Here is a 144,179-nt window from a genome sequence, read left to right on the forward strand (position 1 = left end):
TATGTCAGAGTTGTATTGGCTGGCAATCTGTGAGCTTCAGTCTTTCAGGAACCACCACTAGATTTGGATATCGTGTGGGTCAGGCCAACATTCATACACCATTTGTAGTTCAGAGCAGTAAAAGCAACATGTGCAGTTCCGGTGCAGCTCTCGCGGCCTGCCGACCTCGTCCGCTCAGTGGAGCCTCCTGTTTCTCCTCATCTAAGTCATGTAGATTGATGACTGGTCAGTAGCCGGTACAGTTTTGTACTTGACATCGACAATCTTTGGCATGGAGTAGTTTAGTGTCAATAGCTTCTGAAGAAGGCCAAATTATTTTGGCTGATACTTGGGTAAAGTCTGGTTTCTATTTACAACTGAGGCTGACGTGTTACATGTTCTTCCATTATCTTGTTGAAAACTAGCATCACCGGGACCTCGATTGGGCTTTACCATCCATCGGCTTTAATAAGTTAGAAACGGAAAGGCTGCTGTCCGAATCAACCAAAGGGGATAGTGTTCTGTGCTCACTGGCACAGCATACCTCCAAATCAGGTGTTGTGGCGGTAAGACGACGAAAAGTGCAGTCTGGTAACGTCTGTTCGCCTCGCAGTCTCTAGACACGGGTACGTCCACCGTGATGCTTTCCCCTGAACCGAGTCTGAAAGGACGACGCTATACGATTCTTGTATCCTTTGTTGTTGGGCGCACTCTCTCTGCTTCAGCGTTTCCAGATTGAGTTTCCTAATTCCCCCAGACAAAAATTGAAACCATTTCTGCATTTTCCCCCAGATGTCTTAAACCTGTTCCTCTAACCTGTTATTTGTCATCAGTGTTGACAGCTTGAAGAGTGCGATTATGTACTCATGGGCGTAAAATTATCGTACATACCAAAGGTTTTACTGCATTAACTAATTTTTTTTTTAATTTGTAAATGGAAACAGTGCCATAGTCTGAGGATAAATTTAAAGGAAAGCTGCTCTAGAGGCTTCACATTTGTTTTCGTCACGTTCTTTTCATTCTTCTGTTGATTTACCATAAACACATCACCTATATCTAACTTCGTTGTTCGACACCTTTGCTCACCACGTCACTGTGAACACGAGAATTCAGTGCCTCTGTTTCTTACGCACATTTCCTGAAGGCTATTAACCACCGATCCGTCGTTACTTTACATTCAGTAATGACAAATCACACCAACGCCGAAGAGTTCTGGACGGATCTTCATATATTCACTGGACGTACTTTATAATATAAAACCTGTCAAATACAAGTTTCAACTAATGCAACGAAAACTAGTATGGTGTTTCCTTAGAATTCGATAGACATCCAAAACCGTCGAAACTGACATAGTGGCGTCACGCACAGCTATCACTGTGGTAATTCTAAAGTCACCTTCGAAAGGAAAGGTGTATCGAGTGAGTGACGTCTAGTGAATATCTAGAAAACTAAGCACGTATCGTTTGAACTAAATTTCACAGATGATGTTAGTAGTAAGACTAAACAGGTAAAATACTTCCAAAATTTCGCCGGTTTCGAAATTTTCTTCCCCAGAAGCTTCCCTAAGGCTGAATCGTAAGGTTCCTCCGAAAAAAAAGAAAAAAAAAAGATTTCCACAAAATGGTGAAAAAAGTCCCTACTCTGGAGTCGCTGCTGTGTTGTCGCGTAAGGTAGAGCTGTAACAATGGTCGAATTTACAGACATCAGGCTGTCTATGTGGATACTTATCTAGCTGTAAAGAAGACTATTTTCTCACTCATGGAATCTGGTGTGTCTTTAAGATCCTTTCGGCTGCTAATCGCCTAGGCCTTTGAGATTCTGCGTGGCGTTGAGTATGCCCCTCCTAAGACGTTCGAGTAAAAATTTCCATGACGGTTTTGGAATTCCAGCCAATGCAAGCAGCAGTATCACGTTAATCCACTGTATCCATAGGCTACGATCCTGTCGAGTTATGGTAAAGGCTGGTATGCGTTTCTCGCAAACCACCAACGTTCAAACGTGATTTCTGAATGGTAAATCTGCAGTTTTTTTTTTACTTACAGGCTAAATATGGCGTTATCCCCATCTATTTAATACGGTTCCGCCGAAATGGTAACCGTATCTATACCCAAGCATGTTCACCTCATTTTACTTTCATGTTTGTTGCAGCGCGCCTTCATGGTGTCACAGCTATAATTGTCCTGAGAGGGGATAAGTGTCTTGTGGTCTTCTGCCTTGTAAAAACCTTTTTATTTGGCGGCCAATATGTCAAACGAAGAAAGAAGTAAGAAAACCACAAGTATACCGTACAATAATTATTAGCAGTAAATATGTTCAGACGATTATTGAACGACGTATTCGTGCTCTCATTACTTTTCATTTGACAGATATTTCAACGATGAGCTAAGCCTGAAACGCATCAAATATAATTTTTTCAAGAAGAAGTGATCTGTTTATTTCAGTTGACCCTTTCGGCACTAATACGAGAAGTACTGGCGATTTATATTATGATCGCAGTCCTCATACGTGGCTTTGTGTCGCAACATCAGTTGGCTTGACAGTTACATGCGTTACGTACTTAATGGTGTTGTTACCATTTGATGTCACGAATCTGCGTTTCTTCCACCCCAAACATGCCCAACCCACGGCTATCCGAAGTGAACAGTGGTTATAGAATCTGTTATAAAGTTACTCCTGTGAAAGGAGTGATCGCGCGTATTGGAAAGGTATGGGAGTACTTTTGTTTCACTAAAGCTTTGTATTGAAAACAGTCAGTAGCAGAACAAGCGGAAATCGAACCGAAGTTCTATTAGCAATTAAGTAAACTGTAATTACGTTAACGAAAACGGTGGTCAGAATAAATACGCAAAATTTTACCAAGTATCAGCCATGTTCATAATGAAAGTTAAATATTGGGATGGACTTAACGTAAGATACTAAATAAGATACCAAGCAGCGGTGCAATTTATCAAGTAATGTGACATTAGGTTTGACATGAACTACATAGGAGGAGTATAAGTACTTTTACGCAACAATTTTAGTATAAGTACTTTTACGCAACAACTGGCTCTCAGTATCACTTACTAGCTGCACAATATGGTAGGAAGCTAATGATTATTATAGATAAATAATTACTAATGGTAGAGCAATAAGCAGATTCAGAAGTATGTAGGTTGCAGTAAGTACAGGGAGATGAAGAAGCTTGCGCAGGATAGAGTAGCATGGAGAGCTGAATCAAACCAATCTCAGAACTGAAGACAACAACAACAGAGGTTAACAGCTTAATTATTGGAAATTATTACCATGGAAATAGTTTTCAAGTAATTGTTTCATTTGTACTGATTATTATTTTTATTTCAAGGCGCATTCAATTCCTTTACTACACTCCTGGAAATGGAAAAAAGAACACATTGACACCGGTGTGTCAGACCCACCATACTTGCTCCGGACACTGCGAGAGGGCTGTACAAGCAATGATCACACGCACGGCACAGCGGACACACCAGGAACCGCGGTGTTGGCCGTCGAATGGCGCTAGCTGCACAGCATTTGTGCACCGCCGCCGTCAGTGTCAGCCAGTTTGCCGTGGCGTACGGAGCTCCATCGCAGTCTTTAACACTGGTAGCATGCCGCGACAGCGTGGACGTGAACTGTATGTGCAGTTGACGGACTTTGAGCAAGGGCGTATAGTGGGCATGCGGGAGGCCGGGTGGACGTACTGCCGAATTGCTCAACACGTGGGGCGTGAGGTCGCCACAGTACATCGATGTTGTCGCCAGTGGTCGGCGGAAGGTGCACGTGGCCGTCGACCTGGGACCGGACCGCAGCGACGCACGGATGCACGCAAAGACCGTAGGATCCTACGCAGTGCCGTAGGGGACCGCACCGCCACTTCCCAGCAAATTAGGGACACTGTTGCTCCTGGGGTATCGGCGAGGACCATTCGCAACCGTCTCCATGAAGCTGGGCTACGGTCCCGCACACCGTTAGGCCGTCTTCCGCTCACGCCCCAACATCGTGCAGCCCGCCTCCAGTGGTGTCGCGACAGGCGTGAATGGAGGGACGAATGGAGACGTGTCGTCTTCAGCGATGAGAGTCGCTTCTGCCTTGGTGCAAATGATGGTCGTATGCGTGTTTGGCACCGTGCAGGTGAGCGCCACAATCAGGACTGCATACGACCGAGGCACACAGGGCCAACACCCGGCATCATGGTGTGGGGAGCGATCTCCTACACTGGCCGTACACCACTGGTGATCGTCGAGGGGACACTGAATAGTGCACGGTACAGCCAAACCGTCATCGAACCCATCGTTCTACCATTCCTAGACCGGCAAGGGAACTTGTTGTTCCAACAGGACAATGCACGTCCGCATGTATCCCGTGCCACCCAACGTGCTCTAGAAGGTGTAAGTCAACTACCCTGGCCAGCAAGATCTCCGGATCCGTCCCCCATTGAGCATGTTTGGGACTGGATGAAGTGTCGTCTCACGCGGTCTGCACGTCCAGCACGAACGCTGGTACAACTGAGGCGCCAGGTGGAAATGGCATGGCAAGCCGTTCCACAGGACTACATCCAGCATCTCTACGATCGTCTCCATGGGAGAATAGCAGCCTGCATTGCTGCGAAAGGTGGATATACACTGTACTAGTGCCGACATTGTGCATGCTCTGTTGCCTGTGTCTATGTGCCTGTGGTTCTGTCAGTGTGATCATGTGATGTATCTGACCCCAGGAATGTGTCAATAAAGTTTCCCCTTCCTGGGACAATGAATTCACGGTGTTCTTATTTCAATTTCCAGGAGTGTATTTAGTCCACATAGAACGCCGCACGGGGTAGCCGCGAGGTCTAGCGCGTCTTATCACAGTTCCCGCGCCTCCCCTGTCGGAGGTTCGAGTAATCCCACGAGCATGGATGTGTGTGTTGTCCTTAGCGGAAGTTAGTTAAAGTTAGATTAAGTAATGTGTAAGTGTAATGACCGACGACCTCAGCAGTTTGGGCCCATAAGACCTTATCAAAAATTTCCGTTTTTTTCCAGATAGAACATTTTTTTCCTGAATTTAGTAGTAGTAATAGTAGTAGAGGGGTTTTGGGCGCACGACAGCAAGGTCTTCAGCGTCCGCTCAGTAACATAGTGAGACGGGTGTCAAGAAAAAAACTCAGAACAGTAATATAAAACGGAACATAAAACACGGGTAACAATCGTTGAAAAATATGTGCTCACCCACACCGAAGCGTGGAATGAAGCAGGGTGTCAGCAGTAAAACATGGACAACACAGGAAGAAAATGGTAGAGGGAGCTAAAACAATGTAGCAGATGGAAGTGGCTGGCTGACCGCAAGGAAAAAAGGGAGGAGTCAGCCACTCTGCAATACACTAAAACCTCCAGCCTAAAAGTTTAGGCCAGAGTCCAGACACATCACAAAACTTAAAAACCCTAGACACACACGTCTCATCGTTAGCTAAAACACAAGGCAGATCCCCATCAACTTGTGCTTCCGCTCTTGCATCACGGTATAAAATGCAGTCTGTTATAATGTGCCGGACAGAGATGTGCACACCACAAGCATCACAAAACGGAGGATCCCCCCGCCGTAATAAAAAGCTATGTGTGAGAGGACAGTGCCCGATCCGAAGACGTGTGAGGTTGCCTGAGCAACCGGCAGGAGGAACGCCACGGCCGAGTGGTTGACTTTACCAGCCGCAGTTTATTGGCCGTCACCGCCAGCCATTCGTCCTCCCACAACTCCATGCACTTCCTGTGGAGTGCAGCGATGACTGACTGCAAGGGGATAAGACACTGGACCACATCCTGCTCTCTCCAGGCCTCTTTGGCAGCCCGATCGGCCTGTTCATTGCCCCATATTCCGCCATGACCAGTCGCCCAGTAGAAGAACCGTGCCAGACGAGGCTGAGCAACGGTATGGTATGCAGGTGCGTATGGTGTGGACAAAGTTTTATACGCCTGGCGTACTGTAAGTAGCCGTCGCCGCATATGAAGTGGCGGTTCACAAGCCTCTGCACAGAGGCTTGGTATGGGGCTAGTTCGGAATGCCCCAGTGGCCAACCGAAGCCCTTCATGGTGCACAACATCCAACATCTTTACGTAAGAAGGCCTCACAGACCCATACGCCGTGCACCCATAATCGAGCCGATATCGCACAAACGCCCTGTAAAACTGGAGCAGACAAGTCCTGTCAGCTCCCCATGTACTGTGGCTAAGACATTTTAAAATACTTAAAGCCTGAAGCGACCGCCGTTTCAGGTCTTTAAGATGAGGTAACCACGTAAGCTTCGAGTCAAAAATGAGCCCCAGAAATCTCACAGTGTCTTTAAAAGTAAGAATAGTGTCCCTCATCCTCAACTCAGGAAAGGTTAAAATCGAACGAGAACGGTTAAAAAGAACACATACAGACTTCTCGGTGGAAAACTTAAAACCACTCTTCTGCGCCCAGTCATCCAAACGTCTAATAGTAAGTCGCAACTGACGCGTAGTCGTTGCAAGGCTTGAAGAAGAGCAAATCAAAGAGAAATCATCCACAAACAAGGAACACTGGACAGGACTTTTTACTATGGACGTAATGCTATTAATACCGATGGCAAAGAGAGTCACACTTAAAACGGTTCCCTGAGGGATACCGTTCTCCTGCTCAAAGCGATCAGACAGGACGTCACCAATTCGGTATGTAAAATATCGTGGCGAGAGGAAAGACTGAATAAAAAGAGGAAGACAACCACGAAAGCCCCATTCGTGAAGCTGCTCCAGGATGAGACGCCTCCAAGTGGTATCGTAGGCCTTCTCGATGTCAAAAAATACACCTAGAAGTTGATGACGGCGTAGGAAAGCTTGTTGTATAGCCGCCTCCAGGAGTGCAAGGTTATCGAAGGTGGAATGAAACCTCCTGAACCCACACTGAAATCGACTAAGGAGTTGCCGGGATTCTTGCATCCAGACAAGGCAGCGGTTGACCATCCGTTCCAAGGTCTTCCCCATGCAACTAGTGAGGGCGACACTACGGTAGCTACTCGGGCTCGTGCGGTCTTTCCCAGGTTTTAAAAAAGGAATTAAATCTGCCTCACGCCATGCGTCAGGAAAGTCACCCGACGCCCAAATGGCACTAAAAAGTGCGAGGAAGATTTCTTTGTTGCGCATTGTGAGGTGCCATAGCATACTGTAACGGATCCTGTCGTGACCAGGGGATGTGTCACGAGCTGCAGACAATGCAAATCCAGCTCCCACATAGAAAATGGGGAGTTGTAAACTTCATGAGAGGTGGACTGGAGGTCCAGACTACATCTCTCAGCAACCGCTCTATGGCGCTGGAAACCTGGATCCTGACAGGTTGTGGCAGTAACTGTGGCAAAATACGCTGCCATAGTCTGGGCAATGTCTCACAGATCCGTGTGGAGAGTGCAGCCATGGGGCAGCCTCCTCTGCCAGAAATTCTCCTGATGGTCTCCCACACAATAGAACTTCCGGTGGAACGATTAATGGTGTTCAGGAACTTTTGCCACGACCTCTTCATGCTCTCACGAATAATGCGGCGACATCTTGCCCTCGCCACCCGAAAGGCTGCAAGATTCTCAGCAGTCGGCCAACACTCTAACCGACGCAGAGCCGCACGCCCGGTCCTGATTGCAGAGCGGCATTCGGCACTCCACCAAGGGACAGGAGGCCTCTTCCGGTGGCCTGTGGACTGTGGAATGGACGCTGCAGCGGCGTGGTGGACCGTTTTGGTAATATGATCCACCCACGCCTCAACATTCGCACACTGTTCGAACTGGGCCAACTGGCTATTAAGTGTCCAGTCGGCTGCACTGAGCACCCATCGTGGTGGTCTCCGTTCGGGACCCACGCGATCTGGCAGGTGAATCCACATTGGGCAATGATCACTGCCGTGAAATTCAGCGACCACTTCCCAATGAGCACTCACGGCAAGAGCTGGAGAGCAAAGCGAGAGATCAGTGGCAGAGAACGACCCAGTCGCCGTGCAGAAATGAGTGCTCTGTCCTCCATTGAGCAAGTAGGCACAGGATGACAGGAGAAGCCTCTCAATTGCTCTACCCCTGGGACATGTAATAGCAGAGCCCCAAAGCACCTTGTGGGCATTAAAATCACCACAAATAATGAATGGCTGGGGGAGCTGTGTAAGAAGGTCGGTGAGTGCTGCTTCATCAAGTGCATCATGTGGGGGCAAGTAAAGCGAACATACAGTCAGTGAGAGAGGCGAGGAGTGGTAGTCCGTCCTGACGAAAATACCTACGCCTCTTCTAGCTCTCTCTCCACGCAGGTCGTCCTTTTTGTGGAGTGTATAGCCTCGTAGCTCAGGGGAGTAAGAGGGATGGAAATAAGTCTCCTGGAGACATAGACACAGTGGTCTACCCTGAGATAGTAGACGAAGTTCCTCCACATGCGTCCTGAACCCTTACAAGTTCCACTGAAGTACGGGAGCCATCTATGATGGGGGTAGCACCTTCATCCTGTCTCTCCGACGGGGCGGGGAAACCGCAGCAGGTGGAGGGGCAGGGGTGGGGCGAGATGATTGCCCCACACATACATCGTATTCCATCAACTCTGGGGAAGAGTCAGATGTAGCCTCACGTAAAACATCTGCATGGTCAGACGGTTTACCACGGGATTTGACCTGCTGTTGCTGCTGTACGGAAGATTTCTGTGGTTTGGTGGGCTTTGGGGGATCCGATGTGGGAGTGGTAATGGCTGTACTGGGCTTCGGAACATCCTCAGCTGTTGGAGGCGCCAGGGGCTGGCCCAAGTTCGCCACTGTACCTTTATCCACCGTTACAGTAGGGGCTACTGGCTCTGAAACACTGGCTGCGTTGCAAGTGCACTGACAGCTGCAGGTATTAGTGCCAACACTCACCACCTCTGTCTGCATTGAGGCATCGACTTTTGGAGTAGGCTTCTGAACCAGGGGTGCAAAAGATGTAGCAAATGTGGGACGTTGCATCGACTTATAGATCTTCTTGGGATCACCATAGGGGATAGGCTTGGTTGTTTTTATTTCCTGGACTTTGCGTTCCTCTAAAAATATTCGGCAGTCCCTACTCCAAACAGGGTGGTTCCCAGAGCAATTGATACATTTGGCTGGAGAGGAGCAACCAACTCCTTCATGAGCAGCCTTACCACAGTTGCCACAAGTCGCTTCGCCTTTACATCCGAAGGTGGTTTGCCCAAAACGCTGGCATTTAAAACAGCGCATTGGGGTCGGGAAATAAGGCCTCACACTAAGGCGAAGGAAGCCATCTTTAACATGTTCAGGAACTTTCGTGCTACTGAAGGTCAGAATAAAGGAGTCGGATTTGACAAGATTGCCATCAATCCTCTTCATGATATGTTGGACATCAAAGATACCTTCCGGAGCCCACTCACGTTGCAGTTCTTCCTTGGGAATGTCAACTAGATCGCGGCACGTCACAACACCTTTACTGTAGTTCAAGGTGCTGTGCAGTTCAGTGTCTATGGCATGCTCTCTAAGGCATTTAGCAGTCTGGAGGTTAGTTGCTTGCTGGGAAGTGGAAGTTTCCACTACCAAGGTCCTATTACGTAAGCGCTTCACCGATTTTAAGGAGCCACAGATTCCTTCCAAACCCTTTTGTATATAGAAGGGCGTAACCTTCTCGAAACTACCCTCCTTCCGTTCCACAATGAGAAACACATTCGGATTACCAGAATGCATTCTGTTACCTAAGACTGGACTTGTCAAAGATGCACGAGCCCTCTTAAGGGAGCTGGAGGTGCCTATGCTGCACATGTTAAAATCGCTAAGTTTGAGGAACATTTAAGAATAAACTACCAAATAGAAAAACTTGAATTTTTTTTACATATAGAGTGGTTTAGTATTGCAGTTATGACAGAGGGATTTTGACGTTTCTTTTCTAGTTTCCTTCCAATTATTTTTTTTTATTAATGACCCAAATTTTTTTACAAATAATTGCTTTATAATTGAACTGAAATGAAACTACTGAACATATTGCCAAATGGCTGTGTAACAATGTAAGTTTGACCACTAGGAGTGCTGTATAAAAATTTCATCTCTCTAACTTGAGTGGATTTTGAGAAAAATTCTAATTTACGGGAAATGGCCATCAAAGTTTCTCAATACATTCCTGCACTATAGGATGGATTATCAGGGTCTTATTCTTCATCCTCCAAAGGCTTCCTCTTCTGTCTTCTTTTCTGGCCTGTTGTTACATCATACTTCATATGCCTTTCTCTTCTTTCTGCTCCTCTTATCCTTTCTCTGTCAATATTTCTTAGTGCTCGTACAGTGTTCACCCCAGCTGTAAATCCTAATGCCTTCAGAACTTCACACTTCACACTGTTCCCTCGGTTGTAGGTTGCTATTGCATCATAAATGCCAAAGTGCAGTGTTTTTATGCTTACAAACACCCTTTTAGGAATAATTTTCCAAATCAAATTGTTTACGCTCTCGTTAGGATTCTGCGTCTTTCCGTGTAGACATTTGTGTAACAATCCTGGCTGTGCTAAGTCATGAAAAATTGGTTTTATTGCATTTATCACAGCTGCTGGCAGCTAGGGAACTAGAAGTCCACCTAGACAGAGCCCCGCGTGCCTAGGTAAGTCTTATACAACTGAGGTGCGGCAGGTTCCCCAGATGCTGCCCGCTAACGACTGTTCCACCTCAACAGCCATGCATCTCATCAGCGCGCGGCACACCTTGAGATTGATGGGTTGTTTATAGAGGTTTATCCCATCCTCACGATCGAGGTGGTCAAGCCAAGATCCCCATTCCCTGAGACACACAACGTTCCACCGCCGCGCCGCACGGTGGTCGCTGAAGCATGCCCAGAGCTTACGGTGACAGGGGACTGGCGGCGCCTACCAGTCCCCAACTCAGGAACCCCGGGGTCGCCAAGCCCGTACCCAGCAAATGAATGCTGAGCCCCTGGGGGCTCCTGAATTTAGTGTAGCTGTTTGCTTACTATAGTAAACACAAGTTAAAAGAATGAAAGTGCACTGCTTGAGTACTGTTTTTGTAATATGAAATGTAAATCTGGCTCAACTATTAGCATGGGTACCCAGAGGCTAGTCTTTCAGTACACTCGGATCAAGGCTGATCATTTTAGTCACAAGGCAATATTAGAAAAATTGGTAACTATGTAACATGTGTAATTATAAACACTTGAGTTCGTAATAATTTATCTTTATGCCGGCTTTCAGTTGTACTAGCTAGTAACTATCATGAATCTATAAGCTTTTGCTAACTGTAATATTGTACTGAGATTTCAATAAGAAGAATCTCTAAACTGAATACTCTAAATCTTCTCTTAGTGACTGTACTTTGACGAAACTCTAACTATCCTTTTATGAAAATTACGTCAAGTGCTTACGTCCACTGAATATTGATAAAATTAACTGTAGTGAATGTTTATTGAAATGACTTTTCAGCTTAGTGTAACAGGATGCTCGGAATTACCACTTGAGATAGGACCGTGTCTAGGTAAACGCCTAAGGATAAAACACGAAGGCTCAGCAGAAACTTTACAGAATACAAAGTTACTACTGAAAAAGAAAACACGGAGCTGGTATGTCTCCTGTGCTATTTTAAAAATAAAAAAGGCGGTGAAAGCATCCATGGCTCTCGCTGTATAACGCCCTCTGAAAATTCTCTTCTTAGCGTCGGATTTTCATTGCACAGAGTTGACCTAAGTATGCCATGAATAATAAGCCAAATTAAGTTAACATATGAGGCTTAATTATATAACCCTGCAGTCCTTCTTCCCGCGTTCAGTACACAAGTAGCTAATATTATGCTTGCAAGCCACCGGATTGCTCATGCCATAAATCTTTGCAGTTCGACAATCGGATCCACCTCTCGTATTCCCACCAAGCAAGTTTCACTGCAGTAGGGCTTCTCTCCATGTTTTACGGGATCGCAAACCTACACGCCCTACGCAAGAACTGGTATTACGAGTAAAAGGTAAACACAGGCATTCTTTCACATTATATTATTTTTGAAATAACTTCCATAGATTAATTACAGTGACATAAATTGACATAAATAATGAATAAAACATTTACATAGAAGTTACATCAAAGAGCATGGTTATTCAAAAGCCATATTAAGAAAAACAAAGAGTTGGATAAGACAAACATAGGTACTATCGGTAATAGTTTAGTATGTCGACCCGTTGCAATCACTGGAAGCAGTTAATTCTATAAAATACTCGTATATAGGAGTACGCGCAATGTACGATGTGAGGAGGAAAGACCACGTGAACTATGCGAGGTGGAGTGACCACATAAAAGTAATCGCAGGAAACGCAGATACCAACCGAGATTCATTGGAGGAATCCTAAGGAACTGCAGTTCACCAAGAAAGGAAGTGTCTTGCAAACTGCCCGTTCAACCAAAACTTTAATAATCCGAAGAGCATACCATTTCGTTACAGGTTCATTTAGAATACGCGAAAGCGTCACAGAGATGATCAACGACATCTAGCGGCAGACGCTGTAACAGAGGAGTTCTGTAACACGGCGTAGTTTGCTGTTAAAGTTCTGAGGGCGTACATTCCTAAAAGAATCAACAGATACATTGCTTCCTCCTAAGTATACGTCGCGAAAAGACTGCGAAGAAAAAATGAGAGAGATTCGAGTCCCCACGGAGGCTTACGAGCAGTCGTTCTTCCCGCTAACCGGAACGGGGAAAATGGGAAGTGAGAGTGGTACACGAAGTACCCTCCGCTACATACCGCAAGGTGGGTTGCAGAGTAAAGATGTAGACGTAGATACCTCTTCCAAGAGCGCCACTAATAATTCCTATGGGTTGAATGAACTAAAAATTCGTTATGTAATGTCTCCGTGTCCACTAGTGAATTACTGTGTCTGTAAAGACAGGCACGAACGAAATGGGAGTGGTTGTTGTTTCAAGGACGCCGTGTTGCCAATGAAGGCACGCGCGGAGCCGCTAGACGCCAGTCAGGCGGTGCAGCGGTCACTGGCGCCAGCGCTCTTCCTGCGGCAGTCATGAAGGTGAGGAACTGACGCGGCACTTCCACTACCAGCTTGCTCCTGCAGCGTTACGTAACGATCCTTTGTATTCGCGGTCCATTTCCTTTTCGCAGCCCAGATGCAGTAGTGCGTAGAACTCTATTTTACTTCTGTTACTAAGCGATGAATGAATAATACAGGGCTTTTCAAAAGTGTTTCAGAAGTTTGTATCTTGTAAATGTAGATACGTGGGAAACAGATCAACTTGTGCATCGAAACTAAAAGTACTTGTCCGTGCAGGGGTCACCTCGGTACAGTTAGACCCTGAAGCTCTATGCAGGAAAGCTTTTAACTTTTCTTGTTCTATCGTCCTCAACTGCTAGCAATATTATGTTGATGTTGATACCAATTTGGATCCGTCTAAATATAACGAAGTGAAAAAATTTTTTTGCTCCGTTAGGTTTTCGCCTTGATTATTTGCAAGGTATCATCTGTGACCTGGAATATGTATATACTGAGGGGCTATAATTAAACTGTTTATTGGATGAGTACCCAGAGTTATGGGAATTTGTTCAGACTGTGTTAGTTCCCGTTGATAGAAGTGTCGTGACTGGCCGTTAGGCGCCGATAATGGTACGTCGACATAGGGTTGAAACACAAGCATCAGCGTGCATCACATTTGGAGACAGTCATCGGGTCTCTGGACAAAATGAGCAAGGGTTTACTCGTGTGTTTTATCAAAACAACAGCAATATGGCTGCTGCTCTTCGCGAATATCGACGAGTTAAACAAATACGGAGATATTCTCTTTCCGTACCGCGGTTAAAGAACATGACTGGGAAGTTCGATTTAAATGACGATTTCCGAATTACTTCTGAGAGAGGCCAACTGTTCCACAATCTGTATAAGTACACTACTGGCCATTAAAATTGCTACACCCCGATGATGACGTGCTACAGACGTGGAATTTCACCGACAGGTGGAAGATGCTGTGATATGCAAATGATTAGCTTTTAAGAGCATTCACACAAGGTTGGCGTCGGTGGCGACACCTACAACGTGCTGACATGCGGAATGTTTCCAACCCATTTCTCATACACAAACAGCAGTTGACCGGCGTTGCCTGGTGAAACGTTGTTGTGATGCCTCGTGTAAGGAGAAGAAATGCGTACCATCACGTTTCCGACTTTGATAAAGGTCGAATTGTAGCTTATCGCGATTGCGGTTTATCGTATCGCGACATTGCTGCTCGCGTTGGTCGAGATCCTATGACTTTTAGCAGGATATGGAATCGGTGGGTTCAGAAGGGTAATACGGAACGCCGTGTTGGATCCCAACGGCCTCGTATCACTAGCAGTCGAGATGAGAGGCATCTTATCCGCATGGCTATAACGGATTGTGCAGCCACGTCTCAATCCCTGGGGACGTTTGCAAGACAACAACCATCTGCACAAACAGTTCGACGACGTTTGCAGTAGCATGGACCATTTGCTCGGAGACCATGGCTGCGGTTACCCTTGACGCTGCATCACAGACAGGAGCGCCTGCGATGGTGTATTCAACGACGAACCTGGGAGCACGAATGGCAAAATGTCACTTTTTCGGACGAATCCAGGTTCTGTTTACAGCATCATGATGGTCTCATCCCGGGTTGGCGACATCGTGGTGAACGCACATTGGAAGCGTGTATTCTCCATCGCCATACGGCGTATCACTCGGCGTGATGGCATGGGGTGCCATTGGTTACACATCTCGGTCACCTCTTGTTCGCATTGACGGCACTTTGAACATTGGACGTTACATTTCAGATGTGTTACGACCCGTGGCTGTACCCTTCATTCGATCCCAGCGAAACCCTACATTTCAGCAGGATAATGCACGACCGCATGTTGCAGGTCCTGTACGGGCCTTTCTGGATACAGAAAATGTTCGACTGTTGCCCTGACCAGCACATTTTCCAGATCTCTTACCATCTGAAAACGTCTGGTCAATGGTGGCCGAGCAACTGGCTCGTCACAATACGCCAGTCACTTCCCTTGATGAACTGTAGTATCGCGTTGAAGTTGCATGGGCAGCTGTACCTGTACTCGCCATCCAAGCTCTGTTTGACTCAATGTCCAGGCGTATCAAGGTCGTTATTACGGCCAGAGGTGGTTGTTCTGGGTACTGATTTCTCAGGATCTATGCACTCAAATTGCGTGAAAATGTAATCAAATGTCAGTTCTAGTATAATATATTTGTCCAATGAATACCCGCTTATCGTCTGCAGTTCTTCTTGGTGTAGCATTTTTAATCGCCAGTAGTGTAGTTACTGTTGGTATGGCTGAGATTGCTGGACGCAGCATGTGATCTTCAAACAGTGCGCTACCTGTACTATAGCAGCTGAACATTCAAAGGCCCACCCTAGTTTCGGGCACTATTAGAGCAGTTTCCAGTGCAGTTCCAGTCTGTCGTGGCTAGAGGTGGTCATCACGTTGAACAACGTTTGAAACCTGTACGCAGTTAATAAGCGTTGCCTTCTCATGTGGAAATTAAATCGTGTTTCTTTGAATGGTTATTCTTTATATCTCTTCCGCTTCTCCGTACAAATGCTTCCACGAAGAATCATTGTCCTACGATCTCTCGTTGTAGATGGAGGTTCTCTCAAGCAGCGAAAGTTAGAACCAAGCTGGAAATTTGTATAGTATTTTCTTTTACGTTCTGGACATTTTATATTGAGATTATAAACAGTTTTAGCACTTCCTCCCTTTCTGACACTTAACAATATAAATTTAATAGATGCTGCACGTTTTATAGTTGTTCTTCCTCTGCGTACTATGAGACGAAATCTCGTTTTCACAGCACTAGCAAATCAACATTCTCATTTACTTGAGGTTATTAATTAACTTTTTATATCTGGGATACACAGTCATGTAGAACTTGATAAAAGACATCATATTTACGCCAGTGACTGTAACACTTTCTTTATTTCACGATTGCAATTTCGGCCTTAGGCCATTATCAAGTGAAGATGTCAGCTCATTTTAAGTTGACGTAGCCTAATAACCATAACATCTTCACCTGAAAATGGCCTAAGACCGAAATTGCAATCATGAAATAGAGAATGTGTTACAGTCACTGGCGTAAATGTGATATCTTTTGTAAAGTTACTTGAAGTTATGATTCCGGTATTGTTGCTGAAAAACTATCGACGAATGAAAAAAAATGCAAGAGTAAAGTAAAAAAACATCTATATTCAAACGAACACCAAAGAATTACTTTTGAGACAAATAAGACTCTTGTATCTGACCTGCAATGTTTCGGATACGCGATGTATGTGGACGTTAGTTGGAGTCACTAAAGGACTAGTAAGTACAAAAGGCTCACTAATGTAGTGAGGACAGTGTGCGGCACAGTTCCTGAATTAGGAATTGTTAGTGTGATTGACGTGAGAAAAGTATCACCTTCAAAATGAAAGTGCGTGGCTGTTGCATACTTAAAGAGAACCGTTCAACACTTCGTTTCCAGGCTGTCATCGGCAGTGTTAGAGAATCCGTGGCAGATTTCCAGGCATGGTCCACGTGAATAACAATCAGTCGCTGATCAGCGTGATGAGTAGGCGTTATCGAGGAAACGTAGAGAACAGCGAACGTCATATACACTCCTGGAAATTGAAATAAGAACACCGTGAATTCATTGTCCCAGGAAGGGGAAACTTTATTGACACATTCCTGGGGTCAGATACATCACATGATCACACTGACAGAACCACAGGCACATAGACACAGGCAACAGAGCATGCACAATGTCGGCACTAGTACAGTGTATATCCACCTTTCGCAGCAATGCAGGCTGCTATTCTCCCATGGAGACGATCGTAGAGATGCTGGATGTAGTCCTGCGGAACGGCTTGCCATGCCATTTCCACCTGGCGCCTCAGTTGTACCAGCGTTCGTGCTGGACGTGCAGACCGCGTGAGACGACGCTTCATCCAGTCCCAAACATGCTCAATGGGGGACAGATCCGGAGATCTTGCTGGCCAGGGTAGTTGACTTACACCTTCTAGAGCACGTTGGGTGGCACGGGATACATGCGGACGTGCATTGTCCTGTTGGAACAGCAAGTTCCCTTGCCGGTCTAGGAATGGTAGAACGATGGGTTCGATGACGGTTTGGCTGTACCGTGCACTATTCAGTGTCCCCTCGACGATCACCAGTGGTGTACGGCCAGTGTAGGAGATCGCTCCCCAAACCATGATGCCGGGTGTTGGCCCTGTGTGCCTCGGTCGTATGCAGTCCTGATTGTGGCGCTCACCTGCCCGGCGCCAAACACGCATACGACCATCATTGGCACCAAGGCAGAAGCGACTCTCATCGCTGAAGACGACACGTCTCCATTCGTCCCTCCATTCACGCCTGTCGCGACACCACTGGAGGCGGGCTGCACGATGTTGGGGCGTGAGCGGAAGACGGCCTAACGGTGTGCGGGACCGTAGCCCAGCTTCATGGAGACGGTTGCGAATGGTCCTCGCCGATACCCCAGGAGCAACAGTGTCCCTAATTTGCTGGGAAGTGGCGGTGCGGTCCCCTACGGCACTGCGTAGGATCCTACGGTCTTGGCGTGCATCCGTGCGTCGCTGCGGTCCGGTCCCAGGTCGACGGGCACGTGCACCTTCCGCCGACCACTGGCGACAACATCGATGTACTGTGGAGACCTCATGCCCCACGTGTTGAGCAATTCGGCGGTACGTCCACCCGGCCTCCCGCATGCCCACTATACGCCCCCGCTCAAAGTCCGTCAACTGCACATACGGTTCACGTCCACGCTGTCGCGGCATGCTACCAGTGTTAAAGACTGCGATGGAGCTCCGTATGCCACGGCAAACTGGCTGACACTGACGGCGGCGGTGCACAAATGCTGCGCAGCTAGCGCCATTCGACGGCCAACACCGCGGTTCCTGGTGCGTCCGCTGTGCCGTGCGTGTGATCATTGCTTGTAAAGCCCTCTCGCAGTGTCCGGAGCAAGTATGGTGGGTCTGACACACCGGTGTCAATGTGTTCTTTTTTCCATTTCCAGGAGTGTATTATTGTGGTCTTGAGTCCAGAGACTGGTTTGACGCAGCTCTCCATGCTACTCTACCCTGTGCAAATTTCTTCATCTCCCAGAACCTACTGCAACATACATCCTTCTGAATCTGCTTAGTGTATTCATCTCTTGGTCTCCCTCTACGATTTTTATCATCCACTAAATTGGTGGTCCTTTGATGCCTCAGAACATCTCCAACCAACTGATCTCTTCTCCTAGCCAAGTTGTGCCCCAACTTTCTCTTCTTCCCAATTCTATTAATACCTCCTCATTAGTTATGTGATCTACCCATATAATCTTCAGCATTCTTCTGTAGCACCACATTTCGAAAGCTTCTATTCTCTTTTTGTCTAAACTATTTATCGTCCATGTTTAACTTCCATACATGGCTACACTTCATAAAAAAAACTTTCAGAAACGGCTTCCTGACACTTAAACCTATACCCGGTGTTACCAAATTTCTCTTCTTCAGAAACGCTTTCCTTGCCATTGCCAGTCTACATATTATATCCTCTATACTTCGACCTTCATCAGTTATTTTGCTCCCCATTTACTAGTTTAAGTGTCTCATTTCCTAATTGCAGGCCGCCGTTGCCGAGCGATTCTAGGCGTTTCAGTCCGGAACCGCGCTGCTGCTACGGTCGATGGTTCGAATCCTGCCTCGGGCATGGATGTGTGTGATGTTCTTAGGTTAGTTCCGTTTAAGTAGTTCTAAGTCTAGGGGACTGATGACCTCAGATGTTAAGCCCCATACTGCGTAGAGCCATTTGAACCATCACTTCCTATTTAATTCCCTCAGCATCACCCGACATAATTCGACTACATTCCATTACCCTCATTTTGCTTTTGTTGATGTTCATCTTATATCCTCCTTTCAAGACACTGTCCACTCCATTCAACTGCTCTTCCAGGTCCTTTGCTGTCGCTGACAGAATTACAACTGCAATGGCGAACTTCACAGTTTTCATTTCTTCTCCATAGATTTTAAATCCTACTCCGAATTTTTCTTTCGTTTCCTTAACTGCTTGTTTCATATACAGACTGAATAACATCGGGGATAGGCTACAACCCTGTCTCACTCCCTTCTCAACCATTGCTTCCTTTTCATACCCCTCGACTCTTATAACTGCCATCTGGTTTCTGTACAAATTGTGAATAGCCTTTCGCTCCCTGTATTTTACCCCTCCCACCTTCAGAATTTGAAAGAGGGTATTCCAGTCAACATTGTCTAAAACTTTCTCTAAGTCTACAAATGCTAGAAACGTAGGTTTGCCTGTCCTTAATCTATCTTCTAAGGTAAGTCGTAGGGTCAGTATTGCCTCATGTGTTCCAGTATTTCTACGGAATCCAAACTGTTCTTCCCCGAGGTCGGCTTCTACCAGTTTTTCCCTTTTATATATATGATGACACAAAAAATTATATATATATATATATATATATATATATATATATATATATAATTTTTTGTGCCATCAGTAGTGTATGTCAAAACTGCCTGCGAAATGAGTCACGAGTACAGTTAGTAGTAATGAAATAAGAAATTAAAACGTCACACATGAACAGCGAAAATTTAGTAGGCGACAATAGTTTTCCCTGCCCCCCACATGCACTATGTGATCAAAAGTACCCAGACACCGTCAAAAACTTACTTTTTCATAGCAGGTGCATTGTGCTGCCACCTACCACCAGGTATGCCATATCAGCGACCTCAGTACTCATTAGTCATCGTGAGAGAGCAGAATGGGGCGCTCCGCGGAACTCAGAACTTCGAACGTTGTCATACGCCTGCACGCGAGATTTTCCACACTCCTTAACATCTCTAGGTCCACTATTACCGATATGATAGTGAAGTGGAAACGTGAAGAGACACGTAAAGCACAAAAGCATACAGGTCGACCTCGTCTGTTGACTGAGAGAGACCGCCGACAGTTGAAGAGGGTCGTAATATGTAATCACAAAGGAATTCCAAACCGCATCAGGATCCATTACAAGTACTATGACAGTTAGCCGGGAGGTGAGAAAACTTGGATTTCATGTCGAGCTGCTGCTCATAAGCCACACATGCCAAATACGCCTCACTTGGTGTAACGAGCGTCAACATTGGACGATTGAACAGTGAAAAAAATTTTTGTGGAGTGACGATTCACGGTACACAATGTGGCGATCCGATGGCATGGGGTGGGTATGGCGAATGTCCGGTGAACGTCATCTGCCAGTGTTTGTAGTACCGACAGTAAAATTCCGAGGCGATGGTGTTATGGTGTTGTCATGTTTTTCGTGGAGGGTGGGGGTGGGGGTGGGGGCTTGCCCCCGTTGTTCTTTTGCGTGGCAGTATCATAGCACAGGCCTAGATGGATGTTTAAGCACCTTCCTGCTTTCCACTATTGAAGAACAATTCGGGGATGGTGATTGTGTCTTGCAATACGATCGAGCTCCTGTTAATGATACACGGCCTGTGGCGGAATGGTTACACGGCAATAACATCCCTGTAATGGACTGACCTGCACAGAGTCCTGACCTCAATCCTATAGAACACCTTTGGGATGTTTTGGTATGCCGACTTCGTGTCAGGCCTCACCGACCGACACTGATATCTCTCCTCAGTGCAGCACTCCGTGAAGAATGGACTGCCATTCGTCAAGAAACCTTCCAGCACCTAATTGAACGTATGCCTGCGAGAGTGGAAGCTGTCATCAAGGCAAAGGGTGGGTCAAGACCATATTGAATTCCAGCATTATCGATTGAGGGCGCCACTATCTTGTAAGTCATTTTCAGCCAGGTGTCCGGATACTTTTGATCACATCATATGGGCAGTATTTTGTTTTATGTTATGGACATTTGGCACTGAGCCCTCTATATATATCAAAGATGTATGTGTTTATATATGTATGTTCCGCATCTCCTAAACCACTGGACCGATTTCAGTCAAACACATTTCATTTACTGCCTGGAAGGAATCACTGTGGGGATAAGAACCACCCTCTTATCAAAGGGGTGGGCGTGGAAAACCAATATATTCCACGACGTGAGAATACCCATATATTGGGCATCCAGTATTTGATAATCGAAGCACTTAGAGACTTGCAATAAACTTTTTCACACAATTTCAAATCTTTAAGAAAATTCTTCTCGCTGACGACCACCACAAAATGACGGAAGGGAAAGTGATTGTCGCTTATTACATTTTCGCTGTTCTTACTGTGAAAGTGCCACATTTAGCAAGACATTTTAATTGTTTACTTCTTTGTTACTAATTGGATTCGTGACTCATTTAGCAGACAGTATTCACATATATCACTCAAGTTACTAAAAAAATTACTTCATTGTACGACACTTTGTTCAGGATACACGACGTCATAAACATTGAATGTGTGAAAACTATCGTATCATGCAAGACGTTTAAACTTATTACTTTGTTGCTACTACCTCTATTCACAACACATTTCCCAGACCGTGTTCTCATATGCTGTTCCATGCACCTACAAAAATATATCATTTTACGACACTTAGTTCAGGAGATATGCTGTTAAATACTCAGATCCGAGAAAATACTGCCGCATAGTACATGACGTTCCAGTTTACTATTTCTTTGCTACTAATCCTGTTCGGAACACATTTGATAGACAACATCCACATATGTCGCTGATCGTACGTAGAATATTTATCACTTTACGATACACAGGAGATATGACGTCACAGACACTGAGATGTGCGAGAAACTACCGCATCATGGATGAAGTTTTAATTTGTTACTTCTTTACTACTACCTATTCAACACATTTCGCAGAGAGTAGGCAAATGTACTACTCGATACCCCCGCAAAATTATATCAATGTCCAGCACACAGTTGAGGAGACCCGACGACCAAAAGATCACGAAGCGTTAAAACGAAACTGCAGGGCGTAGTTCGCTAGAAGACATGTTAAATATGTGTACAAACACGTATGAGATATGTTGGACATGTGTGAAATATGTTACATATTAATTACAATCTGTAAGTAAATACTGTAAGGGTAGTAGCCACCAGCCTCGAATTGGAGTGAGGAGATGGAGAAACACCGAAGGGGAAGGAGGATATAGGCACAGATAGGAGAAGGTGGAGAAGAAGAGAGGTAGAGAAATAGGGAAGGGAGAAATTGAGGGGGAGGGTACGGGGAAGTGGAAAAAGAAAGGGAAGAGGACGAGATGAATAGCGGAAGGGAGAGAGAGAGAGAGAGAGAGAGGAGGAGGAGGAGAGGCACACAGAAAGGAGAGGGAAGGAGGGGAACATGGAGGGTACGAGGAGGACATGGACAGAGGCGGGGGGAAGAGGAGATGGAGGGAGAGAGAGGGAGACGAGGTGACACAAACAAAGGGGGGGCAGCAGATGGATTTATGAGGTAGGAGGACATGAGTAGATGGAGAGCGACATGATGGACAGAGGGATGATGAACAGATTTACAGAGAGAAGCGAGAGGACGAGATGGACAGAGAGGGCCAGGGCAGGAGGTGGACAGAATGTGGGGGTTGGAGAAGATGGGCAGAGAGGGGGAAGAAGATGGACTAATGGTAGACTGGAAGAAACACATACATGGGAAACGCTGGGCACTTATTTAGCACACACAGACTGTGCCTCCTAAGAACATTGTCTCTGGTCAAGTTTGATTCCTTGATTCCACGGGGAAACAGTTGTGATCAGCTAATGTATTCATGTCAAGTAGTAAAGGATAGAGCAGTCAGTCGCAAGTGATGCTTAATGCATCTCGAGATTTCGGTCACTGTGTGGCCATCTTCGGTTCTAGAAAACACGTGAAGAACCAGTTACAATAAAGTAACATGTATGTCTTATTAAATGTACTACTGCATAAGCTTTAAATGTAAGTCAGTCATAAAACCACACTATTAAATGTAAGGTAAAACAGCAGAAGCACTTGTATTCGCACATTGTCCCAACTGCAATATTCATGTGAGCGGCTGAGTTCACACTGAGGCCACTGTTTACCATTATAACACAGCTGGCTTCAGTTTACGTCATACTAATCTACAGCGCCCTCCTTACAGCCGTGATGAATTATGATTACATTTCTCCCAGATTGCATATGAGTACAAAGTTTCTGTTTTCCTCAAATTACTACATGATGTAGTTATTAGTTTTGACACGAAACTGTGTAAATTATAATGGATTTGTATATGAAACTTATAACGGGAGACATTTGAAACATAAAAATTCCTGGTCTTTCGACATAGTGCCGATTGTACAATTACTTGTAGTACACTATTTTCTGTTCGAATTCCTTTAACCGTACTTAGTTAATAGCACGGTTTCACTGAAACATTTATTGACTTATATGTTTGGAAACGATGTTTCGCATCTTTTAAACTGTGTTCAATTGAAAAAAGTGCAGCAATAACCGACGCCACCGCTTATTTCACACAACACGATGCATAAATGTAAAACATTAGTCACTGGCTTTATTTACAACCACCTTATTTGTTATATGCACAAAGTATAAAATAATTAAAATGATAAAACATACGAACTGTACGTAAAGTTAATACATATTTGAGGCAAAAACAAGCACTGTATCATTGTAAGAGGAATAGAGGCGAGCGAGTGTGTCTGAGCTGACCGAAGTTCACTAATACCAAGACCACGTCACCATAACGCGTCTGGGCTTAAAATACAAAGCGTTGCACCATAATATAATAGTGGAATTAAAATACCATTTCAAACATTATCAGTGCATGCTTAAATGCATTAATGTTAATACTGTAAAGTCTCACAGTGATCAAATGAATAGATCAGGCAAAATATATGATCTGAAGAAAAAAAAATGCTGCTGAATAATAAAACTACAAAGAACTCCACCACTGCCGGTCCAAAGTCCGGGGCCTCATTTCGCAAGTGATGAGGAAGGAGGAGGGGGAGGAGTAACACCTCGTTAAAAAAAAACCTGGGTCCATCTGGCTCCGGATGGTAGCACCCTGTAAGGGCCCCTGCCTAGGGTTACTAGGTAAAACCTGCTCAACGGTCTCAAAGGCGGAAGAGGAAGTTCAGATTCCCAACGGCGGAGAGAGCGGAAGAACTACCTCCAGGACTCACAATGTTGGTTGTACATTTTGTGGCCTTTGGGCCACACCCAAAATAACTTTCGTCAATCATGGAAGTGTGTGATGTAAACTATTTTACCCCAGGTGGACGATCCACCGTACGCCAGTACGTCAGGAGACATTCGGATTCTGGGGAGTCTGCAACATTGCACAAAGACAAGTCGGAGTGTCTTGGAATCTCATCCAAATTTCAATACAGGCAATCAACGTACCCAGCAACTTTCAATGCAAACTCATTGTTGAAAACCGGAATACTAAAACATCTAACAGATACGCTAAAGAACCACAACATACTCATAACAGCCATTCAAGAGACACGATACATGGATGCAGATACCTTCGATTCCGAAGGTTTTAGGATATACAAAGGGAAAGTGGGACCGAGAGTAATGAAAAATGTACCACATCTTGGTGCAGCCTTTATAATCAACAAACAAATCTTGAACTCAATAGTTGGCTTTGATTCCCAATCAGAAAGAATCTCAAGGCTTACATTCACAAGCACAAACAAAATCTACACAATTATCAATGCACATGCCCCTATAAACGAGGATAACAGGAAAAACAAAGAAAAAGTGGAGGCCTTTTGGAATCATCTAGATGACATTATTCAGAAAATTCCAGATAAAAACATCATCATTCTTCTTGGAGATTTTAATGCACAGATTGGTAAAGAAAATAGATATAAGAAAATAGTTGGAAACTATCCTGCACACAAGAGAACAAACAGAAATGGTGTGAGACTAATAGAACTTTGCCAAGCACACAATTTAATTCTTAAATCCACAGCTTTCAAAAAACTACCACGAAGACAAAAAACATGGGTATCCCAAAATCCTAGCCTTGGGGAATTTCAACTTGATCATGTGGCAATTAAGATGATTTCTAGCAAAGAAATCATGAACGTTAGGGTACTCAGGGGTGCAAACTTGGATTCAGACCATTACCTTTCTAAAATTAAGTTCAAAGTCATCCCAAACAGGAAACGCAGCATGAAACAAATTAAGGGTCGGAAGTATAGCACAGAAAAGATATTAAAATCAGATGAATTCACAAAAGCAACAGAAACCATTCAGACACAAAGGTGGGGGGATATCAAGGAAAACCTCATTACTACAGCTGAACGGATAGCACCTAACAAAAAAAGTAAAAAACATGCCTGGTGGTCGCTGGAATGTGATGCCCTCATTGAAACGAGAAAACAGGCATGGCAAAATTGGCAATCACAGAAAACAGAAGAAAGTAGACTGAATTTCATTACAGTTAGAAAACTGGTAGATAAAAACATAAAAAGGTTTAAGAAGACACATGAAAACAAAACTCTCCTCCAAATTGATGAAGAATTTGCTAAAAACAACACAAGGAGCTTTTACAGAACTTTCAAACAAAGGTTATCAAGATACAAAGCACCCACCCTCCAATTTCGAGATGTAAATGGGACCATCGCTCACAACAACACGGAAAACTGCAAAATACTAGCAGGCTACTTTGAGAAACTCTTGAATTGTGAACCCATCCTTGAAAAATTTGAATCCATTCCAAACAACCGTGAGAAGCCGGATTCAGAACCACCGACGACTGAAGAACTACAGAAGGTCATCTCAGAACTTAAAAACAACAAGGCGTCCGGAGAAAATCAAATAGTGGCCGAACTATGGAAAAAGGCTGACAAAAATGCTGTTACATCCCTAAAGTGTGTTTTCGATCAAATCTGGAAAGAAGAAGAGATCCCTGCAGAATGGAGAACAGCTCTCATCCACCCTATCCACAAGAAAGGTTTGATGACAGACCCCAACAATTACAGAGGAATATCACTGCTGGATATAACGTACAAGATTCTTTCTAAAGTCCTTTTGAACAGGGCAGAGCCGCAATTGGATCCGCAAATCGGGGAATACCAGGGAGGTTTTAGAAAGGGTAGATCATGTTCGGAACAAATACTAAACCTCAAAAACATCATGGCTTACCAAAAAACAAGGGCAAAGACATACGTAATCTCCTTCATTGATTTCAAAAAAGGATATGATTGATTGATAGAGAATCTCTGTTATCAGTCCTGGGAGAAATGGGTTTGGATAAGAAAACAACTAATATTATAAAAGCGACCCTTACGAATACATTTTCGAAAGTTAAATTTATGGGCGAACTATCGGAACCCTTTGAAATAAAAACGGGAGTGAGACAGGGTGATGGGCTCTCACCGTTGCTGTTCAATTGTGCTCTTGAGAAAGTAGTCAGAGAATGGAACACAAATATTAAGAGTGGTATCAGACTGGGTTGCAAAAAGAAGAACCTTAAAGTAAATTGCATTGCTTTTGCAGATAATATGGCCCTGTTTGCTGAAACAATGGAAGAAGCACGAGAGCAAATCCTTGAACTAAAGAAACAAGCAGCTAAAATTGGTCTTCACATCTCCTCTGAAAAAACTAAGATATTGACAAACATCAAGCACTCATGTAAATACCTCAAAGTTCAAGAACAGAAGATTGAAATAGTAAAATAATTCAAATATCTCGGAGAATGGATTACTTGGAATGGTGGGGAAAGCAAAGCAATGGAATCCAGGAAAAATAAACTTGAATTGGCCTTCCAACTAACAAAAAATAAATACAACAAAAAATCCCTTTCATGGGGGTCCAAAATTACACATTACAAGACAGTGATTAAGCCAGAAGCACTGTATGCAGCAGAAACACTTAACATGAATTTCAAAGGCCAAATGGAGAAACTTGAGATAAAGGAAAGAAAAATTTTTAAAAAATCATTGGGCCAAAATTTCAAGACAATAAGATTATATACATTAAAAATGAAGCTCTCTATAAGAAAACTGAAAAACTTTCAGATTCTATGCGAAAAGGAGAATAAATTTTTATGGTCATCTTCTCAGAATGAATTCCAACAGATTAACTAAACAAATCTTTGACTTCTTCCGTAACCGAAAAACGAAGCCCAACTGGTTTAAAGAAACTGAGAAAGACCTAGTGGAATTAAATATTTCAGAAAATTCACTTATTGATCGAACTGCTAAATTAATTACTAAAGATGAAAACATAAGGTTCCAAGACAAATCCACACAAAAGTCCAAATCCTTGATTTCGGAAGAAGAGAGGAGAAGAAGATCAGAAAGAATGAAGAAATACTGGGCCCTAAGAAAAGAACAACGCACAAAGAAATGATTGATCCAGCGCACCCCAAAGAGGGTGAAACGAAAGAAGAAGAGAAAACTACAAAGCAAGGAATTGTTCAGTATATGCAAATATACGTTGCCATTACAAGTTTGCTCTCAACTTGATAAAAACAATATTTTGGTAAAAACAGGCGTTTTTACGAAAAATTTAAACTGCTCAGCATAAGATTTAGAAAGCTGAAAATTCTTATGTAGCCTCAGTTTCATGTAAAAACATTAGATATGTGACGGCAATAAGCTACCTCTGCTAGTTTTCGAGTTATTTACTAAAAAAATTAGGAACGAAAATATAGATTACAATTTTTGTTGGTAATAGGAAATTCCAATTACAGTACTCGATTATATTCATGCAGTAAAATACCTGTACCAGGTTTCGAGATTGTATTGTAAATAATGATGATTACAAGGAATCTTAAAAAGGCAGTTCAGAGACCAGCTTCTATTGTCGGTTCTACTCTCAGAATTCTAGCCGACAAAGTTTGAATGCAGTGGAGCTAAGACGTTTTCAGCAACTAAAAGAAACTATATATATATATATATATATATATATATATATATATATATATTAATAAGATTGTAAATTGCAGTTAGTTTTGGAGCAATCATTTTCGTTATTTCTTATACTAACATACGCTAACGTATACCATGCTGCGGGCCCACCAGAGCGTAAAAGATTGTAAATTGTTGAACCACAAAACTATTAATTAATACAGTTTCGAGAAAGAGATCATTCAGATACTGCTACCTGTGCCTAGGGCGGTTGATAGAACGTGTTCCGTTTGGCGGTCCACTACGCCCTTATATAGATGCAGCCGGATAGGTAGTGCAGACACATCTCACCGAGACATTAATCTGTAGGCGTCAGCCAAAGCCGGCGACCATTTTGCCTCGGATGACGTCAGAGGTAGGCAGACGTGCGTTTTCGGCAGAAGCAGCAGCTGAACTCGCGAGGACTTTACACCGTTCTGGGTCGCTTAGTTTTCAGTGAAGTATCTGTGTGTCGCCCGAAAAGTTGACAAAAGAGCGTGGCAAGTGGTGAGATTACTTTCCACGATCGCCTCTGAACTGTTAATAGTGCTATTTCCGATAGAGGTGTTATTACAAGGTGCATTCAACAAGAAACTTGCCATAGGCTGTAAAATGAAAACCGCTGGAAATATCGTAAAGTCAATTGCCTGCGGAAGAAGGTGCGAGCCCCGTAAGGGATCTGAGGCCTCAAAGTCGCCGCTAGAGGGACATGGCCGTACAGTATGCTCGCCCATGTGAGGACAGGCAGAGCACGCGCACGTATCGACCGTCCATAGCACTCAGTCGGGTTGAAACCAAATGGAGGCTACCAAAAAACAGCAAAGGGGTGCAATGCATTTCGTGACAGTGGAAGGAATGCGGGGAACAGGAATTCGTAGAAAATGTCACAAGTTTGAGGAAAGCAGTGCATTTTCGATGCGAAAATGGCTGCTACCGTAACTCCGTGGTCTCGAATAATGAATACGTCCGCATGATGGACAGTGGCATCGGTAATGCGGTGTGGTGTTTCGGATCGTACGTCATCAGAGAACAACGTCTGTGCCTCCCTGAATCGTCTGTGCCATGCTTCTCAATTTTGCAATGGGCGTGCAGGCATCCACGTACACTTGCGCCATTCTTCGATTAATCAAATGATAATTAAATCGAGAGCCTAAGCTGTGGACAGGCGTTGATATACATCAACGGGGGCAGTTGAAAATGTGTGCCCCGACCTTGACTTGAACGACGGAAATCCTGAGCCACCGAGAGCACAGAGGATAGTGCGACTGCAGGGATTTATCCCTTGAACGCTCCCGGTGAGACCCACATCCCCAACATAATATCCACACACTACATTCGTAGTGTCCCTGCCCACTACACTCATTACTCGCAGCAGACAGTCTTACCGAGTACCGTAAGAGTTCCTGCAATGCGTGTGCATCCAGCACAGAAGAAGAAGAAGGTCAATGGCCGGTTAGCCTTAACTATATGTAGATGGTATTTGTTCTTTTTGACATGTCCGAAAGAACAAAAACGGTACAAATGGCTCTGAGCGCTATGGGACTTAACTTCTAAGGTCATCAGTACCCTATAACTTAGAACTACTTAAACGTAACTAACCTAAGGACATCACATACCTCCATGCCCAAGGCAGGATTCGAACCTGCAACCGTAGCGGTAGCGCATTTCCGGACTGTAGCGCCTAGAACCGCTCGGCCACCCCGGCCGCCCCGAAAGAACAGATACCATCTTCATATAGTTAAGGCTAACTGACCATTGACCTTCGTCTTCTTCTTCTTCTGTGCTAGATGCACGCGCATTGCCCGTACTCTTACGGGACTCGGTAAGATTATCTGCTGTAATTAGTGTAATGGGCAGGGACACTACCAATGTAGTGTGTGGACGTTAAGTTGGGAATGTGGGTCTCACGGGAAGTGTGCAAGGGATAAATCCCTGCAGTCGCACTGTCCTCTGTGCTCTCCGTGGCTCTGATGGATACAGTGTCTGCCATGTAAGGAGGAGATCCCGGGATCAATTCCCGGTCGGGGCACACATTTTCTACTCTCCCCGTTGATGTTCAAATGGTTCAAATGGCTTTGAACACTAGGAGACTTAAATTCTGAGGTCATCAGTCCCCTAGAACGTAGAACTACTTAAACCTAACTAACCTAAGGACATCACACACATCCATGCCCAAGGCAGGATTCGAACCTGCGACCGTAGCGGTTGCGCGGTTCCAGACTGTACCTCCTAGAACCGCTCGGCCACTCCGGCAGGCTCCCCGTTGATGTATACCAACACCTATCGATGGCTTAGTATCTCGATTTAATTTTCATTTCATTCTAAGAGAGCTGCATGATCACCGATGGTATCTTTTCTTACGGAACTTAGTGCAGTGGACGGTAGACGGGTGCACATGCTCTGTCCATCGTCATGTGGATGTGTGCTGGCCTCCCTCTAGCGGCGAGTTTGGGATCTGATCGCTCTTATAGAGGCCACATCTTCTTTCACATGAAATGACATTTCAATCTTTTTAATGATTATAATTTTCCAGCCACCATCTCATTTCTTTTTGAATAGTCCTTATACGTATAATGATTATTATTATTATTATTATTATTGTCGAGCGAATATTCACAGAATATATAAATCACTTAAAAGTCAAAACTCTTATATATATAGCCATAGTTCCTGATCCCGTTGACTAAATAGCAAGTAAGATTATTTTCGTTAAGTGAGCACGAAGAGTAATGTGGACTAGCAGGCTGGAGATTATGGTCAGTATCTTTGACATCGCTCTCTGGCTGACCGAAATAAAAGTTTTAAAGCTCTTGAAAGCGGCGATGGTAGGTGTAAGGTGAGGTTAGGTTAGGTTAGTGTTGTTTTAACGTCCCGTCGACAACGAGGTCATTAGAGACGGAGCGCAAGCTGGGGTTAGGGAAGGATGGGGAAGAAAATCGGCCGTGCCCTTTCAAAGGAACCATCCCGGCATTTGCCTGAAACGATTTAGGGAAATCACGGAAAACCTAAATCAGGATGGCTGGAGACGGGATTGAACCGTCGTCCTCCCGAATGCAAGTCCAGTGTGCTAACCACTGCGCCACCTCGCTCGGTGGTAGGTGTAAGGCATGCACAAACGATTTAAGTGTGTCTTCATAACGATATAACGAAGTATCGACCATTTGATTATTTCCCGCCGCCCCACAAGTTGTCAACGCATCATACACGTAAGGACGGTCCTGTAGGCTGGCGTAACTTACACTGAAGCCCCAGCTATGTTGTAAACAGCGGCGTCAGTGAAAACTCAGACTCTAATACGCTACTGGCCATTAAAATTGCTACACTAAGAAGAAATGCACATGATAAACGGGTATTCATTGGACAAATATATTATACTAGAACTGACGTGTAATCACATTTTCACGCATAGATCCTGAGAAATCAGTACCCAGAACAACCACCTCTGGCCGTAATAACGGCCTTGATATGCCTGGGCATTGAGTTAAACAGAGTTTCGATGGCGTGTACAGGTACAGCTGCACATGCAGCTTTAACACGATACCACAGTTCATCAAGAGTAGTGACTGGCGCATTGTGACGAGCCAGTTGCTCGGCCACCACTGACCAGACATTATCAATTGGTGAGAGATCTTGAGAATGTGCTGGCCAGGGCAACAGTCGAACATTTCCTGTATCCAGAAAGGCCCGTACAGGACCTGCAACATGCGGTCGTGCATTATCCTGCTGAAATGTAGGGTTTCGCAGGGATCGAACGAAGGGTAGAGCCACGGGTCGTAACACATCTGAAATGTAACGTTCAATGTTCAAAGTGTCGTCAATGCGAACAAGAGGTGACCGAGACGTGTAACCAATGGCACCCCATAACATCACGCCGCGTGATACGGCAGTATGGCGATGACGAATACACTCTTCCAATGTGCGTTCACCGCGGTATCACCAAACACGGTAGCGACCATCCTGATGCTGTATACAGAACCTGGATTCATCCGAAAAAACGACGTTTTGCCATTCGTGCACCCAGGTTCGTCGTTGAATACACCATCGCAGGCGCTCCTGTGGGTGATGGAGCGTCAAGGGTAACCGCAGCCATGGTCTCCGAGCTGATAGTCCATGCTGCTGCAAACGTCGTCGAATTTGAGACCTGAGTTTCTCCTGGCGTATACAACTTTCAAATAACTTCCGGGAATTCAGCCAGGTAACACTTTCAGCGACCGCCGATACTTCGGCGGGAGAACACCCCGCCATTTTCAAGGCAAACTGCAACGGACAGGCGACGTACATGCAAATTTAATACCTCGGTTCTCGGACCCAAGCAGGAAAGATAACACACACACACTGAACACTAGTGCCACCAAAGATGGCCAAAGTCAGAGCTATCGATAGTGAGACTATGAATTCGCAGGTGAGGTAGCATTGAGTCTGTCCCTCTGTTTCTTGACAAGGGAGAGAGCCGGATTCCAAACAGAGTTTAAACAGAAACCTCCATCCCTGTTAACAAGGTTGCTCGCTAATTTAATCTCAACTGCCTCCCGAATCACACTGTCCCAATAGCTGGACGTGCATGCCAATATCTCGGTGTTATTATATAACATGGAGTGACCAGTATCCAAGCAATGTTCGGCAATAGCAGATCTATTTGGCTGCTGTAATCGTGTGTGCCGTTTATGCTCAGTACATCTGTCCTCCACGGTCCTGATAGTTTGACCAATATATGCCATGCCGCAGCTACAAGGGACACGATATACACCCGCCTTACGCAGTCCAAGATCATCCTTAACGGAATTCAAAAGTGCTCTAATTTTAGATGGAGGTCGGAAAACACATTTCACATCGTATTTCCGTAAAATACGACCGATCTTATTGGACGTGTTTCCTACGTAAGGCAAGAAGGCAGTAGACTTAGGTGTTGACTCAGAATTATCATCAATCACCTGATGTACAGTTGGTCGATAGCGCAACGCACGTTCAATCTGTCTATCACTGTAATCATTTTGACGAAATGTAACTTCAAGATGGGACAGCTCAGCTGGCAAAGTCTCAGCGTCAGAAACGATATGTGCCCTGTGTACCAAGGTACGAAGTACCCCTTCACGCTGAGCCGAATGGTGACAACTATTAGCTTGTAAGTACAAGTCGGTGTGAGTACGTTTCCTGTAGACTGCATGTCCCAATGATCCATCATCCTTCCTCCTAACCAACACGTCGAGAAAGGGAAGGCAACCATCCTTTTCCACCTCCATCGTAAAACGAATGTTCGGGTGGATCGAGTTCAGATGTTCTAGAAAGACATTCAAATTCTCCGTACCGTGAGGCCAAACAACGAAGGTATCGTCAACGTATCTATAGAAACGGGCGGGTTTTAAAGGCGCCGACTCCAATGCACGTTCCTCGAAGTCTTCCATAAACAAATTTGCGATCACAGGAGACAACGGACTACCCATCGCAACTCCATCTGTCTGCTCGTAATACTGGTCATTAAATAAAAAGTAAGTGGATGTCAACACATGCCTAAAGAGATTAGTTAAATCAGCGCCAAACCTGGCTTCAATTAACCGCAACGAATCAGACAGAGGAACACGAGTGAAGAGAGAGACCACATCGAAACTCACTAAAATATCAGAGTCATTCAGCCTCAGTCCCTCCAAACGACGTAAAAAATCAGCTGAGTTCCTGATATGATGTTCACACCGTCCTACTTGTGGACTCAACAGAGATGCAAGATGCTTGGAAACACGATATGTCGGGGCGCCGATGTTACTCACTATAGGACGGAAAGGAACCCCTTCCTTATGAACCTTTGGAAGGCCATATAACCTAGGGGGAACCGCACTATAGGTGTTAAGCCTCTTGATTGTGTCCTGCGACAAACCACTTTTCTTCAGGAGGCTGTTGGTCTTTCTCTCAACACTTTTCGTGGGGTCAGCATCGATTCTGCGATACGTTGAATCAGATAGTAAACGTTGCATCTTTTGTACATAATCATGTTTATTTAAAACAACGGTGGCATTGCCCTTGTCAGCAGGTAAAATAACAATACTGGGATCAACCTTGAGAGAGCGTAAAGCAGCCCTCTCTGCTGCTGTTACATTACTCTTGGGTGGACGAGCCCTAGTCAAAACACGGCATGCCTCCCTCCTAACTTCCTCTGCAGCGTCAGGAGGTAGTTTGCAAACTGCCTGTTCAATTGAACTAATAAAATCAACTACCGGCGAATTGTTCGTGCAGATGCGTATTGTCTTACAAACGTCCCCATCTGTTGACTCAGGGATCGAGACGTGGCTGCACAATCCGTTATAGCCATGCAGATAAGATGCCTGTCATCTCGACTGCTAGTGATACGAGGCCGTTGGGATCCAGCATGGCGTTCCGTATTACCCACCTGAACCCACCGATTCCATATTCTGCTAACAGTCATTGGATCTCGACCAACGCGAGGAGCAATGTCGCGATACGATAAACAGCAATCGCGATAGGCTACAATCCGACCCTTATCAAAGTCGGAAACGCGATGGTACGCATTTCTTCTCCTTACACGACGCATCATAACAACGTTTCAACAGGCAACGGCGGTCAACTGCTGTTTGTGTACGAGAAATCGGTTGGAAACTTTCCTCATGTCAGAACGTTGTAGGTGTCGCCACCAGCGCCAACCTTGTGTGAATGCTCTGAAAGGCTAATCATTTGCATATCACATCATCTTCTTCCTGTCGGTTAAATTTCGCGTCTGTAGCACGTCACCTTCGTGGTGTAGCAATTTTAATGGCTAGTAGTGTATGAATCGCTTAGTTTGGACTATCTGCATGTACTATGAGTTTTTAATGTTTTAACTTACATTTACTGGTCTGTATTTTCTGACTGACTTACATTTAAGGCTTAGGCAACTGTACAATTAACAGCATGCATGTTACAGTATTGTAACAGATTTTTCACATGTTTTAACACTAAAGATGGCCACACCGTGACTGAAATCTAGATATGGAATAAAAATCATTTGCTACTGATTGCTGTACCCTTTACTACTTGACTTTCTATGGTGTTTCAAAAGATATTTACAATTTCGTTTTTCTTTCCAGTTTGTAGTTGGAGTGAAAACAGTCTAATATTGCTCTTCACGTGCCGGCCGAAGTGGCCGTGCGGTTATAGGCGCTGCAGTCTGGAACCGCAAGACCGCTACGGTCGCAGGTTCGAATCCTGCCTCGGGCATGGATGTTTGTGATGTCCTTAGGTTAGTTAGGTTTAACTAGTTCTAAGTTCTAGGGGACTAATGACCTCAGCAGTTGAGTCCCATAGTGCTCAGAGCCATTTGAACCATTTTTTTTGCTCTTCACGTCTTTCATGTGGCGCCCAGTGCCAACGAAAAGCATCGGAAACAAAATGATTTTTAACGCAGAAATTTAATGTGAGCATGCTGTGTGGTTCTTGTTGAGGGTACGGCTCTGCGGTCTCCTACAGAGGTTTGTGCCAACAGGTGTACAGATCTCACGTAGCTCCAGTGGCCTCCAAGGCCGCCTGGTGTGTTTTTACTACCATAGAGGTTCGCTACAAGCTCCGTGTGGGTACCTCCGCAGTCACATTTAGTCAACCACGACACCGTATTCCAAGAGCACTGAATGCTCTAACTCCAGACATAGTAGCAAAAATAAGATACATGTTTGGCAATCGGCTGGATATATGTCGCACGTACGTTGGAAGATAGAATGAACACTTGTGAATTGTAAATAAGTCCCAAAAGTAAATAATGCTGCCATGTTGTACCTTCATATATGTGGAAGATGTATACTTGTAAAATACGAGTAGTTCTTTTGAGACTAAGATCATTATAGTTATGTGAGTAAATTAAAATTCGCTTCAAGTTTCTCTCTTTGTAAAACGTGTTCAAATGCGTGTGAATTCCTAAGGGATCAAACTGCTGAGGTCATCGGTCCTTAGACTTCCACACTACTTAAACTAACTTATGCTAATAACAACACACACCCATGCCCAAGGGTGGACTCGAACCTCCATTTCTCTTTGTACATGCAGAGGATACAGCGTTGTGAAAATCTGGAAAGCCACCTATTGTACGTGAAAGTACAGGGTGTTTCAAAAATAACCGGTATATTTGAAACAGCAATAAAAACTAAACGAGCAGCGATAGAAATACACCGTTTGGTGCAATATGCTTGGGACAACAGTACATTTTCAGGCGGACAAACTTTCGAAATTACAGTAGTTACAATTTTCGACAACAGATGGCGCTGCAAGTGATGTGAAAGATATAGAAGACAATGCAGTCTGTGGGTGCGCCATTCTGTACGTCGTCTTTCTGCTGTAAGGGTGTGCTGTTCACAACGTGCAAGTGTGCTGTAGACAACATGGTTTATTCCTTAGAACAGAGGATTTTTCTGGTGTTGGGATTCCACCGCCTAGAACACAGTGTTGTTGCAACAAGACGAAGTTTTCAACGGAGGTTTAATGTAACCAAAGGACCGAAAAGCGATACAATAAAGGATCGGTTTGAAAAATTTCAACGGACTGGGAATGTGACGGATGAACGTGCTGGAAAGGTAGGGCGACCGCGTACGGCAACCACAGAGGGCAACGCGCAGCTAGTGCAGCAGGTGATCCAACAGCGGCCTCGGGTTTCCGTTCGCCGTGTTGCAGCTGCGGTCCAAATGACGCCAACGTCCACGTATCGTCTCATGCGCCAGAGTTTGCATCTCTATCCATACAAAATTCAAACGCGGCAACCCCTCAGCGCCGCTACCATTGCTGCACGAGAGACATTCGCTAACGATATAGTGCACAGGATTGATGACGGCGATATGCATGTGGGCAGCATTTGGTTTACTGACGAAGCTTATTTTTACCTGGACGGCTTCGTCAATAAACAGAACTGGCGCATATGGGGAACCGAAAAGCCCCATGTTGCAGTCCCATCGTCCCTGCATCCTCAAAAAGTACTGGTCTGGGCCGCCATTGCTTCCAAAGGAATCATTGGCCCATTTTTCAGATCCGAAACGATTACTGCATCACGCTATCTGGACATTCTTCGTGAATTTGTGGCGGTACAAACTGCCTTAGACGAGACTGCGAACACCTCGTGGTTTATACAAGATGGTGCCCGGCCACATCGCTCGGCCGACGTCTTTAATTTCCTGAATGAATATTTCGATGATCGTGTGATTGCTTTGTGCTATCCGAAACATACAGGAGGCGGCGTGGATTGGCCTCCCTATTCGCCAGACATGAACCCCTGTGACTTCTTTCTGTGGGGACACTTGAAAGACCAGGTGTACCGCCAGAATCCAGAAACAATTGAACAGCTGAAGCAGTACATCTCATCTGCATGTGAAGCCATTCCGCCAGACACGTTGTCAAACGTTTCGCGTAATTTCATTCAGAGACTACGCCATATTATTGCTACGCATGGTGGATATGTGGAAAATATCGTACTATAGAGTTTCCCAGGCCGCAGCGCCATCTGTTGTTGAAAATTGTAACTACTGTAATTTCGAAAGTTTGTCTGCCTGAAAATGTACTGTTGTCCCAAGCATATTGCAACAAACGGTGTATTTCTATCGATGCTCGTTTAGTTTTTATTGCCGTTTCAAATATACCGGTCATTTTTGAAACACCCTGTAGAACCTCCTGTGTTAAGCTGCGCTGTTTACTGCTCAGTCCCAGTATTGAGATGGTCGTTTAGGATTTGCTGGAACACCGTATAAATCCAGTGACACCTCCTAATATGCACAGTGAATCAGAACACCACCACCAAACTTTGAGAGGTGGCAACTGGGACCAAAGCAAGCAACGAACATAGGCTCTAAAATGCACATTTTAAAAGCTATGCTCAATTGTTCATCTTCGATGAAAGGGTGCAAAAAAGGGCAGCTCGTTTTGTATTATCACGTAATAGGGGAGAGAGTGTGGCAGATATGATACGCGAGTTGGGATGGAAGTCATCAAAGCAAAGACGTTTTTCGTCGCGGTGAGATCTATTTACTAAATTTCAGTCATCAACTTTCTCTTCCAAATGCGAAAATATTTTGTTGAGCCCAAACTACATAGGTACGAATGATCATCAAAATAAAATAAGAGAAATCAGATCTCGAACAGAAAGGTGTAGGCGTTCGTTTTTCCCGCGCGCTGTTCGGGAGTGGAATGGTAGAGAGATAGTATGATTGTGGTTCGATGTGAATTGCAGAGTAGTCATGTAGATGTAGATGTAGATACTATAAAACACATCTCTATTTCAGGCTCTTTGCTTTCCACATTTTTGGAGGAGATCGTATGGACCAAAACAACAAAAAAAGTCAGGTAAACATCGTCTCTAAAATACGTACCTCAAGGGCTATGAGGACTTGTTTAGTTGAAGAGATGTGTTTCACATTCCCGAAGATGAGCATAAACTCATCGCTCTTATGGTAAGCCCTTTTGAGCCCCTGTCCGCTTGACATGTTTTTCCTGTCTTGGCTCATACTACCTCTTCTCAAAACGTAGAGTTTGCAGCAGAATATAGTTATGTGTCTCACAGTAACGAAGATAACTGGTTTTCATATCTTAATTTTCGCTGTACAACAACATATGAAAATTTGGTGGTAGAGTTCTGATTTAACATGCAGATAATGCTTCTCTCACGCTCTGATGATATTCTACACGTCGATAGACTTTCGCTGTAAGTTATTTCTTGCATTAGGTAGCGGCACAACCAGAATATTTTCAAACAACCAGGAATATAATATTGGCGCTGTCCGTTGTTAGGTAGTTCCCCAATGGCTGGCACAAATTCCGCAATATGGAACCACCCTCTCTTCTGTCACTGAATCCGTTATTAAACGTTTCTAGTCTTTCAAAATCGATCCATTCTACAAACGAAGTGACAACAAAAGAAAACAAGTGTCCTATTTCCGCGAATTAAATAACTTACATCTTGTGAGAGATTCACAGAGTGAGCGGAAGGGAGTACTGTTACCGGAACGAACCGAAGGCCTCACGCCTAATTTCAGTACGAAGTTTTCACGGCACATCAGTGAATATACGTTTTAAAACGACGGAACCGAGCAGGGAATTAACGTCCGTTCATGTTTTGTAATTGCGATTAAACAAATGTCGTGACTCCAAGTTAAGATTCTTCATCCTTCTCTGTCTAGGACCCGCAACTGGTGCTGCAGCTGACACAAATCTCCTCCGTGTGTTCTTACATACAACCTCCACGGATCCATGTTTCCTCTACTGCCTTCTTGGTAGGGCTGACAACTCGAGACAAGTCCTGTGGGGGAACGTTCGTCATAGCTTCTTCGATCAGTATTTCCATTTCACTGAGGTTACGCTTTTTATTGTTTCTTGCCACGTAACATTTCAGTAGGTTTGAAATAAGCTTGGTGTGTGTGTGACTTCCTAAGGGACCAAACTGCTGAGGTCATCGGTCATGAGCTTGGAATGGATGGAGCATGAATTTACAATGTCCTTTCGCCGCAGTCGCTTGGTCGACCTGGTAACGTGACATTTTTGGCTTTTACAGCTTTACAGATGCCATTATTTCCGCCTTATTCATGAGAGGTACAACTTCCTCTGGTGGAATATTGCTTTCTACCCAGGTAAAATTGTCACTACTTGTCCTTTACTAACGTGGCAATTGGGGACATTTTTTTCAGCTGCGAGCTGTAAAACTAACCTGTGAAATGTGTGGCGTTCACTTTCAAGTTATAAGGACCTACCTTTCCGAAACGAAACAGCAATAAACAATATGGAACGAACCCACGAGCCTAGCCTAGCGATTGTATTGCCAAACTGTGCTTTCCTCTGGGTGCTTTTGTTGTTCCGTTGCTGTGCGGTTCGTCCAGGTTTTTGTCATCTTGTGGCATTCATTAATGTACGATTCAGTGTTCCGTATGGGACGCAAATACGCTTGTTTACAGGCCACTATGTTACTTCTCTCTATCGTAAAATTCAGAGAATAACTTGTCTTGCCGGAAACTAATCTCGCAAAAATAATTTCGAAGAGAGTTATTTTAGACAGATAACTCAGCTACTGTGAGGCTGAAAAGAAGCTTGTTTAACATAGGCTACTCGTTGTGCTGGAACAACTGGCTGGAATATTGTAGCAGCACCGTGTGGGGAACTATTACCTTGCGGAATTTCTTTCTTTTTTTTGATAAAAAATGTGAGCCTTGCTACCTAACATCAAACCACGACATCTGTGTGCGAGAAAACTACAAAGGAATCAGCAATATGTGTATGCACTCTTGTCTCTGGGACTCTGTGGAAGACTGTCTTAAACGTGTCCAAAAAAGCACCAGCAAGCTTTGCGGGAGGGTTCCTTACACGACAACTAGAGAAAAAGTCTAGTAAACATGGCCTCTAAAATGGATATCTTTAGAGCTATGAACACTTGTTCATCTTCGCTACTATCAAACACGTCTTTTCTACTGTAAGGATTTTGCTACCCATATTTTGGAAGGAGACAATATGGACCAAACCAAGAAAGATCCTCGGACATGGATGTGTGTGTTGACCTTAGGTTAGTTATGTTTACATAGTTCTAAGTTATAGGGGACTGATGACCTCAGATGTTAAGTCCCACAGTGCTCAGAGCCATTTTTTTGAACCAAGAAACAAATGTCCAGGACACATGGTGTCTATAATGCTTACTTAAAGAGCTATGACCACTTGTACATTTTCGACAGTATGATAAACATCTGTTCTATTGACTAAGTGCTCGTAGCACTTATGATATGCATTTTAGAGTCTATGTTTCACAGACATTTTTTTCTTGTTTTGGTGTAACGAAATGTCCCTAAAGCTTGTCCGAGGTTTTTGGGACACACTGTATGTGTCTGCGTATTGCATCCTACTGCAATGCGACCATCTTAGTTACACGTCAGTCGTAAATTCTTTTCTTGCTTTGTGTTTCCAGCAGAGAATCGTTTGGTACTGCTTCTTAATTCTCATCATCCTTATTTTCTTCCTCCTTTCCAATTCATAGCACCTTAGACCTTTGGATGTCAAGCGCAACGTTTTCTGTCCGCCTCTCTTGAAATGTTTGAAACCGGAGCCCCACTACTACACTCCGAAGTACTCACTATCAAACCACAGAGATTCGCGGCCCCGCCACAGGTTTCTTTAACCATAGTGCAAAATGTGTCAGTGGAAAGAAGGAAGGAAAATTAGAGGTAAACGTCCTGTCTACAGTGCAGTCATTAAATATGGGAAACAAGATAGGGTTGGGAAAGGACAGATCCCAGCATTCGCCTGGATCGATTTAGGGAAATCACAGAAAATATAAAACAGGATGGTCGGACGGTATTTGAACCGTCATCTTGTCCAAATCGAGTCCAGCATGCTAACGACTGTGCCATCTCGCTCGGAATATAGGCCGGAAGTCTGATGGCACTGGCCTGAGACGATAACTTTCTTACTGAAAATTTTTTGAAGAGGCACTTGATTGTACAACAAGTGACGAGTAACACAAAGTAATAATGGTTTAGTGATCTGAAGATGATTGCTAGCACAGTCGAAATTGCCGTATCGTTCTATAAATGTGCGTCTAGACAAATAAATCATTTTATATTAGAAATACGATGGCTTTCCTACATACTTCATGACCTCAAGTCTTGTAAAAGTATATAGGAAAAGTGGATTTAAAACAAGGCAAAGCTTTGGATAGGTATACATCTAGTGGAACAGATCATTATTGGAACGACCATCGATGACTTAAAGTCTCTGCAAAGAAATTTCTGAAGAAATGGCACACATTGCACAGTTGGCATGAAGCAAGTCGTATGGTTGCAGATAGAGAGATGTCAAATGAAATGTGTGTGGCTGTCACAAGTGCAATGCGTGAAGCGTGAAGCCTTCGTTTATTACCATAACAGAATATTACCGATAAACCTCTTCCATAACTGCAAAGAGGTTCTCAAAATGGCTCTGAGCACTATGGGACTAAACATCTATGGTCATCAGTCCCCCAGAACTTAGAACTACTTAAACCTAACTAACCTAAGGACAGCACACAACACCCAGCCATCACGAGGTAGAGAAAATGCCTGACCCCGCCGGGAATCGAACCCGGGAACCCGGGCGTGGGAAGCGAGAACGCTACCGCACGACCACGAGATGCGGGCGCAAAGAGGTTCTCATCGTATGTAGAATCTGCCACTGGCAGTCATTACTTCCAGGCAGTCGTGGATCACATAGAAATTAAAATTAATGGCAGGAAACCAAAAACACGGGTATTGAAAACTGTTTTCAAATTTTTCTGTACAAATGAGGATGCAAGAGTACTGCTTCCGTTTAATTCCCGCTGCTATATAAGGATGAATGATGTAGATACTGGAAAGAAGACATGAAGAACCATCCCGGACCTTGCCTCAAACGATTTACGGAAATTATGGAAAACCTATATTTCTGTGACCGAATGTGACTCGACTGTGCTTGCCATTGCATTACCCCGCTCGGCTAGAAAGCTAGTCGGTGACGTCAGTGCCATTCGGTAACAGCTCAGATCGGTAAAACTGAATAGTGTTCTACGGTCAGAGGATGGCTGATCTCTTGAATAATGTAATGTGTCCAGTAATTGGAAAAATTCACCGGTCACGCGCGCCTACTCGACTTTCTTATGGGCTTTCTTTCAGAACCACAAAAAATGGTTCAAATGGCTCTGAGCACTATGCGACTTAACTTCTGAGGCCATCAGTCGCCTAGAACTTGGAACTAATTAAACCTAACTAACCTAAGGACATCACACACATCCATGCCCGAGGCAGGATTCGAACCTGGGACCGTAGCGGTCGATCGGCTCCAGACTGTAGCGCCCAGAACCGCACGGCCGGCTCAGAACCACACTCACGCTTGCTGATGAAATTGCGATTATTCGTAATACTAAGCATAGTTTTTTTAATTCAATGAAAATGTTTGATAAAGAAGGCACAGCACGGTTTTCAGATGCAGAATCATGGACAGGTGTGGTAAATTCAGGAGTGTGCTGTGGAAGTTCGTTGAGGTCTTTGTTGTTCATGTTTTGCGTTAATTACCTGTCAGTCAATATCAATAGTAAACTCGAAACATTTCAGATGAATCAGTTACCTGTTATTAAAGTCTATCTGAAGAAATCTGCATAAATATTCAGTTAAGATATCATAGCGGTGCAAAGAGTAGCAGCATACTGTTAATGTTCAGAAATGCAAAACTCTGCGCCTGAAAACAGGCAAATCCGTAAACTGCTACAACTAAAATATCAATGAGTCGCAACTGGAATCAGCCGGCTCATATAATTACCTAAGGGGAAAAACTGATGAGGATACGAAATACAAATGCGTTTTTACGTGATAACTCTAAAAGCTTTGTACATAAAACAAACTTTATTAACATTCTACATCTTTAAACTACAAGACTACTTATTCATTTCTCAATTAATTAAAAAATGCATTTCTGCTGTCGAGAGACCAGTTGGCTGCTACCGTCATTGTAGGATGCTTGTCTACGATGAACGAGTCGCTACCTCAACCCTGCTTGCATCTCTTCATCGAGGTTGTAGCCAGGATTTTGATAAGAAAGGAGGGAGGGTCCGATTTCTTAAAGAGGACCTTAAAAAGGCTCATGGTTTTATTTATTCCGAAAATAAATATATTTAATTTTTTATTTTAGATGCATAACTTACTTTCACGAGACCTTCATACAAATTTGGGAAGAAAATTTTTTCTTAAAATAGGTATAACATATATTATCAACAGTGTGTGTGTGTGTGTGTGTGTGTGTGTGTGTGTGTGTGTGTGTGTGTGCACGCGCGTTTGATTAGTATTAGTAATCCCCAACAACGCTCATCAGTAATTGAGGCCTAAGACTTCCGGCGTAAGATGTCATCCTCATTCAACCAACGGCCTTGTCAAAGAGGGCGACCCTTGAGGTGGTAAACTGCCCCTAAATGTGGAAGAATCAGCAATGATCAATGGCATGAGGATGCAGAAGGCAATTAAAACTACTGCATCTTTGACACGCAACGTGCATCGACAGGAAATGTGACCTGTGACTGAAAAATTGTCTTGATGTTCTTGCTATTGACTGAAGATTCTGGTCAAGGGGACTGTAACCTTGGGAAAAAGACTGGATAACCAACGAAAATTACCTTTCTAGGAGTCAGGGCGTGGAATTCCAGAAGTCTGAACATAGCAGGAAACTATAAAATCTCGGAAAGGAAATGATAAGGCTCAGTCTTGATATAGTGGAGGTCATTGAAATGAAATGGAAAGAAGATAAGGTTTTCTGGTCAGATAAGTACAGGGTAACATCAACAGGGTTAGAAAAGGTATAACGAGAGTAGGATTCGTTATGACTGGGAAGGTAGGGCAGAGAGTCAATTATTGTGAACAGTTCAGTGACTGAGTTATTTTCATCAGAATCAACAGCAAACCTACACAGACAACGATAGTTCAGATGTAAATACCGATATCGCAAGACGAAGATGGAGAGATAGAGAAATTATACGAGGATACTGAACGGGTAACTCAGTGAGTAAAGGGAGATGAAAATCTTGTAGTCATTGGAGGATTGGAATGCGGTTGTAGGGGAAGGAGTAGAAAAAATAGTTACGGTAGAATATGAGCTTGGTACTAGGAATGAGAAAGGAGAAAGTTAACTGAGTTCTGCAACAAATTTCAGCTAGTAATAGCGAATACTCTGTTTAAGAATCACAAGAGGAGGACGTATAGATGGTAAAGATCTGGAGGCACGGGATCATTTCAATTAGATTACATTATGATGAGGTAGAGATTACGAAATTAGATACTGGATTGTAAGTTGTACCCAGGAGCAGATGTCGACTCAGATCACAATTTAGAACTAGTCAGGAAGAACCAATGCGTAAAGACATGGGATAAGAAAGTTCTGAGGAATGAAGACATACGCTAGAAGTTCTCTGGCTAAGTAGCCAGTGCAGTCGAAGAGCAACGAACTTCTGTAAAAAGGGCAAGCACAGAAGTTGCAAAGAAAGACGCAGATACAATTAAGGTAACAGCGAAGGAAGTATGGACAACAGAAGAATACTTCAGTCCATCGACGAAAGAAGGAAGTACAAAAATATTGAGGGAAATTTATGGATATTAAAATACAAGTCACTTAGGAATGAAACAAATAGGAAGTGCTGGGAGGCTAAGGTGAAGTGGCTGCATGAAAACTGTGAAGAAGTCGGAAAAGAAATGACTGTCGGAAGGACTCCCTCAGCATACAGAAAAATGAAATTAAAAGCATGGTTGGTAGTATAGAGAGTTCAATGGAATTCGACTGGTAAATGCAGAGAGAGCAGATAGGTGAAAAGAGTACATAGAAGGCTTCTGTGAGGGGAAGACTTGTCTAACGACGGAGAAGAAAGAGAAGTCGATACAAAAGATGTGTGGGATCCAATAAAAGAATCAGAATTTAGAAGAGCTTTGGGGGAATTAGGATCGAATAAGGCAGACGGGAGAGATAACATTCCAGCAGAATTTCTTAAGTCATTGGTGAAATGGAAACAAAACAATAATCACGTTAGTGTGTGGAATCTTTCAGGCTTTCAGGAAAACATCATCCACACAATTCTGATGACTCCAAGAGATGACAAGTGTGGGAATTATAGCACAATCAGTTGAACAGCTCATGCATCGAAGCTGCTGACAAGGATAAGAAAAGAAAATAGAGGATGTATTAGATGGAGGTCAATTTGGCTTTAGCAAAGGTAAATGCACCAGAGAGGCAGTTCTGATAATGGAAGCAAGATTAAAGAAATATCAAGACACTTTCACAGGATCTGTGGACAGGAAAAAGCGTTCGACTATGTCAAATGGTGTAACATGTTAGAAATTCTGAGGTAAATAGGAGTAAGCTATTGGGAGAGACGGATAATACATAACATGTACAACAACCAAAACGGAATAAAAGCAGTCAAAGATCAAAAGCGAAGTGCTCGGATCAAAAGAGACAGGGATGTAGCTTTTTGCCCCTGTTCAATCTATATATCGAAGAGGCAGTGAGTGAAAGGAAAGAAAGGTTCAAGAGTGGAATTAACATTCAAAGTGAAAGGATATCAATGTTACGATTTGCTGATGACATTGCTATCCTAAGTGAAAGTAAGGAAGAATTACATGATCTGCCTAATGGAAGCAACCGTCTAATGAGTACAGAATATGGATTGCGAATCAATAGAAGAAAGACAGTAATGAGAAGTAACAGAATTGAGAGCCGCGACAAAATTTAACGTCAGGGCTGATGGCCACGAAATAGACGACGTTAAGAAATTCCACTACCTACCGGTAAAATGACCCACGACGGAAGGAGAAAGGAGGACATCAAAAGCAGACTATCATTGGCAAAGAGGGGATTCCTAGCCAAGAGACGTCTAATAATATCAAACATACATCTTGACCTGAGAAATGAATTTCTGAAAATGTATGTTTGTGGCACATTATTTTATGGTAGTGAAGCATGGACAGCGGGAAAATAGGAAAAGAAGAGAATCGAAGCATTTGAGGTGTGGTGCTCCAGAAGAACGTTCGAAACTAGGTAGAAGACAAGGTAAGGAATGAGGAAGTTGTCCGGAGAATTGGCGAGGAAAGGAGTGTTTGGAAAATACTGACAAAAACAAGGAACAGGATGATTGGACGTCTGTTAATTCATCACGAAATAACTTCCATTGTGCTAGAGAGAGCCGTAGAGAGTAAAAACTATAGAAGAAGACAGAGATTGAAATACATTCAGCAAACAATTGAGAACGAAAAAAAAGAAAAAAAAAGAGTGCTGTTTATCCCAGCTCCCCCAAATGAAGGTAAATACTGTTACAAAAGTAACGAAAAAAATATTTCCATAGCTTAAATCATTACAGTTTGAAGGTAGTCATAGGACACACTTCAATCATTATAGCGTTACAAGAACGTAAATATAGTATGGTCGAATGGTGAGGGTGGCGAGGTGCGGGGGTTGTTCAGTGCAGTCGGCTTGGATGAATTCAAGCAGTCCGCTGAAAAAATCTCATAGAAACGAACGACTTCATCATCATATACCCTTCTGCTTTCCGTATCTGAACTACTTTTTGCAACTGAATATCACCCGTGTGACCAATTTGGCGATATTTTGCCATTTCGGCTATTAATGAGATAATTTTGAGCAAATTTTTAAAGAAATTGTTGATCATCGCGATTTTTGGGCGACAGGCAAATCAAAGTGTATTTTTTATGCACTGGCTTTAATATCATATTTTTAAAATTATTTTACCGCTCCCCTGCGCTGTGGAATACTGAAATATTCCACCCTCGAAGTCCTACCAGTCTCCAAATAACGACTCCTGTGCTGACATTAAACTGCTATTTTTAGGTAATTAGGCTATTATAGTAGCACGCACATGTTTTAAGTTACCATAACGGTAATGAACGAATCAAAATTGGTTTGCCTCTTCTTTCTTGATACAAAGTTACCTGCTATTAAAAACTACAACAGCACACAGAGCAAAACCAATGAACTGCAGCACTTATATTAAGATCCACTGCAAGTAAGACCTTAATTGATAAACAAATAACAATCGAGTTCAGCGAAGGCCATGTGCTGTAGTTGGTTTTGGCTGAAGTATGGGTGGGTTATAGCTGATAGTGCTGTCTATAGACCGGTAATTTAATTCTAGCGATGGCACTATTAACTGTCGATACGGGGTAGCCCTTTTCCGCCGTATGAATTAAAAACAAAATCTCTTTCAATTTCACTACACGACAACTAGGCCGTGTGTAATTTCCTTTAGGTGAGGGGGGGGGGGGGGAGGGTTTCGAACCGCCTACACTTCCTCTTTGGCTACGTCCTTGGCTTCATCACTATTACAGTCAGTCCTCGAAGTTTTGGAAACAGACGAAAATCTAATGGAACCAAGGCGGCACTGTATTCAGTTTCGCACCACCATTTCCTTCAATACGACCACCAACAACCTAACGTCACACATTACTGATGTTAATCGTCACCGTACACGGCTTTCGTTCTTCTATGTTTCTCAATTGCAGACACATTCTCTGCGATTAGAGCGTCGATTATAGTACGTTGTTTCTTACGCACCGACACAGTTACGTTACAGACATTCATGCTACACGCTACAGCTCGGAGCTCTCTAGCGGTAAGGGGATTGCATATTGCCTCAGTGAAGCCGGAGGGTCGACCGAATAATATGCATGACATGTCATACCTCAACCGATATTGAGAAAAAATTTTAAAAAATTGGAGGAATTATTTTTCAGCATGTCCTCGTATAACGATCACATATACTCGTCGTAGGAAAAATAGGCAGCTGCCGTAGATTCGTTGGTGAGGTACTGGAAGAGTCTACAAAGAAGTCTTACAAAACACTTATACGACCCACGATATACATCGTAAATGGATGAGGAACATACCGGTGAGACTAACAAGCGATTTTGAAGGAAGGGAAAGAAGAACAGCTTGAAACATGTCTGTTTGACCCCGGGAGAACGTTACAGCTATGCCGTAAAATAACTAGCGGACGCCTAAAAATGGGCGTCAACTGTCTGGCGAGAGCCTACTTAAAAACTCTTAAGAAACAGTATGAAGATAGGGAACTAAGAATGTACTACATCCTCATACATATAACTCACATAGGGTCCACAAAGAGTATATTAGATATTACAGAGACATATAAGGAGTCATACATTTACATCTACATCTCCATACGTACTCCGCAGGCAGCCGTCCACGGCGCAGCGGAAGGTACTCTGTACCACTGCTATTCATTTCCTTTGGTGTTCTATTTGCAAAATATATGAAGGGAAAACGGCTATCTATATACCTCCGTACGAGCCATGATTTCTGTTCTCTTATCATAGTGGCCCTTACGCGAAGTGTAAGTTGGCTGCAGTAAAATCATTCAGCAGTCAGATTCGAATGTCGGTTCCGTAAATTTTCTCAGTCGTGTTCCTCGAAAAAAACGTCGGCCGTCTCCAGCGATTCCCATCTGAGTTTTCGAAGCGTCGCCGCAATATCTGCGCTTAATTCGAACCCACCAGTAACTAATGCAGCAGCCCGCCTCTGAACTGCTTCGACGTATTTCTATAATCCGAACTGGTGTGAATCCCAAATACTCAAGCTGTAGCGTGCTCAATAATGGGTCGTACTAGTGTCCCATTTGAGGTCTGCGTCGCAGATGAGCCAACGTTTGTTTCTATCTCACACCTTGGCAACGTTACGCCTAGACATTCCAGTGACGTTGCTTTGTCGAGCAGCACATTAATTATGCTCTATTCAAATATTCTGAGATTCTTTTTCCCGCTTTTACACTTTAACTTACACATTTCTACAATTCTAGCTGCCATTTATCAAACGAACTAGAAATTTCGTCCAAGTAATCATGAATCATGTATCCTCCTACAATCACTCAATGACGACACCCCCCGTACACCACAACATTATCAGTAAGCAGCCGCAGACTCTCGGGTCAACCTGTACGCCAGATCATTTATGTATATAGAAAATAACAGTGAACACTCGAAGTCTACATCTATATCTACATCTACATTTATACTCCGCAAGCCACCCAACGGTGTGTGGCGGAGGGCACTTTACGTGCCACTGTCATTACCTCCCTTTCCTGTTCCAGTCGCGTATGGTTCGCGGGAAGAACGACTGTCTGAAAGCCTCCGTGCGCGCTCTAATCTCTCTAATTTTACATTCGTGATCTCCTCAGGAGGTATAAATAGGGGGAAGCAATATATTCGATACCTTATCCAGAAACGCACCCTCTCGAAACCTGGCGAGCAAGCTACACCGCGATGCAGAGCGCCTCTTTTGCAGAGTCTGCCACTTGAGTTTGTTAAACATCTTCGTAACGCTATCACGGTTACCAAATAACCCTGTGACGAAACGCGCCGCTCTTCTTTGGATCTTCTCTATCTCCTCCGTCAACCCGATCTGGTACGGTTCCCACACTGATGAGCAATACTCAAGTATAGGTCGAACGAGTGTTTTGTAAGCCACCTCCTTTGTTGATGGACTACATTTTCTAAGGACCCTCCCAATGAATCTCAACCTGGTATCCGCCTTACCAACAATTAATTTTATATGATCATTCCACTTCAAATCGTTCCGCACGCATACTCCCAGATATTTTACAGAAGTAACTGCTACCAGTGTTTGTTCCGCTATCATATAATCATACAATAAAGGATCCTTCTTTCTATGTATTCGCAATACATTACATTTGCCTATGTTAAGGGTCAGTTGCCACTCCCTGCACCAAGTGCCTATCCGCTGCAGATCTTCCTGCATTTCCCTACAATTTTCTAATGCTGCAACTTCTCTGTATACTATAGCATCATCCGCGAAAAGCCCCATGGAACTTCCGACACTATCTACAAGGTCATTTACATATATTGTGAAAAGCAATGGTCCCATAACACTCCCCTGTGGCACGCCAGAGGTTACTTTAACGTCTGTAGACGTCTCTCCATTGATAACAACATGCTGTGTTCTGTTTGCTAAAAACTCTTCAATCCAGCCACACAGTTGGTCTGATATTCCGTAGGCTCTTACTTTGTTTATCAGGCGACAGTGCGGAACTGTATCGAACGCCTTCCGGAAGTCAAGAAAAATAGCATCTACCTGGGAGCCTGTATCTAATATTTTCTGGGTCTCATGAACAAATAAGGCGAGTTGGGTCTCACAAGATCGCTGTTTCCGGAATCCATGTTGATTCCTACATAGTAGGAGCAAAAAACATGTTCAAAAATTCTACAACAGATCGACGTCAGAGATATAGGTCTATAGTTTTGCGCATCTGCTCGACGACCCTTCTTGAAGACTGGGACTACCTGTGCTCTTTTCCAGTCATTTGGAACCTTCCGTTCCTCTAGAGACTTGCGGTACACGGCTGTTAGAAGGGGGGCAAGTTCTTTCGTGTACTCTGTGTAGAATCGAATTGGTATCCCGTCAGGTCCAGTGGACTTTCCTCTATTGAGTGATTCCAGTTGCTTTTCTATTCCTTGGACACTTATTTCGATGTCAGCCATTTTTCGTTTGTGCGAGGATTTAGAGAAGGAACTGCAGTGCGGTCTTCCTCTGTGAAACAGCTTTGGAAAAAGGTGTTTAGTATTTCAGCTTTACGCGTGTCATCCTCTGTTTCAATGCCATCATCAATCCGGAGTGTCTGGATATGCTGTTTCGAGGCACTTACTGATTTAACGTATGACCAGAACTTCCTAGGATTTTCTGTCAAGTCGGTAAATAGAATTTTACTTTCGAATTCACTGAACGCTTCACGCATAGCCCTCCTTACGCTAACACTTTCCCGCTTTTACACCTTAACACGTTGTGTTTTCTGTTACTAAAGAGGTCTGCGAGCCGCTCACATATCTGGGAGCCTACTCTATGTGTTTATATCTTCCTTACCAGTCTGCAGTGGGTCACGGTAACGGAAATCTAGAACTATGGAATCCGTCTGTTTCCCTTCATCCACAATTCACGAGGTACCACGTGAGACAAGGACAACCTGCGTTTCGCACGAGCGGTGCTTTCTGAAACCGTGCTGATTCCTGGACAGAAGATTTTCCGTCTCAAGGAAATGTACGGGACGTAAAATGGTAAATAACTTGTGGCTTGTCCTTCAAAATGAGCTGCTGCCTGTGGTTGTGTATGAAGATGTAGACATAGGCGTCTACTATTGCTTGTAATGTGCCGCTTGACTCACCTTTGTTAAGTAAAATACACTGTCCATCAAAAATGTCACGACATCCCTATCTAATGCGCACCACCAGAACCGAATTCGCCGGTATAAACAGAGGCGGTCAGTATTGTTTTATCAGTAGAGAAATGGTAACAGGAGAATGGATAGGTCAAGGAAGAGCAGTGACGTCGAATATGGACTAATAACTGGATGTCAACTGATAAGGATACAACAAGGCAAACGGATTTTTAAAATTTTTTTTAACACGTGAAGTTCCAGGCCCACATGTCGATTAACAAAACCGTTAAATGCAACTCACAAAAATTCTCAAGAAAATTCACTTCGGAATTTTTGAGTGTCTGTAATATCATAAAGTTAGATCGATTCTTCTAAATGCTAGCGTGCGTCTTTGGTAGAATGGCTTACTTGTTAGGTGCGCGGTGAGGATCGGTTTTACGGCCAATGCAAATTTTTAAACGAAGGTGCATATTCTACGACCATTTCCGTAAATACAATAACATCGGAAAATTTTGATTTGAAACGGGTTTTTTGATTTAAACATTCGTTACTAACAATCTTTAAAAAGATCGGTAATTAGGAATTTATATTTGTAATTAAAACATAATTTGTCTGCGTGATATGTAATTATAAAAATGACAATTAGATATGTGTTAACTAATGGATATCTAACGAATTTTACTTTGAGATGATGTAAGTATTCTAAATGAATTTAAATAAACGAGAGAAATTATGACCTAGACGAGACTCGATCCCACAATTACTCTCGAGCGGTACAGACTTTTTTCCTAACTGTAAATTTTATACACTTCACAGAAATTCTCGTAAAACGCGCTTGTTCAAAAATTGCACAGAATTTATAGTTGTACAAAAAAAGTGAAGGTTCGACCGGGAGTCGAAACTTGGCCCATACACATTCGTTTTACGAAGCTCGAACGTAAACACGATGAACTCCAACGTCAAGCACCTAAGCACAGATATATCAGTTACATAACAGATACATAACAGTTCTCTAGCGATTAATAACACGAATGGAGCTCGACAGACTGGGATTTTCATGGTGAGCTGGAATTCCAAAACCTGTCAGTGATTCAAATGCCCAGAACAGTAAAACGTCATTCTGAAGTCATAAAACCTGGACTGTGGAGCAAAGGACGCGTGTCACTCGGACAAGTTTTGTTGCACACAGTTTCCAATGTCTTGGCAAGTATAAGTCCCAACAGTGAAAAATTATGATGGTTTCTCATTGATTTGGGCAGTCATGTCGCGGATTTCCATGGATCCCACTGTCGTTTTCCAAGCTCCACATGATTGCCCTATGACATCGCCGTAAATGCCAAGGATTGTGTGGCCTGATCAGGTCCATCTCATGGTACAATGTTTGCTCTCAAATTGTGATACTGTATCCCAAGATGACAGAGCCCTACTCACACAGCTCATATCACCCAGGACTGGATGAATTGCCGCAGCTACCATGGCCACCAAAGTCACCAGATCTCAATCTTATTGAGCCCTTGTGGTCTACTTTGGAGAGAAGGCTGCGTGATCGCTTTTCATCTCCACCACCTGAACTTGTCACTGTTTCGCAAAATAATGGAACAACATTCCCTTGGAAACCATACAGGACACGTATTTATTCATTCCGAGACAACTGGAACCACTTTTGAATGTCAACGTTTTTCCAACACTGTATTAGGTAAGGTAATGTGTTGTTTTTGGGGTGTTTTGGTGTTCGTGTGTAGTGTAGTGTAATTGTAGCATGTTGTATGAAATTGTCTTTTAAATACAAAATAGTTAATTATTTTTATCACAGACCTTCTTACAATCTTTTAAACTGTAACAATGTTAACGCAGACTTATTACACCCAATACTTCGGCGTGCTAAATAATTGATCATAATTATTTCCTTTTACTGAAGTTACGTTGTAGCGCAGTTACTTTATTGAACACCAAAGTAAAAGCAACACATGAACCTGATCTGTTTTTGTCTCAGGAGCTGAAACATTAGATCAGCGGTATTATTCAGAAATGTACAATGTCTTCTGTCACACAAATGAAAATCAACAGTCATTGTCTACACAGATAATAATCATGCTTATTGCCTTTGTCCTCCTCACTCGATGGACTTCACATGAAAAGAGCCAGTGGTTTTCACATATTACCGAAAAATATTCTTTTTTCAGGTAAGTTCACAGAGAACAATTACGCTGGGAGACGGCACAGTTTCCATATTTTTGTCCATTCCGTGTAGAGATTAGTTTCGGTGGCACTAAGCAACATGTGGAAACGCATAAATTGAACAAAGTTATAGGATCCGATATAATCTATTATCAGATTCTAAACAAAATTTCCAGTTCAATTACTCCTTTTTGTTAACGAAAATATGGCGTAGACCTATCGGACAGAGAACTGTGCACAGTAGTTGCAAAGAAGCACAGGTCACACCAGCCTTAAAGAAAGGTAGCAGAAGCTATCCACGAAAGTGCCGGCAAAACTCTCTCGACGTACAGCTGTCTGTAGAGTCTCAGAACATGTTCTGAGGTCGAGCGTAATGAAGCAGTTCGAATAGAATGAACTATTTCATGTCAACCAACATGGATTCTGAAAAGTCTTCATGAAAAATCTGACTCGCGCTTTTTTTAAAAAAAAAAAACAGTTTAAAAGTGTCTCAATAGTGCAGTATCGACTGATTTCCGAAAATCGCTTAATTCATTAACATGAAGCGTGTATTATCATAACTACAGTCGTATCGGGTATGAAGCGAAATTATTGACTGGATTAAGGATTTCTTAGCAGCGAGAATACAGTGTGTTGTCTTGGACAGTCATCGACAGATATAGGTGTGTACTAGGCGTGTTGGAACCCTTGCTGTTTATGTTATGTACTAATTATCTTACAGTGCATATTAACAGTAACCTCGGACTTTTCGCAGATGTTGCCGTTATATGTGATAAATCACAGTCTGAAAAGATATGCACATTGTTCACTCAGAAACTGATAAGATTTGTAAGTGGTGTAAATATCTGAAGCTAGCTTTAAATGACCAGAATTATACAATTCTGTAATTCAAAGAACCAATACCCATAACTTCGTTTGAGTACAATATCAACGAGTGTCAACAGCAAACGGTTGACTCATAACATACCTAGGTGTAACGATCATATAGTCTCAGTTACAGGTAAAGCAGGTGGGAGACTCATTTCCAGTGTTCTAGGAAAATAGGGTCTGCCACGGACAGTGCTTACAAAACACTCGTGCAACGCATCCTATACTATTTACCAAGTATATGGGACTCGTACGAAATTGAACTAACAGAGTATATTAAAGGTATACAAAGAAGGGAGGTTTGCTTCACCTATAGGAGGGCGTCAGGTATATGCTAAAAGAACTGAACTGCCAGGATCTTGAAGGTAGGAGCCAAATGTCCCGTAAAAGAACCAGTCTGCACATACGCGTTAAAGCAACCCTTCTTCCAGAGCTCGATATTCAAAAGGAACGAACCGAAGTCAAAACAGGTAGTAAAATGATAAATAACCTCTGCCATACACTTCACAGTTCATTGCAGAGTACATATGGTATTTTCGTAAGATCGTCCAAAATTTTACAGGACATAGAGAATGCTCCAATGAACAATTTGAGGCAGGGAACGTAGGGTCTGAGAAGCCAGCTTAAGGAGATATGGAAATAAATTTGTCTACAACTTTGTCTAACATTATTGCTTTCCTGCCTATTTAGAGCTAACATGCGAACAGGTTTACACGTATTGTACCGTTTATTTACATGTACATTCATTATTTCCTGCAAGGAAACAAGTAGGACGAGCCTGATTACTAGGAAGTTGTGATGCAGGTTTTGTTTACTTGTCCATAATGTGGCTCTATTGTATCGTATTTACATTGTCCCATGATAGAAAGAGCTATGAATCAACTACAGACCCACTCATTACTCACTGCTATTCAGAGATGTACAGTACTATGCGATGGTGTTGTACCGGCACAGTTTCGCAGAATTCATTGACTTGTACCTTGTGTATGAATAAGTACGTTGCAATGCTCTTACTATTGAGAGGCTGTACAGGGAACGATTTCCTAACAGACATCATCATCCGTCATGACGAGTGTTTATTTCTCTCGATCAGCGAATTAAGGAGACTGGTTCACTGCAAAGAAGAAACGAGGGACATTGCAACAAGAGGACCACGCGCACACCCGATTCTGAATAGAAGGTGCTGCAACGTGCTCCAGCGGACCCCACTACAAGTACTCGTCGTATTGACGTGAAATAGGCGCTGCACATACTAGCCTGTAACGAATACTCTCTGAACAAAAATTATATCCATATCACCCATAACGAATCTATTTAAAGCTTGTGACCGACTCTGCACCACGCGTCACATTGTGTCAGTGGTTGTTACAATGACAGATTGATAGACTTCATTTTCTCCAAATCGTGCTGTTTACTGACGAGGCCTCATTTGATCGAATAGTAGGAGCAGCCATGTTTGGGATGAATAAAACCGACACCCTATAGTAAAGTCACACCATCAAGCACATTTTACCGTGAATATCTGGTCCGGCATTGTAGGCGACAATTTCATTGGGCCATATCTTCTATCTGTCCGTGTGAATGGCAACCGTCTGAATGGCAACCTGTACTTGAGGTTCGTGCAAACAGTTCTACCTGCGTTGTTGGAGAACGATCCTTCGGCTGTTCGCGAGAGGATGTAGGTAAAACTTCACAATGCACTGCCTCGCTTTAGCGTGGATGTCCATAACGATCTCAATGGTGTATTTTCTGGTCGCTGGATTGGAAGAATAGGTCCTAGTCCTTTGTCTGCGAGATCACTTTGTAATGGTACTTGAATTACATAACCATTATGGTACCTCACCTGAACCTCTCGATACCAGTAATATTCTACTGTATTTCTGTTAACTACTTAACATATTTCTGAGACAACATTCAGATTTGATTTCACTTTTGATACATCGATATGTTTATATATACTCCTGGAAATTGAAATAAGAACACCGTGAATTCATTGTCCCAGGAAGGGGAAACTTTATTGACACATTCCTGGTGTCAGATACATCACATGATCACACTGACAGAACCACAGGCAGATAGATACAGGCAACAGAGCATGCACAATGTCAGCACTAGTACAGTGTATATCCAACTTTCGCAGCAATGCAGGCTGCTATTCTCCCATGGAGACGATCGTAGAGATGCTGGATGTAGTCCTGTGGAACGGCTTGCCATGCCATTTCCACCTGGCGCCTCAGTTGGACCAGCGTTCGTGCTGGACGTGCAGACCGCGTGAGACGACGCTTCATCCAGTCCCAAACATGCTCAATGGGGGACAGATCCGGAGATCTTGCTGGCCAGGGTAGTTGACTTACACCTTCTAGAGCACGTTGGGTGGCACGGGATACATGCGGACGTGCATTGTCCTGTTGGAACAGCAAGTTCCCTTGCCGGTCTAGGAATGGTAGAACGATGGGTTCGATGACGGTTTGGATGTACCGTGCACTATTCAGTGTCCCCTCGACGATCACCAGTGGTGTACGGCCAGTGTAGGAGATCGCTCCCCACACCATGATGCCGGGTGTTGGCCCTGTGTGTCTTGGTCGTATGCAGTCCTGATTGTGGCGCTCACCTGCACGGCGCCAAACACGCATACGACCATCATTAGCACCAAGGCAGAAGCGACTCTCATCGCTGAAGACGACACGTCTCCATTCGTCCCTCCATTCACGCCTGTCGCGACACCACTGGAGGCGGGCTGCACGATGTTGGGGCGTGAGCGGAAGACGGCCTAACGGTGTGCGGGACCGTAGCCCAGCTTCATGGAGACGATTGCGAATGGTCCTCGCCGATACCCCAGGAGCAACAGTGTCCCTAATTTGCTGGGAAGTGGCGGTGCGGTCCCCTACGGCACTGCATAGGATCCTACGGTCTTGGCGTGCATCCGTGCGTTGCTGCGGTCCGGTCCCAGGTCGACGGGCACGTGCACCTTCCGCCGACCACTGGCGACAACATCGATGTACTGTGGAGACCTCACGCCCCACGTGTTGAGCAATTCGGTGGTACGTCCACCCGGCCTCCCGCATGCCCACTATACGCCCTCGCTCAAAGTCCGTCAACTGCACATACGGTTCACGTCCACGCTGTCGCGGCATGCTACCAGTGTTAAAGACTGCGATGGAGCTCCGTATGCCACGGCAAACTGGCTGACACTGACGGCGGCGGTGCACAAATGCTGCGCAGCTAGCGCCATTCGACGGCCAACACCGCGGTTCCTGGTGTGTCCGCTGTACCGTGCGTGTGATCATTGCTTGTACAGCCCTCTCACAGTGTCCGGAGCAAGTATGGTGGGTCTGACACACCGGTGTCAATGTGTTCTTTTTTCCATTTCCAGGAGTGTAGCAATGATATTATTCTTATGTGTATTCTTTCTTTTGTCACTATGATATTTGACGTACTTGTAACTCTGATTTTTGGGCGCGTAAGCGATAGGTTAGTTAGTTGTTGAGTTGTTAGAGAGTCGGACCTTGAGAAAGTCAAGTGTTGGACGTCGTGTTGGAAAGACGCATAACGTTGTCAGCTTATAAAATGTGAACTTTAACAGTGACTGTGTGGAAGATGTTTTCAAGTATATTTTGTATTGTGAAGTGATGTTTGTGTGTCACGTGATATTGCAATAAAAGCAATTAAAAGGAAGTGTAACTAAAATTCGGAGTGCTGATAATTTTTTTACATCACCATTTTCCAGCAAAAGTGTAATCTTTAAGAATGGTTTGTGAAGCGCATCTACGTAACTTTTGAATATAGCAGAATAAAACCTAAGCCTCTTTGCATCCGAGCTTGGAATCATAATCACCTAGATTTTTAACGATTGAGCCATGATTTTACGACGAGACCAGCGTGGGAAACACAAAAAGATGAGTGCCTAGTTTTTTCATTATTACATGAGATGACTATTAACTGTGCTCTAATAACACCTGCCACATAATAACTTAGTTGTTGCCCGAAAATGCAGTATTTAGCAGCGTGAGCAACACCACAACCGCTATTAAATGCTGACCTTTGTTGTGGTAGGGTTGTTAGAACTTGATCTGAATCCCCTTGATTATTTCCTATTGGGATACCCAAAGTCACTTGTGTATGAGACCACACTGAATACGAAGATGGAATTAGTTGCCAGAATTGTACCTGCCTATGAGGTGATTCGAAACACACCAGGGATGTACAAACGGTACGTTCACTGTGTCAGTGATGGTATTTGCAGTCAACTGTAACTAATATAAATAAGAAAGGACACAGTAACGTGATTTTATTCGTATTGTCTCCTTAAGCTGACTTCTCCGACCCCAGGTTCCCTACCTCAAATTGTTCAGTGGAGCAGCCTCTACGTCCTGTCAAAATTTTTAACGCTCTTACGGAAACAACCTGTAGTTCTAGACGTAGCCTCACTAACCAGTGTGACATCTTCCTCAGCCGCAGCTAGGCTCTGGTTGCCCGATAACGCTGCGCACTGACAAACTGCTGTGGCGTTCCAGATCGGACAGCGCAGCCTCTTCCGCCGCCGCTGTTGTTGTTGTTTACAATGTCCTGTGTGGTGTTGCAGCGGCTGCTCGTTTTCACCGCGGCTATCGCGACCGCCATCGCAGTGACGCAACGGCCTCGCCACGCAGCAGACGCAACCGGCGACCCGTGAGTAACGCGCAAGCAGCTGCGTAACCCCGGCCGCACTGCAGCGAACGATAGAAATCTCACGTCTATGAGGGGCCGCCAGTGTCGCTTGAACAACGCAAGCGTTAAGCCGTATGCTTCATCTGGCAGATATCTACCAGAAGCTATGCGTAACTCTAAGCATCTTTCGTCTAACTTAAAACGGACATGCATATAGAAAATAAGTATCTTTCCCAGATCCTCAGCAGTTGGTGGGAGGACAGCTTCATTACCTTCAAACAAAGCAGTATTAAAAGTCGTTCACTGTACTAAGTGCCAGGGTAACAGGACTGGGGGCGGAGCACTGGAGTGCTTGGGCTGAAGCACTTCTTTATTTTTCAGTTTCGTTTTTCTTAAGTTTTTCGAGTTCGACTCAAACTTCATCGACCAGTATCTCAATCCGATGCCAAACTGGACCACCTGACGTAGTTGTTGTGAGCCAGCGCCAGGTGAGGAGACCCGCTCATCTCGACCAATGGGACGTCAGTAGCAATGACAGCGCGCCACTTATGTGCTGAGAGACCCTACAAGTGTAAAGCGGACGCATTGCCACATACTCCTGTACATCTAAAGTGGTCTGAGTCCAACTAACACCACTGAGAACATTCTAAAGATCGAATAAAAGTATCTCTTCTAACAATATGCAACTTCAACAACTGCAATGAAAAATAGTTTGATATAAACTTCAAAATCACAGACCTCATAAAATGTTAAATGGGAAAGCATCCTCGATTACGAAAGGACATTGACCGTAACATGGTCATACACATAGCACACACCTGATGTACCCAGTTAGTACTACAGTTGGGTACACATTAATAAACTGCAGCGGCCACCTTATGCCAAAACAAAGCTACTTAACTGGAGCGCTCACTAGTAACTTCGGTGGACGAAAAATTGAAAAATTAGACGATATAAGAGAAATTGAAATGCTTAAGACAATTCGTTAGTAGAGGAAGTAGCAGAAGCGATAGGAGAACACCTCAGACAAGCCACCAATCTCAGGACAAAAGAAGTGTGAAAAATGATTACAGGCTAAGAAAACATGTAATAAAAAGCCAACGCTAACTAAAATGGTGCGGGGATAACCATACACTCCTCACAATTTACGCTGAGAAACGATTGAACAGTGAATTTACTTTCAAAATCTTTTCTTAAAGAATTTACTTTATTTACTAGCGATTCATCAAGAACATTAACACATTTAATCACACTATGTGAGCGTAGAAGTAGTTGCCAGTGGGTAACTGATGAAAACAAATTAAATTTCAACAAATGGAAATTTTATTACTAAAAACCCTTTCCTTTAAAAAAAATTAAAATTATAATCAGAAAGCACCCTCTAAATATCAAGTTACAATTTATTCAGAGGCAGAAATAACAATTTTTTTTGACAGCATGAGCTTTCGGGCTGAGGTCCTTGCCGCTCCCTTTTAACACGGCCGTAGTCACGATCGCTCACAACAACCTCTGAAAGAGTACACTGGTGCAAATCTGCAACACACCAGATTACTTTAAACTAAAAATTTTTAACAACTCACACAAACACATAAACTATGCACCCCGTGGGAGGGACTGGAACGGTACAAAACACTCGGATTAAAATAATTACTTGCTACCGAAAGTGCAACTTGTTTTTAAAAGAAAACTCTTACGGTGGAAGTGTGGCAACTTTATATACTAAAATGACCATTTAAATAAAAACCCATGAAATGCAGTCTTAAATAAAATGTACAAACATGCTCTACATTACACATATACTGGCTCTCGAGATGATAGGCCAGATAAAAACATCTTTCTGGAATTCAGCCTTTATACCTCAAGCAATAAATTCGTTAGCACCGAATCCGACAAACATGACAGAGGCAGCTATTAACGTACGGCAGACAGACAGACACAAACTGCCTAACAAATGCGGACGAGAGACAGACGAGCAAGCCGGGGACGAGTGACTGACCAAGAAAACAAGTAGAATTTAGCAAGTAAATGAAACAACATATCACGAATCACTTAACTTCTAATACACTGCGATGTCTGGGGAAGACCTGCCGCACCACCCCCAAATCGCTCTCGCGAACCGTCTGCTGCCAGCCGCTTCAACAGACGCAGGAAGGCGCACCGACCTCCCGTCTCACGGCGTAGCAGCTCGCACCGGCCAGTCGGATGTCGTGGGTTGGCTCCCGTTGCTCTCGTGTCGGCCGCGAAGCCACTACCCCTCGCTATACGGCGCGGCCCACTCGACTGATGTGGCGACCTTACATGCGCCGACGCTCAAGACCGACAAGTCATCTTGTGTCCCAGTGCGCGACCGACCAACCGATCGATCCAACCGACAATGACCATTGCCTGAACAAACTCGAGCAGACTGGCGGTCTAACACATACTAGCACTCCGGACGACAGACAGACAAGGCCTAACCATGTTCTATAAGATCACTGTAAAAGAAAAGAAGAGAACATTCAGGGAAAAATACATTACATCGATACAAAAGAATGTCAGGCGCATTTCCACGACATATTAAACAATGAAGGACTGCAAGGTAGACCAAAGGGCAGACAGGAGACAATGCTACCAACTGTTACGGACTGGGTCCCTTTAGCCACAGAAGATGTCAAAGATGCCATTAACAGCACCAAGAACAAAACAGCTGCAGACCCTGACAGACTTTATAGCGAATGCTTAAAAGATATGGCCCAAATAGCATCTCCACTGTGGGCAATACTCTACAAGTGCAGCCTCCATTCCAGAACAGTCAATAATGAAAGTGCTATATGGAGGGAAAGGAGACCCGAAGGAACCTAGCAAATACAAAGACATAGCACTAGAAAACTTACCTTTCAAAGTATTCAAAAACATAATAACGGGAAGAATAAGCCAAACAATCGACGAACACCTACTCGAAAACCACACGAGATTAAGAAAAGGAAGATTAAGACTGACCGCAATACAACTCCTACTAAAGAGCGTATGGTAAGTCCTGAAGAGAGAGAAAAGACTTCATAAAAGCCTTTGACTTTATAAACAGAAACTAGTGATAAAGAAACTAGAGGGAACTATAAGTGGAGGACACGAATCACAAGCGCAATACTCTCCCACCAGAGCCGATATTCCAATCAAACCTAGTACTTCAGGGAGACTCACTGAGCCCACTATTATGCATCCTTACAGAGGAAGAAATTGTAAGAATACCGCACAGGAAGGGTGTAATCTCATACCCATATGCAGGCGACATTGTAACAGGCCAGAATGACTTTGCAAAGCTACAAGAAGCAATAAATGACACGGAAGACTGGTGCGTCGAATACAGCTTCGAAATAAGTGTCGCGAAAACAGAAACGATGGTGCTCAGAAATAGAGGAAGAGATCAAATGGTTCAAATGGCTCTGAACACTATGGGACTTAACATCAGAGGTCATCAGTCTCCTAGAACTTAGAACTACTCGAACCCAACTAACCTAAGGACATCACACACATCCATACCCGAGGCAGGATTCGAACCGGTGACCGTAGCGGTCGCGTGTTTCCATACAGAGGAAGAGCTTCGGTATCAGCTGAGGCATTCATATGGGAGAGAAAACTGAAGATCGAGCCAGACTACAAGTACCTATGGGGCACGATACAAACAAGTGCCAAATGTTTAACAAAACATGTAACAGAGAAAGCAATGCAAGCAATAATGAGTATCCTTGAAACATAACACGTTTCATCCCTCAGCCTAGAGACCACAATGGAACTATTCAGAGCGACAAGCGACGTACGACATAGAAATCATCGGAGTATATCTCACAGTGAAAAACGCAACGGCCCTTGAAAGAGTAAGTCAACCTGTATAAAGAAAGCAATTGGAGTGTCCAAGACAAATGGATCCAGACGTATACCTGCTGGCGAGGAAATTCTTCCTCATTGAAGACCTAAGGACAATCCTAATGTCATCCAGCACCAGCCCTTCGGAAAGTCTACTACAAACATTGAACAGGAAAGACGTACCTCCAGAATTTTACAACATATGCCGTTGATAACCGATCATGGACAAAGGAAAACTTCGAGATGAGACACTTGATCACCTGAATGTCAGTCCATGGTTTCCACCACCTTATTTGCCTCAACACGTTGTATCATTAATCAAATGAAATGGATGAAGGTAAACTGTCAGTGAAAATGCAAACGTTACCATATAGAACGCTGCACAAAACGGGCACGGTCAGTACATTAATATTTAAACCACAATATGTAAAATTTCTAACGTTGTGTATTATTATAACTGTACTTTTAACTTATGTGGCTATTTTACCGCAGTAATTTTGCTATGATTTACTAATAGGCACTAGGTGTAGCTTAATCTAAATTTCCAGATCGTAGCGGGCTACTGAGGCACTGTGACCAAATGTTGAGCGATTGACTGAGCTGGAATTCCATATTTTGCACAACTGCATTTATTGAAATCTTTAATAAAACTTAAAATGACCATAATTCAACAGAATAAAATTCAGTTGGCAATGTACTCCAGCTCATGATGACTAGGTATTAACGTAATAATCAGCTAATGTTCCAATGACAATAGTTATTATTTCAGTAGCATTAGCCCTGCAGTTATTTCAATAAGTGGAACCGCACGACTGCTACGGTCGCAGGTTCGAATCCTGCCTCGGGCATGGATGTGTGTGATGTCCTTAGGTTAGTTAGGTTTAAGTAGTTCTAAGTTCTAGGGGACTGATGACCACAGATGTTAAGTCCCATAGTGCTCAGAGCCATATTTCAATAAGTTGATGACTGTCAGTTAAGAAAATAGTAATCTCCAGCTATTCAACAGTTTAGCAAGTACCATTCCATTAAGACAGCATTAACCAATATGCCTTTCAGCTTTTGAAAGAGGTTTGCCAGCAGCATTTAAATCAGAAAAAAACTTATGCTTTAAGTTACTTAAAATAGGCCCACACGTAACACTTAATTAAAAACAACAGCCGAACTATCCTGCAGTTATTCCACTTTCTTGAGGAACTGTTATTCTTTAGTTCTTTGAAACAGACCAGCACGTAACACGTAACTGAAACGTATCAACCACTATATCCTTTAGTTATTATGACAGGCTCGCCAGCACTTAATTCAGGAAACAGTGTACGCCAGGTAAGTAACACGTAACGGGAAAACTTTAACTTCAAAAATCGGCCAATATTCAAAGTGAAATCATGATCACTAGAAAAAAGTTTTGTCTGTAATTCCCTTCAGTACGACAGTTAAGACAACATAGCAATTGAAGTTGCTTGATGACTATTAAGGTAATCATAACAAAATCTTACCAACACGTCCAACTAATGTGAGCAAAATACCATTCTAAGTGATACAGTACTTTTAGCTTAATGTAATGATAAAAAAATTGTTAGCTTGCTCTGATCACTGTACGCCGCACGAGCGTAGCCGTCCTTCTAAATGTGAAAGGGATTTAGCACATCAGTTCACTCAAGTAATATGTGTACAAGAGAATCAAACCTATGCCGAAATATAATTAATATCCGGCAATCACTTTTCTTATTAACAAGACCCGTATTTATCCTCTTCCCTAAAAAAGTGGCCTCGTGAATATATCAGTACACAAGTAAGTAACAGTGTCAGCAACGTGGGCCAAACTTCGATTCAGAAAATACCAGGCAGAAATGTCAAAGTCCACAGAAACACTCCATGTGCTTCAAAAACAGTTAAACAGTCTGCCGGTGGACTCCACGAAGGAGCTCACCAAATATATCAGTACCTATTAACACTGTGAGCTTAACCATACCTGGCTGGCTACACACATCACATACGCACACTCTTTCGTATCATAGACCTACTAGGGTACCGTCACCAGGATGCACTGAGGTGACAAAAAACGTTGGCTAGCGCTATGGACGTACACAGATGGCGAAAGTATCGCGTACAAACGTTATAACAGGACAGCGCATTGGTGGAGCTGTCATCTCTACTCAGGATATTCATATGAAGAGGTTTCCCACGTAATTATGGCCCCATGACAGAAAATAACATGCTTTGAATTCGGAAGAGTTATTGGAGCTAAATGCGTGGGACATTTTATCTACCAAATCGTAAAAAATGTTCCGACAATACCAAATTTTAGGCATTACCTCTCACCACGGACAATGTAGTGTGCGACGGCCTTCACTTATCAACAGAGAGCTGCGGCTGTTGTATACAGTTGTCAGGGCTAACAAAAGCAACGCTGCGTGAAATAACCGTAGAAATCAATGTGGGGCGTACGACGAAGGTATCGTTGGCACAGTGCGGTGAAATTTGGCTTTAATGCTTTAGCAGCAGACGATCGATGCGAGAGCCTTTGCTAACAGCACGTCATCGCCTGCAGCGACTCTCAAGGAGTCGTGACCTTACCTGTTGGATCCTAGACGGCTGGTAACCCGTGAACCGGTCAGACAAGTTCAGACTTGGGTTGGTGGTAGGGGTCGAGTGTGGTACAGAAAGCACGAGGCCATGGACCCAAGTTGTCAACAAGGTAGTGTGCAAGCTGCTGGTGACTCCATAGTGGTGTGGGCTTTGTTTATACAGAATGGATTGGTTCAAATGGCTCTTAGCACTATGGGACTTAACATCTATGGTCATCAGTCCCCTAGAACGTAGAACTACTTAAACCTAACTAACCTACGGACATCGCACAACACCCAGTCATCACGAGGCAGAGAAAATCCCTGACCCCGCCGGGAATCGAACCCGGGAACCCGGGTACAGAATGGACTGAATGCTCTAGTCCAACTGAACCGATCGCTGACTGAAAATGGTTATTTTCAGCTAGTTGGAGATCATTCGCAGCCATTCATGTAATTCGTGTTCGCAAACGAACGCCATGTCACTGGGCCACAATTGCTAGCAACTGGTTGTAAGAACATTCTGGACAATTCGAGCGAATGAATTTGCCACACAAATAGTATAGAGATCAGTACGTGCACAAATTTTTTCACAGGCAACTCTTTCGCAGTTATGGACGGCTGTGAAGGCAACATGTCTAAATATTTCTGCAAGGGACTTCCAGCGACTTGTGCAGTCCTCGCCACGTCGAATTGTTGCACAACACAAGGCAGGAGGAGGTCCGAAACGATGCTAGGAGGTTCCCCACGAGTTTTGTCACCTCACACTTGATGCAGCTCGCCAGACCAGCTGCCGCCAGTGCATTCACGAAGCTAGATGCACAACAGCCCCCTGTATAGTAGCGACCTATTCGTCCGCACTCTGTACTCTCTGCGTTTCCTACTCGCTACCCCGCAGGTAAACCGCCTGCGCGCTAACGATTAGGTTCAAGGCCATACGGCAGAAATACTGAAAACTTAGGTTACTAGTTGGGACAATGCCAGTCATGGCACAGTCATTAGCTTGATGGAAGTAAGAGCCAAGTTTTAAGGGAATATTTTGGCTCCACTATACTTATAACCTGAATAACTATCTTCTGAGTGTTAGGCCGCGTCGTCAGAAGATACTAAGCGAACTTAGCGACGTTTTGTCTCTCTTTGCGGCGGGTCCTCTTCAAACTGAATAAAGTGCAGTGTTGTCGGCTTTATAATTTCACTGTCACGAAATTTGTTGCTGAGCTTAAAATGCATGAAAAACACAGTTCAGTGGAAACTTGGAAAACGTAGCAATTTTGGATAGAGCTTTTACTGATGAATCTTTTGTAAAGCAGGTGAATTAATGAAGAGGTGGTTCGGAAATCCCCAGCGCAAACTTCTAGGTCTTGTAGACGGTAGTGATTTCATAATATTTTGAATAGGAACCTATGCTGGGAAATTTACATGCTACAGCCGTTTGAAAACATCTTCGCTAGACATGGTGGGGGATGGTTACGAAGGATCGGCTGATGTCATTTGACGTCTACCCTATCTTTCTGAACTGGTTCTAGCCTCATTCACGTGAATGTTAGAGCGACAAGGTTGAACACACAGCTGCAGAATACACCGACATGATCTTTCTGAATGGCTAATATCAGGGTCACGGAAGAGATGCTCGTCGCCTTTATCGAGACGCCACGACAACGCAACGGCTTCGAGAAAAGGTACCCCTTCACCAACAGGTGTGACTGCGGTTCTCCAAGAAGACGCCACACACCAGAATAGGAAGAGGACATACTCCATCGCGTTGAAGAGAATCCTTCAACGACTACACCAGCAGTTCCTTTGATTATTAATGAGTGGAACTGTAAAGCAAGTCATGTACTGGGTCACAGCTGATCAACTACTTGGAAAGTGGTCGCGTTACCAGATCGTTTTCGCAATAGTTGTTGCGCGGGTACCGTACGTTTGCGGATACGGGTTCTATTCAAAATATTATGTACTCCCTCCAATGTACAAGTCCGAGAAATTTGTAACGGGAATTTCCTGACACCCTGTACGGAACTTCAGTGGAGTGATGGATTATGACGTACTGTAGCGAACAGACCCTATGAGTCCACTTCTGAAATGTGCCATATCTGAGAGACACGCTTCGTTTGGAGCCCATCAGACGAAATTTACAATCCAAGCCTTGGGATACAGTGGAAGTTTCGTAACGGTTAAATCAATGACATTATCGGCTGTAATGGGCAGTTATGTCCCACTGAAACATATCTGGAAATGAATATGAATAGCTGTTGACTTTCGTAGAAAAACACTTACTGTATTTCCAAAACGAGAGTTTATTTTAGAGATTATACCATTTTTGTTCATACCACAGAAAATTTCCAGGCTTTGAATGATAAACATGAGGTCTAAACATTTAGTGTTCATTGGTTTTGGCAGTTGCTCGACAATACTATTGAGAATCAAGCTGAATGTTCCTTAACTTTTATCTATCAGGGAAATAATTTTCATAGTGTGTTCCAGTTGCCTTCGATTTCATTTCTTTCTCCAAACAGTCACAACAAATTCATTTGATCTTTCTGTGATTCATAGACGTAATCTCCCCGCAGTCTTTACACTTTTGAAGCCTGTAATAAGACTCATTTGTGATGTAAATTCAAGAACATCACGTAAAAACCTGTTCAAAGAACTTCGTATTCCAACCAATGCTTCTCAGTAAATTTATTCCTTAATGAAATTTGTTGCTAGTAATACATTGTGGCAATACTAGGAATAAGAACAATCTACATGAAGACCTAAAATCACTTACCTTGGTCCAAAAGGGGTCCAATATTCGGGGTGACACATTTTCAGTAAATTGCCAGCAGCCATTAGAAACTTGGTTTCAAATAACACACAGTTTAAACCGAGTTTGATAGGAAACTCCTTCTACGCTATACATGAATATCTTAAATGGGACAGTTACACCATCTTTAGTAAACATGGGCGGCCTCGGTGGCCGAGCGGTTCTAGGCGCTTCAGTCCGGAACCGCGTGACTGCTACGGTCACAGGTTCGAATCCTGCCTCGGGCATGGATGTATGTGATGTCCTTAGGTTAGTTAGGTTTAAGTAGTTCTAAGTTCTATAGGACTGATGACCTCAGATGTTAAGTCCCATAGTGCTCAGAGCCATTTTAATCATTTTTTAGTAAACATGTCTGTTAGATTTCAGTTTTGATAGCATTTGGTCCCAATAGTCAAGATTAGAACTTGTGTATGATAAGTGTATTAAAAGTGAATAACCGTATTTCATTCCGGGAATGTATTAATTCTGTAAACATCAGCAGTTCCATTTTACTGTAATGTATTCACCTACTTTGACAATCTCCTAAGAATTGAAGAGGGTAGTGACTATTATATTCAAATGTTTTATTTTGTTTATCTTGTACTCTCTGACTTGTTCCAGAATCATCTGATGTTTTTGGGTCTATGGAACGAAACCTTAATCTAGTCTAATCTTCTCATAACGTCGACATCATGACTGAGTGGCTATTACGAACGAAGTTTTATGGGTCTGTTTTGACTACTGGAAAATTGCTCATGCAGTTGTAACATGACTAGAAGATAGGAAGCATGACTAGAAGATATGCCATCACCGCATGGTTCTATTGTCGAAAAAAAAAAGAAAAAAAAGGCTAGTAGCCGAGGTGGTTAAGAATGTGCGTCGCGTCCTCCTGATTCGTCGGGACAGTCTCCTGATGACAGAGCACACGTCCAGTCATTCTCCGCCGTTTTTCTGGATTGCTCGAAGGAGATTGTTTATGATACATCGTTTTGTCACTACTGTAATCATAGTGCCCTTCGGAAGGCAATGAGTAAGGATTACATCTTCGCTGTCCCAAAACCCACTATCATTTTTCAACACTGGCACTCAAAAATAATTCCCTTTGGTGATGGCCAGTCTGCGTGCTTTCACTGAACTGCCACGTGCTTTGTTTCTGGAATCATAAACGAGAAACGGAAACTATGTCTCAGCTAGCGTCACAGTTCTTGTACCGTTCGTCTCGACACCACATGCGATACGCACAAGTACAGCCCTCAAATCCTCCGCTAGTCTTCACGACAGCTACGTGGACACTTCCAGCATTTTCAGGTCACCACGCAGGATTCGACGGAGAATCCAATTACGGAACATACATCTTCCAAATTTAATCGGCGACCCTCATAAACAACTGCCTCCAGTCGCATTACCACGTTGTCAGACGGGGTGGTAAGCGACTCCGTTTCTGGGCACTGTCACACGACGTTAAGCTTTATGGGGTGATTACGCATTCTCCTCATTCATGACGCAAACGCCACACGTCTCACTCCACCGGCGGTGTTTTCCACCTGTGTGACATCAAGGCAGTAGAGAAAAAAAGAGCGATTACTCGGTATTATTTCAACGAAAAGGACGCCATTTCTAGCATCAAAATAAGTCCTCAGTCTCAGCAGGATCGCTAGAGTTCTGTCGTCTGTGTCATCCCTGTCATGCATACACAAAGAGTCTGTGTCATCCCTGTCATGCATGCACAAAGAGTTCCCGCGTATTTTAAGGCAAACTGCATGTTGAAACTTCCTGGCAGATTAAAACTGTGTGCCGGACCGAGACTCGAACTCGGGACCTTTGCCTTTCGTGGGCAAGTGCTCTACCAACTGAGCTACCCAAGCACGACTAACGCCCCCCCCCCCCCCCCCCTCACAGCTTTACTTCTGCCAGTATCTCGTCTCCTACCTTCCAAACTTTACAGAAGCTCTCCCACGAACCTTGCAGAACTAGCACTCCTGAAAGAAAGGATATTGCGGAGATATGGCTTAGCCACAGCCTTGGGGATGTTAGGGTAGGTGGGAGACGAGGTACTGGAACAAGTAAAGCTGTGAGGACGGGGCCTGAGTCTTGCTCGGGTAGCTCAGTTGGTACAGCACTTGCCCGTGAAGGGCAAACGTCCCGAGTTCGAGTCTCGGCCCGGCACACAGTTTTAACCTGCCAGGAAGTTTCATATCAGGGCACACTCCTCTGCAGAGTGAAAATCTCATGCTGAAGCTGCATGTTTCTCTCTGCTCTTAGTCGTGAGAAAGGAAATCGGACAGCTTAGAGCTTGAAGAGCCGATGGGCTTCATTTCAGTATGTAAATACATTAACCTCAGCGATATTTCAGGCTGTATTGGGTTCCAAAGGTGAGCTCAGAGGACGGGCTCCCGCAGCGCCCCGTCCGTTCAGAAGCCACGTGGCCCGGACCGAGGCGTCCGCCGCCCCCACCACGGCAGCCGTGTCAAGGTCGGCAGACGGCGGAACGCAGCAGCCGGCCTTGGCCGCAGTGACCCTCTCGCGGGCGCTAAAATGAGTTCCGGCCAAGGCCGTTGCGGCAAGCTGAGTTGTTCGAGCTGGTCTCACTTGGATAACGGCGTAGGCATGGCGCATAATGTGCCGCTAGAGAAGTCACAATACCCACGACACTAATGACATCCCATGTACTACTACATACAAGCTTCTGGGTGAGCCTACTTTGCGCTGCATTTGATTGTATAGTAAACCAATAGCGATGGACGAATGTGTGATGGCATGCAAATTAGGTAACCATGATACCGCCTAAATTTACAACAAAATACACGGTACAAATGGATCAAATGGCTCTGAGCACACGGGACTTAACATCTCATGTCGTCAGTCCCCTAGAACTTAGAACTACTTAAACCTAACAAATCTAAGGACATCACACACATCCATGCCCGAGGCAGGATTCGAACCTGCGACCGTAACGGTCGCGCGGTTCCAGACTGAAGCGCCTAGAACCGCTCGGCCACCAGTACACGGTACAGTCACAATAATGTGATCACCGCCTATGTTTGACAACAACGTAAATTAACCAGTAACAAGTGGCAGCACTAGCAATGGAGGGTGCATAAAGCGTGCTGTGGGAGGGCTTGGGTAGGGGGGGGGGGGTGAAGGGGGCGGGGGGGAGTGGGGCGGGGGTGGGGGGAGGTTAGATTGGCGTGACAGTGTGGTCTTTGTTGTATTGTGGGAACGGGGGGTTATATCAGACGCCTAAAACAACCTCATGATCGTTGGCTTTCGGGCAATCATATCCGAAATGGAAGTCTGTAAACTGTTAACGTGACGCCGTGGTTAAAGTATACCATGCATGGTAAAATGGCACTATTCAAAGCCGGCGCCGACGCGACTATAGTGTAGGACGGGCCATAGATGACAGGGGTGAACGACGTCTGTGGAAAGGTATAGGGCTAATAAAGGTGTAACTGTTGAGCAACTGACCGCCCGTATGAATCAAGGGCCTACCAGTAACGTAACCTCAACGACCATTCAGCGTACGTTGCTGCGTATGGGACTCTGCAGCAGATGTCTGGTTAAAGCGGTCAAGCTGATTGCTGTTCATCTCCAACGGAAACGCCAGTACCGGAAGTCGACGTCCAGTAAGGGGGGACAGAAGGCCTTTCCAGATAAGTAACTTTCGTGCTCGATCGGACTAAAAACAAACATCCTACACCAATCTTGGAAAAGGGCACAGGTCATCCTCGTTTTCAAGAAGGGACGTTGAGCAGATGTGCAGAACTATAGACCTATATCTCTAGCGCCGATCAGTTGTAGAATTTTGCAACACCTATTATGTTCGAATATAATGACTTTTCTGGAGACTAGAAATCTGATCTGTAGGAATCAGCACGGGTTTCGAGAAAGACGATCGTGAAACACAGCTCGCGCTATTCCTCCACGAGTCTCAAGAGGGCCATAGACACGGGTTCCCAGGTAGATGCCGTGTTTCTTGACTTCCGCAAGGCGTTTGATACAGTTCCCCACAGTCGTTTAATGAACAAAGTAAGAGCATATGGACTATCAGACCAATTGTGTGATTGGATTGAAGAGTTCCTAGATAACAGAATGCAGCATGTCATGGAGATAAGTCTTCCAAAGTAAGAGTGATATCAGGTGTGCCGCAGGGGAGTGTCGTAGGACCATTGCTATTCGCAATATACATAAATGACCTTGTAGATAACATCGGAAGTTCACTGAGGCTTTTGCGGGTGATGCTGTAGTATATAGAGAGGTTGTTACAATGGAAAATTGTACTGAAATGCAAGAGGGCCTGCAACGAATTGACGCATGGTGCACGGAATGGCAATTTAATCTCAATGTAGACAAGTGTAATGTGCTGCGAATACATAGAGAGAAAGATCCATTATCATATAGCTACAATATAGCAGGTCAGCAACTGGAAGTAGTTAATTCCATAAATTATCTGGGAATAGGCATTAAGAGTGATTTAAAATGGAATGACCATATAAAATTAATCGTGTTAAAGCAGATGCTGGTCTGAGATTCATTGGAAGAATCCTAAGGAAATGCAATCCGAAAACAAAGGAAGTAGGTTACAATACACTTTTTCGCCCACTGCTTGAATACTGCTCACCAGTATGGGATCCGTACCAGATAGGGTTGATAGAAGAGATAGAGAAGATCCAACGGAGAGCAGCGCGCTTCGTTACAGGATCATTTAGTAATCGCGAAAGCGTTACGGGGATGATAGATAAATTCCAGTGAAAGACTCTGCAAGAGAGACGCTCAGTAGTTCGGTACGGGCTTTTGTTGAAGTTTCGAGAACATACCTTCACCGAGGAGTCAAGTAGTATATAGCTCCCTCCTACTTATATCTCGCGAAGAGACCATGATGATAAAATCAGAGAGGTTAGAGCCCACACAGAGGCCTACCGACAATCTTTGTTTCCACGAACAATACGAGACTGGAATAGAAGGGAGAACCGATAGAGGTACTCAAGGTACCCTCCGCCACACGACGTCACGGGGCTTGCGGAGCGTGGGTGTATATGTAGATGTAGTCAAAGCGAGAGATCGGAGTGCTATATGGCCTGGGGAATGTTTACGTGCAGTTCTCTGGACGATCTCGTCATTCAGGAAGGCACAGTAGATCACCCTGAGGGTCATGTCTGCCCCTGCATGTAGTTTGTCGTTCCTCGGAACGATGGCACCAGCCAGCAGCGAAATGCAATGTGTCACACATCTCGCAATGTACATGCGTGGTTCGAAGAGCATCAACATGAGTTTACTCTACTCCAATGGCCGTTAAATGCCCCGTATATAAAGGCTGTGTGGTACCCTCTGAAGTCGGCAGTTAGCACCCTGGATTCTCAACCGAGAAAACTGTCGCTTTATGGTCCCGTATCCCTGTCGGTACTTTCCAGAACCTCACAGATTCTCTTCGTGCTCGTCTCGTAGGACTGTGTAATATACAGTCTGTAAAACAATGGCGGGAGTAAAAGATATTATAAAATCTACCTTATGAAGGTGACGCGCATAACACAAACCATCATTTGTACCATACTAACAGCAACGTTCTATCTTGTTAAAATTTTTTCAAAAACATTGTCTTTGTTACTCTGTGATCAATGGTTAATGGAACTGGGGTGGTTCTGGACACATGACTAGACGTGAATCAATGAAATGATGGTTTTTCTGTGCGGTTTTCCTTTTATCTTCCTGCACGTAACACAAAAAAACCTCTCAGTATGCTATTTGTTCTACAAAGCAATATCGCTATAAAACTGTTGCAGCTGTAAGCGAATGTGACACCATTAAAAAAATGTAAGACATTTATACAGGAGCGTTACAGAAACTGGTTTAGGCATGCGTATTCAAATACACAAATATTTAGCCATGCAGAATACCGCGCTGCGGTCGGCAACGCCTATATAACACAACAAGCGTCTGCCGCAGTCATTATATCGGTTGAATGTGAATGTCGTGTGACTAGGGCCTCCCGTCTGGCAGACCATTCACTGGGTGCTAGTCTTTCGAGTTGATGCCACTTCGGAGACTTGAGCGTCGATGAGGATGAAATGACGACAATTAGGACTACACAACACCCAGCCCCTGAGCGGAGAAAATCTCCGACCCAGCATGGAATCGAAGCCTTAGGATTGACGTTCTGTCGGGCTGACCACTCAGCTACCGGGGGCGAACATTAGATCGGTTAATGCTACTATAATGGCAGGTTACCAAGACGTAAGTGAGTGTGAACGTGGTGTTATAGTCGGCGCACGAGCGATGGGACACAGCATCTAGGAGATAACGATGAAGTGGGGATTTTCCCGTACGACCATTTCACGAGTGTAGCGTGAATTCCAGGAATCCGGTAAAACGTCAAATCTCCGAGAGCGCTGCGGCCGAAGAAAGCTCCTGCAAGATCGGGATCAACGATGACTGAAGAGATTGGTTCATCGTGATAGAAATGCAACCCTTCCGAAAATTGTTGCAGAATTCAATGCTGGCCCATCAACAAGTGTCAGCGTGAGTACCATTCCAAGAAACATCCTCAACGTGGGCTTTCGGAGCCGAAAGCCCACTCGTGTACCCTTGATGACTGCTAGACACAAGGCTTTACGCCTCGCCTGGGCCCGTCAACGGTGCCACAGGACGGTTTATGATTGGAGACATGTTGCCTGGTTGGACGAGTCTCGTTTCAAATTGTATCGAGTGGATGGACGTGTACGGGTATGGAGACACCTCATGAATCCATGGACCCTGCATGTCAGCAGTCGGTTGTTTAACCTGGTGGAGGCTCTGTAATGGTAGGAGTGTGCAGTTGGAGATATGGGACCCGTGATACGTCTGTATTCGACTCTCACAGGTAACACGTACGTAAGCATCCTGTCTGATCACCTGCATCCATTCATGTCCATTGTGCATTCCAATAGACTTGGGCAATCCAGCAGGGCAGTGCGACACGCCACACGTCCAGAATTGCTACAGAGTGTCTCCAGGAACACTCTTCTGAGTTTAAATACTTCCGCTGTCAATCAAACTCCCCAGACATCATCATTATTGAGCATTTCTGGGATGCCTTGCAATGTGCTGTTCAGGAGAGATCTGCACCTCCTCGTACTCATACGGATTTTTGGGGAGCCCTGCAGGATTGATGGTATCAATTCCTTGCAACACTACTTCCAACATGATTCGAGTCCTTGCCACGTTCTGTTGCGGCACTTCAGCGTGCTCGCGGAGGTCCTACAGGATATTAGGCAGGTATACGAGTTTCTTTGGCTTTTCTGTGTATGATTGTATTGAGTTTTAGTTGGTATTACTAAGGGGACAGCTCCGCATACTGTCTATGTGCCGCTGGTGTGCAGTCAGTGAACCCACACAGGAGCTGCACATCGACCAGCTTTTCTTCTACTCCTGAAACCTATCCAAACGGCTGCGAACCAGTGTTGAACTACAAGTAGTGCTGTGGGTAAAACAAACCAGAGACAGAACTGAGTTGCACTGAATCCAAGCTTGAAGACGAAGAGTAAACTGAACGTTGCTGTTGTCAAGAGGGAGTACCGTGAGTGAAAGGCAAAAGTTTTCTTCCGAGCAAGAAATACGACACATAACGTTGATATTCGGGTTGTTGTGAAGATATTTTAAATGCAGTATACACTCTCGGGTAAAAAAGGTAGTAAGACGACGTCGATTTGGATCCGATGATGGCATATGCCACCTGTGGGACAGTAGACGTACTGATAACTGTTTCAGTGTCGTCCGCCAACAGATAGCGTAGTGACATAGCTAACTATTGCCACCTAGAATAACTCCGAAAGTTTATGCTTATCCATTACGGATCTTTTGTATAGTCCGAAAGTATGATAGTACCTGGAAAACTTGTGGGACATAATATGACGTTGGTTTTTTGTTGCTACGTAGGGTCGCGTCAGAGATATGAGGGTCAACTTTGGTTTTTTAAATGGGATGCTAACGGAAGATGTTCGGAGTGATGACAATAGGTATCAATGCAATAATGTAATCTTCTTATCATGCATTGAATGGTATTCCTTATCACATCGGAACTTATCGAAGCACATGCTCTGACAATTCTCTCTTGTATATCTTCAGGTGTAGTTGAAACATTATAAAACGAATCCCCACGAGAAAAAAACCCAGAGGTGTCAAGTCAGGTTGGTTGGTTGGTTGTTTGGGGAAGGAGACCAGACAGCGTGGTCAACGGTCTCATCGGATTAGGGAAGGAAGTCGGCTGTGCCCTTTCAGAGGAACCATCCCGGCATTTGCCTGAAACGATTTAGGGAAATCACGGAAAAACCTAAATCAGGTTGGCCGGAGACGGGATTGAACCGTCGTCCTCCCGAATGCGAGTCCAGTGTGCTAACCACTGCGCCGCCTCGCTCGGTCTGACCTTCATATGTTTGATGCTACCACACCTATCAACCAAAAACCAACGTCATACTGTGGCCCCCGTTGTCCCATGCAACATTTCTCCTACAAACTTTTCAGCTCCTATCATACTTTCGGAGTTATTCTTGGTGGCAGTAGTTAGTAACTCTCACTGTATAGGGCATTCGTTTAAGGTACACTAACGTCGCCCCAGGCTTTATGGTCTGGAGTGCGGTGAGCTACTACTCTCGTTCACCTTTAGCGTTTCCGGAAGAGACACTAATCAGTATTTGGTAAGTGCAGAATGTTATTAGCCTTCTTGCAAGGGAAATGCTCGCCCACACCCTGCCCATGGAACTCAACAGCAACTGTTCTGGCCAAGACAGCAGCTTTTATGGCGATGACCATCTCCGAACTCATCTCCAATAGGAAATCTGTGGGATACGACGGAACGACAAGTACTCGTGCAACTCGTAATCCAACAAATCTTACAGAACTACGTGATCTGTATGGTCGAGTCAATGCAAGAGGCAGGACCTCCATTGTCGTCTGTGGAGGCTGCACCACGTACCGTTATGGGTGTTTCAGCTTGGGTCAATACCCAGTACCTCAGAACCGCTTCTGCTATTGATCTGAAAATTTAATCATTTCATGTTCTCCATGTACAGTGTTGCAACAATCTGGAGTCAATTGGAAACTTCTGAAAGTGTGTACTATCTTTTCTGGTATGTTATTGTAAATAAAATGATAGTTGGTGGGGAAAGGGGGGGGGGGGGGGGAAGGGGAGAGGTAAGAGATCAAATGAAATGACACTGCTCTGTAACGACTACGATGGATACTACAGATCCCTCAAACAAATATTCTCCTAAAATGTCCCTGAACAACTTCTGAAATTTTTAGAGGGGTTTCTGGTTCACTCTATCGAACCTACATTACCTAGTTTTTGCCATCACGTAACAGTAAGTGATTTTTCCGTGCTCAACGAGTATCGAACCTACGATTCGAAAAAGATGGAGCGCGTCACCTTGAATGCTGACGGTTCAGCAGTGAATTTTTTTTTTTAGGTGCTTCCATTGCATTGCGACCCTAGATATCCCACTACGTTATCGCAGAGCGACATATCCAGATGTCAACCAACTTGGTTGTTACGACGCTTCGTACCTTTTTATTTGAACACTCCTTATGGAAGTAAAACAATTCGCCACGCAGCTTCCGAATGCAATTATAGGGTTTACTGCCTCCGGAGCATTGTAGCACAACTTCCAATGCAACTAAGAATGAAATAAAGGAAACAGTACAGTTTATTACTTCCGAACATGAGACAGTTATAGAAAAAGGACAGTCTTCTGACTGGTTTGATGTGTTCCGCCACAAATACAAATAAGTTTCAGATTTCATTTGGAGCTGTACCAGTCGTGTATAAACAAGACGTCAGACCATCAGGAAGTGTTAATTCATACTACTTAAAAGAATAAATCAGATCGGTCCTGCGAAACTCAGCTTGCACTTTTCTCACATGATATACTGAGAACTATGGATGAAGAGCAACAGGCGGATTCCATGTTTCTAGATTTCCGAAAAGCATTTGTCACCATGTCCCATTGCACGCTGCTAACAAACATACGAGGTTATGGAAGAAGTTCGCAGATATGTGAGTGGCTCGAAGACTTCTTAAATAATATAAAGCAACGCAGTACGCTGTCCTCGATGGCGAGTTTTCATAAGATACAACGGTATCGTCATTAGTGGCTCACGGAAGTTTGATAGGACCGCTGTTGACAAAAATGATTTGACGGACAGAGTGCCCAGCAATCTGCGAGACGACTTAGACAAAATTTGCAGTTGGTGTGATGAATGGGAGCTAGCCCCAAATGTGTAAAAATGTAAGTTATGCGGCTGACAAGGGAACCTCCCCATCACACCCACCTCAGATTTAGTTATAACTTGGCACAGTGGATACGCCTTGAAAAACTGAACACAGATCAATCGAGAAAACAGGAAGAAGTTGTGTGGAACTATGAAAAAAATAAACAAAATATACGAACTGAGTAGTCCATGCGTATGATATGCAACATAAAGGACCCTCTGAGCTTAGTAGCGCTGTGGTCCCGTGGTTAGCGTGACCGGCTGCAGGACGACAGGTCCTTGGTTCAAGTCTTCCCTCGAGTGAAAATTTTTACTTTCTTTATTTTCGCAAAGTTATGATCTGTCCGTTCGTTCATTGACGTCTCCGTTCATTGTAATAAGTTTAGTGTCTGTGTTTTGCGACTGCACCGCAAAACCGTGCGATTAGTAGACGAAAGGACGTGCCTCCCCAATGGGAACCGAAAACACTTGATCGCAAGGTCATAGGTCAACCGATTCCTCCACAGGAAAACGGTTCTGATATATTCTATACGACACTGGTGACGGCATGTGCGTCACATGACAGGAATATGTTGTCGACGCACCTAACTTGTACACTTGGCGAATGGGTAAAAAGATTCTTCTGCCTTGCCCGATTTAGGTATTCTTGTGGATGTGATAGTCACTCCGAAACAAGTGACGACAACATAAGAGTTTGTCACATAAACTGCAGCAAATGAATGCAACAGCTTCACAGTCGCACAGTTTTCCCTGTGCTCTGTCAAAACATTTGTTTTTATCGTTTTCATATTTTTCCGTGTATAGACCGTCAAATCCTGCATATGTCCAAGCAAATCTGAACATGTCCTGGAATTTTGGAGAGCGAAGTTTATTATGAGTGAGTGCCTGAACTTTGATAATTGTCTGAAAATAAAAAATTAAACTTTTCACTCGAGGGACGACTTGAACCAATGACCTCTCGTTCCGCAGCTGCTCACGCTAACTACGAGACCACGGCGCTCCTATGCTCATACTTTCATGTTGTCTATCTTCCACATGGACTACTCAGTTTGTTATTTTGCTTATTTTTTTTATAGTTCCACACAACTTCTTCCTGTTTTCTCGATTGATCTGTGTTCAGTTTTTCAAGGCCTATCCACTGTGCCAACGTATAACTAAACCTGAGGGGGGTGCGATGGGGAGGTTCCCTTGTGAGTAGGAAGCTCAGACCTGCTATGTTCGTATACAGTATTACTAGTGTCCTGCTTGACGCAGTCAAGTCATTTAAATATCTGGGCGTAGTGTTGCAAAGCGGTATGGTGTGGAACGAGCATGTGACAACTGTGGTACGGAAGGCGAATGGTCTACTTCGATTTACCGGTACAATATTAAGAAGGAGCCGTTCCCATGTAAAGAAGGCGGCATATAGGACTCTGATGTGTTTGTATTGCTCAAATGTTGAGTACTGCTCGAGTGTTTGGGATCCGTACCAGGTCGGAAGACATGGAAGCAGGCTGCTAGATTTGTTACTGGTAGAATCTAACAACATGTAAATGTTATGGAGATGCTACGGGAACTTAAATAGAAATCCCTAGAGGCAAGGCGGCGTTCTTTTCGGGAAACACTATTGAGAAAATTTAGAGAACCAGCATTTGTAGCTAGCCTACGAACGATTCTACTACCGCCAACATACATTGCGCGTAAGGACCACGAAAATTATACGAGAAATTAGGATTCATACAGAGGCATATAGTCGGTCGTTTCTCCGTCGCTCTATTTGCGAGTTGAAATGGAAAGTCACATGTATTGGTATAGGGTACCCTCTGCCACGCACCGTACGGTGGCTTGCGGAGTATCTATGTAGATGTAGATGTGTGCTGCCAATCACTGAAGTTTACGTTTTACACAAAGAAGCCGTTAAAAGTGACAAGTAACATACAAGACAAACAGTTTTAACGGTATTTTATTATTTCATCTGAAGTAAGAGCACTGATAATGTCAACCTGCTAAATAATCGAAGGAATTTCTTTTAGTCTTTTTCATAGGGGGCACATGGCAGATAATACAGTGGTGTGACATTGTGTATGTACACCATCTGCGCAACCCCAAAATAACTGCAAAGGTCAATGGAGAAAAGTAAGTTGACTATTTCAAAATTAACTCCCATAACTGTTAATACTTTTATTCCAGTGTTAGAGAAGACGGCCAATACCGTCATGGAAAAACGTTTGCAGTTGCCTACGAAACCATGATTGTAGCCAGTCGTGCACCTTTTCGTCCGGAGCAAATCGACGGCCACGAATGTTTTCCTTGAGGGCTGCAAAATATGGAGAGGTAGGGGAGAGATAGGGACAGTATGGAGGATTTGTAAGGGCATTCTAGCGAAACTTCTGCAGTGTACTCGGAAGAACAAGCGCGTCAACTTCGGGAAAATCATCATAACCTTTTTATTTGACTGCGAGGGTCTGCTGCTCATTGACTTTCTGGAACAGGGTGCCAAAATTAACACACAGGGGTTGATGAACACTTCGCAAAAATTGAACCTCGTCAAGAAGTCCAAATGCTCAGCAATATTGACGAACGGCATCATTCCGGGACAGGATAATGTCAGCCCAAGATTGTTTCGGGTACGCTGCAGAAGTTTTGATTGGAAGCCCTTAAACATCTCACCTATAGTCACGATTTCTACCCATACGATTTCCATATTTTTGGAACCCTAAAGAAAGACATTCGTAGCCGTTGATTTATGTTGGGCGCAGAGGCGCACGCCTGGGTGCAGTCATCGTTCTTTAGCCAACTGCAAACATTTCTCCAGGAAGAATTGACCATTCTGTCTCACAGTGGGATAAATTTATTAACACTTACGACGATTACGTTCGTAACAGTAAACAGTATACTTACTTTTTTCTATCTGTCTCGTTTCCAGTTGTCTTTCCGTTACATAATTTTATGTATTTACCAGTCTTAATATTTACTATATACTTTTGAAATTTAATGTTTGGATGTAATAACTGACGTTACTTTATTTCTTTTGCAGCAGCCTTAAAACTGGAGCTATAAAGCTCCTATCTGGTATGTAAACGCTACGGTCGCAGGTTCGAATCCTGCCTCGGGCATGGATGTGTGTGATGTACTTAGGTTAGTTAGGTTTGAGTAGTTCTACGTTCTAGGGCCTGATGACCTCAGCAGTTAAGTCCCATAGTGCTCAGAGCCATTTGAACCATTTGGTATGTAAAACAATCGTAATTGATAGCTGCATGGCGAATTATTTTCCTCTTAGTCACGGAAGATTGCAGTTTTGGAACCAACACATTCCAGTTATATGACGAAAGGCTTCTACATTCACTTGGAAATCACTCCCCCGAATGTCGTCTCCCATCTACTGTCTATCAACGTACACCAGCTCATTTTGTTGGCACTAACCTTCCTGCTTCCTTACCTTGTTTCATGTCATACATCATGTTACGCTCCATTCACATAACTATCTGTTCATCCCACTTTGCAGTAATGTCAGAAGGCGCTCGTAAATTAGGTATTGTCTCTATTGCAAATTTATACTTAACAGAAAAAGTCCAACGTTGTAGTCATTGAAGTGGCAACCCTCTTAACCTGGGATCCGCCGGTGTTCGGCGCAAGAAAAAATTCTCGAACAAAAAATAATATCTGTTGACGGGCAACTACAGATATGGTGATGGCAAACAAGAGTGAGTGATAGAAACGGATGAGAAAGAAATTAGCGTCGACAGTCTGAAATATTAGAAACCTGATGCACTTGCCCACGTGAGCGGTAAACTAAGAAGAAGATGGAACGAGTAATCATGAACCTTTTTCTTTCATATATTAACGGCTGTTTTTAAAATGATTGGAATGTAGTAATGCTAATGGTTTTTGGAATAAAATAAACATCTAATTGAAAATAAAAACGTTTAAAATATACATATGATTACTAACCAGCTATCACTGGTATACTGTATTTTCATCATATGTGAAGGATGTACCAATGATCACTGTTTCGAGCCAACAACCACAAGAGTAGTTCTTCACAACTATTTCACTAGAATAAGACGGAATTGAAGTAATATCTGCTCTGGATTCACATGTGGCTAAATCGCACGTCTCCACACGATAATAAATGCTGGACCTACGTTTTCACATGTATTCAATCACAGATATAGAATCAGACACAAATATACCATTACAGTGTCGTTCATTTCGAAGTATGTAAGGTAGGTTACTTTATGTCTTGATTTGGGAGAGTTACTGTGTATTAATGTTGCTAGTGCAAATTTCCCTACATGAAGCTATAAATGTCTCATCTGTTGTGAACTTGCTAAACTCTGCAAAACAATCAGTGCGTAGTTAGTTGTAAGTGTAATGAGAAGTAGTTTTGTCTAGGTTCCTATCACTCTTTACGTACAAATACATGCTTAGTGTGGTCTTTCATTAATATACCGACATAATGGCGTAAGTGAACTAACCTCCAAAGAAAATATATTATCAAGCAGACTATTTGAGTCTTATACAGTAAAGCGAATTATCCGACGGAAAGTGGTAATTTTTCCGCAGATTAGGAAGAGTTTTTGATTTTATTATTAACGTGAGGCATACCTGACATTATCGGAAAGTATGTTGCTCAAAAAATGTGTGTGAAACCTTATGGGACCTAACTGCTAAGGTCACCAGTCCCTAAGCTTACACACTACTTAACCTAAATTATCCCAAGGACAAACACACACACCCATGCCCGAGGGAGGACTCGAACCTCCGCAGGGACCAGCCGCACAGTCCATGACTGCTTCGCCGTAGACCGCACGGCTAATCTCGCGCGGCGTATGTTGCTCTTACAGATATTTAAATACCGCCCATACAATATTATTCAGTTCAGAGAAACAATTCACCTGTTTGTTGTGATAATGGCTGCCCAGAGTCGTACAACTTTTCCTTCTCACCTGAGGATGTAGCAGTGGCCACACCCAAAGAAGATCTCCGACTATCAACTTGGTAGATGTTTACGCTGAGTTTAGAGGTTAAAAACACGGCACCCCGTCTCCGGCTCACTCAGTGAAAAATTAAATTAAAAGTATTCACCTTCAGATAGACGCTTCGAAACAAGTTTTTGACATGACAGTATGAAATCACTAGTATAGTGGTGGAGATTCTTGGGGTTATTTTATAAGCACTCACAGTTTTCTGTGATTTCGTGGATACTCACTCAATAGTTCGTTTAATTGGCGTGGCATCTATTTATTCAAAATTTCACTTTGCGTCTAAACCAGATCTTGGTCCTCAGAATAAGTGATTCTAAACAATAACCACCATTCGAACTCCGTTTTGCGTAAAACGATGATCGCTCAACACTCACTTTCTTTTATATTGTTCACTGACGCTATGGTTCACTGACTTCCTCCTCTCGGTCAAAACACACCGCTGTTATGTTCCATATATACAGTTACTGCTCAAACGTTTTGCACGAATTGTTTCAGTGTTTGAATAGCTTGCGCACGTAAAACTAAGACCGTAATTGCAATTACCCGTCCGACATTGGCACCATGATGAGTCTCTGGAAGATTCTTCGTTACTTTTGGGAAGATCGGTCGAATTCCTTTTGAAGATCGCCCCTTTTACGTCTGCAATACATTCGTTACTGTCTGTGTCTTCACTTGAGATTAGCTTTTCATTCCGTGACTCTCATCTACATCTACATCTACATCTACATCTACATGGATACTCTGCAAATCACATTTAAATGCCTCTCAGAGGGTTCATCGAACCACCTTCACGATTATCTATTATTCCAATCTCGTATAGCGCGCGGACGGAATGAACACCTATATCTTTCCGTACGAGCTCTGATTTCCCTTATTTTATCGCGATGATCGTTCCTCCCTATGTAGGTCGGTGTCAACAAAATATTTTCGCATTCAGAGGAGAAAGTTGGTGATTGGAATTTCGTGAGAAGATTCCGCCTCAACGAATAACGCCTTTCTTTTAGCGATTTCCGGCCCAAATCCGGTATCATTTGTGTGACACTCTCTCCCATATTTCTGGATAATACAAAATGTGCTGCCCTTCTTTGAACTTTTTTCACGTACTCCGTCAGTCCTTTCTGGTGAGGATCCCACACCACGCAGTACTATTTAATGGAGGACGGACAAGTGTAGTGTAGGCTATCTCCTTAGTAGGTCTGTTACATTTTCTAAGTGTCCTGCCAATAAAACGCAGTCTTTGGTTAGCCTTCCCCACAACATTTTCTGTGTGTTCCTTCTAATTTAAATTGTTCGTAATTGTAATACCTAGGTATTTAGTTGAATTTACGGCTTTTGAATTAGACTGATTTATCGTGTAACCGAAGTTTAACGAGTTGCTTTTAGCACTCATGTGGGTGACCTCACACTTTTCGTTATTTAGGGTCAACTGCCACTTTTCGCACCATTCCGATATTTCTTCTAAAACGTTTTGCAATTTGTTTTGATCTTCTGATGGCTTTATTAGTCGATAACCGAAGACGGCTGCTCAGATTGTTTCCCAAATCGTTTATGTAGATAAGGAACACCAAAGGGCCTATAACACTATCTTGGAGAACGCCATCAATCACTTCTGTTTTACAAGATGACTTTACGCCAGTTACTACGAACTGTGACCTCTCTGATACGAAATCACAAATCCAGTCACATAACTGAGACGATATTCCATAAGCACACAATTTCACTACGAGCCGCTTGTGTGGTACAGTGTCAAATGGCTTCCAGAAATCCAGAAGTACGGTATCGATCTGAAATCCCTTGTCAATAGCTATCAGCACTTCATGTGAACAAAGAGCTAGTTGTGTTTTCTAAACCCCATGTTGACTGTGTGTCAGTAGACCGTTTTCTTCGAGCTAATTCATAATGTTCGAACACAATATACTGGGTGGTCCATTGATCGTGACAGGGCCAAATATTTCACGAAATAATCGTCAAGCGAAAAAACTACAAAGAACGAAACCTGTCTAGCTTGAAGGGGAAAACCAGATGGCGCTATGATGGGCCCGCTAGATGGCGCTGCCGTAGGTCAAACTGATCTCAACTGCGTTTTTTTAAATAGGAATCCCCATTTTTATTACATATTCGTGTAGTACGTAAATAAATATGAATGTTTTAGTTGGACCAATTTTTTCCCTTTGTGATAGATGGCGCTGTAATAGTCACAAACATATGGCTAGCAATTTTGGACGAACAGTTTGTAACATGTAGGTTTTTTAAATTAAAATACAGAACGTAGGTACGTTTGAACATTTTATTTCAGTTTTTCCAATGTGATACGTGTACCTTTGTGAACTTATCATTTCTGAGAACGCATGCTGTTACAGCGTGATTAACTGTAAATACCACATTAATGCAATAAATGCTCAAAATGGTGCCTTTCAACCTCAGTGCATTTGGCAATACGTGTAACAGCATTCCTCTCAACAGCGAGTAGTTCGCCTTCCGTAATGTTCGCACATGCGTTGACAATGCGCTGACACATGTTGTCAGGCGTTGCCGGTGGATCACGATAGCAAATATCCTTTAACTTTCCCCACAGAAAGACATCCGGGGACGTCAGATCCGGTGAACGTTCGGGCCGTGGTATGGTGCTTCGACGACCAATCCATCTGTCGTGAAATATGCTATACAATACCGCTTCAACCGCACGCGAGCTATGTGCCGTACTTTCATCATGTTGGGAGTACATCGCCATTCTGTCATGCAGTGAAACATCTTGTAGTAACATCGGTAGAACATTATGTAGGAAATCAGCATACATTGCACCATTTAGATTGCCATCGATAAAATGGGGGCCAGTTATCCTTTCTCCCATAATCCCGCACCATTCAGTAACCCGCCAAGGTCGCAGCCATCGTGGATTTTCTGTTGCCCAATTGTGCATATTATGCCGGTTTACGTTACCGCTGTTGGTGAATAACGCTTCGTCACTAAACAGAACGAGTGCAAAAAATCTGTCACCATCCCGTAATTTCTCTTGTGGCCAGTGGCAGAAATGTACACGACGTTCAGAGTCGTCGCCATGCAATTCCCGGTGCACAGAAATATGGTACGGGTGCAATCGGTGTTGATGTAGCATTCTCAACAACGACGTTTTTGAGTTTCCCGAATCTCGCGCAATTCGTCTGCTACTGATGTGCGGATTAGCCGCGACAGCAGCTAAAACACCTACTTGGAAGTCAACTTTTGTTGCAGGTCGTGGTTGACGTTTCACATGTGGCTGAAAACTTCCCGTTTCCTTGAATGACGTAACTATCCGGCGAACGGTCCGGACACTTGGATGATGTCGTCCAGGATACCGAGCAGCATACATAGCACACACCCGTTGGGCATTTTGATCACAATAGCCATACATCAACACGATATCTACCTTTTCCGCACTTGGTAAACGGTCCATTTTAACACGAGTAATGTATCACGAAGCAAGTACCGTCCGCACTGCGGAATGTTACGTGATACCACGTACTTATACGTTTATGACTATTACAGCGCCATCTATCACAAAGCGAAAAAAGTGGTCCAACTAAAACATTCGTATTTCTTTACGTACTACACGAATATGTAATAAAAATGGGGGATCCTATTTTTTTTAAAAACGCAGTTGATATCCGTTTGCCTAGCGGGCCTACCATAGCGCTATCTGGTTTCACCCTTCAAGCAAGATGAGTTTCTTTCTTTGTAGTGTTTTCGTTTGATGCTTATTTCGTGAGATATTTGGCGCGGTCACTATCAATGGACCATCCTGTATCTTCTAAAATCCTACTGCATATCGACGTTAACGATATGGGCCTGTAATTTAGTGGATTACTCCTATTACCTTTCTTGAATATTGGTGTGAACTGTGCAACTTTCCAGTCTTTGGGTACGGATCTTCCGTCGAGCGAACGGTTGTGTATGATTGTTAAGTATGGAGCTAATGCGTCAGCATAGTCCGAAAGGAACCTAACTGGTATAGTTTGGACCAGAAGACTTGCTCTCGAACCCGTAAACGCCTACGAATTCGATTTCAACAAATCTCACTTTCTGTGAGTCCCCGCTATTAACCCTCCGCCTCCTCGCTTTTCTCATTTCAAAGATGGTACTTTACCCTACTAGACCATAGCACTTCCTATTAAATGAACACTAAGTAGGATTTTCTTTTAAATGTATGTGTAATAAATGTATATCTACATACTGAAACGGCTGGGTGGTAGGATGGTTGGCAAGGTACTCGAACAAATCAATTCATACTGTTTGAGATGCTTAACAGTAAGAGCCAACATCGAAAGCAACATAATGTATTAGCACGCTTACTGCTTTATAGAAGCAATTTACACCCTTTTATGTTTTCCGTTCTGGTAAACACTCAGAACAATGAGTGCACAAGCAATAAAATACGAAAGAAATACTGAAACCATTACCCGCCTTAAAAGGCAATAGAATAAAGAATCACAGTAACTAACTAAGCGCCTTCAGGGTGCCCAGTGTGTTTCAGTACAAATATAAAATAGCTATAATTAATAACTAATCTAGTCGTCAAGAAAGATAAGCAAAATTTAAAAAACAGCTTTTGGCAACTGGCCGTGACAGCAGTCAGATTAAATTAAGGAAGCAAAGAACATCAGAATTTAGGCATCCGCGTCAGGTGGCAAACTACTTTCCAGATGAGTTACCAAAACTTAAAAAGCAGTCCTAGAAGAGAACGCTTCAGGAAACAAGGCATTGCACTATTATTTAATATTTTAAATTCCTTACAATGTCAAGACCCACAACAGCAAGAGACTGCCTGGAACACATCAATAGTCTTTAAACAACAACACAAAGCACCTGAATTTAAAATACAGAATGCACATCAAATATTTAACCTTCAGACAGTGAAACAAAACAAAAAAATAAATACTACACCGAAGAGTAACCCCAAAACGGCAACCGGCCAAAACACAAATACCAGTAAATCGTGAAGCGGCTTAGAACCACTCGGAAGACAAGCAATAATAAATGTGAGCAGTACATCGGTCAGAGCCGCCAGTCTCACGTACTTATGTACATAAAGTGAAAACGAGTAACACACGTTAACCACAGGGAATGTCCGTTCGCCAGCAGACTACATGTGTACTGCCAAGGCAACCCTTCGCCAAATGTTAGGCATAACTTGATAAACATTTAAAAATTGATACACTTGCCTTTTACAAAAAAATGGTTCAAATGGCTCTGAGCACTATGCGACTTAACTTCTGAGGTCATCAGTCGCCTAGAACTTAGAACTAACTAACCTAACTAACCTAAGGACATCACACTCATCCATTCCCAAGGCAGGATTCGAACCTGCGACCGTAGCGGTCGCCCGGCTCCAGACTGTAGCGTTTAGAACCGCACGGCCACTCCGGCCGGCTGCTTTTTACAACCTCAGAGCATAACCAATGCCCCTGCACAGGTCAGGACCGCACAATGTTACAGCGCAAAGCGTCTTGATAGCCCAGAAAGTCGAACCTTAAGGCAGGACACAGGCATATTCCAAAATTTCCTTCCCTGGCACTCAGTAGCTCTACAGCGTATGCTCACCAAATTTTTACGTTGCTTTTGAATGAAATTAAAAACCCACAATAGCCTGTTCCATAATAAATTCAGTTGGGAGGAGCACACCACAGAACTGCAGAAACGCCTTAACAAATCTGTATTTGCAATTCGAGTGTTAGCGGACATAGGCGATATAAAAATGAAAAATCTTGCATACTTTGCCTACTTTCATTCCGTAATGTCATATGGTATAATATTTTGGGGTAACTCTTCAAGTCAAACAAAAGTTTTCAGAGTCCAAAAGCGTGTAATGCGTATTATTTGTGGAGTAAATTCACGGACGTCCTGTAGAAATCTCTTCAAGGAACTGGGTATACTAACTACTGCCTCTCAGTATATTTACTCCTTAATTAAATTTGTCCTAAATAATATCTCTTTTTCTAACAAACAGCTCAATTCATACATACAATACCAGGAACAAAAATGATCTGCACAAGGACTTAAAAGCACTTACTTTAGTTCAAAAAGGGGTCCACTACTCAGGAACCCTCATCTTTAATAATTTGCCAGCAAACATAAAAAATTTAGTTACAAATAAAGATCAGTTTAAATGGAGCCTGAAAGACTTACTAGTGGCCAACTCCTTCTACTCCAGTGACGAATTTTTTAATAGAAACAAATAATGTATTGTATATACTCATACTATTAGTATTGGTATTTAAGCTTTAAAAAATTTACATTTTCCACATCCACGAGGATCTCCTCAGCACGGACCTATGGAACGAAAAACTAATCTAATCTGATCTAATTTAAACCATCGAAGGCAGCAGCCAGTGATTAGTCTGTGCCCAAACAGGCTGCAGACAGGGTCTTCCACACGCATGACCGCTCCTTTAACAGTCAACTCGTCCGCCTTGAAACTCCAAGCCAGTTCCTCAGGTGTTACACCGGAGTCGTCAGAAAAATGTCGCCCACAAGCTGCAGTACAACAGTGGTCGCTCAACCATCCCTACTGCCGTTGCTCATGAGTGAGCCTTCATCCTGGCAAAGCACTACGTTGCTGCATCTGGCGGGTTCAGAGTGCCAAGGCAACGGGTCGAAGCATCCTGTTTATCAGACACAACTTTAAGCTGACTTAAGTGTGCTCTAACTTGTTTCTTGGTGGCTCGGTCCTTGACCAGAAATCTAACTGAGGTGTTTACACTGACGACATCGTATGGCCCCAGGAAGTGGGGATACATTTTGGCTCTTGTCTTCTTGCTGCAGTTACTCTGGACCCAGGAGAGTTTTAGAAAACCGACGTGATGAACCTGCAAGATGGGACATCTGCCCTGTTGTATTGGGTAGCCTCCCTCTGGTATCCAAGACGAATATCGTTCCTGGCCGCCTCCCAGTTTTTCCTAATGACATTCGGATTACTGTCTTCTAGGAGTGTCACGTAGGTTAGATACATGTAAGTGAACAGGAAATGCGAACATCAGATTGGTCGGGGTAGTTCTGTGAGTTTCACACACAGTCGTATAAACACAAAATGAATTCAAATGATTGACTGATCCAACTTAGTGTGAGATTGTAGGTGGAAAATGATCAGGACACATTAAATTTTTCGGTTAACTCGTTCCGCAAATTTCTGCTGTAATAATAGGGGGTGGAAGTAACGTGATATATAGCGCCATTGAAGCGCAATTACCTAAATTCTCAACACAAAATAGCTGGAGCAATATCGATCACTAATACCTTAAGTGAGCCAAGCATCGAAAATATTCCTCCTAAACGCCCAACAGCGACCCCAGTGGGTGCTAAATGCCCAATCCTCCTAAATGGCCAATCGTGGCCCCAGTGGCGAGGGACTTATTTGAGAGCAACCAAATAAAATGTCTGGTAGGGTGTAGACGCCACAGATAATCGGTAAAACCTTTGCCCATGGCACGCTGTACCCTACTGGAACCAGCCTCAGTTGTGCAGGTACCGGGATCAGGTTTAGCCACCTTACACTCTCGACGTTGCCTGACAAGCTGCCGTATAAAACTCTAGACGTCCCCCGCGTAATGAATGGTCAAAGTACCCGAGAACAGGAGGAATCAGCTTTCTTGGGATGCTTGACTTTCCAACTATAGTGAGAGTGGTAACAAAGCTCTTTCTAAGAGAATACTCTGGCACCTGCTTACCATCCCTAACTTTAACTTCCTTTAATGATGCATCTACTGCCTGTTTTCCCTCATTTTTATGAGCAGATCTGCAATTTCCCATGGGACCACAGACTCACGCACCTGCCCTTCAGTATACTTGGAGAGCTTAGTGACTTGTTTGTGGTGGGACATGCGGCAGAGGCCGTGAGATAGTTGATGTGCGGTCTTGATGTGCCTCACTTAGCTCTTCCTTGCCAATACTCAAGGCGAGGCATAGTCATCTCTTTTCAGCCGAAATAGTTTATGCCCCTCTTAAGATTTACGTTTACCATCTCGACTATGAGGGCCAGTGCCACTGAAACGTCCCCTTAGAAGAATTAATGAATTACTGCGCTGATAAACCCCTTACATTATTTGATTTTCGAACAGCTGAGCAGAACTGAGCGTATTCACACATTTCGCTCTTTACTTGTTCTGATCAACACTAAACTGACACACAATATTTTTAGCCCAAGGCAATCAGACTTTCAATAATTCCTACAAAAAAATGGCCCTGACTAACAATAACCTATACCTTTCATGAATCACTTACCTCACAAAAATCTTCGTTACTCAAACTACTGCAATACAGCGAGCGCCAATACTGCCAGCTAAATAAAAGATTCTAACTACTGATAGGCTTTGTTAGCAAATGAAAGATTTTGATAGAGAACAAACGTATTTACCTTAATAATATTCAAATGTCATCATATTTATATCAGTTCATGATATCCAATATTTCAAATTTACTCTTTCTGATGGACACACGTCCAGATCGTCCGCTCTCAAAATTCTGCCACATCTTTCCCCACATCCACCACTGCTGGCGGCTCACCTCCAACTGCGCAACCCTACACGCTGTTCACATCCAACTGCCCAACACTACAATAGTGAATATTCCAACAATGCCAACCAGCCACAGACTGCACACAGCACAGTCAGTGATTTTCATACAGACCGCTACGTGACGTTACCAACATAAAAACCTAAACAGCCTACTTTACAGAGCGTTACGTGGCGTTACCAACATAAAAACCTAAACAGCCTACTTACACCACTAATGCATATACTGAGTCTCTGCTCTCATCAATGGACATGGACATGGACCCTGAAGCGTAAGCATTCGGTTTCATTTGTCCTTCATGCCCTTCGAGAGACACGGCCATTATTAAAGAATTATGTGTGTTGGTTAGAAAGAAAAACTTATGATCGAAATTAGGAACGATCCAACACAATCTCACTAGCTAAAGCCAATCTTAAAGTGTCGAAGATCGCTTGCAAAATATCGATCCACTGAAATTTTTTCACCTTACACCCCAACTGATTTAGGGGAGCGTCTAATTGCACAAAATATGGGATAAATTTCAGAAAACAAGTACGATTTCTATAAACTGGACTACGTCTGTCTAGTCACTAGGTGCGCTGTACTGGAAAATGGCTGTAGTGTGGTCCTGATCTATTTAAATTTCTCTAGCGTATGCCATGTGCTCCAAAAATGAAAGTATAGCACACCTGCGAATTTCGTTGATCTCCTTTGCATATGACACCACTATGAAATAACTATTACAAGCTGTGTACACTTTCATGTCAACGTACACAGATTTCGAATATGAAACAGTCTCAAAGAAAGTTAAATACGGCATGTATATATCAGTATTGCATGTATAATAAATGATTTAAATTTTATACAAAACAATACATGTTCACTTAAATGTCAGGCAGAAAATGTAATACTATCGGTTTTTGGTAATTGTTGATATTAAACACGAACATTAGTATTGTAGGCTACAAATTGTATCTGTGTTATTTAACTAGCACGTGTCTTTTTTTACAACAATAAGTACTAATGTATTGTCTATCAATAGAACATGCAAAAATGTTTCAAGAAACGTGCCGTGACCTGTTGTTAATATGAGGAATTAGCAGAGTTGTTAGTGAATAACCATACTGAGTATTTCTCCAAAATATAATCTCTTCTGTTTAGCCATTTTATAAGCTAGCATAGAATTCCAGAAGATGGCAGCTTAATTTGTCGAGAATTGGTTAACCCTAAAAGTCCACCACTTGTGGTCTCGCGGTAGCGTTCTCGCTTCCCGAGCACAGGGTCCGGGTTCGATTCCCGGCGGGATCAAAGATTTTCACCAGCCTCGAGATGACTGGGTGTTGTTGTGTCGTCTTCATCAACGTCATTCATCCCCGTTACGGCTGGAGGAAGGCAATGGCAAATCACCTCCACTAGGACCTTGCCTAGTACGGCGGTGTGGGCCTCCCGCATCGTTCCTCTACGTTCTGTGGAGGAGTACGGGACTTCACGTTCACGGTTAAGCGCAATATAATATTTCAGCAGTACAGCTAATAGCAGATACTATTTTGTTAAACCATATTTCACAGTTGCTGAATAAATGACAGCTATGATTATACCATACTCAGTAGTGTGACAGATAGTGACAAGAAGGAAAGAGCAAAAGGTTGGAGGAGAATCGGCGACAGAATACACTGCAGGCAGCTTAGGTATAGTGTTCGCGTGTGTGTGTAATTATTTCTACTAACCTTTTATAAATATTCCAAACACAAATTTGTTTATTGTAATCTCTGTCTTCTTTCAATTACTAAGGTTGAAATCAATACTGTTATATGAAGAAGTGATTATGTCTACAGAATCATTCAGCTTTGCATTTGTAAAACATTAAGGCTTTAATTTCTGGTTAAAAACACGGTATTTCTCTTGTGTGTTATGCCTTGGTTTAGAGAAATCCAAAAAAGCACACATTTTGCATGCATACTGGGCACCCAAATTCTTGTGACATCATTATTTCCATCGATTCCAAGACGCCTGATGACAGTTTGTGGACAGTTTAGAAAAGCTGCCAACATTATCTTGTGCCCAACGAGCTGTAAAGGCGAATTACTGTTATTTCTCCGCTATCTGTCTCTGCTTTGTTGGATAATATTATCTACAGAATTTCTTGGACACAACATACCAGTACATCTTTCAAACACTAGAGGCATACCATTTGCTACAAACAGTGGTGTACAAATTTCTAATAATCTAGATCCGCGTTAAAATTTGGTTGCTGTGCTCGATGATAGGAGGACGAAAGAGGCTGAAAAAGGTCTACGTTTTCCTATTTGCATTTTTATATCAGATTGATGACAATCAGATATTAAATTACGACACAAACGAACTGCAAACACTGTCTGCAAGTGAGTACTGAAAGCTGAAAATTTATGCCACACTGGGATTCTAACCCTGGTTTCCTGCTTACTAGGCACCCCCCACCACCGTAGTCATCACAACTGCACGAGCTAACCTAGCAAGCTTCCCGGAGGACGCAAATCCTAAACTTATCCTCACTGCTAATACAGTGTTCCTCGTCCGTTATCCTCATTACTCGCTGCTTTTCGCCGATTTTCGTAAGAGTTCGAGCATAGTGTGCGTCTGGACTGAAGAAATTATTAGCTGTCCTCGCCTTATATATATATATGCAGTATCTGTTCTTTCGGACATGTCCGAAAATAAACACTGAATCTATATAGATACAAAATTTGTCTTCTACCGGATATGTGTGAAAGATGTATACCGTTATAGCAATATAAATGCAGTGTTGTCACTCTAGTGAAGAAGATACAGGTACGATGCCACTGCCACTTAATGTTTCACAATTTGTCATGAATAATGTACAAGACAACGCGAATAACCGAAGAGAGCGTGGTAGAAAAACGCTATCTGGGAGGACGTTTAAAGTGTCTGTACTGTAGCAGCCTAGACAATTATCAAAAGCCATAAAACTTTCAAAACATTTACAGACATTAGTTAATTCAATAATATTGTAAGCAAGTAGAATCACTCGTAATTCGGAACAAACTAAACTCTAAGAAAAAAAATGGCGACGCATCACAAAGGAATTATTCGAGTGGATCGGAGACCGGTAGATATGATGTGCATGTACAGAAAAACAAATGAGTACAGTTTCAGAAGACCTGGATGATATATTCCAGACAAGAAGCTTCACAAATAGGGCAAATTAGTAACGCGTTAGTCCACCTATGGCCCTTATGCAAGATAGCATTCGGCTTGGCAATGATTATGACAGACGAAGTTCTTGGACTTCCGCCTGAAGGATGTCGTTCCAAATTCTGTCCAATTGGCGAATTAGATCGGTAAAATCCCGAGCTGGTTGGAGGACTCTGCCCCTAACGCCCAAAAAGTTGTCCATTGCACAGAGATCAAGCGACCTCCGTGGTTTACGTAGGGTTTGGTAGGCACGAAGACATATCTGGAGTCGCTGTGCAGGATGGCAGCCAGTCAAGGAATATTTTAGGGAATTGGTTTAAAAAAAATTTATTTCAGAGGCCCAGTGGAATCGTTACAAGTGTTCCCCCAGACTGATTCACGCCGTGTCTACGTGGCACATGTCGCTTGCCTTTCAAAACCGAGGCGGTTCCGTACGGTTAAAGCTGCTGACAGGAGACACTCTGAGCCCTGTGGTGAAACAACTATCGAATTCACGCCATTGGTTTTAGCAAATAGCGTGAGCGGGATACCGATCACGTGTGTGTACTCTGGAGTGTTCTTCTGTGCAAAACACAGTTGCTTCTCTCTCTTGTAATCCAGACCTGGAGCAGAACAGACGTCTTTTTGGAAGGCAGAGCCACCAACGTAAGTCAACATCATGAACCGCTTCCCCTCCGTTGCCCATTTTAATTAATTGTTTGACCTCCTAGACTGGCCCACACCTGCTAACGTCCGACTCTAGGCTCGCCCTTTGTACTCCGTATATTGAAATATATCCTCTTTATTGTACTTAATTCCCTGTTTTGTCATTTAACGGCAGCTCTGGATGCCCACTATCAAATCCTGACCGTTCGACCTCCTGCACACTGCCGCCACGAGGCAACCTTCTCCGCCTTCCCGGCACCAACTCTTTTACAGTTGGTGTCAAGAGTGGGATGTAACAATTATATCCCCCGTTCCTGGCACGAACTGTTTTACAAAGCACTGTGCCGTGATGAGATACCAGTATGACTCTTGCCCGCCATACAGCCCAATAACTAGGAGTGATGGTCTTTGGTGACACTTCTTTTCGTAGAAGGACAGCTTTGTTTGTCATCCGTGGTAACACAGCTCAGCGGCGAGTCCACGATATTCTACGTCCCGATTTGTTGCCCTTCACGGCAAACCATCTTGGACTTATATTTCAGCAAGGTAATGCCCCCGCACATGGCGAGTGTTTCCACTGTTCGTCTTCGTGCTTGACTAGCAAGATCGCCGGATCTCTCCTCTGCGGGGAACGTTCAGAGCATTCTAGGTAGAGTCCTGCCACCAGCACTGGATTCTGCCGATCTGAATCGCCACTAGGACAGAATATGGTTCGAAATCCCATAGGAGGGCATCCAACATCTCTGTCAATCAATGCCAAGCCGAAAAACCGGTTGCATAAGTGTCAGAGATGGACCAACGCGTTATTGACTTGCTCAATTTGTGAAGATCTTTCTGTTTAATAAAATATATTTGTCTTAGGATGTTTAAATCAAGCAGTCATTCAGGGATCAGGATTAAAACAATGAATGTAAAGTTCATGTATGGAACCTTTTAAGCCAGACCTCTCGTATCAGCTGTGCTCCTTAAACCTTCGTTTACCATTGTTTCTATGCGAAATCACTTTTTTTTTTGTCGACTCTCAAGGTCTGATAGAAGAATCATGCTGTTTTCTTGTAGCTATATGGGCCTCCTCCAGTACTGGTTGTGGATTGTCACTTAATTACCATCGCTCTTGGCTTTAAGATTACCTCTTATTGTGGGTTCACTGCATCTACGTTGTTTCTTCCTTGTGATTACAAAGTAAAGGTAACTTCAGGTATTGTTGATTGTGTTCATGTGTCTATCAAACTTATCTTGTGTACCGGAAGTCCTTATTACGAATCAACTTTCGTACTACTTAACAGCCAGTAAAAGCCCGATTCTTTCAAGAATCGAATTCCCAACTATAAAACAACTTCAGTCGTGTGATAACGTTGCCAACGAGTAAGTAAGTGGTTTAAATATTTACTTACCGTTAAGCAAGGATGAAAAAAAAGATACGTAAAGCTTTGAAATTACGAGGAAAATTTGTTGGAAGTCACTAAGTGCTCTCTTTGTGTAAGACTGGATGAATGTAGTCTGGGTAATTTGCGCTCTGTTTTAAGTAAAAGCAAGCTTTTAAAGCATCTAAATGTCTATGACGGCATACCTTCTGAATCGTGTGTCATACAGTGATATAAGTTTGCAGGTAAATTCAATGGTTCATGTGCATATTGTCCTCAAACTGGGTTGCGAGCAGAGTCAGTTGACAGAAGTAATTAATTAAAACGTCGTGTCTGATACTGAAGTCTTAAAGCATGAACAGCGAAAATGTAGTAAGCGATAAATTTATTTCTTTTCATAATTCTGTGTGTGGTGCCAGAGATAAAAAGTTCGTAAACGCTTCAGATTATGTGTGTTCTGTTAGAAGCCGGTAAGTACTCTCACACTCATATACAGGATGAGTAAAGTCCAGGTATTTTCGGTCCATCGGTGCCTCAAGACAGAGAGACAATTTCTAACTTGTCTTATTCTGTTTAACTTCTCACATGACCGCTTAAGGGCATATTATGACACCTTTTTAAATTTTTAAATGCTGTAAATAATGAAATAAAATTTAATATAATTTTTTTGCTTCCCCGTAAGTTGATAGATAGGCAACCCAGAACTGATAATCGGCTCCGGGTTCCGCGTTCGTCGCGTAGTAATATAGACGTGTGGTTTCAGTCTCTTCAGTTACCACTGGTAATTAACTCTAGAGTAACAAGGTGGAGTAAGAAATTAGTCTAGTCCATATAACTTTTATACTATATTGGTACTACAGGCTTCTCGAGCGGGAGTCATTGTTTACCTTTCCATTCACGTTGAGGAGGCTATAGTCTCTCAGGCTTTATTTTCCATCATCTTTTAACAAGTCAATCGTGAATTTTATCAAGAATTCAAGAGGAAATAATAAGAGAATTTGAACGTCAGGATGCTGAAAACGTATATTACAGTGATTCAGACGAGCATGTGAGTGAACCTGAAGACAGTCATATCACAGACGACAAGGAGAATAACAAATTCGATGTAACGCCATTTGAAGTTGATTCATCAGATCAAGGCGATCGTCAAGTAAGGAAAATCTTACTTGGCAGAAATGGGTATTGTTGGCACACACACCCCTTCCATAAAAAAGCGTCCAAGGCGCCAGCAGAGAATGTTGTGGTACAAGTACCTGGAGCACTAGGCGAGGCAACGAACGAAACGTCTCCCCTGAAATTATTTGAACTGTTGTTTACTAATAATATGGTTTCACTAATAGCTACGTACACAAACCAAAAAAATTGCTAATTCAAGGGCAATATTCACATTGCCGGAATGTTATATTGGAAATAATATTACAAGTGTCTTCAAATTTTGGAAATGTGAAATACAGGGATTTCTCAAGGATCCACCCCTGGTCCACTACTTTTCATCCTGCATGTCAGTATCATGTGTGCAGATGACAGTTCATTTGTTGCACTAGTTCTGCAACAGATGACTTGCAAGAGAAGGCTTCGCTCAACATGAAAAGTAGAAACATTTATTTCAGAGAAAACAATCTCTTTATAAATGGAAACAAAACTACATATAGGCAGATTCATGGAAACAAAAAGTCACTTGGACAACGTTACTGTCAGGCTTGTACATCTCGAACTAAAGGAGACAGACAGCTAGGTATAACAGTGGTATGACATGGGAGGAGCACATCGATAACATTTGCAGCAAAATAGGTTCAAGCATATTCCTGATGAGAAAATGTCCAGGTCAGTATATATACACACTCTACAAACAAATTACTATGGACTAGTCCATTTACACCTCTCATACGGCATCCTGGTTTGGGGACATACTGCAAATGTGTACACACAAAGGGTGTTAGTATTACGAAAGAGAGCTGTACGATGCATCGTAAAAGTATCACCTACAGAATCATGCAGAAATAAATTCTGGGAGCTAAAAATTTTAACAGTAGCATATATATATATATATATATATATATATATATATATATATATATATATATATATATGTGTTGTGTGTGTGTGTAATTATCTATTTAAAAACTAAGTACGCTGCATTGCTAAACGGAGAATATCATGAACATAATACAAGAAGAAAAAAAATTATTATATATACAAGGAGGCAGGCTAAAATTAACAGACACAGAACCTGTAAATGCTGGACGCTTACTGTTCAACGGTTTACTGCAGTGTATAAAGATGATAGAAAGTATGTCTCATTTTAAAAGAAAAGTAAACTGTCGTGTGATCAATATTTGCCCTTACAATGTTCAAGAATATCTTGATCTAAGAACTTAAATAGTATGTAAACATACATTGCAAAGGGAAACAGTAACAAATTTAAAACAGTATTTAAAGGCACTTCCAATATGAAAGATGTATGCAATAATCTTTCGTGTCAGAAGTCCGATGGTGCTGTTCTCTTGTTTCTGTTTTCCCGGCAGTGCTGAGTGAAGACCAAGAAATTACAGAAAAATGAACTACGTTATCATTGGCACCTTAAATAATATACTTTGAATGACTTTCTGTGAAAATTCTATAACACACACACACACACATATATATATATATATATATATATATATATATATATATATATATATATAATATTTTTGTAAGTAGCAGATATTTGTACCAATGCAATGATATGATGCAATGATATAATAACTGATATGTATGACTGTATTTCTCTCTGTATATAAAAGCCTTACCAAAAGAATTATTTGGTATACTTTTTATGAGTGGAGCTCTTAAAAATGCGAATGCCAATTGTATTGACGTGTGGCCTGTTCTACACGGGTCCCGATTTTTCCGAAGAGTTATGACGATAAACCGGTTTGACTTTTGGATCAAAAATCGAATATTTGATGGCCAATGTGCTAGATCGCGAAGAAGAACGGCAGACAAGTTCACTGCATTCCGTGATTGTTGGTGTATGTTTGTCAAGCATAGTCAAGAACTGTACACTCCCTCTGATCTCCTAAACACTGACGAGACACTCCTTGGCTTTCGAGGCAGATGCCCATTCTGAATCTATCTGCCGAGCATCCGGACAAATATGGACTCAAGATAATTTCATTATGGGTTGCGAAGACATATAACTTTTACGGCGGCATGCCATATTTGGGAAAAAGAGATTAAGGATAAACGTGTTTAGATTCGTACAAACGTTTTATTATGTGATGAAATTATGTGACCCTGTACATGGAACCATCCGGGACATTACGATGGATAACTAGCTTGCTTCTTGTGAAGTAGCCGACAAACTGGCCGACTAAAAGTGGACAATGGTTGACACCTTACGCAGCAACAAGCCATAAATCCTATAAACTCTGCTTCGAACCAAGAATAGACCAGTTTCTTCCTCTGTAATCATTTACAAGAAAGAAAGGAATGTCGGAGTCATGGATTCCAAAGAAAAATTGAAACGTTATTCTTGCGCCAACGATGCATGAGATACACGAAGTAGATGAGAAGACAAAATAATCGAACATAGTGATTTTCTACAATGATAACAGACAAGATCACTGTACGAAAAACCAGGCGCTGGCCTACGCGATACATATATGGGCTTTTATATGCCTCAGGAAAAAACGCCTATATCTTGTATAAGGAGAATGGCGGCACAAGCATCCAAAGCAGGAATGAAAGACAGACTCACGAGAAAAAATTTTCACAAAGAGTTTCGCATAACTATGGAACAGATTTTGACACGTTTTAGGAGCGATATTCCAAGCTCAACAGTACAACCCAAAACGATCTCAAAAAAAAGGAAAGAAAGTGGACGATGCTTTCTTTGCAGTTGAAAAGAAGACCCGAAAAGTTTCTTTGAATGTCCGAAACCAGCGTGCAATGACCATCGGAAAAATATTTGTCACACTAGCCATAACAGTTGTTCGACAATGTTCGATATATTCAAAATTTGATCAAATTTTGAAATTAACTTATAAAATCTGTATTTCCTGTTTCATGAGGAACTATCTTTTCGAAGTTGTTAGCTTTATATTTTTTTATAAATTTACATATTATTTGTGATATTATGCTAAACGATTCCTTCAATGACTCTTCCGCATTATGATCTGTCCTATCGTGTTTTGCAGTCTTATAACAAAGAGGGTAATTGAATACAACAGATAAGTGCTATCTCATATTTCCATATATGACAACCATTATATAATAATATACATTGATATTATAATTATTATTTGCTTTGTCATATTGTAAAACGTTCACAATAATTTAGAAAAATGTTGGGTAAATTTTTATACCATATTGTTATTTATGTCTCGGGATTCACACTTTCTTGCTCTAGGGTTAGAAGTCGTGCCGCCTCCTCTTCTGTGAGACAGAATCATGGAGTCTACGCCTTGTAAGACGCTGTAACGGCACTGGATGAATTATAAGGGATCCGAAATCAGTAACTTTGGAATCGAAAGTGAAATGCTGGCATAGCAAAATGTGGCAACTTCTCACAGTGGATGTCATCAATGCCAGATAATATTACGTGAAATTAACGAAGCAGAACAGCCATTGGTCGTGGAGCCATTAAAATCTTCACCATATGAAAGAAAAAACTGAAAACCCTTTTTTTCAGAAAATGCTTGTACGTGCTTCAATTTTAGGTATAATACTGAGAAAGATTTTATGGCTGGTGCATAAAGAGTTAACTAGTACGTCGACTAAGGAATGTCCGAATAAAAGTTCAGAATAGAAAAGAAGGTATAGAGGGAAGGCCGCCTACATGTGTACCCATGGATGAGGTACCGCGTAGAAGTGACTCAGAATGTTGGGTGTTGTAAACATGCGTGCAGCGAGAAATTGGCATTGAATAAAAGTAACTGGAAGACTGTATCAAACCGTCTACAAATTCTTTAGTATTACAAAACTGCTGAACACGTAAGGGAAACTTTGCTTGTACCAATAAGATAGAGGAAAATGATAAAAATAAGAGAAAATTTCATCCCGAAAGACGGGTATGTAATTGTGCAAAACGGATACTCTTCCCCTAGGTCAGTGCTCGGCAAACAATGGCTCATTAGCCCTTGAGTGTCGTTTCTCAACGAAATACCACATACGGAGATGAACCTACAGAGTGACTGAAACTTCGTGGCTCATACGCCGAAGTCGATTTCGGCTTAGATCTGGCAATGTCTTCGAAAGAGAGGGGGGGGGGGGGGGAGGGCAGAGACAACATTTAAAAGTCACAAGCGTAACATAATTTTAACGTGCTATTGTACAAAATCAAACGATGTAGGGAATATCTATTCAGTTAAAGAGTGTGTAACTGTTTCTCATAAACGTGTTAGCAGCGGAAAGAAGAAGAAGATAGACTGAAGACCCAAAGAAACTGGTATACTTGCCTAATGTCGTGCCCCCCCCCCCCCCAACGCCCACCCCACGAGCTCGCAGAATTACCGCAACACGACGTAGCATCAACTCGATTAATGTTTGAAGTAGTGGCGGAGGGAATGGACACCATGAATCCTGCAGAGCTGACCATAAATCCGCAAGAACACCAGACAGTGGCGATCTTTACTGAACAGCAAGCTACAAGGCATCACAGATATGCTCAATAATGCTGATGTCTGGGGAGTTCGGTGGTCAACAGAAGTGTTTAAACTCAGAAGAGTGTTCCTGGAGCCACTCTGTAGCAATTCCGGACATGTGGGGTGTCGTATTGTCCTGCTGGAATTGCCCAAGTCCGTCGGAATGCACGATGGACATAAATAGATGCAAGTGTTCATACGGGATGCTTATATACGTCTCATCTGTCAGAGTCGTATCTTGACGTATCAGGAGTCCCATATCACTCCAACTGAACACGCCCCAGACCATTACAGAGCCTATAAGAACTTGAACAGTCGCCTCCTGACATGCTGAGTCCATTGATTCTTGAGGTGGTCTCCATACCCGTACATGTCCATCCGCTCGATACAATTTGAAGCGACACTCGTCCGACTAGGCAACATGTTGCCAGCCATCAACAGTCCAATGTCGGTGTTGTCGGACCCAGGTGAGGCGTAAAGTTTTGTGTCGTGCAGTCATCAAGGGTACGTATGTGCGCCTTCTGCTCAGAAAGCCCATATCGATGATGTTTCGTTGGGTGATTCGCTCGCTGACACTTGTTGATGGCCCAGCATTGATATGTGCAACAATTTGCGGAAGAGTTGTCCGTCTGTCACGCTGAACGATCCTCTTCAGTCATCGTTGGTCCCTTTCTTGAAGGACCGTTTTACGGCCACAGCGCTCTCGAAGATTTGATGTTTTACCTGATTCCTGATATTTACGGTACACTCGTGAAATGGTCGTACGGGAAAATCCCCACTTCATCGCCACCTCGGAGATGCTTTGTCCAATCGCTCGTGCACTGTCTATAACACCACGTTCAAACTCACTTAAAACTTGATTACTTGCCATTGTAGCTGCAATAATCGTTCTGCGGCAGATCTATTCTCTTATATAGGCGTTGCCGACCTCAGCGGCGTATTCTGCCTGTTTAAATACCTCCGTATTTGAATATGCAAGCATACACCAGTTTCCTTGGCGTTTCAGAGTAGTTATTTTAACAACGAACTAACAGCATATCACTTGGGAAGTGATGTAGTAATAACTTTGAGTTCTGAGTAAGAAATAAGTGAAAGACGATGGTGGTGACAAAGAAATATAAGCTTGTGTAATAACAAATAAATATACTTGCAGACATGACTGGTTTTCTTACTTCTACTTTTACGTGCTTCAGTGGTGTTGATTTATCCTGATCCTGAGGCGAGGGCTCTAAAGCGAAGATAAGTTGATTTTAACTTCTGGAATAGTATTCCTGACACACAATAAGCTGAAAAATGTAGAATCTGCTGTTCTTTCCTCATTCGGGTTACATATTCACTCGAACAATTATTTTCGAGCTTAAACCTTGTGTAGAGTAACTGAGAATCCGCATTTACTTGTGAGAACCTGAAATCGAGTCTAACATTGAAACAGAAAATGAGAACGTGACTTATGCAAACTTACCAAGGACATGCAAGATCATCGTTCACATTACCTTTTGTGTCACTGACATGGTTTAAGTTTTATGACCACCTTACAATTGTAAGGTTGTTCCTTAGTTGGTTAAAAATTCATGGAGGTATATGCAGTGCTTGCAACTGAATGAAAGGCAGCTTCTTTTTTACCATTCGCCTTTCGTTTCTCTTACATGTGAAGTATCTTCAGTGGACTGTATGTATATGACAAAAGCTTTAAGTACTAGTTACAAATAATTTCTGTACCATGTTTTCTCTTGTTATTCTCTCGTTTTTTCGGATTAGAGACAACTTTTGGCCAACAAGTCTTGTGAGGTTAAATTATCATTTGATGTTACTAGTTCTGATGTCGTCAGTCAATATGTGATCCTGGAGACATAGTCTATAAAGTGGGTCTGTACCTACCATATGTCCGATTTTAGGACACTTTATTCACCTCTATTATTTTTCATTTCACTTCCAATTTCCTCCACGCATTTAATATGTGTGTTTGCAGCGTACATTTGCCAACAGTCGCGTATGTTTAGCCTTCGTTCTTTTGTGTGTTTTGGAGTGCATGTGTAGTTTGAAAATGGTTTATTTGTTTGTTATTTTGTTATGTGTGAGTGTGTGTGTGTGTGTGTGTGTTTGTGTGTGAGAGAGAGAGAGAGAGAGAGAGAGAGAGAGAGAGAGGTGTGTGTGTGAGAGAGAAATTAATTTATTATTTAATATGTTTATGTTTCTCATTTCAGTTTGTTATGGTTTTAGTGGCTATCATGGTCAGTGAGTTACTGTTTATGTTGAGTTGGTCATTAATTAATTTAATTTTCAATACAAAGACTGTTTGTATATGAAAGTATTCCGGTATTTTCAACAACGTATTGTTGTAACTGTCGACTCTACTAATTTTCATGTCCTGTTCCATGTTGGATGGTCCATGCCCATGTTTTATCAGATGTTTGGCAAAGTCAGAATGGCTGTTTTCACACTTCCAGCTTCCTGTATGTTCTTTGTTCTTAGTTTTCAAATTCCTGCATGTAATTACCAGATATACTGATTCATATTCTTGACATTCTAACTGGTATATACCGTACCTACTCACTGGTATTTATCTGATTTGTAAATTGCTGTCTGTTAACGTGACTGGAGTATGTTTCTTGTTCTGTAAGCAATGTGAAATCGTTTACTTTTTTATATATTTGCTGTCCTTTTTGTTGATAGATGTTTATGTGTTGAAGTGTACCATTTCTTCCTCTTGGTCACGTCATAAGCGTTATTTCAGTCAATAGTTGCAACAAAAAACTCCAGACACTGGAGTAAAACTTTCATATACAAAGAGCTCTTGCAACTTGAAAGAAAGTAATTAATGATCAAATCAGAAAAACAATAACTCACTGATGTTGTCAGCCACTAAAACAGTAACATCTAAAGTTGAAAAACGTAATTAGACTAAATAATTAATTAATAAATCTCTCTCTCTCTCTCATACACACACGCACACGCACACACACACACACACACACACACACACACACACACACACACACAGAGAGAGAGAGAGAGAGAGAGAGAGAGAGAGAATCCGACCCACACACAGGCTGTAAACACACACATCCAGCACACAGTGAAAAGTACAAGGGAAGTGCTGAAATAAATGTGGTAGAAAAAACTTCGAAAATCGGCCACCTGCAGAGCACAAACCGATTAAATAAATCCTTAGGATTACCCACATAGACTGACAATATCAGAAGTAGTAACACCAAACGGTAACTTAACGTCATGAAACTTGTGACGCAAAAGTTGTCTCCAACATGAGAAACGAGAGAATAACGAGGAAAACGTAATATAGTAACACACCTGTGACTACTGCATCAAGCATTTATTACATACGTCAAATAAACATGTCTTACAGGCAACTGAAGATGCTTCAGAAATAAATGTGGCGAAGCGTGTATGACAGAAAACAAACTGCCTTTCATTTTGTTGCAATGACGGAACATACGTCGGCGAACATTACAATTTAATTTTATTAATAAATAGTATCGTTATTAAGAATGACATCAAGCTTTAATCAACGAGTCTGCAATCTTACTACGACTTGAAACTTTAAGTTTACTTTATGAACTTAATTTTACGGAGCGTTGTGGGTCGAAAGAAGATTTTGTTCGAAATGTTGAGGAAGGTATGTTGAGATGATTCGATCGTACAGAGAGAATGAACGAAAGGGGATTGACGAAACTACCATAAGAGAGTGGGTGGTAGAACTGGGAGGAGTCGATATAATCGAACGTACCTCAGTAGGATTTAGGACCTTTTTTGTTTTAGAAAAAAAAACAGCTTAGGACTACCCTTACGTGTAAACGATTTATTATCTCTATGGTTTAAGTTTAGAAAAATTGTCTTTCAATATAAATTTCAACCATTGTGCTGTTTATATTAGAATCTTTAATGAATTTGATGACCCCTGCTCTAGGCACGCAGTTTGGTATCTAGAAAAGTTGGATATTTAATTACTACACCATTAAAACATCCCTTTTGCGATGAAATCGCTAAAGGCGGAACTAACTGACTCAAAGAAGAATATCGACTGTCCTTTAGTTATTTTTTTAATTATATTTTTTTAAATCATCACAACAGATTTAGAAAGTGAAAAATGTCTTATATGAAAACATAAATTGTTTTTTATGTACGATAAATACGTCGTAACATTACAGCGTTACGGCTTTTCCTATGCCAAGTCGTTAATGTACAACAACAAGGACCCCAACACACTTGCCTCGGGTGTGTCTGAAGCTACAGTCTACATCTGCCAATGATTCTCTATCAGGGATTCCATACTCCGTCCCTCTACCAACAAACTTTCAGTCCTATCACAAATTTTGTTTGCAATCCCGTATGATCCTTTTGTTGTTAATAAACACTGATATTCACAGTTAAAGAGGTTATAAACACATTCGTCACAATAAACTCTGAAGTTGTAAATGTATGTGTAACAAGTACCAAATGAACAAGAATGAGAATAGTAGTTTTCTGAGCTCTACTTCGTTCCTTGAAATTTGCCTCAGTAATGTAACAAGACGCTAGTAATATTTTATTTTCTTGTTTATTCAGTTTTTACGTTACGTAAGCTGCGTCCCTAACCACTGACGATAGAAAATTTCAAAGTTAAAAATGTTCGTTTGTTGTAAACTATTATAAATGGAAAGGTAAAAGTAAGTTTTACTTCTCAATGTGTCTCTTAAGAAGTTCCTGCTCTCTTTTCCTTACAGGAGCTGTGCTGGCAATGTTGCAGTTACCCGCCTACCACAGACGGAACCGAATGGTAGTCATGATGTACACATCTCACAGCATGAATCGGTGGATACAGGTCACGAACGCAGCTCAACGAAACAAAAAACGCATGTGGCAGACCGAGAGAAGGAAAGAAATAGTAACCTCCACACAGCAAGGAAAACCGTGCCCCATATCGGTAATCCAACAAACCAGAATGACGATCACCAGCGACCGAGAGTTTTACGAAAGGGGCACAGAAGATACAAACGACCAATAATGAGGAAAACCTCCTTGTCTTGGGAAACAGATTCTGTGGTACAGACAAATAATCCCCCCCTTCAACCGAGCTCCGCACAGTTTATCACATCATATCGGAACACTTACAAATTTCCTCCAGAGAACCACAACGTAACAGACTCTTCTTATCTACAGAAAAGTTCCAGTTCAACTCGAGATGGACGGCATCGATACGTACAGCAACTACATCATGCTGAGTCACGTAATGACAATGTTAGTGAAGCTAATTATATAGAGATATCTTCACAGAAATCAGATACGGGAGCGATCAACGATGACATTGCTACTTATACCTTGCCTGGCTCAAAAATTGTACCCGAAGACAGAGTGTCACAAAAAGTCAGAAATCAGAAAAGTCGACTACCAGTGTACGCAAACGACAGGCAACGACAGCCCCTAACAGATGGGGTACTGAAACAAAATGAAAAATTGCGTGATAAAAATCATAATGTCTTTCATATGAGGAAATCATCGGAGCAAAATAAAAGTGTTCTCTCGAACAAGTCTTCGTACAATAGCTACATCGATCCACTTTCTCACGAATTGGGTGATGAAGTGCCTGCAGTCTCCGTAATCAATCACCAATCACCAGGAGGATCCTTACATATTGGGGACGTAGGGAGGTCACGAGTAATGAATGAAACACATCACTTGGCCCCGTCATTGGAGACAGAACGTAAAAGTGCTTCCTACGCTAATCAGGAGCTACACTCAGGCTCAGGTATAAACTTGAAATCCATGAAAATGTTATTAGAGCCAGTGGTAGCGAAACCAGTGGCCCCCCAAACGGCACGACATACAGATAATGTTGGATTGGAAGACGAAAATCATACAGAGGGGAGTACTGTCCCCGAAGATCTCCCAGATTATTCGAAGGAAACTCCACTCCAACAGTTCCCAGAGCAACCGAAAGACGCTGCTAATCCCTTAGAAGCAAGAAGTCAAGAAGGAAATCACATAACCAATACTATGCACAAATTAAGACATGAGAGGAGACGCAGAATATTGGGCCGACATCAGACCAACACTTCGAAACGTCTGAACCTAACGTCTGAACAAAGAAACGGCTCTCACTCTCTTAACGTCAGCCACCCCACTTATAATATTTTCAATTTTTATGGGCCTGTTATTATTACAGGTGGAGCACTGCTCCCAGTAAGTTCAAACGATTCTTCTTCATCATCCTACGAAAGTGGCGCACTTAGTAATGGCAGCTACAATCCCAGTAATGTCCTTTACATTGCCGACAAAGAAGCAGTTTCCACTCAAACTTCGAATGTCGCAAAAAATTTCAATTATAGTAGTTTAGCAAACAATGGAATGACCATGGTTTTTCTCCCTACTAGACTTGCTAATAGATTACTTCTACAGAGCTATAATCACGAAACTGACGGTTCAGTTCTAAATGCGGGGAGAAGTCGTGGAATTGATGTTAACTCAGCTAGGAGTCTACACAATGGACCATTCAATCAACCAACCACCTCTTCACACTTTGACAATCCATCTCCTCATACAGGAGGTGAAATTAGCCTTCCCTCTGCCTGGTCGGACGATCCACACCAGGACACTGCAGCCCACAACAATGGGGTATCTGAACACAACATTGGTACAGTAAATGTGTCGGCAAATATGGGAAATGACCTTTCCATCTCTGGAGCAGGCACTATGGGTTTCAGTGGCACAGAATCCGGCAGTGCACCAGGTAAACCGTATAATGTTTATCCTGACAGTAATGTGTTAAGTGCAGAAGCGAGTTTACCTCCATATACTGGTCTATCTGGTCAAGAAAGCCAGATTCCGTATAGTGTGAGCTCCACAGAAAGAACTACGAATCATGATTCACCTTTCACAGGATATGATAATAGCACTGTTAGTCCCAACACGAATGCAGGAATTTGGTCTACTGATGATAGGAACAAAATTATAATGAACTTTGATGAACCAAGTACACCTGAAATTGGAACCAGTGTTGGGGCACTGGTTGCAGGTAGCCTGCCAAACCAAGGATTCCATTCCGGATCTGTACCTGCTGACACATCGTTCACAGGATATGATAATAGCATTGGTAGTCCCAACACGAATGCAGGAATGTGGTCCAGTGACGATAGAAACAAAATTATAATGAACTTTGATGGACCAAGTACAACCGAAATTGGAACCGGTGTTGGGGCATCGGTTGCAGGTAGCTTGCCAAACCAAGGATCCCATTCCGGATCTCTACCTGGTGACACATCATTCACTGCTCCTGGCACTCGACAAGAAAGGGGATGGAAGATACGAGGTCGCATTGGTTTCGAATGGAACCCAGAGCTTTCTGGGATCACTGATGGTAGGATGTTGACCACACCACCAGAAAATGCATGGAATGATCCATGGGGAAATTATGGGACTTCCTACGATCCTACAATGGGAGCACAAATTTATGGCTGGAGAGGTCCACCACAACCTTACTGGCAACACTATAATGCACTTTATCCATTCAGGAATCAAGTATATGGAGGCTACAGTGCAACTGGGGGATTCGTGCCACCTCCATATGCTTCACATGGGAGATCAGCAGGTAGAGCAGGTTCTATGTGGATAGAGGGTGACATCTGGAGAGATTATACCCATGGAGAGCCTGATTACACTACATCTCAAGATGGCCAACCAACGACATACTACGGACCGGGTGCTTCATCATTTTTTGGAGAGGGGGATGTTAATTATTCACCAACAAAGCCTCGCAGTAGGAAACCACTGTCTCACACTGGTGCCAGCTTAGTAGGAGGCGTCCCCATTGGAGCAGCCAGAAGAACACCAAGTGGGCGGTACGCTGGTCAACGCCCCACTCATAGCAATCAGTATTATGGACCGCGGCCACTAGGTGGAAGCTACAATCCAAATTTATTGCATTCGCTGGGATAATAACTGGTGGCTATCAGCCAATATTTCGTGTTTTCATTTCTTCACAGCAGGTGAAATCAATGAAAATAAAGTTTTATTGGAAGCTAGCAAAATGAGTACCACGTGGCTACTCACTGAAAAATAATGGTATCGCAACAAGGACATGAGGTCTACAAAGAATAATAGTGTCATGATTTTTCAAATTTAATCAACAATCAATGTTTGCAACAAACTGCATTTACTTTTACAATTCCTCATTCTCTGAAGATACATTTCGAATTAACATCAATATTATGAATTGTGAGTCAATTTTATATAGAGAGATATACATGTATGTACTCACTTATAGTCGTTTGTATCAATGTGAGAGGACAACATTAAATTTTATATTTACAGTGTGAATGCTAATTTCAGTATACATTTTGGCTTCAAATGTTATAAAAAGTGTGTAAAAATTTCATCAATGCATCTAATTACATATAGGGTACAATGAGAGTAAATAGTACCTACAATCAGCCCTTGCTGATAGAGAGAGAGAGAGAGAGAGAGAGAGAGAGAGAAGTGGCCCATCTAAACGTTTCAGCACAAATATCTGTGGTACACCAATAGATACTGAAAGAGACCCACTGGTATGAATGTATGACAGGTGCTCATAACCGTTAATGCTATGAGACATTCTAAACAGTAAGCAAATATCAGTTCCAACACAAACTTATGTTTGTTTAAATGGACTCCCCATATTACTGGGTGGTTATAATTAAACCTTCCCTATTTAACACGTTATAACACGGAAACTAATGACCTTGCGAGTACCAAACTTGGGACCTTTAATGTCCAGAGCATGGGGTGCATGCTTTCCATCCATCGCAGCACCACCGTCCAGTTCAAACTATGACCATGAGGTGCCATGATCAGTCATTGTGATTCAAAGTCTCACACACCTGACGCGTCGTATTGCACTTGTTGATGTGTCAACATGAGCTTGGACAAAAGAAGCGGGGCATTATTGATGAACCTGTACTATCAAATCAACAGTAATGCTGCAGCTGCAGTTCGAGGTTATCGTCGGCTGAAAGGATTACGGTGGGGTCCTGTTTCTCCATCTGCTCTGTGGAGCAGGATGATGTTCGAACAAACTGGAGAACTGGGCGTAGCTCCGGGAAAAGGCCGACGACCTGTTGCACCACAGGTGGCTGATGGAATCGCTGTTGCTATGGCAGACAACACTGCACGCAATTCCCGATCGTTAGGCAGTGCGTGTGCTGTGTCACGACAGTTGAACATCCTGTTACCCGTTGTGTGGAAGGTGCTTTGAACCATTCTCAAATGGTATCCATATAAGACCCATATCGTCCAGCAGCTTCCATCACAGAACGCGCAACGACATGTTGACTTCGCTCTCCACCTTCTCACAAAGATTTAATTTGACTGAAGAGTGAGATGAACTCATAGAATTTCCGAGTGTGGGGATCTTCACCTTCAGTCACTGTGCATAAAGTTCCTCTGTATGGTGAATGTGTCACTGTTTGACGTGGCTTCATCATTGGCCCATTATTTTTTGAACAGGTTGGCGCTCAAGGACCAAAGACGTGCAGTGTGACTGCTCAGCACTACTGCGATATGGTTCACACCTGTCTCACAGGAGAAATACGCACTGAACTCAAGAATTTTCATGTGGTCCAACTGTGCATCGCTCATGAAGTTTACCTGCTTCTCCAAAACAAATAGGGAAACGACTGAATTACCAGGCGATCGTTTCCAAACGCTTGGTCGGCACGATCACCTGACCTCACTCCCTGTGATTTCTGGTTGTGGGGCTACTTGAAGGACAGGGTTTACCAGGGAAACAGTCACACATGTGCTGATCTTAAACGCTGCATGTCAAGAGAGGTAGCCAGCATATGGTAATTAGTTTTCGTGTTATAACGTGTTAAATAGGGAAAGTTTAATTATAACCACTCGTTATGTTTCGCGCAATCAGTAACACGACAAAAAACAGTGGCGTTTTGGTTGCATCACAATATGTCAGTTGCAACTCAAGAAATTGAAAAGAGAAATTAACCCTTTAAGTAAACTAAATGCACAGTTACTGCACATCCTGAGGTACAAGCGTGATGCCCACATGTCAGTGTTCGTAACAGGAAATCCTATTATTTCTTTCAGCCCTTATGACAACAGTAAAAATAAGATTCCGTACGTCCGTTACATCGCGATTATGAGCAACGTGGGTGGTCTTTATTTTCATGAGCTTCTGTCTTACATTCATACCAGTGAAAGTGATTTTCCATTATCTATTTTTGTTCCAGAGATATTTGCACTTATACATTTAAGTGAGCGACCCCATATAAAGCAGAGTGTATGCGTGTATGTCTGGGATGTCCTCTCACATCTCTGAGACGATTTCAGCTACACTTGGCACAGAAACAACGAGCCTCATAAATATCTGTACTGTGAGATTTATAATCTCCTATCTCCAATAGGAGAAAAGGCATGGGCAGAAACGTGTTTGACGTGTTTTTTATCCAGTCCCTCAGGTACAGGATGCTCTGCACGACAGACATTTTTGTGGGAACAGTACCAGCCTGACATATTGGGCTGCTTTGCAGGGCAGCCTACATGTTAGGGGCAATGAAAGGAACTATATGGAACTGCATATGACAATGAGTACGGATGGGGACAGTTTGGGGTGGATAGAGGAGGGGATGGACCGAAAGAGGGGAATAGTGGGAGGTGCATGAGGCAGGTGCACAGCCTAGAGGGGTAAAAGGCAGATGGAGAAGGGGAAAAGAAAAAGAGATGGGAAGGAGGATGTGGTCACAAGGAGGAGGAGGAAGATTCTGAAGAAATAACTGATTTAACGGTGTTGTGACAACTACAAAACAAATGTGAGTATGAGGTTCCCTTTGCGCCAAACATTTTCTACATGACAATACAAAAACTTACAAGGATTATGGAATTTTTTGTCACATTGCTTTATGAAGCCTCTACTCATCGTGGCATGAAATCAGACATAACCTAGATATGTTCCAGGAGAACTTTCCTACACCCTTTTTGCAAACGAGTATACAAAGCCTTAATGTCAAAAGACCAGGATGGCGGCTACAAACAGAGACTTTTGATGCACGGAAACGAACCAACAGCGATAAAATTGTTGTTTCAGAAATCAGTTCTAAGGTTGGTTTGAAGTACTTCTCCATTCTGTGGCTTGTCAGCTCTCCTTGTTATTACACTCTTCTTCTCTATTTTAATCGTTCACGATTACCATATATATTATGAAAATGTCTACCCACGCAATTATTTCCTTCCACTAACTACAGTTGCAGTATCGATTCATGTCATGATGTGGATCCGTTCATTCTATTTCGTTATTTAACCGTTGTTTTTTTTTTCCCCTGCTTAGTCCTTCATTACTCGAGGAGTCCACCTGAACTTCTACACGCCCCTGAAATACCTTATTTCATTGTATTACGGGCCTTACAGCTTTATTTTCTTCCTCATTGTCCACATGCTTCACATCTTTTGGCGGGTGGTGTATACTTATTGCTGAATGGGTTCTAGGAAAATGCATTCACAACGAATAACTAGCGTGCAGAATTATATTAATCTTTCTCCCTTCTTATTTTGTTTGCTGTAATCGTGCTGTCCCGTTAATTTCTCTTCGCTACCTTCACCATCGACAAAATTTAAGTCTCCCATAGCTATAATATTAGTGTCCTACATTAACTTCTTTTGCAAATTCATTTCCCTATCAGCAACATCACAATGTCTTTTCAATCCCACCATCAATTGCTCTCCTGTTTTTTGTAGATAATCTTCTGGTCTACTGGTAATTTCCTTATTCATTATTATTCCTACACCTGACACTTTAAAAAAAGTTTTGTGGTTCTCATTTCAAAAATCCCCGTCTTCAGGTAACCGTCCGTCTTCTGTAAATCCAGTTGCAATGATGAAATAAATATCTACATATGAATTTATTTTCCGCCTTTCGATGTTCTTATTTGGACACAGATTTAACGTTCTAACATTTCATGTGCCCACACTAATAATCATTCTCTTTTTGGATGACAGCTCCTCACAGGCAGTTACCGCCCGAGAGGCGAATGAGGAATATTTGACCCAACAGGAATCCACGATGGGCAATTTTAGCTCAGAACTCCAGGCGTTTTCCAAGATAATGTGGCGTTTTCTCGTTGCCCTCCCGATAGCAGTAGTGCAGCCATTAAATTCATCACAATCACGCTGTAGGTAACATCACGATTTCCGCACCATCTGCTTCTGTTCTGCTGTGACTGCTGGAGGATCTGCTGTATTTCTCTAGGTTGAAGATTCACTCAGTATGTACCCCGACAATGAGGGTCACGTTAGTTTTCTAACGGAGATCTGTGGAAGTATTAAAACTTCAGCGTTATCGACGTATCCCTACTTCTACCTTGCAGAGGCTATCTCTGTAGCCAGCAGGCCACGCTTTCAAGTTTGTTGCTAACAGGTCCATTACATTTTTAGTCGTTTAAGATTTTTCTAAAATGGACGCCAGGCTGAAGGCCGGAAGAGACGGCGTCTATGCCAGAAACTGATCCACACCTGCTGCGGTGATCTGGCTTCAAGTTATCATTGCATGTTAATGTCTTTATCGCGCTCTTGGATTCAGGTAAGTCCGCCACTGATGTAATAGCAACTGCTTTGCCCATGTCCATATGCCTGTGCAGCTATTGACAGCATTTGAAAATTGAAGATAGTATTTCGGAAACGGTAATCCAAGAACGGAAACTTTACGATTACGGCCTATAGGGCGATGTTCCTCCTTCTCCCCGCCAACGGTAGTTCTGTGTGTGAGCAAAAATTATACTTCTGAGTAAAAACAAAGTTCTAAGGGGTGTCTAACTTGGAAGCCGTTTCCAAGACACAGGAGTAGAGGTCACGAGATTCTGAACATCATATCTCACAAAATGGTTCAAATGGCTCTGAGCACTAAGAGACTCAACTGCTGTGGTCATAAGTCCCCTAGAACTTAGAACTACTTAAACCTAACTAACCTAAGGACATCACACACATCCATGCCCGAGGCAAGATTCGAACCTGCGACCGTAGCGGTCGTGCGGTTCCAGACTGTAGCGCCTTTAACCGCTCGGCCACTCCGGCCGGCGGTGAGTGTCATATTAGCATGTTCTGCTTCCATACCAATCTCATCTTTGTCTCAGGTAAGTCTACATATAACACGATAAAGTTTTTGAGGCACCATACTTTCTTCTAAAAGTCATAGATATAGTGAACTAATTGCCAATTTGTTCCGTAGTGGAAGTCTCGTTCATACACCTTGCCAAACTACATTCTGCTGCTGTAGCCAGTGATGCCAATGGAAGCTTTACCTACTACCAGTTTTCTGTGCTATATTAGCTAAACCATTGTCCGCCTCCGGTAGCTGAGTAGTAGTCGGCACGGTTGCTCAGCGTGTTCGGCCAGGGGGCTGCTCGCCCTCTTAGTAAAGAAATCAACGATAAACTTGAAGGATGTCTTGTGACGTCCGCCCAGACCAAACACAGCAAACAGTACCGCACAAAAGGGGAAAAAAAGTGTCAGCGCCACAGAATATCAATACTAAGAGCCCGGGTTCGATTCCCGACTGGGTCGGAGATTTTTCTCCACTCAGGGACTGGGTGTTGTGTTGTCATAATCATAATCATTTCATCCCCATCGACGTGCAAGTCACCGAAGTGGCGTCAAATCGAAAGACGCACCCAGCGAAAGGGCTACCCGACGGGAGGCCGTAGTCACACGACATTTACTTTTTGCTAAACCATTAAAATGTGTGTGTGTAGCTCTCACTGATGGTGTAAGCAGTATAATCTTTTACTACATACACTGAACGAAATATTTTTGTTATAACAAGACCGAATTGTCAATGAATATCCTTCATACATGGACTGTGGATGACTCCTTGTCGCCCTCAAATAAAAGATTTTCGTAACTTCAACGGTTTCTCCATGCTGCAAGTTATAATATAAATAGTAAAAACAATTAGAGATTGTTAAATTTTCCTTTCCCGCTTTGAAGATTATTCTAATGATAAACCTCTACATCATCACCGCAAGCCTGTCAGAGGACACGCTGTGCCACTGCTAATCATTTCCTCTTTTTGTTCCACTCGCAATTTGAGCGGGGAAAAATTGGCAATCTATATTCCTCCGTACGAGCCCTAATCTCTCCAAGGTTCATGGTCATTACACGAAATGTACGTTACCCCCAGCGGAATCGTTCTGTAGTCGGTCTCAAATGACAGTTTTCGGAATTTTTGTCAACAGCTCCCCTCGAAAATAACGTCGCCTTCCCTCGAGTGCTTCCCATTTGAGTTTCCCAAACATGTCCGTAATACTTCCATGTTGTACGAGCCTACCGGTAACAAATCTAGCAGCAAGCCTTTGAATTGCTTCGCTATCTTTTTTTGTACAACCTGGTTGGTATCTCAAACACTCGAACAGTATTCAACACGCGGTCGCTCTAGTGTCCTACATACGGTCTAATTTTAAGATGAATCACACTTTCCCTAAAATTCTGTACAATCTGTTCATCGAAGAAGCAATGACGAAGTGCAATTAAAATTCAAGTTCAAAGGATATCAGTTATACGATTGCTGTCCTGAGTGAAAGTGAAGAAGAATTACATTATCTGGTAAATGGAATCAACGATCTAATGAGTATTTAATATGGACTCTGAGTACATCGAAGAAAGACGAAAGCAATGAACAGTATCAGAAATGAGAATAGCGAGTAACTTAGCATCAAGTTGACGATCACGAAGTAGATGAGGTTAATGATTTCTTCTAGCTAGGCAGTAAAATAACCGAGGAGGACATCAAAAGCACACTAGCACTGGCACCAAGGGCATTCATGGCCAAGAGAAGTCTACTTGTATCAAACATAGGCCTACATTTCAGGAAGAAATATCTGAGAATATACGTTTGGAGCACAGCATTGTAGGTAATGAAACATGGACTGTAGGAAACAGGAAAAGAAGAGAATCGAAGCATTTGAGATGTGGTGCTACAGACAAATGTTGAAAAGTAGATGGGCTGGTAAGGTAAGGAATGAGGTGTTCCTGTGCAGAATCAGAGAGGAAGGAACATGTGGAAACAAATGACAAAGAGAAAGGACAGGATGCTAGGACATTGTTAAGACATCAGGGAATGACCTCCATGGTACTAGAGGGAGCTGTGAAGGGCAAAAACTGTAGAGGAAGACAGAGATTGGAATACATACAGCAAATAATTGAGGAGGTGTGTTGCAAGTGCCACTCTGAGACGAAGAGGTTAGCACAGGAGAGGAATTCGTGGCGGGCCGCATTAAACCAGTCAAAGAAAAAAGGAGATAACGGTGGTCCATTCACTCTTCTCTGGGACATTCCTGACGATACCCTTTACTCCGATGAATACTCGCCGTCGATAACAACTTACTTGCTTTTGTTACTCATGGAGTCTACTAGCTACTCAAATATCTTGAAAACTATTCCGTATGCTTGTAGCTTTATTGACTCTCGGGAGTGTGACACCTTGTTAAATGCTTTACGGAAATGTATGAATATCAAATCCGTTTGTTGTCATTCACCTGTAGTTTGCAGGGTCTCATGTGAGAAAAGGGCAAGCTGAGTTTCACATGGGCGATGCTTTCTAAAACCATGCTGTTTTGTGGACAGAAGCTTTCTCTTTTCTAAATAATTTATTTTATTCGATTTGAGAATATACTGAAGGTTTCTGCCGCAACCCGATGTTAAGAACATTGGTCTGTAATTCTGTGGATCCGTTCTCTTACCCTTCTCCTGTAGCTTTTTTCTAATCGCTTGGGAGTTTCCGCTACTAAGCAAGGGGCCAGTGCTAGAGAGAAGTCTGTAAAACTGAAATGGGATTTCATAAGTACATGGCGACTTATTTGCTTCCAACTCTTGCAATTCTTTCTCTACACCAGCGATTACTGTATTCTCCACGCGGGAGTCTCAGCCAGCATTACGTTTATGATTTAGAGCACTTAGGAATAGTCGCTGGTATAAACAGTTAATTGTAGTACATTGAATTAGCAGCACCTCTTAACACACTCACTTAATGAGATTACTTATCGCGAAGGTAGCCTGAGGAAAGCGTTCCTCTATAGTATCGTCATAACATGTCTCTTTGAAGACAAAAGAATAATATATAGTGTAGAGCTCCCAACAAAACAAATAACTCTCGTTAATGTGACAAGTTTTACCAAATGAATTACAAGGCAGGAACCAGTAAACGTTTAAGGTCCGATATGTAAACTACAAGGAACTGTTAATACAAAAGTGAACACTCTTCAACACAGTCCACACGCTCTAGCACTAAACAGAAACAACAATTTATAGCAGCAAGTGTAACACATTGTAAAACGAGTGCAATTCGTTCACGTAGGTCTATGTTAACACTCAACAAACAAAACTAATTTCCACAGAAGAACATGAACTGTTAATCTCACAGCACTTCTGTATCACATCTGGGAATATTAACTACTTCAAAACTTCATACTTGTTTCACAAGGTTCATAATACTATACTTCGATAACAATTTATTCCAGTGTTTTCTCTTTCAGTCATGATTTGTCGTTAATTCTTACGAGTACCCTGAACAGTTTCTACTTCAGTGTTGAAGCAACGATAGAAAAAGTTTCTTTTGATACTCCGAAAAAGTTCTGCATTAATGACAACATAAGGTTAGAAAGAAGTTCCCTTTTCTCACAGATCAGTCATTACGAGGTTCCAAAACAATTTCTAGAGACATCGTAGCAGTATTGACTTATTGACCGAAACTAAGAGTTAATGTCACTATATATAACTATTGCAAAACTGGCAAGTCTCCCAATTTACAGCAATGTTACACACAAGATCAACATCTGCGTCTTCTGGCGTCTATGAAACTAAATTTTAATTATAATGTTGATGTGTTGTCTGGGCTGTTTTCATTGGAGTACTCATTCTTCTGCCCGACTACAGTAACATAGTTCAGAGCTTCCCTCTTTAACAGAAGTCGATCTCCATATGCTTCACACGTCTTCAGTACCTCACTTCGCGCCAATTCTGTCTGTTTGCCTCTAAGTAAATTTCATCCAAAAACTTTAATATTTAGTTGGATAGAAATAGACTATCAGCCATGTGCAGTAAACAATATGTCTATGACTTTACACAAAACTTTTCAAACATTCTCTCGCTCATAGTATATTTAATTACATACATAATGGATATAGTGGATAAAAACAGACTGTCAGCCTTGTGCAATGAAAAACCTGTCTATGATTTTATAAGGTTCTCAAACTCTTAATACATATAGATACAGATGTTCTCATTTGAATTATAAAATTTGTAAGCATCTACTTTTTTTCCCCAAGCCTTCTGACTGGTTTGATGCGGTCCGCCTTAGATTCCTCTCCTGTGCCAGCCTTTCAATCTCACAGTAGCACTTGCATCATACGTCCTCAACTATTTTTTGGATGTATTCCATTCTCAGTCTTCCTCTATGGTTTTTACACCCCCACAGTTCTATGGAAGTTATTCTCTAATGTCTTAACAGACGTCCTATCATACTACCTCTACTACTTGTCGTTGTTTTCCATATATCCATTTCCTGCCGATTCTGCGAAGAAACTCCTCATTCCTTACCTTACCAGACTACCTAATTTTCAATGTTCTCCCATAGCACCACATCTCAAATGCTTCCATTCTCTTGCGTTCCAATGTCCCCACGGTCCATGTCTCGTTGTTATACAATGCTGTACTCTAAACGTACATTCTTAGAAATTTTTTCCTCAAATGAAGACATATGCTTGATACTAGTTGACTCGTATTGGACAGAGATGCCCTTTTTCCAGTGCTAGACTGTTTTCTATGTCCTCCTTGCTCCGTCCGTTATGGGCTATTTTGTTCCCTATGTATCAGAATTCCTTAACTTTGTCTACTTCTTGATCATCAATGATAATACTAAGTTACTCGCTGTTCTCATTTCTGATACTACCCATTACTTTCGGCTACCTTTGAGTTACTCTCAATGGATATTCTGTACTCATTAGACAGTTCATTCCATTCAGCAGACCCTGTGATTCTTCTTCACTTTCAATGAGATGGCAACGTCCTCAAAGCTCTTCTACATTTTGATTTTAATACTGGATCCTCTATCCCTGCGCTACAGAGTCCTGTTTCTCCTCCTACCACGTCATCAAATAAGTCCTCCCCCTCATAGAATCCCCAGATGTGCTCTTGCTAGTATTCGCTATCTCCTCCGAATTTAACAGTGGAAATCCCATTGCACTCTTAATGACACAACCCTTGCTTTTATTTTTATTGAAGGTTAATTTGGCTTTTCTGTATGCTGAGTCAGTCCTTCCGACAATCATTTCATTTTCAATTGCTTCTTGTAGCTTCCTTACACTTCCTATTGATTTAATTCCTAAGTGATTTCAATTTGTATTCATGAATTTCTCTGAACATGTTTGAGCTTTCTTCTTTAGTCGATCAACTGAAGTATTTCTTCAGTTACCCATGGTTTCTTCGCTGTTGCCTCCTTTGCAGTTATGGTCTTCTTTCCAACTTCTGTCATTGCTCTACGTAGATAAGTCTATTCTCCTTCTACTAAAATACCTACTGAGCTATTCCTTGTCGCCGTATCTATAGATTCAGAGAACATCAAGCATATCTCTTCACACCACTTCGCATAGATTCTTCCTGCCTACTGTCGTGAGCTTCAGCCTACTCTTCGTCGCTACTAATTTGTTATCTGATTTTATATCTGCTTCTGGGTACGCCTTACAATGCAATATATGATTTCGGAATACTTGTCTGGCCATGATGTAATCTAACAGAAATCTTCCTGCATCTCCAGGCTTTTTTCAAGTATACCTCGTCCTATTGTGATTCTTCAACGCAGTATTCAGTATTAGCAGCTGAAATTTGTTGCAAATTTATTAGTGTTTGTCTTGTCTCATTCCTTTTACCAAGCCCATATTCTCGCGTACCTCTTTCTTCTACTCCTTCCCCTACAACCACCATTCCAGTCCCCCATGACTATTAGATTTTCATCTCCCTTTATGTACTGATTTACCGGTTCAATTTCCTCGTATACTCTTCATTTTATAATTGCGACGTCGGCATGTATATCTGAACTAATGTTGACACATTGTGTGAGTTACAAATAAGGCAAGGAAAATTTACAGGTTTTTTACAGAATACTTATCTTATAATCTGATACTACCAGGTTACAGCCACAATCTCTTCCTTCCAATGTTCAGTAAATCAAGTGTAAGAGTTTCGCTACGTTTTGCAGTGCTGGCATATGCATATACGAGCAGGTGCTAGTCACTCTATTATCAGACGTAACGTGATTCGCTGATCCATTACAAACTGTAGCATCTGAATCGTCTGCTGTGGTTTCCGCTGCGATAGACAGAAGCTTAACAAGTTCATTTTCTTACGCTTCTCTTGTTTATTTAAATTAGAAATTTTGATTCGATTTTGGCAACATCTTCTGAGTTAAAGAAATGACACGTGTTTCAAAGACACACAACATGGCAGGAAAAGGGTAGCACTCAGAGGGGGAGGAAGAAACTAAATTTCACCAGTTGAGATAATATATGTTATTATACCAGTGATTAAAATACCGAATTAAATGTACGAAGAAGCTGGCTGTATGAGACCACTAATCAGTAAGACGGTGCATCTCATGTGGCCTGATTCGGTTGGAAATGGCACCATAGAGCTGTTGTATCATCTCTTGGGGCACGGTAGCCTACAACTGTGTAATGGATCGGTGATATACTGAAAACTGACCACTAGGGTGGAGCTAAGGTAAAAACTGATCCCCCACATGTTCTGTCGTGGACAGATCTTGTAAGACGCCGTGGTCTCCTGACCTTCATTGCTTACATGTTCCGCCCTCACAATCATATTCCGCACACCAAGACCCTTCATTAGAACCCAAACTCGATAAGATGGAGTCATTGTTGTATGAATTCATGTAAATGATATGCAAATAACTAATAAATCGCAAGTGCGCACCGTGGTTCAAATACTCAAGGCTGGCGTACACACATACATTCCAGACACAACGGTCACAGGAGCTTTTAGTTCGAGAGAGGCAACCGCACGCCAGGAGGCCAGTCCCAACCCATCTACATCGGTCAGTGGCCGTCTGTGGAGCAGACAGCGTTCGCATGAGGGAAAGGAGGAACGACCCTGTGTTAGGCTTAAAAGCAAATTCCGCTACATTGTGTGGGAGTGGCCAGCCTACGCATTCTTTACACATAGCACTTAGTTTCAGTGATTTTCTCAGGGAGACAGCAAACGCCAAACGCCGATACTACAGATTTCTGGATTGGCCACCTTAAACGAAACGCCATTCTTCCGCTTTAGAAGAGCAATGCTGATTGGCAGACGATATTTCTGACGCCTTGAGCTGAAGAAGTAATGGAAGAGACCAAAAGATATACCCCTTTACGTCTGGCGTGGAGGGGCGCCGCCCCTTTGTCGCTCTTGGAGCGAGGAACAAGTCTCTCCTCAGTACTTCACTGGGAGAGCACCTCTGTCGAGAGCGAATCAAAGTGCGACTCTCTATATTGAGTCCTTGCGATTAAGCGTTGTTCACTGTGTTGGCCAACACACTTATTGTGCGATGTGAACGGACAGAGTTACAGTTAAACGCCTGAAAGTGAATTTTTGAGTGGCATCGCAGTGGACTGGTTATCTGACCAGTGTACCACACCAATAATTAGACTAGGGGCGAATAGGAATCCTTGACTTCATCAAGGCATAGGGAGAGTTTGATTGGCGAAGGTCAATCCAGATAGAACGAGAGTTATCTTAATTGTCAGCAGCGAGTGGCGCAGACAGCAGTCATCGCAGCTTATGGTATTGTGCACTACAGCTATTGTGAGCCCCATATTTCCTCCACAACAGTACACTTCACTGCATTTCACACGCGATAGTCTCGACCGTATCTAGCAACATTCTAAAGGATAGTTATTCAAGTTGAGTAGGCGCACCTCTCAGCCATTCTGCCAAGTCAACAACCATCTTAAACTTTGTATAGAAATTTCATTAGCGAATCCTATCCTTGAGAGGTAACTTCACATTCCGAAAAGAACCAGGATATAACTTGTTCAATTCACAACTAAAAGTGACATTGTGATTTCTCAGAATTTTTGCAAAATAAATAATAACTTTCGTTAGTTTCATGTTTTTCTTACGCTAAATAGCACTACTCCAGTACTCAAGTATCCCCTAGTTATGTAAGAAATTTTGTGAATTTTTGCGTCATTTCTTTACAGCGGACGACTCCAGAAGATATTTATTTCTGAAATTTTTTCAGACATTTCTCTTTAGAACGTTAGGAGCGTCTGTCTGACTTCTGTAATAATGTGGGGGTGGAACTGCGTCTTGCAGGAGCCACAGGGTAACGGGTACATCTCAGATTAATCCGTTGCACAGAATAACAGAATTTCAGATTAACCCCACGCTCACTATCTGAGAATCTTGCTGCTCGAGGAAGTACCACAACGTCATGCAGTGTGTAGAAACACGTGCCACATGTGGACGAGCATTATTCTGTTGAAACTGACACCATGACACAGTCATATGAGAAGTAACAAATGAGGATCCAGGATGTTCTTATCATTCTGTCATCAGTGTCCCCCCAGTCACTGTCATCTGTAACCCACAGTTGAAAAGCCAATGGATCCCCCACAATGGCGCATGAGTAACACCACTGTGTATTTCCGGAGGTCACTGCCATACTCTCCTACGATGGTCATCTGCTGTAGGGGAGAAGCGCAGTTCAATGCTGAATAAAATGTGATGCCATTCGGCAGCAGCCTGCATTTCCCAATCAGGGCACTAGTCAGACAGGAGCCTTCTGTTTTCTGATTCTAATGGCAATCTATGAGTGGGGCGGTAATTCCCTAGTCCCGCCAATGGCGTGAAAAGATACAGAATGTTGCAGGGAGTTGACTACTTATTCTCGGTTGGCAGGCACAGACGTTAAGGGACTTCGATGTGCTCAGTGCATAAAGTGGTGATCCTCCCATGTGACGGTCAAACATGTTCGACAATAAGCTTGGCGAGGAATGAGCCTGCCTTCACATTCTCATGCAGTCTTACATCAGGCCACCGTCACTCGAATAGCCACCAAATCTAGATACTGCAAAATTCGACCAGCCGGCCAAATGACGAAGATCCACATCGCTCCCCATTTCAAACTCTGTCACTAGCTAATAATTGAGAAGCTGGAAATGCTGTCTCACACGAGTAACAAGCATCTCGACCATGTCTTCTGGATGTGCACTTCTTTTTGTCGATCAGTGTACTTGAGTAAATATGCTTGTGATCAAACATGCGTGGGTTACGGCCCCACAATTCTGTAACCTATCACTCTTGCTACATACACTCTCCAGTACTTGCTTGTTTTATATCTGCTACCTGCTTCATCATTGTCCTGCTTTTGTTACTTCTATTGGCGAGACATGCTATGGTCTCTATCTGATAGAATAGCTGCAGCCCCATGTAAGAATTTAATGTTCTAACAGATTTTACATTTAAATAATAAATAACTAAACCGTAAGAAACCCGTTTATCACTTTCCTGTATTTTCATCACCATTTTCTCGTCTTCGTCACATAGTTTCATCATCGTGTACCTTCCACCACCAACGCCACCACCTTCATGTTCCTGTCCCTGTTGTGGCAGACATGTCTGTTGCTGTCCTCTCCGCCTCATCAACCAGCACGTCACTGCATAGCCACTGTCACCTCGATAACATTTCGTCTGCAGCTACCTGTTCACAACTCTGCCACAATTCGTTGCTGTCATCTTCTGCACTGCTTCAGTGGCTACTTGCACCAATAGTTGGTTCTCATTGCCAACTGTCGTCATGGTTCTTCGCACTACATCAGTAATCTATACCTCCCCATCCAGATGAAAAGTACTTTAAACCCAAATCCCTCAACCTAGAATTTAAAAAATACCTCACAAACTTCCAAATAGAACATATTCCCTAACCCAAACTTTAATACTTACCCTCGCGTTTCCTTTGGACCAAAAGCCTCCCGACCACCTCTCACCACTACACTCCGCACCAAACAATCCCAACTTCCCTGCCGCCCTCACACAATCATTGCTGTGTTCACAAAAGTTAGCCTCAAGACCAATGCTGAAGGATTTTGAACTGAACTCCCACCCCGATATAAAAACCTGAAGATCTCTCTGCATCAGCAGTGATCTTTTCCTAACTTGCCTCCTCTGTGATTTTACAGCTTCTGCCTCCACATTACATCATCACCATAGTGAGAAACCCTGTTATACCACGCCCACTACAAAGCTGAACCTACACAATTCCATCCTCACTCCTACCACTGCTAAAGGGGGCACATCACACCTGACTGATAAAGTGCACCTACTGCCCTCATTGTAAAGCCTTTTTTCAAACAATGCCCTATAATTTACCCTCCCTCCCGCAATGACATCAGACATTTTCACCTTACACATTCTCTGAAAATTAGATCCAAGCCCCAAATTACCAAACCCAAAATAATTGTGCCCTTTCAATAATTCTCTCCGTCCATTTCTCATAGCTGAAGATGTTGTAACAATCTAATTCAGAAAATTCGCCCATCCCAACGACCACGAATCCTTCAAAATACGTTCTTGACTGCCTGCTCCAAATTCCAACTAAACACCCAAACCATCTGCTATCACAACCAAGTCCACTTCATTTTCAACGACCTCGACACATTAGACTGAATCCTCCCTAGTTCTCAATCACACAAGCCGCTGCTACAGAACTGAAACATACTATTCCACAACCCACATTTTCTTTCAACAAACAGACTCGTTCCAACATAAAATTTATTTTCATTTACATTTTAAATGAAAGCTCCAAGGCTTTCACACCATCTGAACGTCTCCCTATACACTACTCTGTGCAGATAATCTCTTCTTTTGGTCAGGGACAGAGCTGCAGTCGACCGCCAAAAGAATAACCTCATTCAGCCACATCAATTACACATTGATGGTCAGAAAACATATAAAACGATGAACGCCTAGAGATAGGACGTTCAAATTCAGAGGACATGTACATAAGTATGTTCTGCAGAAATGAATGGCATCTGAACCATGTCGCCCCGCGGTTTCATCATCGATATCGCGCCGCAACACCACTTACCGGTGAAATGTGCTTCCAACTCTCATTGTCACTATAAACCGAAGGTAATGGATAATTGTGACTTGAGCAGACGTGCAGGATGCCTCGCAGACATATGCGCAAACCGTACCGTCAAATCAGTGAGTTTGGTGGCTAGCGCATTATTGGCGGGAGGGAACGTGATGCATCCATCCAGGTGATTGCTGCCCATGTGGGACGAAGTGTTCAGGCAGTGCAACGTGTGTGCAGAATGGCTCACGGAAGGCCACAGAACACGACGAGATGGGTCAGGTAGCAACACCCAGACCACCGCCCGAGAAGATCGACACTTCATCCGAATGGCATTGTAGGATTGATCTGCTTAGCACAACCGTGGAACACTGTAACACATTGTACACTATCAGAAGTGTCAGTCTGTCGCCGTTGGCATGGGGGACGCTTGTCCGCCTACCTATGACGAAACGTGCTAAAAGGCAATGGTGTAAGGAACGGCAAGGTCACAATGTTTTTGGACGAATCTAGGATCTCTTTGTTGGAAAATGAGGGTCGACAGACAGGGGAGGCAGCATCACAGTGACTGCATTCGTACGAGACATACAGCGCTAACTCGAGGCCTTGAGATGTGGGATGCTTTTGAGTACAGCCTTAGAGCACAACTGGTGCCTACCCATGACACTGTGACCAGAGTGACCTTGTGAATGACATTCTGCAACCCGTAGCGTGTTTATTTCCAGTACAACACTCCTGACGCCATTTTTCAGCAAAACAATGCACGACTACATGTTACTGCATGAGCACGTGCCTTCTTGCTGTCACATCATGTCAGCCTTTTGTCTTGGAACGCCAGATCACCAGACTTACCACCAACCGAAAATGAGTGGGATATGGTGACCCAACGCCAACCACCACTGATGTACTTTGTAACGAGGTGAATGGAACATGGATGGCTGCACCATTAGCGCCTTATACGCGTCGATGCCATCAAGCATGGAATAAGTTATCAGTGTCCATGGCAGACCCTGTGCCTGCTAGGCAACCCTACTTTAGCCAGCAAGATCGCCGAACTTTTCCCAAATTGAGAACGTTTGGAACACTGTGGGCACGGCCTCCAAGCCAGCTCGAGATTTTGACCAACATGTTATTGACATGTTCAATCTGTGAAATCTGTGAAGCTTTTTCCCTTGAGTAAATCATCCTGTTTTTCTGAAACTGTAATCATTTCTTTGTCTGCAAATGTACATCTCATCTACCGATTTCTTCCCCATTCGGATAATCTCTTCTTACCTCGTCATTTGTTTTGTCTTAGAGTGTACACTAAGACCTTCTAGAGATCTACCGACAGTTACAGGAGAATAATGAACCATTTCTCTGGGATCTGTGATACACAATACGGGAGCAACGTGCTTACAGGTAATGGTGGTGGACATTTACGACAGTTTATTTACTACCGTTCATTTATCAGCTACAAAAGTTATTTCTTGCTTCGTCTATGAATGTATTCATAAAGCACTACATAATTAATTTCAATTTGTACTTTTTCAGAGATTCGGTGGATAAATGGAGGAAGAAAGTACTTAATTTTCATCTTTATTGTCTGAACCTTCCTGAAGTAGTTCGCTGCGTTCGATAAAGATGTGATATTAATAATTTTGTCACATGTTTATTAACTGACATGTAAATTCGTTCTGTAATTTTTCTATTCACTACAAAGTTATTCCATCAACAGCACTGTAACGAGTGATCTATTACATCATTTAAGAAACAAAACATTTCATATTCAGCAAGCACCAGGTGGAGAGTTAGTAGCGGCGACATGTAAAATAGAGAACTATCTGAAAATGGAAATCTTCTTTTCCTACTAATGCGTTTGTCACCCATCGGCAGAGGGTAGACATGATTATTTACGAGCTGGGCATGGTTAATTTCAGCGGTGGACGGATTCCCGTCCTGTGGGTGTCACATTACCACCGCTCCTCGCCCCTCCCCCCCCCTCCCCCCTCCACTCCTCCCCAAAGACCGAGCGAGGTGGCGCAGTGGTTAGCACACTGGACTCGCATTCGGGAGGACGACGGTTCAATCCCGTCTCCGGCCATCCTGATTTAGGTTTTCCGTGATTTCCCTAAATCGCTTCAGGCAAATGCCGGGATGGTTCATTTGAAAGGGCACGGCCGATTTCCTTCCCCATCCTTCCCTCACCCGAGCTTGCGCTCCGTCTCTAATGACCTCGTTGTCGACGGGACGTTAAACAATAATATCCTCCTCCTCCCCACAGAACCGTATATGTGCACCACTACTGTCACGTGTAGAGTTATTCATGTGAAAGTGAGCGAAAGTTTTCTAAATACTTGCGAATCTGCTAACTGAGACGAGACTTGGGTTTGAGCCCGGTACTCACTGGACTGTGGGAACCTTTCTGGAAGCCACATTCAGGCTGGCTGGAACACAAAATTCGTCGTTACTCTGCTGGACGGATTCGTCCTCGGGCCGGGACGCCTCCTTTCCCAGAAGCGGGTCTTCAACACGCGCCGCTATCCGGTTAATTTATCTGAAGGTGGGGATGTTTGATCCAAACCTGTTATGGTATCAATAAATCAATAGCTCTATGAAGTGGAATTGTCTGTTGGTCATATACGTACAAATATATTTTTAATAAAAGTTTATTTACACAATCACAGTGCTAAATGAACATACATAATTACTCTGTATGCAAGAATTATTATTTTTTAGATGTCCAGGAATAGAACAGTTCCCTCTTTACTATGGCATGGTCGTTATGGAAAACGACGTACTTCTTTGGCTGTCGATCATCGACTCTACTGTTAGTAAATTGTAGACGCTGTATTCAGTCTTCAAAAATACAAAACAGAAAAAAATTGATGATACAAACGGTGAAGGAGCCTGCATATACGCTCACCTCGACAGATAGCTGTACGAATATGACAGACGAGTAATTGCTTTTGCCTCGTGACAAAATATTGTGATTGTGAAATATCACGCTTTTCACAACATCTTTTAACCAAGAATAGTTGAGAAATCTGGTGTGTATTATTCAAGAAGTTGTGTGAGGTGTCCTTTAAACTGTAAATGGTGAGCAAAGTCCGGAGGACAGATTTACTCCTTGAATAATTCAGATGGAAAGCTTATATTCCAAATAAAAGGTAAAATTTTCTCATATTTTAATTCATTTAAATAGCCAAATGCTTTTCTCTAATCATCGTTAATTCGATTTAAAAAGGCTGTAAACTCGAAATAAATTATGCATTTGAATAAATTAAATGTGTATTCTAAAGTTTATTTCGATCTCTACGCCACCAATCTCCTCCAAACGTCAACTGGACCTATTCACAATTAGATACGATTCATTGGTTAACAACAAAGAAGTTGAAACTTCTCGACGAAACAGACTGTACGGCTTATATTAAGGTAATGCTGTAGTACAAATGAACTTTGGCAGGAAAGGAAGATTAGGGTTTAGGGATCCACCACTAGTGCTCTCTAGCTAAGCTTCCATTTTCTTGTATGTTAGGAAATGGAAGCTTTCAGATGCGGTTAAAAGATGTTGCGGAAAGCATGATATTTAACGGAAGCGAACGCAAAAGCAGTTACTCATCTGCCATGTTCGTACAACTATCTGCCGAGGTGAGCAAGTAAATAAATTCGAGTGCTACCAACAAAAAAGAAGCATTTTCTCTTTTCTTATCACCTAGAAGTGAGCTCTCACGTCATAAATCTTTATAGTGGTATCCGCAACTTATTTTGATCGTCTCGACTGGGGTATGAAACTTTAAGGGCCAAATTTTAGATTTACGGGAGATCTGTTCAGTGATAGAAAATGGATATTCACACAGTGCATGACTGGCACAACGTTGCTATCCCGTATCTCCTTTAACCAGTTTTAGACATTGGAAAACAATTTTCTGTTATGATCATTCACCAATGCCTGGTAAGGCCAGAACCGTTAGCTGAGAGTAGTGTGGCTGTGCAGGATAGTTAACAATGTTTTTGTTGCTACTTACGAGTGCCGCAGAACCTGTCTTAGAGGAGACTAAAGCTTGCCAGAGGTCGGCAAGCGGGCGAGTACGTCTCATTGTCCGAATAAAAGTCAGCAAGCATTTTTTCTCGTAGATGACATTCTGGGAGTCTGTGATTACATCATAAAACACGTTTTACAGTTGGTACTGGGAAGTATCAGTTGTGCTGTTTTGTGTATCCCTGTGATGCTGAAGGCGTATCTCTGGTAACGCACGGAGTAATGAAATACCCATATGTTCATGAAAAATAAATAAAGGAAACAGTAATGTCGCACAACGGAAACGTCATACCGTATGGAAATTAATAGAGGTGGCCCAATAAAACATAACCAAATGGATACCACACCAGGCACCTAGACATATTAATGAAAGGATGGATCATCTAATCAAGAAACGAAACAAATGATCACTGTAACAGTAAGGTTTACCATAATAAAGTAAAACATGTGACTTAACTATTAATATAAACAAATGAACATTAAGTTCCAATGTTGAACTGTAACCTTCGTGCAGGTGGGTTGACATGACAAATTCAAATTCGTGCGGGTACTGGCAGTGACTGAAAGCGTGGTTAGTAAATACAGCGTCGAAGAACAATGAATCGGTCAATGCGCAGATTGGAAGCAAACTAGCTTGCTGTGAAATAGTTATCAAAACGGAATACCTGGCTTCTGAAGCGAGTGAATTAATATTGCCTCCCAGTGGAATTGCCGACTGCAGCGGCGGCGCATTTTACTACACTCGCAACGTAACGCGAAAGGCGGTGGCATTAACGGTTGGCTTTTCGGAGTCCAGGTCTCTGTCCGTCCCCAGTACTCGAGTGGAATCGTTCTGTGTGACCACAGGGATCGGCACATCAGTTTCCAAGCAGCCCTTGTCATTGCTCTTCAGCAGCCAAGAATGAAGTCATAACTTTTCAAAACCCTAAAGAGAAGCATTCTGTTTTAGGACACCCTCTAACTTGGCTGCTTTCTCGCCAGGGAAGAAACTCGGCTGTCAATAATGACGAAGAGTGCGACTTACTACCAATAAAAACTGCGGAAAGATGACAAACGATATGTAGGCATCTTTATCTCGATCTTCGCCAGACGTTTATTTGACGATTTTTCTGACGTTTTGCGAGCAAGAGTGGCCTACCACCAGCTATGAAGGCTTTAACAACGCCAGTCAGTCGTGTTGGCAAAACGTCAGAAAAATGGTCTTTAAACATCGGCCGAAGAAATCGAGACAAAAGCCAACAGGCAATTTCTCATCAAGTAGCCAAGAAAGCCTTAACAGTTATGTGAAGATATTAAAAAATCTTATACTCGTGCAGAAATTTATTGTTTTCAGTCGATAGTGCTCTGAGGTGGGGAGGAGGGCAGAAAATCTCACTACATGGCGTAATATTGTGAAGGACCAATAAGAAACCTGACACGAAACAGCACAAACAGACAGAGAAGAAAGTTTAAACCCAAGGGTATTTCGAGAAGTCATAAAAAATATTCACAGAGTCCCCTGGAAAGCGCACCTGGATAGAGATCTCTTATCTTGCTAAACGGCTTTTGCGAATATCTATAATTTTTCTGCAGAAGGTGATGATCCCAAATCCTACCCGGAGAGTTTTATACGTGTGAACTGATCGCTTGTTCCTCTACCTGCGGCTGCGTCTCCACTTCGGATTTGGGATATTTTTATGGTACCAAACTCATCTTAAAATGATCTTTATTCATCGTCAGCAAGTCTATAGGTTTCCAACTGAGCTGTCCCTCCACTGTCTTAAAAAAAGAGAAGCGAGGAGAAAGCAATAAAAGGAACGGTCACTGGTGGTGCTGAATCTCCATTGCAGTTATTACAAGCGCCGTCAGTGATCTACTGTTTGATCAAGGGATATTGGTTTCAATCTTCCACTACATCGTTAGACGCTTCCATAGCATTTAAATACCGGATTATTTATTAGGTGTTGAATGTTCCGCCATAAAATAGCAATGCGAAGCAGAATGGACTGAGTTCTGATGATGGCAGTGGAACTGGCCGTATCAACAGGATCTCGGAGCCAGCACCCCGGACGCCGTGGTCAGCAACAGACGTTGATGCATAAAGGGGGGTCGTACATGACGCGTTGGCCGACGTTGCTTGTACCGGTGTGAGTACGGTCTAGTGTAGGTGGAGGACGGACAGCTGTGCTGTCACCATCTACATGTACATCTACATCCGTACTCCGCAAGCCACCTGACGGTGTGTGGAGGAGGGTATTTTTGAGTACCTCTATCGGTTCTTCCTTCTATTCCAGTCTCGTATTGTTAGTGGAATGAAAGATTGTCGGTATGCCTCTGTGTGGGCTCTAATCTCTCTGATTTTATCCTGATGGTCTCTTCGCGAGATATACGTAGAAGGGAACAATATTGATCTTGACTCCTCGGTGAAGATATGTTCTCGAAACTTCAACAAAAGCCCGTACCGAGCTACTGAGCGTCTCTCCCACTAGAGTTTATCTATCATCTCCGTTAACGCTTTCGCGATTACTAAATGATCCTGTAACGAAATGCGCAGCTCTCCGTTGGATCTTCTGTACCTCTTCTATCAACCCTATCTGCTACGGATCCCACAGTACTCAAGTACAGTAGTGAGCAGTACTCAAGCAGTGGACGAACAAGTGTACTGTAACCTACTTCCTTTGTTTTCGGATTGCATTTCCTTAGGATTCTTTCAATGACTCTCAGTCTGGCATCTGCTTTACCGACGATCAACTTTATATGATCATTCCATTTTAAATCACTCCTAATGCGCACACCCAGATAATTTATGGAATCAACTGCTTCCAGTTGCTGACCTGCTATATTATAGCTGAATGATTAAGGATAATTATTTCTATGTATTCACAGCACATTAGACTTGCCTACATTGAGATTCAATTGCCATTCCCTGCACCATGCGTCAGTTCGTTGCACATCCTCCTGAATTTCAGTACAATTTTCCATTGTAACAACCTCTCTATATACTACAGCATCATCCGCAAAAAGCCTCAGTGAACTTCCGATGTTATCTACAAGGTCATTTACGTATATTGTGAATAACAACGGTCCTACGACACTCCCCTGCGGCACACCTGAAATCACTCTTACTTCGGAAGACTTCTCTCCATTGAGAATGACATGCTGCGTTCTGTTATCTAGGAACTCTTCAATCCAGTCACACAATTGGTCTGATAGTCCATATGCTCTTACTTTGTTCATTAAACGACTGTGGGGAACTGTATCAAACGCCTTGCGGAAGTCAAAAAACACGGCATCTACCTGAAAACCCCTGCGTATGGCCCTCTGAGTCTCGTGGACGAATAGCACGAGCTGGGTTTCACACGATCGTCTTTTTCGAAACCCATGCTGATTCCTACAGAGTAGGTTTCTAGTCTCCAGAAAAGTCATTATATTCGAACATAATGCGCGTTCCAAAGGGGAAGGGGAAGATGGAAGGGAAGAGCCGCAGTGGACCCAAGAGTGGCAGTTGAAATCTGCCAGTGAAACCTTAAATGGCCTGTAAGTTAGAACTCACGTACTGCCGTCGGGAACCAGAGCTATAAGGCACAATGAAATGGAGGCTAGACGCGTAGAAAAAAAAGTACGTAAACTGTTTATTATTTCAAAATTAGTCATTATAACCGTTAATACGGCCAACGATTTGTAATGTCAATCCATAAATTAAATGCGTAGGATTCTGTTTGAGAACATCTGCAATCGAGCTGTCTGTGGACATAGAAAATGTCCGCTTCAGTTGTGTCTTTATTTTATTATGAACACGAGTGGTTGCGGGAAACTTATATTCTCATCTTCAGGTACACAAATTTAGTAGCCATGTGGGAGGTGGTTGCATGTCGTGGACGCCAGTTTGCACTGTAGGAAAGGCCGGCGTGACAATGGTACACACACCATTACAAAATTTGGAGTGTAATTTTCCGGATATCGGCCATGTTTATAATAAAAGAAAGACAAACTGAAGCGGACACTTTCTGTCCCTCCATAATTTAATTAAAATAGTCTTATGTGTCCAGGGATTCACGTGCAAAGATAACGACCTGTCAGCACATTTTCACACAGCCTCTGGAGAAATTAGGCTCCACGGCAATTTTACTTGATTTTCACTTCTCTTTGGTCTTCTTCTACATATTTTTCGAGCTGGTAACTGAGCAAACAAGATGGACTCCGGCATTGCTCTACGTTAATACTAAATGGAGAAATCATGGGATTTTAACTGCTATATTGCTAGACCTGAAGCACATATTTTGTTGAAGGCCGTTATGAAAAGTTACTGAGAAATATAAGACAAAAACCATATCTGTTACCTGTATGAATGAAATTGTAATGAAATCGAAACCTTTAGCTGCTTACAGGCGTTGATGACTATCAACGGGGACAGTTGAAATACGTGTGCCCCGACCGGGACTCGTTGTCATTTAACCACCCTTAGAATGCACTCACAATTTTGTGTCGTTTTTTATAAGTTTAAGATCGGTTATTGTAATTATGTTGAGTTTGTTCGCGTTTTTTCCCTGAGACGTAGACATCTATGTAGGTATATTTTCATAAGATACGCACGTCTAAGAAGCCATTGTTAACATCTAAAGTTTTTCGACAGAACCATTAACGTTGTCTTCGGTGAAATAACTCTAAACCCCGAGTTACTTGAGTCAAATAAACATTTTCAGAGAGCAGTTGGTACAAAAGAAGGATCTCTCATAGTTTAATATAAGTGGAAGAACATACGTACGGACTTTTTATAACCATGTAACCTCTTTTCATTATTTTCAACTCTACACTCTTCGTGGAGAAATCTTTGCAGTTCCGTACGGAACCGTGTCTGCACCTACTCGTCTGAAGCAAGTCGAAGGGCACAAATAGCTTTCTTCAGGGCTCCAAAGCTATGGAAACAGCGTGGGAAGAGATTGAGGATGTGTGGAGGATGTGTGAGAGTCCAACAAAGAAACTTTTTCATCATATTCGAAACTACATTGGCTGGTTTTTAAAGGGTACTGCAAAGTTTTTAGCCTTATAGAAATATTCCAATTCTTCAATGTTCTTCTTTTTTGGTTTCTACTCCTAGCTTCTTGCCTAAAATCATTTTTTATCTTTTTTGCTTTACAGTATAAAGACGAAACTGTATTATTATACCGTTATGCAAATGGCACTTATATAAAAAAAAGACGACTGGAGAACATTAAGTAAACTGTTTATTACTTCAAAAATCATTTCTGTAACTGTTCATACATTTATCCTACTACGCCTAAGGGTGGTCAATGCCTTCACGAAAAAATTTTTGCGATGGCCTATGGAAGCATGATTGTGCTCAGACATGCGTCTCTTCGTCAGAAGCAGATCGACACCTCGAATGTCTTTCTTTAGGGCTCCAAAATTATAGATACCACACGGTGAAAGATCGGGACTATATGCAGAACGTCTATGGACCCAAACCAAATTTCTGCAGCGAACTTGAAACAATAAACACGCCATCTCTGTGAAAGTCATGATGACATTTTCTTTAACCGTAAGGCTCCGCTGCTCATTGACTTTCTGGACATGGTTTCACACTTAACACACAGCAGTACATGGACATTTTGCAAACACTGCAACGCGCCATCAAGTCCTAAGGCCCAGGAATGCTGCTGGACGGCATCACTCTGTTGCAGGATAATTTCGCTCAGATGTTGCCCGAGTTGTTTCAAGTACACTGCAGTAGCTTCTTGGGAAGCCCTTATGGATCCTCTAGATGGTCCCGATCTCCCGCCAAGCGATTTCCAAATTTTTGGAGCCGTGAAGATAGACATTCGTGGCCGTCCACCTCCTTCGCGCAGAAAGGTTCACGCCTTGTTGCTATCATTGTTCCGCAGGCAAACGCAAGCATTTTACCGTGAAGACACTGGCCATCTTATCACAGTGGGATAAATGTGCTGACAGTTATTACCATTGTAGGACTGCGTGGTTTCACGGCGATATGTACTAATAAAAGTTTCTCGGCCTTTCAGCCGCGTCAAGGATACGTCGTACTAGAAAGCAGTTGTATACAAACGGACGCGAGGTAATGGGCGTCCACTTGCGGTTGTCGGAGTCACTCTCGGCTTTGGATTTGGAATGGATTGATGCAACCACAGTAGGGCAACACATGTCATCACGGAGGACAACCACGGAAAGGCAGAAACAGAAATTTGACTGGCATTCACAGCAACAGTATGGAGCAGAGCGGGAAACAACAGAACGCGCCGTTATCAAAATGATGACAAGAAACACCGACGCGTGTGGCATGTCGGCTCTCAAGAAGGGACTTAATTATGCACCATCGCCGTAGAGTATCCCTTTTGCTGACATAATAAGTGGCGTGGAACAAGCAGTTTACAAGATGGCCTGTGAAACTCCAGAAAAAATTCGACGAGAAACGATCCGCATTGTTTCTAAATCCAAGCCGCCGACATTGCACTGACAAGAGCAGAGAGTAATGGTCTTCGTCAATTCCGCAACGATCGATACCTCGTAGTCCCGTCAGCTGACAAGCGCAATGCAGCCGTCATTATGGAACGAGGCGGCTATAACGCGAAGATTCTGTTGGTGCTGGAAGAGGAGACACATAAAAAACTATCAAAGGACTCAACTTCAAGAATAATCAGGAAGACGTCGAAGCTTTCCAAGAGGTATTCGTTGGAAGAGAATGTCATCAAAAATCTCCTCCGTCGGGCACCTCGACCACCTACGTTGTGTGGCCTTCCAAAGGTTCACAAGAAGAACACTCCTACATCTACATCTACATCTACGTACATACTCCTCAATCCACCATACGGTGCGTGGCGGAGGGTACCTCGTGCCACAACTAGCATCTTCTCTCCCTGTTCCACTCCCAAACAGAACGAGGGAAAAATGACTGCCTATATGCCTCTGTACGATCCCTAATCTCTCTTATCTTATCTTTGTGGTCTTCCCGCGAAATGTAAGCTGGTGGCAGTAAAATTGTACTGCAGTCAGCCTCAAAGGCTAGTTCTCTAAATTTCCTCAGTAGCGATTCACGAAAAGAACGCCTCGTTTCCTCTAGAGACTCCCACCCGAGTTCCTGAAGCATTTCCGTAACACTCGCGTGATGATCAAACCTACCAGTAAAAAAAACTAGCAGCCTGCCTCTGAATTGCTTCTATGTCCTCCCTCAATCCCATATGATAGGGATCCCAAACGCTCGAGCAGTACTCCTCTACGCCCCATCGTGAGCATCGTTGCATCGCCGACTTACAGACTCGCGAAACATCTGGCCAACCTCTTTACCCCGAAAGTTGGACACTGTGTACACCACATCAAGAATACAGCCGACTTCATCAGTCGAATTAAATGCCTGCGTCTTGGAGAAGGAGATATTATGGTCAGCTTTTACGTAGTGTCATTGTTCACCCGCGTTCCCATTAAAGTATAGTTCTGCTCTCCCAGTTATCTGACGACAGTGTTTTGGATTTATTCAAGCATATTCTGACGTCATCGTATTTCGTGTATGATGGAGTATGTTTCAACCAGAAGGAAGGCGTTGCGATGAGAAACCCATTAGCTCCAGTTGTAGCCAATCTGTTCATGCAGTACATCGCCCTGGACACGACTCCTGAAAAGCCTAGTTGCTTTTATCATACGTCCACGACACGTTCGTTGTCTGACCTCATGGACGTAAAAAGCTGGGAGAATTCCTGAGCCACATCAACAACATCCATGACAACATCATGTTCACGAGATACAGATGGTGCCTTGCCGTTCCTTGATGTCCTCGTCCGCCATAAAGCAAATGGATGTCTCAGCCACAGCGTTTACCGGAAACCTACCCACACAGACCAATATCTGCACGCTAACAGCTATCACCATGCATCGTAGAAACGTTCTGTTCTGAGGACCTTAGTGCATCGAGCCGAATCCGTCTCAGATTCTGAAAACTTGCCGAAGGAGCTGAGCCACTTACGGAAAGTATTCAAGGAAAACGGCTACAACAACCGCCAGATTACGCAAGCTGTCTTTCCTAAAATACGTAAGCAGAAAGAATTCGAGGACAACTCGAAGAAGTTTGCATTATTGCCGTTCTGTGGCTCAAAAGCAGAAAAGATAAGCCGGCTCCCAAAGAGCAATAAAATCGATTCGGTCTTCAGGGCTCCAGCAAAAATTCGACAACTCCTGAGGCCTGCGTAAGAAGTAGGCTTCAGAACGCCAGGAGTGTATAAAATACCATGTAGGTGTGGGCAGTTGTATATCGGACAGACTACGCGTACCGTTGAACAGCGCTGTGTGGAACACAAGAGATGTTTTCGTCTACGGCACTCAGAGGAATCAGCGGTAGCAGAGCATGCTGAAACGCCTGGTTAAATCCGCAGGAAAGAACAGGTAGTTGGAATTGTGGAAAGGGGCCAAAAATGAGCGGCTGTCAGTTACACTTGAACACATATAACTTTATTTAGTTGCCTAAACATTACAGCGCAAATTTCGAGCTTAACTGTTTACTGAATATGTCACACAATCTTATGCCTTAAGGGCACAACCTCTTTAATGTTTAAAACGGCTGAAGGCCCATGATTCAAAACACAACTACAATACTTTTTTACAAGTCAGAAATCCCAAGGCTTTATCCTTTAATATTTTTTAGATCAGGCTGAAGACCCAAACAATATAACATTTAACAAGTGAGGAATTTGAATTTTAAGACAGCTGAAGACCCATGATTGGAAAACACAACTACAATAAATTTTCAAAAGGCAGAAAGCCCAAAGCAAATTTTACAATTGAGGCTGAAGGCCCAAGCAATACAAGCCTCGACAAGTATTGAAGTTTCAATTTTAAAACGGCTGAAGGCCCATTATTTAAAACCCAGCTAGAAGCATACAAATTCAAATCATCGGCTATGAGGCATTAAAATACACAATCAAACACAAATAGTAAAAGGCAGTACAGCCAGCTGCGGTCAGAAGTTTCCTGGGGTCGGTCTGCACTTGAAATATTAACGTTCGATTAGGGGAGACAGGTAGTCGGCCCAACTATATCTGATCCGCCGGCAACCCAACCAAGAGACTGTCAACGGGCCCGCCGACAAGACGACCTGCTTTCAAATTATGGTTCAAATGGCTCTGAGCACTATGGGACTTAACTTCTGAGGTCATCAGTCCCCTAGAACTTAGAACTACTTAAACCTAACTAACCAAAGGACATCACACACATCCATGCCCGAGGCAGGATTCGAACCTGCGACCTGAAGCGCCTAGAACCGCACGGCCACACCGGCCGGCGACCTGCTTTCCTCCCGACCAGTACACAAGGAACTCCACTGCCAAAACGTAAAAGGCGTAGCCATCCACAACCAAATATGCATAAGCTGTCAAAAGTACACATATGTGTTGGACGGCGACAAAACGGTGAGGAAAGGAGACTGCCTGAATTTTACGTCTGCGGCCAGGGCAGGTAACCGGAACGCTAACGGCCACAAGGCAGAAAATTCCGCTGGTGCACTTGGACTTCAAATAACCAAAATACAGTTAAACTCCACCGGATGGTGGCCAAACTTTCGCCAACTCGAACACTCGCTGTTGCTCACCGGAATAACCGCAACAGCCAACCATGAAAATCAATGGCACAATGTGAACAGACTGTCTTCGGTAATTAAATCACCACTCAACTTTGATGTCCTGGGTCGGTGAGCCACGAACCTCGTAGCAAGCGGAACAGCTCCCACACACTCCGATACTGCGTAGAGACCGCCGCGAGGAGATTTACTGGCAGATACACACCAACCGACCGACTCCTCAGAGCCAGTACGCCAACAAGATTTAAAATAACTTGTCAGTCAGAATCACACAAACTACATACAGTTTCACGAACACTTGCACGAAGAACTAGACAATGCCAACGGCAGTGACTGTATAATAACAGGGACGAATCATGAGTCGGCACAGATAGCCAAGCTACAAGCGATCGCCAGCCAAATACACATCGTCCAGCAAGACGGCCGACCAACGACCGACCAAAGTCGTCAACACTCCAATCATGTTTGTCAGCAACCGTCAGGCGAGTCATGGCGGTCCGGACCTCACTGCTGCTTCGCCCCGACTGAACTTGAGCCGCGTGCCAACTCAAACACTGCCAGGTCAGAACTAGCTGCTGCCACGTTCCAACTCACTTCATTGCCTGGTCCGAACTAACTCCCCACACACGACGACAGAGAAGTAGTAGCAGTCCAGCAAAGATAATACGGCAGAGCCTATATCGATAAGCGCTGCTACTGCCGCTCACAGGCATGGAAGGCAGCAATTCAGTGACACTAGTAATTGAAAATTAACATAACGAGGTATCAGTACGGTAAAAACAGGGTGTAAAATAAGAAATGGCACGAACTCGAGCCACGCACGGCTCACATGCATTAGAAAACGGTCATCGTATTGCATTCGACGAGACAGGTATTATCACACGGACTAACAGTTTTTGGGACAGCATAATAAAAGTAGCGATCGAAATAAAAATTCGTGACAACATGCTCAATAAAGACGACGGCCTGCAGCTAAGCACAGCGTGGGACCCGACCGTCGGAAGGTTGAAGCGGGCGCGGCGGCCGCACAACGCAAACATTACCATATATGGTGCGGGAGCGTCGGCCGCGGTGGTCTAGCGGTTCTAGGCGCGCAGTCCGGAACCGCGCGACTACTACGGTCGCAGGTTCGTATCCTGCCTCGGGCATGGATGTGTGTGATGTCCTTAGGTTAGTTAGGTTTAAGTAGTTCTAAGTTCTAGGGCACTGATGACCTCAGATGTTAAGTCCCATAGTGCTCAGAGCCATTTGGTGCGGGAGCGGGTACCACTGACGTCACGGAAGGCAGCGCTGCTATATAAGGACGGCAACAGCAACCAGAAGACGTTCACTACTTGACAATGGACGTGGCTTGGGTACTTGAAACCACTACTCAACTTTGACGTCCTGGGTCGGTGAACCACGAAGCTCGTAGTGATCGGAGAGCTCCACAGATGCTCCGACTCTGTGCAGGGACAGCCAGCGCACCCAGCCGACTGCACGGCGCGGAGATAACTTCCCTGGTCCGTAGCAACGCAACTGACTGCCCTCCAAACGCCGAAAACATCTAAAATAGTCGTCAGTGGAAATAGCGCCAACTATACACACAACCTGAAAAATACTTGCACGGAGACCTGAACGATACCCAACAGTAACTAAGCGCGCACGAAGACAAACCGGGAGTCGATGCATACACACACACACACACACACACACACACACACACACACACACACACACAGCTGACTCATGAACGATCGGCGAGACAGAACGCGTCGTCTGGTAGGACGAGCGACCGACGATCCACCAAGACCGTGGTCCGGCTCAAGTGATGCGTGGTGGCAACGGTCGGGCGAGCCAGGTCCACGCAGACCTCACTGCTCCAACCCGACTACACTAGTGCCGCACTGCAACTCCCCGATTCACAGGTCCGGACTGTGCTCCAGACGCGTTCCAACTGACTGACAGCCCGATCTCGCGACCCGATCTACCCTACGACAGACAACCATCCGGAAGTAATAGCAGTAGATTAAAGATACTACGAGAGAGGATATATCGATACGCTCTGCTAGGGCCGGTCGTAGTCAAGCAAAACAGCAACTCAGTGACAGTAGTAATTTAAATTAACGTTGTGAGGTGGAAGTACGTTAAAAAGAGGGTGCAAAATACATGATGGCGGGAACACGAGCCACACATGGCTCAGGCCTTATTCTCAATTTCAAAATGACAATATGTTCAGTTCTGCGTATCTAGGGATACTAAGAAAATGCTGAGTGTAACACATGGTGAGTAAATGATAAATATGGTGAAAACCTCAAAGTTATTAGGTGTCCATATCGTCGAGAATTTCAACAGGGAAAAGCACATTTCGTAACTCTTAAGACAACTTTGTTCAGACATATTTGAACTCTAGAATTGTTGCAGATCTTGGGAAGAGACAAATCAGTAAGATGACAGTTTTTGCATACATTCATTCATTCATTAAAGTCGCTTGGAATAATGTTCTGGGGTAACTGATCTTTAACAAACTCTTTACTGCTCAAAAACGTGCTGTAAGAATAATGTGTGCTACTCAGCCATATTCATCTTGCAGACATCTCTTTAAGGACCTGGGCATTTTGACAACTGCTTCATAGTGTATTTATTCCCTCATGAAGTTTGTTGTAAATAATCCACTACGATACAGTGGCAACAGTGATGTATGTAATTACAATGCCACAAGCAGAAATTACATTCATTAGTCCGCTTTAAGGTTGGCTTTAGCACAAAAACGTGTGCACAGCGCTTCAAGAAAAATTTTTGATCATTTACTTAGTGATATAAAATGTCTGACACACAGCAAAGTAAAAATATGAAAGCAAACTGAAACAGTTTCTCCTTGACGACTCCTCCTATTCTGTAGAAGAATTTCTGTTATCTTAATGTCTAAAAGATGTTGGTTAGGATTTATTAACTCGTATCTGTATATTAAGGAAACCATAAAAATGTTCAACATGTAGCAATATTTGGAAATTAATTTGCGATTTGAATGTTTAATTACTCACCCCACATCATTACGATTTATCGTCCAAAGTGAAAGTAACTAACCATATATTTTCAATTAGACATAGTAGTGGTATCGTGCTAAATCTTCGATGTATTCAGTTAGTTTCTGCATCCCATTTATACTTTTTCCGTTTGTCGACGGCATATCGGTATTACCGTCAAGTCTTTCAGTTTATATATGACTCTTAATTTCTCTGTGCGCTACATGCACGTCTGTTATTTTAAGTAATGTAGTCTGTTCTACGATCACTATCCAAACGTAAGTGTTGACCTTCTATTTCACAGTTGTTATGATGACTAGCAAAGACACGCACAACATTAATGACTGCATCAACAGTGTTTTAAGATATTGCTGGGAATAATCAGACCATTTAAGCTATTTAACTTGAGTTCCATTTTCATTCTCGTGTCGACTATTTCGCCATCAACGTTGTTTCTGACTGAAGGACAATATGTAATTGTAATCAACCAACATCTGATCAATAGTTTGGTCCAAAAATGCAACGCTGTCATCTAGTGTCGAAGAAGATGTTGAAAACCGTTAATTGCGAAAACCCGTGAAGTGTCTTACA

At 43.0% G+C, this 144,179-nt stretch overlaps 1 protein-coding gene across 1 annotated transcript; it reads left to right on the forward strand.

Moving 5' to 3' along the window:
* The first annotated feature begins 12,925 nt into the window (after window positions 1-12,925).
* LOC124544962 lies at window positions 12,926-111,222 on the forward strand. The gene is made up of 3 exons (XM_047123708.1): window positions 12,926-12,970; window positions 59,096-59,181; window positions 107,634-111,222. Exons 1-3 carry the CDS (start codon window positions 12,965-12,967, stop codon window positions 110,839-110,841), a joined length of 3,300 nt encoding a protein of 1,099 aa, XP_046979664.1. The 5' UTR covers window positions 12,926-12,964; the 3' UTR covers window positions 110,842-111,222.
* The last annotated feature ends 32,957 nt before the right edge of the window (window positions 111,223-144,179 follow it).

The sequence above is a fragment of the Schistocerca americana genome, chromosome 8 (genome assembly GCF_021461395.2).
Source record: "Schistocerca americana isolate TAMUIC-IGC-003095 chromosome 8, iqSchAmer2.1, whole genome shotgun sequence".
NCBI classification, from domain to species: Eukaryota; Metazoa; Arthropoda; class Insecta; order Orthoptera; family Acrididae; genus Schistocerca; species Schistocerca americana.

Coding starts and splice junctions, on each gene's coding strand:
- LOC124544962 (XM_047123708.1), top strand. Junction 59,182..107,633: donor GCAGACGCAACCGGCGACCC/GTGAGTAACGCG, acceptor TTTTCCTTACAG/GAGCTGTGCTGGCAATGTTG.